This window comes from Asterias amurensis, chromosome 5, assembly GCF_032118995.1.
Source record: "Asterias amurensis chromosome 5, ASM3211899v1".
Lineage (NCBI taxonomy): Eukaryota > Metazoa > Echinodermata > Asteroidea > Forcipulatida > Asteriidae > Asterias > Asterias amurensis.
In genome coordinates, this window is record NC_092652.1 from 7022680 (window position 1) to 7166858 (window position 144179).

Genomic DNA, 144179 nt, shown 5'->3' on the forward strand with positions numbered 1-144179 from the left:
ATCCGGGAAGCCAACACACTGGAACGATTTAAAAATATGCTCAAAACCCATTTATTTGTTTAATCCGCCCATTTTTTGGTTTTGCTTATAGTATTTTTGTTTGTATCTTTGTCTTTGCATTGTTTGTAACAGTAAAATAAAATATAGACAAACATGCCTCAAAATGCGTGGTACACCGTCCGCCGTTTGTACATCTGAATGTTTCAAAAAAAAAAAAAGAAAAAAAAAAAAAAAATGACGGACCAGGGTAGTTCATTATACTAAGTAAAAGAAAAAATCAGACAACTCTACCTTTAAAACATCTTTCCAAATGTATTCTTTTCAATTAATTGAACAACAAACGTTTTTAGTAACAACCGAATCCAAGACAATGTGTCCTGTTCAAGGGTCCAAATTCAGTTAACATTTTATTTTCACTAAGTTACAATGTACCGTATAAATTCTGGAATCAGCTAATTCTACAAAGTATGTACATGTAGTCTTTAATTTAATACCTACTTTGGAACATTTTAATTGGAATGTTTAGTCTTTCCTTATTTTGTTTGTTACAAATTGTTCTGTTTGTATAAAACAAAGCATCGGGCAACATAACTTGAAAAACAAACACTTGTTATAAAAATATAACATCTTTTAAATTAGATTATATGTATACAAAATGTAAAAAATATATGTATATAAACGTTATCATCATTTCACACATGAAATATTAAAGTCACTGCAAGTTTTAAACCGTCAAAATGCAGTAGTGATTGTCGATAGGAAATACTGTTTGACAATAAACAAACCCGATCTCAACATTTGTTTAAAAAACAGCATGGACATGATGGATACAATTTAAAAATTTCAAAATATATGGTGTAAAAATACCTTTGCAAAAATAACAAATACTATATTTTCCCTCTTAAGTTGACTTGTTATCATTCTAACATAACATTTCGAACAGGGATCCTTAAAACAGGATACCTTTGAGTGCAGCAGTGTATAAAATTCCTCAGTTTAAACATAAAAACAAAACTATTATCAAACATTGCATAGTTCATTCAATATATGTATCTGCACGTTTTCCAACTTCCTATCTGTGGTTACAAATCCACCATTTTATAGTACCTGTGTTGATTTCTGTGAAATCACCGGCACATTTTGGGTTAGAAATAAAGAGCAACAAAGCAGTCGCCAATGACGTTTTTATTTTTGGAAAGACTTTTTCAAAATATAATTTTCAAATTTTAAAATATAAATGGTCTTTAACAGAATCTCAGCCCGTCCACACTGGCAAAATGAAAAAGATCCAAAAATACAATGTGCGCTATTTGCAATGATGGTTTGAGGCCATAAAGTCACCGAATTTAAGTTTCATTTCCAGTTGGGAAAAACAAATTTTTGTAGATCTTGTTGGGGGACCACCAGCTCCGAATAACTTGATGCAATAATTGCGCAGCTACTTTTAAAGACACTGTGCACACCTTTGGTAATTGTCAAAGACCGGTCTTCTCACTTGGTGTATCTCAACATATGCACAAAATAACCCTGTGGAAATTTGAACTCAATTGGTGGTTGAAGTTGCGAGATAATACTGAAAGAAAAAACACCCTTGTCACACGAAGTTGTGTGCTTTCAGATGCTTGATTTCGAGACCTCAAGTTCTAAATCTGAGGTCTCGAAATAAAATTCAAATAATATTTTAGTGGGAAATTACTTCTTTGCTCGAAAACTACGTTACTTCAGAGGGAGCTGTTTCACACAATGTATTATACTATCAACATCTCTCCATTGCTTGTTACCAAGTAACTTTTTATGCTAATAATTATTTTGACTAATTACCAATAGTGTCCAGTGCCTTACATTGATGCCCACATGATATGAGTGTACGCATGGTATGGATCTGAGAAATTGACATTGACGCAGGATGAGAAAACAAGGGTAACAAGTTTCGAGCTTTGATGTTGGGAGGTGAATGCTAACCATCAAATGGCAAGACCATACAACTACGTAACATCCGTGTGATGGAGAAAGTTCACAACCTAAAAAGCTTAGTTAACATCACACTTAAGAAGAAGCTGGAGTTTTTAGGGCATATTGCAATGAGGGACAGGGGAAATCTTGAGAAGTTGAGCAGCAGTGCATGGAGTTCAGGACGTTTTGTTGCTGGTTGCGCTGGAAGAGGAAGACGAAAGCCAGATGGACTGACAACATGTGTGGACAGAGAGGCTTGGAGAGAGTTCTTTACTCGGACCACCACGGGAGGGCGGATGCACTAATGGACTTAAGATATATATATATATATAGAGAGAGAGAGACAGCTGTGGGATCTCTGTAGTTGAAGTGCAGTTGTCCAACTCATTAAGATGGTGATTTTCAGCCCTGTCATAGTCCATTAATAATTATTACTAGCTTTTTTGGACTTTCTCCCTGATAATTTACGCACCAGAGGTGATGAATTGACCTGCAAACATGAACTGCCTCCTCCTCCATCCACAGTAGTGTCTCCCCCCTGATTCTTGTTCCTTCTCTCCATTGAATCGTAAATCTAAGACAATGACAATTATAAACAATCCATCAGGACTTGCGCTTAACGACACTGGACACTGGTAATCTCCAAAGACCAGTAGTCTCATTGGTGTATTCCAACATATGCATAACATAACGAATCTGGGAAAATGTAGACTCAATATAATTGGTCATCGAAATTGCGAGAGAATAATAAATGAAAAAACACCCTTGTTGCTTTCGTCTCAGCCTAATATAGCTTCAGTCCTGAAGTCTTTTATTAAAGTGAAAAAAGTCTCTTCCTCAAAAACTATGTTACATACATCAGAGGGAGTTTTTTCTCACACTGTTTTATACTATCAACAGCTCTCCATTGCTCGTTGCCAAGTAAGTTTTAATGCTTATTTTGAGTAATTACCAATAGTGTCCAGTGCCTTTATAGGGATTGTATAATATTTGGAAATTGAACCCGTCTTTTGACGATCCTTTTCAGGGGGGGGGGGGCATGCCAGTCAGAAGTCAGAAGCCATTCAATGCAACTATAAAGTTGATTCCCCTTAAGGCCATCCCTCTGCTGCTGCTTTCCAGGTTGTATCTTAAACTTGTGTGCCATCCCCGGCGTTATGTGCCAGCTACAGGCCACTAACAAAAGGGCTAGGAAGCTTGGCATGTTATTCCAGGGGTTACAAGTTAACATCATGCTCCAAGCAATTGTACTTTGTTCAACCCCAAAGTTTCAAATGGAAACAATAACATACCTGTTCTTCTAGGGAACTGAATCGTGCCTCGAGTGCTTTGCCTAATCTCTTCCCTTCAAAATAGTTCTTCATGCTGTATGACAAACTCCCCAGTCTGTATCAAGAGATAAGAAAACAATTTAGTTCACGGAGAAAATGTTAAGCTTGAGCTGAAACGTTCACAGGTTCGTATATCTCATGTCTATACAAGGCCAACAACAGTGCAGTACCAATGTTATACATGTGCTTGAAAGACACTGGACACTATTGGTAATTGTCAAAGACCAGACTTCTCACTTGGTGTATCTCATGCATAAAATAACAAACCTGTGAAAAATCAAATCAAAATCAAATCAAATCAAATCAAATCAAATCAAATCAAATCAAATCAAATCAAATCAAATCAACATCAAATGAATCAAATCTGAGCTCAATCGGTTGTAGAAGTTGCTAAATAATAATGAAGGAAAAACACCCTTGTCACACGAAGTTGTGTGCTTCAAGATCAGATGCTTGATTTCGAGACCTCAAAAATTCTAAATCTGAGGTCTAGAAATCAAATTCGTGGAAATTTACTTCTTTCTCGAAAACCACGTTACTTAAGGGAGGGAGCCGTTTCTCACAATGTTTTATCCTATCAACAGCTCTCCACTACTCGTACCAAGTAAGATTTTATGCTAATAATTTTTTGAGTAATTACCAATAGTGTCCACTGCCTTTAAGTGTCTTGCTCATGGGCTTAAGTTTCATTACTGGGATTCAAACCCACACTCTGTTGCTGATGACAGCACCAGAGCTTGGGTCCTGTGAACCACTCGGCCACGATCGACTGGCTTCTAGATCCATGATGACTTACTTTTCCTCGGTCATCTTTAACCGCTTCACCAGGTCCTCGTTGGTCTTTTCCTTCTTCTGGGCGAGGTAGTCCTCCCCTTTAATCACTTCCCAAGTTGAGATCTCAATCTCTTCCTCAAGTCGAAGGTCTTTCTCTACAAAGAGAGTAAAAAGGCAATGAATGGTGAGGTATCAATGTACATGTACTTGCCAGGTAAATTATGTTCTTTTGAGAACTTGTCTTGCTTATAGTCTACCACCGCAGGGTAGATTTTTCAAGATTCAGGAGAATTCTCAGTTCTGAGAAGAACTGTCCTGCTTTTTAACTACTACCTGGTTGGCGGCAGGCAGAAAATCGACCGGGACTACTACATGTACATTAGTTTCAGTGGATCACAGTGAGCTCTTTATAATTTGGTTTATCTTTTTGACTAGCTTGCTCTAGTCATACATGTAGTCACCAGGAGCTATGTTACTTTGTCTTATGAACCGAGGCAAGCTGTTGTAAAGCAACGTACAGAGAGCCTGGTATCCTTCACTAACCCCAACAGGCTAAAATATTTTTAGCATGTGGCCTCCATCCTTACATGTCCTCTCCTCCTAGGTCACTCCAAATTACTTTGTTTGAAATTACAATCATAACAGTGTATCCAGCACTTTAAAGGCACTGGACACTATGGTAATTGTAACTACTCAAAATAAATGTTATCAATGGTAAGGAGCACAAAGAGCTGTTGATAGTAAAACAAATTATTGTGAGAAACAGCTCCCTCTGAAGTACATATTTGGCAGGTAATTTCTCACTCGAATACTAAAATACTTCAGGCCTGAAGCATTATTTTAGGAATCCGAAAGCACAAAAATACACTTTCATATTTCTCTAGCAACTTCGATGACTAATAAAAAGTCAAAATTTTCACAGATTTTTAATTGTATGCATATGTTGGGATACACCTTTTAAGGGGATGAGACTAGAGCAAGCTAGTCGAAACATTGAGCGGTAGTGAACATCAACAAAGTTCCACAAGCTAAAGAAGTAGTCCCAGCCAATTTTCTACCTTCCGCCTGGGTGGTAGTTTAAAAGCAGGACAGTTCCTTTAAGAATACTCCCGAAATCCGAAAATGTACTCAGCAGTAGTAGAATAAATAGAAATACAGTTCTCTAAAGAACAAACTCTACCTGGCAAGTAGACACAAAAATGGTGTTACGGCATACCAAATATTTCATTAATATTTATCATTATAGGGAAAATCGTCAACTTACTCATCAAATTGTCTGACCGATACAACTCTTTCCTACATGGACAGCATTTACTCCATGCCCAGCGGATCACTTGGTAGACATGAACCACGATGATAAACGGCGGGATGACGAAAGGCTGTCGATAGTATTCCTCGACGAGTTGATAACGTTGGAACCTCCAGAAAATATCCGTTTTCTCATGGACACGTGTAAATGTGTTACTTTGGGTAAGAAGAAAAAAAATTACAAACCCCCTAATAATGTTTAAAATAAAAATAAAAATAAAAAATTTATGCAAGTTCGCCCAAAACAAAGCTTAAAGCCATTCTAGATATAGGGCTACAAGAAAGAAAACATATAGAAGCAGAAAGTCAGTGGAGCTGAAGGTAGGAATTGATATTCCTCTTAAAAGATGGAAGATCATAGGATGAAGGGAAACATGCACCAGGCAAGGAGTTCCAAAGAGTTGCAGCACGAGGGAAAAAGCTACTGGAGTACATGTTGCTCCTTGATCTACATCTTGACACAGCCACAGTAAGGATGAGAGCAAGCAGAAAGCCTGGTTCGCGCTCAAACACCCTGACATGAGGAACAAGATTGGATAGACTGGTGGAACAATTACCATGGAAATATCTGTAAAACAGGCAGAGGCTGGCTACAGACCTTCGGTGAGAAAAACAAAAAGTGCTTACTTTAACATCGCAATGAGGAGATTCAAGAGGAGTATGTTGCTTATGAAGAGATACATTGCCAGGACGATGGTACCAAACCAAGAATGGCGCGGACACAATTCCATGCCATCAACTATCTCTTCCTTATTGTCGACACAATTCATTTCTGCCCCTTGTTATTTTAAAGAAAAGAAAACATGGTTGTTATATATAATTTTACAATTTTTTACACAGCGCTTTACACACATGAGGGCCGCTCAAAGCACTTCCAACATTATTACCCATAATTTTTCGCTGGGTCATTTAATTAATTCCTTAAAGACACTGGACACTCTTGGTTATTACTCAAAATAAATATTAGCATAAAATCTTTCTTGGTAACGAGTTATAGGGAGCTGTTGATAGTATAAAACATTGTGAGAAACGGCCCCTTTTTGTCGTGAAGTAGTTTTTCGAGAAAGACATTATTTTCCAACAACTTGATTTCGAGACCTCAGATTTAGAATTTGAGGTTGTAAAAACAAGCATATGAAAGCACACAATTTCGAGTGGCAAGGGTTTACTTTCACTATTATCTCGCAACTTCGACGACCGATTGAACTCAAATTTCACAGAGAAAACAGCAAGTCATAAGACTGGTCCAGTGTCTTTAAACAATTTCAGCTCCCTATAGGGAGTATACAGTGCGTGCAACAATATAAGCTACTAGGCAACTTACTGTCCATTTCGTCTAAGAACAACTCTCCATACAGCTGGAAGTAGGTCCTAAAGAAAACACCTTTCGCAATCGTCAGAGGGTCCTCAGTGTTGGGAAAGAGGATGGACTGGCAGGCTACTCCATAGGACACCATGAACACGAGCAGGATACAGATGAATATGGACAAATCCACCATCTATTGCAAGATAATAACGGAACATCTTGGGAGGCTAACTCATCTGAAGGCACCCCGACATTAACCAGAATTCACAAATATTAAAGACAGTTTATCTATTCTGATTGGTTGAGAGTTTGTCACTCGGGTGTGTTTAAACCGCTGATAAAGACACGGCCAAAAGTGTTTCAACATTTTGTAGGCGCGACTCGCAAGCTTGCACCTGTGCTTATAAGACAGTTTAGTCATTCCTATTGGTCCAGTGAAACGGCTGGAACACCTCTGCCACATCACACGCGATCTCCTTATAAGGAGTTTTTACCAGAGGGCCTTACCATTTCATAGCTGGAGGGGTGTTTTGTTGAAAGAAATCATTGAACAATTATAGTTTCTTTTTATACTTCTGGACCAAAAAGTTTTGATGTTCTTTGACCGAAAAGGTATTTATGGGCATAAAAATGTGCTTGGCTGGTATTAAACACTCTGTTTAAAACTGGCTGCAGTCTGGATGCTGATAATTACCCTCGCATCCAGCTCAGGTAACTATTGCATCCTGACTTCAACCGGTATTAAACCGGTTTAAATTATTTGTTCCCTTATTATTGAGCAGCAAAGGGAGAAACAACAGTAGCTAACATGGTATTTGAGGCATTGATTTGGTTTTCGATTACACCACGTGTGTGTTTAGCTGCCAGGTAAGTTTTGTTCTTTAGGGAACGGTCTTGCTATTCTATCACCTAGAGTATATTTTCACATTTCGGGAGACTTCTATGTTCTGTCCTGTTTTTATCTACTCCCTTTGGCGGAAGGCAGCATGGGTCCACAACTTTCCTAGCTCTATCGGAAAATACGCATCTGCTTTCTCTGCTGCGATACTGCTATCTGATCGCATGTTCTAAAACTGCAGCCTATGGTTTAAAACTGTGGCCAATCAAACCATTGATCAAGGAGAGCCAGGGACTCCCAACAGAATAACTGGGTCTAAAGTTTACTTGGCAGCCAACTCAAGTATATTGAAAGCTTATGGGAAACAAACTCTTACAAAAAATTCTTCCAGGGGAGTTTGCCCTGAAACATATAATAATAATATAACTAAACAAAATTACAAGTCAAAGACATACATTTCTCCACATGTCCAAACTACGTGAAACACCCATTATTGAAAGCAGAACCGAGTTTGTGACAAGCCATCAGGTTCATAATTACACTCACCAGTTTTGACAAGAGCAACCTTAAACATTATCTTTACTTATCACTAGTGCAAATTTAATATCTTTGAAATCGTTGCAGTACCCGCTGCCTAAACATAAATTGTAGGAATCGAACTGCCTCTAGCTACCGGGCAATCTCGCTGATCCAGTTGGTATTATACTGCAAAGTTCATGGGTTTGAAACCCACCCGAGTAATATGCCTGTATTTTTTTTTTCTCTCTCAGAACTCATGAAAGTATACTTGTTACTGAGTTTGTGCTACACACACCAGTGTATGTGAAAAAACCCAAAATGAATATTTTTTATCCCCGACCCAAATTTAACATCTTTCTTATCATTAACGACTGTGATAGACCAAACTGTGAGGAAAAATAAAAAACAATCGAATCAGCTTTTTAAAAATGTACGAAAGAGTTTATTACCATTCTTATGATCATGATGAGCTTGGGCCCGAGTAGCTTGCTAGCTGAGCAGATGTGAAGGATCCTCAAGTAGAACACGATAAGATCGAGCGCTAACACGATGCGCGCTGCGTCCATGGTGACGGGATGGAATCGCAGACCGATGCCGATGGCGAACATTAGAAGTGAGACAAGATCCACAGAGTTCCAGTATCCAAACAGCCAGGATTTGAAGCAGTTGTACAGTGTACAGTACTCCTGATTAAGTAGCTGAGACATAGATAGTAATAACTAATAAGGGAATGAAAGGGTAGCGACGAGTTCTTACACGGCCGTTTAAAGCCGGCAGGGTCGAATTGTGAAGGCGAGGGCCTTTAACGCGCGACAACGACCCTGCAAGGTTTTAAACGGACGTTAAAGAACAAGCACTACTCTTTTATTCCCGTTCATAAATGCCCTTTTGTTAAAAAACATTAAAAAAAAATACAATTACAGACACTTTGACAGTTGAAAATTTGAGGTTTGAAATTTTTTTTTCAAAAACTTTGTGAAAAGTCTGTTGCGCGTGGGTTGTGTGTACGCGCGCGCGCTTAGAAAAAGATTACGTGTGCGCTTAGAAGTAGATTATGCGCTGTAACTAATAACTATGATTTGCGTTCCGCGTGATAATCTTGTGCGCCTGACACGCGGAAGCCAGCTGGTTATAAACACTGGTCATTATCAACCGTTTAAACACCCCCACGTGATGCGCTCTCCACCAATAGGAGTAGAGAAACTGTCTGGGGTGTTTATGAAAGTGTAATATTAATAATATCAATAATAATAATAATAATAACAGTTCTTATTAAGCACATAATACAAAAGAAGTCTCTAAGCGCTTGGGTGGGTGAACAGGTGTGTTTTTAGTTGCGATTTAAATTGTTCTAGGGTGGGGCAGTTTTGGATTTGGTGTGGTATATTGTTCCATGTTTCAGGAGCAGTAAATTGGAAGGCACTTTGACCGTATGATTTTGTGAGACTGGATGCGGAGTGAGAAGATCTTCGCGGCTGGAGCGAAGAGTCCATGATGGATGATATTTGCTGATTAATTTGCTTAATTTTGACAGCGCGAGGGCGCTATAAATAGTATTTTTATCACTTCCTGGGGTATACACAACTCGCACTGCACAGATTAATAGGCGTTCTGTCACTTTTGTTACGCCGTAGTTTCAATTTGCTTTAGAGGTGGATTATGACGGCTCCTTTAAAAGTCTTATTGTCCGTGATGCATGGATTAGATGTCTGTGGTGGTAGGCCGTAATGTGTTCCAATCTTTAATAACTGTTTTGGGTATGAATGAATATACCCTCAGAAGTGATTGAGAACGCCCTCACGCGGTCAAAAAGGCCCAGTCTTGGAGGTAAACCGGGGCCATTTCATGTGTGCATTTGTAGATCAAAAACTGTAAACCATCATCATAATCATCATCTTCCTACACTATGTAAAAACCTCATCTGGAGAATATTCACAAACTGGTTGAAGTACAAACTAGCAGATGCGGACAAAACTCTTGGCATACAAAAAGATCAGTACATATGTGCAAGCATAGAGTATGGTGCAAGTTGTACCTCATTTTGCAGTACAATGGCCACGGAAAGTATAAATCACAGTGAGTGAATGTATTAAAAGGTAAAGGCAGTAGACACTAATGGTAATCCGTTAAAATAATTAGTAGCATATAAACTTACTTGGTAACGATCAATGGAGAGCTGTTGATAGTAAAAAACATTGTGAGAAACGGCTCCCTCTGAAGTAACGTAGTTTTTCAGAAAGAAGTAATTTTCCACAAAAATATTTGAATTTGATTCCGAGACCTCAGAATTTGATGTCTCGAAATCAAGCATCTAAACGCACAGAACTTGTGCGACAATGATGTTTTTTCGTTCATTATTCTCTCGCAACTTGATCACCAATTGAATTAAAATTTTAATAAGTTTGTAATTTATGCCGCATATATGAGTTACACCAAGTGACACGAGTGAGAAGAATGTCTTTGACAACTACCAAAGGTGTCAAGTGCCTTTTAACTTTAGTGGTGGTTGGTTCAGGGGTATTTACCAATATGACCCCTTTTGACTTTGGCTCTTACATGTCTTACAACAAAAATGGATCCTGTTGTTCAAATAAAACACTGCAAATTTGTTGTGTTCACATCATCAGGGGAATCCTCCAAAAGTGTAAAAAACACATCCTTTCTTGTCTGGCAACTTACACCTGCTATCTCCATGTAATTGCTTTTCCAAACCACGGAATTTAAATGGATCAGGCGATAACAGTGTTTCTGCTGAATGCCCAAGCAGATTTTTCACAGGGTTATTTTTATGCATATATTTTGGGACACATCAAGAGAGAAAACTGTTGGACAGTTACAAAAGGTGCCCATGCCTTTGAGCTTCACAAAATGATTCAACTCAATTCAATTCAACTCAATTCAACTCAATTCAATTCAATTCAATTCAATTCAATTCAATTCAACTCAATTCAACTCAACTCAATTCAATTCAATTCAACTCAATTCAATTCAATTCAATTCAATTCAATTCAATTCAATTCAATTCAATTCAACTCAATTCAACTCAACTCAATTCAATTCAATTCAATTCAATTCAATTCAATTCAATTCAACTCAATTCAACTCAATTCAATTTATTTATTTCATCACAGATTACAAGTAAAAAGTGAAAATTGCTTTCCCTGTGTGCACTAAAAAGATTCAAATTAGATACTTATAGAAAAACAAACAAACAAACATTACATTTTAAAAACACAGAATTAATTAAATTTTGTTAGTACATGTGTAAGCAATAAATAGCATCTTTACCTCACTGAGTTCCTCGGTGAAGAGAGTGAAAGCCCAGAAGATCAGCACCATCTCAGGAATGGAGATCTTCTCATGGAAATTAGCCAGTAAAATGTAGCTGAACAGACCAAGGAACAAAAAGTGTGCAACCTATGTGTACCAAGAAAACAGAATGGACTGTTAAAGGAACACGCGGGTTGCCTTGGATCGGACGAGTTGGTCTTTGAAAAGCGTTTGAAACCATTTGTTATGAAATGTATATGGTTAGAAAGATATTTTAAAAAGTAGAACATAATGATCCATCACTCAAAATTGCACGGTTTTCCTTATACGTCACAATCTAACACTGTCGGCCATTTTATGGAGTCAAAATTTTGACTCCACAAAATGGCCGACCGTGTTTCTTCGCAACGTAAAAGGAAAACCGTGCAATTTTGAGACATGTTTGTGTGAATCATTATGTTCTAGTTTAAAATTATCTATCTAACCATTTGCATTTCATAACAAATGGTTTTCGAAGACCAACTCGTCCGATCCAAGGCAAAGTGTTCCTTTAAAGTTCATGGAAAGTGATCAAATCTACAAAAAAGACAAAGAGTTAGTACACATACATGTACTGTACAGACTTGGGAAAGTTGAAGTTAGCGTTGGTTTTCCATGCAAATTTAAAGAAAAAATCAACTTATTTTAAAACCTTAACATAACGTGATATGGAGAAGGCTTTAGACAGATGAGGAGAAATTTTTTAAACTTGTAAGGTTCAGTGGATAACAATCACCCAACATACAAAGGGAAGAAAAAAAGGATAAATCACAGAAATCATTTAAACAGCTGATTTCTGATAAACAAAAACAATCATCTCTTCAGTGTGTGAACTGATCAACTAAACAGACATTCAACTTTCTAATTGCAAAAAGAAAAAGAGGAAATGGCCAATCACACTCGACTTTTGTACAGTGTTTTTCAGTTTTCTATGGCATTTTAAAAAAAAGAAAACAAGGAAATCGGCTGAAAAGTTGCATGCCTGACATAAATAGTGATGATGATGTTGTGGAAGAACTACTTGAACTTTGAACTTTTTGTTGCTTACCAAGCTAAAACGAAAGCTTATCACTGGCGCTTCGTAGAACAATTTCATATTGTAGAGGCAGTTATAAATGTAAGGGAGACAGCCACCTTGATGATTAGTGTGTCGATTTCTTTCCTTGCCATCAGTTTCATCACAAGCACCAACTCTAAAATATTCAATCATAAAGATCTCATTATGGGATGCTCCTTAGAAGAAAAAAACACATCCTTTTTGTCTGGCGACTTAAGCCCAGTTCATACCTCATGCGAATGTGAATGCAAATGCGAAGCGAATTTGACGTCACAACTACCCTTTCGCAGCGATATTCGCAAGTGAGTTGCCCAGAGCTGAAACTGCTGCGAATATATGTTGCGAATTGTGTGACGTCAACATTCGCTTCGCATTCTCATTCGCAGGAAGTATGAACCGGGCTTTACACCTGTTATCTTCATTAGTTGCTTTTCCAAAGGCCAGTATTCTCACTTGGTGTGTCCCAAAAAAACATTCATGTATGCATAAAGTAACAAATCTGTGAAAATTTTGTCTGTGATGAGAATAATGAAAGAAAAAACACCATTGTTGCACAAATTTGTGTGCTTTATCATCAGCTGCCTAAAAAGGCTTCAGGTCTGAAGTCTTTTACTATTTGAGTGGTGAGAAATTCCCTCTTTCTCAAAAACACCATGTAGGTTACTTCAGAGGGAGTCGTTTCTCACAATGTTTTATACTATCAACAGCTCTTCATTGCTCATCACTATTTTGAGAAATTACCAATAGTGTCCAGTGCCTTTAAGTTCGCTCACTGAAAAGCCAAAAATCGTTTGACTTTTTGTGGCCAAACTAGGACATTCTTTAACAGAACTTTCCCCTAATGTCTTAACAGGGTAAATCTGAATGACAAGGCAACCACACAGATTAGGTCCTTTTCCACATCATGGTTTGGCCGTTCATGTGAATTGGGTTTTCAGTCCCTACATGTACTTGACTGCGTGTGTTTTCCCTGGAATATTTCCCTATAGTTTTCTCCCACATCTTAAATTTGAAACTTCCTATTTTATCTTCTCTTCGCGGGGTTCTTCGTTCGTATAATGATTATACGTTATTCTCTGAGAATCTTTGGCTTTACAACCAGAATTAATAAATGAAAGATACACATTATCTGTGGGGTGTCTTGACCACATGGATAAGAGCACCGAATTCAAGCTGTTCGAGCAAAAACACTTAACTATAATTGCTTCCTCTCCACCCAGGGGTAAATGGGTATCAGTGAGGTCAGAGATCATTCTTGTGATTGATTCAGCTTATTTAGTAGCACATATTTGTTGCCTAGGCTGTTCTCAAGGAGCTGAGATGGTTTAAGGAATAACTTAAACAGCCCATACAGGGGTAACAATGTTGGAAGCGCTTTGAGATGCCCTTCGGGTGTGTAAAGTGCTATATAAAAATAAGGGAAAAAAAGGGTAGCGACGAGTTCTTACACAGCCGTTTAAAGCCAGCAGGGTCGAATTTAGCACAAAGCAATCACCCTGCAAGGTTTAAAACGGACGTTTAAGAATGAGTCACTACTCTTTTATTCCCATTTATAAATGCCCTATTGTTAATAAAACATTAAAAAAATACAATTACAGACACTTGACAGTTGAAAATTTGAGGTTTGAAATATTTTTTTTCAAAAACTTTGTGAAGAGACTATTGTGCGCGCGCTTAGAAATAGATTACGCACTGTTACTAATAGCTATGAATCGCGTTCCGCATGATAATCTTGCGCGCCTGACACGCGGAAGCCAGCCGGTTATAAACACTGGTCATTATCAACCGTTTAAACACCCCCACGTGACGCGCTCTCTACCAATAGGAGTAGAGAAACTGTTTCGGGTATTAATGAATCAAATATTACTGTTATTCTGAAAAGCTCTCAAACTCACGACATGTAACCGTCGACAGAACCCTGCTTGACTTTCATCTTTGGGAGGTCCTCATAGTCATCGTTTTGTTGAGCCTTACGTTTCATCATCTGCAATGCAGTCAGCAATCAATTTGCAAGTTAAATTCAAATTCCACATCAATCATGGTAATAATAATAATAATAGGCGATTATAATGCACCTGTATTAATCTTAAAGGCACTCAACACCTTTGGTAATTGTCATAGACTAGTATTCTCATTTGGGTGTTTTTCTTTAATTATTCTCTTTCAACTTTGATGACAATTGTGTCAGAATTTTCACAGATTTGTTAATTTTAACATTATGTAGGGATACACCAAGTGAGAAGAACAAAGGTGTCCAGTGCCTTTAAAATCATGTTAATGCACACATATACAAGTGTACAGCATATGAAAATTGAAACTTGGATGTCAAAAACATGACAAAGCAAAAAAGGCATGACTCACTGTTTTGACCGGTACACTGGGGTCATCTTTGGACATGAAGGTAACCAAACAGAGGCAAGAAAACGGTACACACATGCAGAACCAAATCTGACAAATAAAACAAGTTTGTGGAATGAGAAAAAATTAAGTTTATAAACCACAAGGGAAAACGACTAGGTGAATTTTAAAGAATTTGGAGTTGAACAAAAATTAATTAGTAGTGTTGGACTGGATTATCGTGCCAGCACTCTACAAACTGAGCTATCCAGCCCTATGTTGGTGGTCTCGCTATTTTGTCAAAATCGTTGTTCGGGGGTGCCAGTCCAAAGCCATGCAACCAAATTTTAGGTAGTAGTGCACAAGGGAAAGTTGGCGGTCTTCCTTCTGTCAATATCTGGGGGTTGCTAGCCAAACTTGGTAAATCCTTATTAGGCCTTCATTATTCATTTAAGAGGCAAGACAATTTTTCCCAAGAGGAAGGTCCATGACAAAATGAACTGATGGACCTTAAAAGAGATATTCACATAGTGTTACCCAAAACCTCTCTATATAAGCTATCTTTCCACCATGCAAAGTTTCCAAATCCTACATACATGTACTAACCTTAAACAGCCCAGTGCTACGTGATAGTCTACCCATCCAGATTTCACTCAGTAGATTTTGCACACCGTCCTGGGCAATGAATTCTTTATTCCTGCCCGCGCCAGCCAGGTTCAAACACGTCACATGACCCCAATCAGGCATCTTGCGTACGAGGAGTGTGGATGTCCGGCGCCTGTCCTCAGCAAAGCATAAGCTTAGAATGTCTATGGCCATTATCTGAAATTCCCTGTGAAACAAAAATATAATAATAGTGGATTCTTCTGTAGCGTGCTTTAAATCCCTTATTCAGTGACACTCAAGGTGAACCCCTTCCTTTTTTTTTTTTTTTTTTTGGTGCACATGCTGGGTTCTTTTACATACATTGTACATGTACATGCATTACACAACACACGGGACCAGCAGCTTTAAATCCCATCCGAAGGATGAAAAGCAATGGTTATTAGTACAGTATAGAGCTATCAGAGCTGACTGCAATCATACTCGAACAGTTGTTATACCATTGCAATGAGGCTGTTGAATAATAAAAGTTCTTTTAAATATGTTTTCTGGGGGTCTGCAACTTTTCACTGTTGTTATCTTTGCAGAATGTGCGCATAGTGTTCATTTGTTATAGGGCATAGCCTATCATCAGACTCCCAGAAAACTTATTTATATACACATGTAGCGTATAGACTGGCCAACCAAAGTGAATTTCACTGTATAGAAAATGTGTGACAATAAAACAGGTTATAACACCCCTTGCAAGTATTGTGCCTGCTCATTGGTTTAGAGCGCGTCACATGACATGTCTTAGTTTTGCTAGACGACGGCCGTGTGATAGAGCGTCGGTTTGCCATGTGCTATTCCGAAGACTAGCACATGGCGCCGTGTGCTAGTCCGACAGACTAGCACACGGCGTGCAGTACCCAGACGTCCGTTGCGTGTACGAGGATGATAAATTAATAGTCTGTAACCATTTCGGATTGTCCGACACTACATGCAACACAGTAGGTAAAAGTGTTTGCAATCTGTGTTCGCGTCGTCCGTGGATTGTAGCATTCAGGTCTGTAACTTAATAATAATAATACAGGTTTTAGAAATGTTTGGGGTGTTATAAAACAAATATTGACTGCTTTTACTCGTGCAATGGTTAAAAACTATGACTCCCTCGGTGATCCCCGGAGCGTTCTATTTTCCCTCGGCTTCGCCTCGGGAAAATAGAACGCTCCGTGGATCACCTCGGGAGTCATAGTTTTAACCATAGCACTCGAAGCAGTCAATATTTGTATACTATTGACTATTGGCATGGAGGGCTAGTAAACTGGCAAAGCTACAATTTATGCTCATTTATCTGAACTTGTTTACCATACTTCCCCAACATGTATTATACTCAGACTTCAAGATCATCTCAACAGTAATTGCTCACAACAACTACAAGAGCTTCTTCCAATTTGTGTATGGTCAAAGATTCTTTCTCTTTTTAAATCTAGCCTCCTTGGCCACTACTCACCAGCCAGTGATGATTAATTTGGATAGAACGGTTCTCCTGTATATTTTTATCATACTTGTGCAATAATTTTTTGCCATTTTTAAATTGTAGTTTTTCCTTCTTCTTTGTGATTTTATATTATTTTTATAGTATTTCTTTGTTTTCTTCGGTTGTTTGCCTGTAGTTGTGCATGTCCTTTGGTTTTTGATGTATGAACAAGGGTCTCCATTTAGTTGGCCTGTGTGCCTGTTCGGGGTTTCCCTTTTGCACCAATGTAATTTTTTTATGTGTTTGTGCAATGAAGGTAATAAAATAGTAAAATAAAAAATAAAGATCATTCTCATATCGCTGCTCCATTTCTTTGGAATAGTCTTCCTGTGAATAATCAAACACATTTGTTTGAAGCTGCTTATTTGTAACCTGCTTCATTGTAATCTATCCTTCACTCATTAAATATTTCATTGTTCTCTTTAAAGGCAGTGGACACTATTGGTATATATTACTCAAAATAATTATTATCAACAAACTTTTCTTGATTACGAGTAATGGGGAGAGGTTGATGGTATAAAACATTGTGAGAAACAGCTCCCTCTGAAGTAACGTAGTTTTTCGAGAAAGAAGTAATTTTCCACGAATTTGATTTCGAGACCTCAGATTTAGAATTTGAGGTCTCAAAATCAAGCATCTGAAAGCACACAAGTTCGTGTGACAAGGGTGTTTTTTCTTACATAGTTATCTCACAACTTCATAGACCAATTGAGCTCAAATTTTCACAGGTTTGTTATTTTATGCATATGTTGCGATTCACCAAATGAGAAGACTGGTCTTTGACAATTACCAATAGTGTCTTTAATGCGCTAAAAGCCTATTTGCATTAGGCATTTTATAAATGTCTTTATTATTGTTGTTATTAGTTATTATGACGAGGCATGTCGTCGCCAAGCAATGAAGAGTACGACTCAAGCTCTGGTGTTTTTGATCAACAGAGTTTGGGTTTGAGTCCCTGTCTCAACACCAAACTCCTTAAGGAAGCCACTTAACCTTTATTGCTTTGTCCTTTGGATGGGACGTAAAAGTCTCCATGCAGTTACACTCATCACTAAGAGAAGTTTGGGCCCCCTTGTTTTTGGCAGTGGTTGCTGAAGAGTTACTGCTGTAATGTTCCTAAGTTTATGTATTTATACTGCACATTACTTTCCCCTCGTTGACACAAACGCTCCAGATCTGTCAGCAATATCTCTAAAAGCACTCATCTTTTCGATAAAATCTTCACAGTTTAAGTTTATGGTCTACAACCTTTTAGGATTGAAACAACACAGTGGGTTACATTTACCAAAGGTTAACAATGCCTTTGAAAAAAGTATCAATGTAGAAAATAATCATGTGTAGAAAAAAATCCTTACTTGGCATTCTTGTGCATCTCGGAAGACGCTTGAGGGTTTAACGTGACCATACTTGACATTTCCTTCAGCACTTTACTGGCAAACAAAGCACCCCCGATCGAAGGTTTTCCTCTCTTCCAGAAGAGCTTGGCCATCGAGCAGCGCTGCTGGAGAACGGCCCACACAAACAATTCTTTCATGGGGTCTTTGAAGGTGCTTCCATCTAGAGAGAGGGAAAAAGGGAAAACTCTCAGGGAAAAAAAGGAACAAGACATACATGTATTACGGTAAAGCTCCAATAAACATTTTCTGCATTTTGCCCGAAAACCAAAACATCCTATTCAACAGTGGGTGTGTTTACATTGAATTAATTGGGTTATTTAACTTAATGGATGAGAATCTGCCCGGGCCAGTAAGCACCCCAACTGGTTTGTGCATGATCCAAAGTCCTGTTCGGAAAAGGAATTACATGGAGATAACAGGTGTTAGTTGTCAGATGAAAAGGATGTTGTATTCTAAGCCTCTTGCATTAATGGAGCTTGCAGGTAATGCAAAAAGACACATGGGCAAAGTCTCTTCTTAGGATATCTGTTATCAAACATGACAGGCCTTTAAACTTGTAAACAGGTAAGATATTTGAGATGTTAAAATTAACTTTTCTGGTCAGTTTCCAAAGTACGAGATGCTTTGAAAATTCTATTTGTCATGTTTGTGACCCTGCGAAACAGTCAGCTGTAAAAAGTAAGTGTTTTTCAATTCTCTCTCGATTCTGTGGCTGTGGCAACCATCGATCAAGTTGATCTACTCACCGTCATCAATGCCACTGGAATTCATCTTCACCTCGTCTTCTTTATCAGCTGGGTACGACGATTCGTAGGTGTCGAAGATGAGACGCTTCAAGACATTAGCAACATCACCAAGTGTGAAACGACAACCCTTCTGCATAAGATTGAAAGATCGCAACACAGAAATGTTTCAATCCTGTTCTGTGACTTTCAACATCAGGGCACAGACGTATCACTTATAATTGTTGGTTGCCAGGTTACATATGTTCTGCTAAAAATGGTTCAAGAAAGGTCAACACATGCCAATCGGCAGCTAGTTTCACTTGGGAATGAGCTTTATGGGATTCAGCATATGTTTACCTGAAATGTGTTAAAAAGTCTGCTTCCCCACTTTTCCCCAAAAATATTCCCTAATAAAAAAAAACATTCACCTTTTTTCAGAAATCCCACTAGCCTATGTATGTGTAAAACCATGTGTTAAATGTCTTTTGGAGGAAGGTTGGCTCTGAAAAGAACCGGTATGGTTTTGACGTTTCAATCAGAATACTCTGTTTGACTTCTAGGGAAGACGTCTCAAACAGTGTACTCTGCTCATCTTCAAGAGAAAGCTTTCTCCTGAAGACGAGCAGAGTATACTGTTTGAAATGTGGAATCCATACTGGCTGTTTCAAGAACAAACCCCTTCTCCCAAATAATGATTTGTACACATGGTTGGCACCTGTAAGTTTACTATCTAAAGTTATTATCAATTTTCTATTTGGAGTTCCAGAAAAACGCTCGCGTTGCTACAACATTGGTTCTGAAAATTTGTAGTGCATATTAATCCTGTTCTCTGGTTTTCAACAGGAACATCACATATGTCAATCAAACTGTGAAAATAACCGCGAAGTAACTATAAAATAACTGTAAAAATAATTGAAGATGTCATTAAGTCAGATGGTTACATTCCATTTTATGTAATTTTTTGTATGCTATGGATTTGTGCCTTTCTGTAAGTGCTTCGTTCTGAGAAAATAGAATTGTAGCTGTTGCAAACAAACTACCAACCAAACGGACCGATTGTATAAATGCAACAAACAGTAAATGACCTGAGGTTTCGACCCTAGCAAAGTCTTTCTCTTTAGCCTTTGAGAAAGACTCCGCTAAGGTTAAAACGTCAGGCCAGTTACTATTTTTTGCTTATTTTTTGACTGATAAATAAAAATATTTACCAGGCAATCAAACAGAAACCGAGTGTTAAGACTTACCCTTTTGGCTCTCTCTTTTGACAAAAGTTTATGCAAAACCGATGACGTACTGACCTACATGTAGAAAGATGACCAAAGAGACAAAATAAAACTTCTACTGTCAAAACAACCACGCTATGTAAAACTTTTAACTTTTAAAGGGTCACCTATTCACTTCCTAAATCAGAAATCAGAGAAGAACCTTCTGTGGATATAATGTATTTGCTCCTCCTTCAAGTATTTGTTCTTAAAGGCAGTGAAAACTATTAGTAATTATTCAAAATAATTATTAGCATAAAACCTTTATTGGTAACAAGTAATGGGGAGCTGTTGATGGTATAAAACTATGTGAGAAATGGCTCCCTGTGAAGTAACGTAGTTTTCGAGAAAGAAGTTATTTTCCACGAATTTGATTTCGAGACCTCAAATTTTGAATTTGAGGTCTCATAAATTTTGAAGTTTTTTTGTGTCGACTCCCCCCCCCCCCCAGATTTTTTCAAATCTACCCATCCAGTCAGTTTTCCCCTGGAGTGTATGAGTTGAAATTTCTCACCTCGTTGTAGAGCTTGACCAACCTACTCTGCGACAAAAACTCCTTCAGGTCAAACTGCGTCTCATCAATGCAAAGTTTGACGAACTTTGACTGGTTGTTGACTAGAGAATAGTAGACAACACTGAAGAGATCATGGTTCTGTTGGGTAACAAAATACCAGAGGCGTCAACAGAATTCTACAATTTTCATTAAAACCCTGCAATATGAGGGGCATCAAACAATTGCATGCTAGCTTATTACCACCTACAAACTAGTATCAATAGAGGGTAATCTTAAAGGCGCTGTACACGTTTGGTAATTGTCAAAGATCAGTGTTCTCACTTGGTGTATCCCATAATAAGCATAATATAACAAGCCTGTGAAAATTTGGGCTCAATTGGTCATCGAAGTTGCGAGAAAATTATGAAAGAAAAAACACCCTTTTTGGACGAACTTGTGTGCTTTCAGATAGGAGTAAAATACTTCTAGCTAGAAGTCTTTTAATTCTTTAGTGAGAAATAACCCCTTTCTCACAAGCTACACTACTTCAGAGGGAGTTGTTTCCCACAATGTTTTATATTATCAACAGCTCTCCAATGCTCGATTCCAAGTCAGTTTTTAAGTTAACATATGTTTTGAGTAATTACCAAACATGTACCTTCCCTTTAAAGACACTGGACACTACTGTAATTGTTAAAGACAGTCTTCTTACTTGGTGTATCTCTACATATGCATAACATAACAAACCTGTGAAAACTTGAGCTCAACTGGTCGTCGACGTTGCAGGATAATAATGTGAGAAAAAAACGCCATTGTCACACAAACTTGTGTGCTTTTAGATGGTTGATTTCAAGACCTCAAATTTTAAATCTGAGGTCTCGAAATCAAACTCGTGGAAAATTACTTCTTTCACGAAAACTATGTTACTTCAGAGGGAGCTGATTCTCACAATGTTTTATACTATCAACCTCTCCCCATTAATTGTAATCAAGAAAGGTTTTATGATGATAATTATTTTGAGTCATTACCAATAGTGTCCATCGCCTTTAAGCGAACTGTCATCACTCTTCACCCTCAATATTCCTTATGTTGTTACAATTGAGCAGCTAGATCTGAGAGCCTTTTGGGCATTTCAGTTAGTAGCAGAATGATGGTTGAGTAACATACATTACACTAGGCTTTTGAGATTTCATCAACAGTGTTGTTAACAAGTAGGCCTAAGTGTTTCTCAAGTCAAGTTGAGTCACAAGTCAGTTTTGCTCAAGTTAAAGCCATTGGACACTTTCGGTAAACAGTATTGTTCAGACGCCCACACTTCGTGTATCACAACTTATACATGTATATAAAATAACAAACTTGTGAAAATTTAGGCTCAATCAGTCATCGGAGTCTGGAGAAAATAACGGGAAAACCCACCCTTGTTTCCGCACGTTTCGCAGTGTCATGACATGTGTTTACAATAAATCTGTAATTCTCACTATCGAGAATTGATAATTGTTTAATGTTTTCTCAAAAAGTAAAGCATTTCATGGAATAATATTTCAAGAGAAGTCTTTCACCATTACCTTCTGTAAACCCTGTAAGTTATTTGTAAATCTGTGTATCTTTTATTTATTTTTCTGTTCTAAGAGTGTATAATGGCTTTAAGTAAGGTTACAAATCATTTAATATTATTATTATTATTATTATTATTATTTTTATGAAGTATTATTTATACAGGGTATAGCCCCCATCAGTGTAAAAACACTGTTCTCTCTGGGGGCCCTGTAGAAACAGCAAAACAAAGAACAAGAGATAAACAAATATACACATGTATATAGAACAAAACCCACAAGGGGTTATGACAAGTCAAGTCAAGCGTTGTAACCAAGTCAGTTTTTCTAGACAAGTCAAGTCACAAGTCATATTTTATGAAACATAGTGATCGTGACCAGCGGCATAGTCACCAAAAACTAGCTTAATTTTGCCAAGTTACATGTACTCTTATTGCGCTGTCGTAAAATAAACATTTATTTTGGTAAATTCTTTTAAAATCACAAGTAAATTTTGAACAAGTGAAGTTGGGCCGTGTAATTTTTCAACAAGTCAAGTCAAAAACAAATTTAAATGGCAACTTAAGTGTAAGTCACCGACTAAAATCAACATCACTGCTTGTCAAAAACACTCCAGGAATAAGTTTTTAGGACCCTTCCTCGAATAAACCACTGAAAAATTCTGCAAATAAAACAAAGGAAAAAATGTCTTGGGACAACCATTACCTTCCATGGTGCTTGTAACACAAGCTCTTTGGCTCTTTCCATTCTGTTCCAGATGGCGGCGAGCAGGAGTTCATCTTCGACTTTGCTCCCTCGGCTGGCTGCAACAGTCAAGACCAAAAGTGATACTTGTCAAACAACACCGAGTTGCATTTGGGGTGGATTTCACAAAGAGTCAGAACTAGTCTCAGGACGAGCTCGTCATAACTTAGGACTAATCTTAAAGGCAGTGGACACTATTGGTAATTACTAAAAATAATTATCAGCATAAAACCTTACTTGGTAACGAGTATTGTGGAGAGACTGATTGTATAAAACATTTTGAAAAAACGGCTACCTACCTCTGACGTAATGTAGTTTTTAAGAAAGAAGTAATTTTCCACGCATTTGATTTTGAGACCTCATATTTAGAATTTGAGGTCTCGAAATCAAGCATCTGAAAGCACACAACTTTGTGTGACTAGGACATTTTTCTTTCATTGTTATCTCGCAACTTTGACGACCGATTGAGTTCAAATTTTCACAGGTTTGTTATTGAATGCGTACTATGAATGTTGAGATACACCAACTGTTACCAATACATGCGAGACTTGCACAGCAGTCTACTGCATCCCACTTAACTATAATTGCTTCTCTCCACCCAGGGGTAAATGGGTACCTGTGAGGGCAGAGATGGTTCTTGTGATTGGTTTAGCCATGTAGCGCATATAATTGTCGCACAGGCTGTATACTCCCCAGGGAGCTGAGATGGTTTAAGGAATGATTTAAGGCCAGTGACCAGGGGTAATAATGTCGGAAGCGCTTTGAGACACCCGAAGAAAAAGCGCTATATAAAAACCGTGTATTATTATTTATTATTATTGAGATTAATCTTTTCTGTCTCATCCTCACCTTTCATGAGTGCTTTCAACATCTCCTCTTCGATTCTGTCTTTATCGTAAATACTGATGAGATGTTTCCTCTTGATGATCTTATTGATCTGATCTTTGGTGCGGATGTGATTATTTTCCTCCATATTCATCTTGCTTCTCATTATTGCGTTCAGTCTGAGGTTGTAGGTTATCCTAAAGAAGAGATTTAAAAAGCAGAACAGGGTACCTGAATTTCATAGAGCTTATATCTATAGACAATGTGACCTGTGACATAATAATAATAACAATAAAGGAAACTTGTAGTCACATTATTATTTACAAAAGAGCCACAGAGAGCCATGACTTCCTGCGGGCAGGATTTGTACACAACCAAATTGAATAAAACATAAAATCGTTGCACTGCTAATTCCCATCAACTTTTGATATACTGAAAGGGGCAACATCTCAAAACAGCTTTTACTTTCAAATTCTTGGATTTATGTGGAAATTATGACACAAATTAATGCCAACTTTTCCATCAGACCTGCGTAGTATCTTGCCTGCCAGAATACACAAAGAATGCACAAAGTTCACATGGTCTATAAGTACAACAAGTACAAGCAAAACAAAACAATGATACACCAAAAGTGCACCAATAGGAGGGCTCTGGTGTAGTTTTAGTGTACACCAATCTTTTTCAAATGACACTAATAAACTACACCAACTTGACACCAAATTGGCCTTAGAGTTGGCCAAGGTTTATAACCCCGGAATAAAGTTACTGGCCGAAATACCTTTCCAAACGTATTATCTGTGACTATAGTATCCTTCTAATTTTTTGCTTAGCAGAAAATTATTGAGCCATAATAACTGCTTAACCAGCTCATCAGTGGATTTGGTCAAGATTTCATCCTTTGCCAGTCAAGGTTCAAGGCCACTGGTTTTAGCGTCTGGCCAGTAAACTGATTGTCAGCGGGTAGGCAGAACAGGGGACCTGAATTTCATAGAGCTTCTAAGAAGCACAAAAAGTAAGCTAAGCAAAACAAAACCATGCTTACAACAAAAGTGCACCAGTAAGAGGACTCTTGCGTAGTTTTAGTGTACACCAATTTTTTTTTCAGATGACACCAATAAACTACACCAACCTGACACCAAATTGCCTTAGATTTGCCAAGGGTAGTTACCCGGAATAAAGTTACAGGCTGAAATATCTTTCTGAACCTATCATCTGCTGACTATCGTGCTCATTTTTGCATTCAGTTTGAGGTTGTAAGGCATCCTAACAAGGCGCATGAAGTTCGTACAGCGTTTGACCTTAACGCTGCTCCGCTGGCCAAATGCCAGTGGACACCGCGGCAGAGTGAAGTTACTGGCCAAACTTGCTCAACTTTGGTTAGCAGAAAATTATTAAGCCCTTTATACTGCTTAAAACCACCTCTTTGGAGTTGGTGCGTCCAGGTTTCACCCTCTGCCAGTCAGTGTTGGGGCCAGTGGTTTTAGTGTCGGGCCAGTTAACTAATATCCAAATAGAGGAAAGATGAACACATACCCATTCTCAAACTCAGTATCGTCACTTAGTCGTGATGCCTCAATGGCCTCAGTCAGCACATCCGCTGCCCCTCCAGAAGACGGCACAATGAGAACTGGTAACTTGCTTTTGATGACCACATCGTGCACAGTCTCAATAGCTGCAACGCCACCTCCAAACACCAGATACAGAGCAGGTACAGTTGCTAGAAAAATAATAATAATAATATTTGAGGGATTTCGTTTTCGATGACAGGATAGTTCTGCGTTGGTTATGATGACATATGGCGTCATCTGCTTATTGGCATCAGCTTTGAGGACATTTGTCCTTCAGTTCTCTACAACAGTACTTTGGATGAATAGGCGTTGAAAAGATTATAGGCACATGTTTTCTTCACAACTCAAAGAGATGACATGAACGCAATTCTCAAATCAAGACAGCAAGTAGCTTTTTTTTAGTAATTCAAGAAAAGATCCACGTGTACCTTTGCTTCCTTTGATTTTACGTGATGCAATCATACTGACTAGTTTATCTCTAATCTTAGCTTCATCCACACTCTCCTTGTCTTTGTCTTTAACCAGGATAAAGTGGGTGTGGTTCGGTTCAAGGCATTTCCTCCCACTGTCCTCCTCGTAACTCATCATGTTGTACTCGACTGGGTCCCTCTAATAAGTAAATAAAAGAAAAGAAATACAAATTTGTTCTTGATATACAGTGTAGCATTTACAAAAAATCGCTTTACATTCAGGAAATCACTTGAAAATATACATTAAACCCAAAAATCAGTAAGCAAATAAGTATTTAGTTGTGTAATAATAAGCAAAAGTAATAACACGCACCTAGCATCGACAGAGTGCCTAGGGTTCCCACAACAATCATGACAATACAACACAACAATTTACAAAACAAACAAATTTAGACACGGGAAATGAAAACATATATCCAATTATAATGAGTACAAAACCGACATTATACAGAGGTCAAAATAGTCTTGGTTCCAAGACCATTGGTGTTGCGCGGTCACACACAACCAACGTTCCGATTATGCTCGGCAAAAACTGTACACGCATGTAATAAACGAACGCTAGAGGGCGCTCTGTTTCTCTGATTTAGATCTCACCATGAGCACAAACTCTAGACATGGTGAGATCTAAACCAGAGAAACAGAGCGCCCGCTATAGCGTTCGTTCATTACAAGCCTGTACAGTTTTTGCCGTGCATAATCGGAACGTTGGTTGTGTGTGACCGCGCAACACCAATGGTCTTGGAACCAAGACTAAGGTCAAGACCCACAAAGCTTCACAGTTTAAAGGCAGTGGACACTATTGGTAACTACTCAAAATAGTTATTAGCATAAAACCTTTCTTGGTGACAAGTAACAGGAGAGGTTGATGGTATAAAACGTTGCGAGAAACGACTCCCTCTGAAGTGCCATAGTTTTCGAGAAAGAAGTAATTTTCCACGAATTTGATTTCGAGACCTCAGATTTAGAACTTGAGGTCTCGAAATCAACCATCTAAACGCACACAATTTCATGTGACAAGGGTGTTTTCTTCTTTCATTATTATCTTGCAACTTTGATGACCGATTGAGTTCAAATTTTCACGGGGTTGTTATTTTATGCATACATGTTGAGATACACCAAATGTGAAGGCTAGTCTTTGACAATTACCAATAGTGTCAACTGCCTTTAAAATGGTGATAATTAAATGGTGCATCATGACTCTTAGCTTAATATCCCATTCATTCCTAATACCGTCCCCATAGAAAATTTAATCAGGATGTGACGTCAAGGATCAGACTTTTTTGCACACGAAAGAGCTTATGGCCTGCATCCAACACGTCACCTGACTGAACCAATTAAGTTGAATACGTATCATGACATCTAATAGATGTTGAATTTGCATCGGAGATAAAGAATTTTAATTTTGGTTTTAACCCATACACCGATGTATGCAAGCACTGTATACTCAGTACTTTCACCGAGTCCAGTGACAAAAATTCAAAGGCATGCTACTTGGGTGGGATTCGAACCCACGACCACTGCCAAAACATAGATTTTAACTGCCTCTATAGCTACCGGGCAATCTCGGTAGTCTAGTTGGTAAGACACTGCTCTAGAATTGCAAGGGTCGTGGGTTCGAATCCCACCCTAGTAATATGCCTGTGATATTTTTTTCACAGCACTCGGGAAAGTAATGAGTATACAGTGCTTACACACATCGGTGTATGAGTAAAAACCAAAAATGAATACTATCTTGACATCAGTCGCGTTAGCGAGCTGATCGACAGCCTATAAATCCAGGTTCTTACTTGCTGCAGCTGCGAATGCGATACAAATTTTAAAGATACATGTTCATCACAACGAATAGTTTGCATCTACTCCTGTGAAAACAACCCCATAACATTAAAATCTGCTTCGCATTTGCAAGTACATGTATGAGCCAGGCTTCAGGAAGGTCTAAATATATACAGTCAAGACATAGATTGGTTTTCCCCCAAATCAACAGGACCCATTCTTTACCTCGGATCCAAGCAGCTTTTTATCCTGGCTCAGCACATCGAGAGGAGCCACACCAACTGCGACAACATCCTGGTGACTGAGCATGGCACGACCGATAACGTACTTAGTCAACGCCTGGCCGACACACTGAATCATCCCACAGTTAAGCCCACCAGTGAATAACCACCCATCTGGAATGAAACAGTCAGTACAAATTTTTGTTTAACTTTGGGTTGACTAAAGTAAGCCTGATGGGTACACAGTTACATAACATCCTGTTGACTAACCATCGCACAGCCGATAACTTGTAGTCAACGCCTGGCCGACAAATCGAATCATACCACAAGCCAACCAGTGAACAACCACCCATCTGGGCCCACTAGCGCTGCTAAGCACACAAATTTGCTTAGCATGAAATTTCTTCCTTGATAAAAACAGGATTACCAACCATATTTCCATTTTTTGCATATTGCTTGTTACTTGTATTCCACTGTTGTTTGTTTATCCTCAAAACCACGTGAAATATTGGTTGGCATTTCTGTTTTTATCGAGGCCAAAATTTCATGCTAAGCAAATTTTTGTGCTTATCAGTGCTATGAAATTGGCCCCTGGTATGAAACAGACAGTACAATAAATGCTCATAACTAAAGAATTATTTACTAGAGTTGGACTTGAGACCTCCGTATTACTGGGCTGGCGCTCTACCAACTGAGCTCTCTAGCTCTAATGTTGGTGGTATCTTTATGCTGTCAGTATTTTTGTTTGGGTGTTCCAGTCAGAAACAACCTGTTAACAACCAAAAAACAAACAAAAATCGACCTCCTTTGTTCTTTGTAACACTTGGTCTTGTATGTTACAAGTTGCTTATGGGCAATTCCCAGCAAACAGGGACATAGACCCAAAGAATCAAATTCACCCCTGAACTTCCTTTTTATTTTTAAGTTATTGCTATCGAATGTAAGGACCAGGAAAATACTTTTTTTAGTCAAATAGTTATTGTTTTCTATGAAATATGTCACGTTTCTTCCTTGTTATGTTCAGCTTACATGTAAAAAATAAAATATTTATGTGCATTTTTTTATATTTTTTTTTCATTTTTCCCATAAAAAGCAGTTTTACAAAATGTTCATGAAATTTACTAGTATGACCTTATACCTTTAAACAAATAAAACAAAAACTTGCCCATGACTTGTCTTTAAGATTTGTAGGTGCACAGTTGTTGGGTGCAGAGAGGTATGAAATGCGAGTGACGAAAAGCTCCCCTTTTAATTGTGTTTTACAACTAGTTGTGACTGTATTGTTGGCAATTGAAAATTTGCTTCTCCCACCAATACCAAGTATAAAAGCACCAAGTAGGCCTATTAAAACAAAATACCAACCACATTATAATTATAATAGGAGGCCCTTGAAATTTGAAATGTGAGTGGCGTGAAATGTGAGTGGCGTGAAATGTGAGTGGCGAAATGTTATGTGATTGACGGTACCATTTTCCATTATAAGAATGTGTTCAAAGATAGATTTGAGGGAAGTAATGTGTAAGAAAGTGTACTACATTTACTAGCATTACTTAAGCCTATTGTTTTAGGCCTAAACAGGGCAGGCATAATTTGTGGTACCCAGGATGCATTGCATCTCCATAGGAACGTCATCGCAAAGCCGCATGTAGCACTAACTAGGACATGCGCTTCTGCAGTTTACTGATCCTTACGCTTTCTACAATTCTCTGCTATCCAGTCTGGTTGTATTGAAACAAAAGGTAATTTATTATGATCATTATTATGTGTAGTATGTAGTAGCTTACTACCAAAGTAAATAAAAATAAATTATTTGTTGTAATTAAAAGATAATATTTGTGGTATTGAGGGTTGTAAAAATATAAAACGGTAGGCCTTAGAAAATGGATACATGCAAATATTCTCGCTGTTCAGATCGCCCTCGCATATTATTTTAGGTGTAAAAAAACTATAGAAAGTAAAACTGTTTCTCTGATTTATTACAACTATAATTTGATAATTTGGTATATTATGAGATGATTTACACAATTTAACTTTTTTCTGAATTTATTGTATTAGGCCTATATAAACTCTTGTATTTAATATAATCTTATTACGTTTATCCCATGTATTTCAGAAATGGTGTTGACTGGCAAAATGAGGCAGAAGCGTTACATTGAAAAAAAGAAAGCAGGAGGAAAGTATGATGATCACAAGAACACAGGGAAACTTCCAGTAAAAGCAAACAAAAAAGAAAAGGTTCCTTTCGATGCATGGGCAGATACACTAGAGGGATTTGCAAGATTCTGGGAGAATCTTTGGTCGTCCTCCTAGGCGGGAAGCACCATTTTTCCAAAGTCATCCTGGTTAGATTTTCCTTGGTCGATTGTGAACAAAAATGTGAATGTGTGACCTATGTCATGCTCATGAATATTAAGTGTTGTTTAATTTTCCTAATACCATTGTGTTAAAGGAACACGTTGCCTTGGATCGGTCGAGTTGGTCTTTGAAAAGCGTTTGAAACCGTTTTTTATAAATACATATGGTTAAAAAGATATGGTTAAAAAGTAGAATACAATGATCTACACAAATTTGTTTCGAAATTGCGTGGGTTTCATTTTACTTTGCAAACTAACACGGTCGGCCAATTATGGGAGTCAAAAATTTGACTCCCATAAATGGCCGACCGTGTTTGTCAACGAGGTAAAATGAAAACCACGCAATTTCGAGCCATATTTGTGTGGATCACTGTATTCTACTTTTAAAACCCCTTTCTAACCATTATGCATTTCATAACAAACGGTTTCAAACGCTTTTTATAGACCAACTCGTCCGATCAAAGGCAACATGTTCCTTTAATGCCTTATATTGAGTAATGCCAAACCAATTGCTCGGATAATTTAATTACAGTTCATTGTTTTGTAAATATTTCAGTAAATACATTTTGTTTATGTAATTAGTATTTTGATTTTGAGTATTTTTGGTTGTTTTAAAAAGACTTGGCCAAGACTTGATCAGGATTGTGGAGGAAAAGCTTCATTTTGTGCACAACACAATGAGCGGACAAAGTGAAATGCGAGTGACGAAAATGTTTATTGTTTTAGATTCTTGTTTATACCCTCATTTATACCTCAGTAGGGTAGGTGTTTAGTTCATATAACAATTTGGTTGTAGTACATCTGGTTTGAGGAAACTTTTCAAATAAAACAGAGACATTTTTTGGCATGTCCTTTTCATGAAATGCGAGTGACGATTTTGTCCAACAGTGTCATGCTCAAATTTAGTATCGTGTTATTTTTTTGATACCATTAGGGTAATGCCTTAGATACCGAGTATATAACCATACCAAAAATGAAAGAGTAATTCCCTGTATTTAAAAAAATACATCACTAAGCTTGTAAAACATGTAAAAGGATGCAAAAAAGTGAAATTGCGAGTGACGCTGGAATAGCCCTTATACCGGTTAATGTTTGTTGTGTTGTCATTACGCCTTTGAGAAAGACTGTCGGGTCGAAACGTCAGGTCATAAACTAATTTTCGCATTTATACATACCCAGTAGGCCCTTTGAGTTGGTATAGAGCATGCAGTTTCCAACCTACTCAAACATGTAGCAGTAATAATAGTGGCTTCTTACATAGCAATCATATCCATCACTCAGTGACACTACTCCTTTTACGTAGCACCATGTAAAGGTTTACAACATGCTGTGGCACAATATGCAGCCAATCAAACCAGGCACACCAGGGAGAACCCCTTCTCTTTTCGACAAGTGCACTTGGTTCTTTTATGTGCATTACACAACACACAGAACCAACGGCATAATGTCCCATCCGAAGGACACATTAATAATAGTTGTAGTGTCTTAATTGTCACGACCGTAGCCTTGACTCAAGGCTGTTGGCGTAGTGTGCCCCGGCCCGGCGCGATTCGGCAGTCTGCACGCTGTGCATACACGAACAATGTACATGTATACAGTACATTGTACAGTGAGAACAGTATAGCGAAGTCGTGAGTACGGTCGTGTCTTTCTACTTTCAACCTCGCACACGTGGCTCAAACAACAGCCTTGATGGGTCTGTAACAGCTTTATCGGAATTCCGATAAAAGGGCGTGCATGATCTGGGCATGTCATTCTAAACATTGGCCAATCACAAGCGCGATTGAGAATGACGTACTACTGCTAGCAATCATGCCACGTCCATGTGTGTATGTTTGTGTGTGTAACGCTGTACGCTAGCTGTATGGACATGAGCGTGGTGTCACTATGATGTATAATGGGTCTGAATGCGCTGCCGGACGGTACACGGGCTACCGATGTGAGCCGGACAAGCCTCGCTCGGTCGGTACGGTGTCAAAAAACTTCAAAGTGAGGAGGGGTTCCTTGGCCCCGTTGTCTTGCGTTTCATTATAACACGAGGACTAGCATCAGTACAATGTAGCTGGTAGATTTGTCCCTGAATGGGAAGCTGCTTTACTATAAGTGTAACGTTGTAGTGTAGTAGTATGGCAAGAGTTAGTTTATGAAATTGATCTTTACTTGTAGTTGTTGTTCAGCCACACGCCATCTTCTACCGTCTGGTATGTTTTTGACCAACACATAATTTATTTTCGATCCCCAACTTTGATTTACTGCGAGAAACGTAACACATTCATTTCATTCATTCAAACTGATATTTATTTCCATACTTCATGAAAACAGAGTACAAACAATGTTTTTAAGGAATAACCAATAAACAAAGCTATTTAATGAGGGTGAGAAAAAATAAATACATAGAGTATGGGGGCATCATCTGGAAGCCGAGGCGTATGTAGGGATGCCTGGGGACAGACAATAAACGGGGACAAGAACGAACGGACTGACAAAACGAACAAAGACAGACATGACGAAGACAACAATGATGAGAACACTAATTGCACAATAATAATAACAATGATAATAATAATAATAATAATACTACCAATAAGAATAAGAAATCGAGAAATAATAAAAAAGCGTTTGCTGACGACTTAGGCAAAAGTAAAATGAGAGCGAGAAGGCAAACTATGTCAAATACTGGGAGAGGAGAGCTCTTTTATAGGCGCGTTTAAATCGACCCACAGATGATTGTGATCTAATCGACTGGCTTAAACCATTCCAAAGACGCGGCCCAAAGAAACGAAGTGTTTTTAAGTGGAATGATGAGCGGGTGAATGGCACATAAAGGTGTGATTTGTTATGTGTTCTGGTAGAGTACCCATGAGTGTCACGGACAAAGGTAAAGAATGAACGAAAGGAGGTGGGTAAAAGGTTGTGGGTGAATTTGTACATGAAGATACCCGTATGAAGTTTATTAATGTCTGCAAGTGCTAGTGAGTGTAACTGTGCGAAAAGAGGTGCGGTGTGCTCTCGGGGATGCGATAAGGTGCATATCCTGATGGCCCTTTTTTGAGTGGTTAATAATGAATGGAGTTTGTTTTTAGAAACTTGTGCCCAGATGATATTACAATAGTTAAGATATGGAAGAATGCGGGTATTATAAAGTAATACCAAAGATTTGGGAGGAAGAAAAGCACGAAGTCTAGACATAACACCAGTGTTGCGGGAAATGGTTTTAGTAATGGAAGAGATGTGTTCAGACCAGGAGAGTTGATCATCAATAATGACACCTAGAAAATTAGTGGAGTGAACTTGAAGGATAGGATTATTGTCGATACGAAGAATAGGAATATCTTCTGAGAGATGAGAGGATTTACTGAAGAGCATGAACTTAGTTTTGTGTTCATTGAGGGAAAGTTTGTTGGCTTTAAACCAGGAAGAGACTTTAAGAAGTTCGGCATTCATAATATTTAAGGATTTAGCCGGATTGGAGTCAGAGAAAGCAATAGTTGTGTCATCTGCAAAGAGCGTAAAAGACAGAAGGGAAGAAGAAGAATGCAGATCATTAATATAGAGCAGAAAGAGGAGTGGGCCAAGAATAGAACCCTGTGGAACGCCATGATGAATTTCTTGCAAAGGAGAGTTGTGATTTTTAAAAGAAGTGAACTGCTGTCTATTGTCAAGATACGAAGAAAGCCATTTGAGAGCAACACCTCTTATGCCGTAGAAATTAAGTTTGTCAAGGAGAATGGAGTGATCAATGGTGTCAAATGCTTTCGAAAGATCAACAAAGACACCGACAGTGCTCAATTTATTATTTAGAGCAGTGGACACTTTATCAACAAATTGAATAAGCGCCATGTCTGTAGAGTGTTTAGCTCGAAACCCGTACTGAGAGTCAGAAAGAAGATGGAAGCGAGAAAAAAAAGTATTGAGTCTGTTGTAAATCAATGGTGTATAATTTGCAACAGTAACCTACATCGTGGCACAACCATTTTCTTCCTTCTTATTTCTAAATCCATAATATGTGTAGACAAAATAAACAGCTGGGTTTCTTATCTCATCTGGTCTGAAATGGGGAAAACAGAATCTTATTAAATGTTAGTGCTTCAAGGGGATGGGGTATGCCCAACATAATTCTAACCAAGTAGCCATTGCCGGAAACCCATGACACCTTGATACTTTTTGAACTTTTCTCAAACACACTTCACACACTGTATGGTCCCATTTTCTTCCTTCTTATTTCTAAATCCATGATTGGTGCATTAAACTTGGTTGTTTTATCTTGTTGAAAGCTTCTGCAGTTGTGCCACGATGTAGGTTACTGTTGCAAATTATACACCATTGATTTACACAACTTTGTTTTAGGGTAGGGATTTCTTCCTCTCGCCCGCCGCTATTGCATTTTTTCGCACAGCAGCCACGGCTTGTTGTTTACGTCGGAGCACGTGCGTGTGCTTGCAGAACGTTGTGATTGACATCGCAGCAAGAGTTTATAGGTCAACCAACAACCAATGAGAACGGGTTGTTAGTAAACATTACCATAATGAGCTCCACCCTAAATTTTGGCTGTTACAAAACCATCAAGGCGCTACTTAGAAAGTACTCATGATGTACCGTGCGTGTACCATACAGATGGTACATGTAATGTACATACATACAGTAGGTATGTGTGTGTACATACGCTGTACACGTATACGCTGTACACGTATTATATGCACTGTGTTATGTATGGGGTGCGCTGGCGGAACTCAGTGACGGGGACTGGGATTTTGCAGGTCGCGGCTGGCTGTAGCGCCTTGATCAAGGCTATCACGACCGGGACTCGAACCCACACCCTAGTGAACAGAAACACCAGGGTCCAATTTCATAAAACCTGTAAGCACAAAAACGTGTATTTTTAAAAGTTTACATTGTTATGACTGTACCCCACTAAATTGTTCAAGCAAAAATTTCTGATTACTAACAGCTTTATAAAATAGGACCCAGCAGAGCTTTAGTCCCGGGCTCTTATCCGCTCTGCCACAACTTGCCATATGTAATGTTTGTTAAGAACAACACTTGAAAAGACTGACCAGTGCGCAGCAGGGCTTCTACCAACACTTTGCTGAAGGCTCTCTGCATAGGCAAACTGGCTGTCGTCGTATCACCACCAACAAGGCACAGCAGCAGCTTTGGGAGAAGTACATTCCATTTCTTGGCCATGGCATGTACAATCGTGTCGGGATTTTCATCGGGATGTACAACCATATACTGAAAAAAAGGCAAGCAATAGTTTGAAAGATTCAAGCGAAACACATATGGCAATATATGGGCGGGAGAATAAGGAGAGTACCAGTTCATGGACGAACTTAGTCTTGAAATCAAGTTGGTAATTGTTAAGCGCGGTGTAGCTCTGGGGACGGTACACCCATCCTCGGTCCCAGTATGTGTGTGAGTCAGTGGTAACTACATGTTGCATGAATGTATAATCGCACTGTGACTGTTGCATGAACGGTGGAATGTGTGTTTGTGACAAATAGGCAGCGCCTAACGACTTGTCATAAAGTCTAAGACGAACTACGTATGATTAAAAAATACATTTCACAATCTAATGGCCATTGTCATACTGTCATACAAGGCAAAAACAGACAACCAGCTTTAATTTTTAGTCCCCATTTAATTTTTCTCATTTTTTTCTTTGGGACAGTGAGTTACAGATAGTAGAAGACTGCAGTACTCTTTTGCTGCCTGAAAACAAAAATGCCAACGTGACAGAAGAACGAGAGTATATAGATGAGGAATATTTTGAAGGGGGGGGGGGGGGGAGAGTAGAGAGGTTTTGGCCAAAATTTTAAGTATGAAAGAAAAATTACCAATTTCGTTTAGAAGGTGTTGTTTTCCCACTGTTTTGGCGTACTTTGTGAAATCCGTTTTTTTCTTTACTTATTATAGTAAGGACTAGTTAGTGCATTCTTTCCTACCAGCCTGGCTTCTGATGAATGATACCAATTAAATGCCTTCATCCATAAAGCCCTGTTTCAGCCCCAGGAGTAGGTGGCAATGTGTCCATGGGTGAAGGTTAATCTGGGTTGAAGGCTAAATAATCAGTTGAAGGGTCCATGGACTTTTTGTAGGACAAAAAACACAATGTCTACAGATTTACACTCAAACTTACACTGTTTGAAGATAATGATAGTAGAAAGCTTCCCTGAAAATATTACTTGCTGAGGTGCTGTAGTTTTTGAGAAATGAGTAAAACAATGTCATGAAAAAAAAAATTGTCTCAGTGATCATGAGACGAAAAATTATTTAAGCACGTAAAAACGTATTTTCATGACACTGTTTTACTCAATTCTCAAAAAGTACAGCACCACAGCAACTAATATTGTAAGGTCCACTTTTTACTATCATTATCTTCAAACGGTATAAGATAAAGGCACACGTTGCCTTGGACCGGTTGAGTTGGTCTTTGAAAAGCGTTTGTAATTGTTTGTTATAAAATGAATATGGTTGGAAAGGTGTTTAAAAAGTAGAAGACAATGATCCACCCAATCCCTTTTAAAATGTGTGATTTTCCTTTTACTTTGTCGACTAACACGGTCGGCCATTTATGGAGTCAAATTTTTGACTCCCATAAATGGCCGACCATGTTAGTTCGCAAAGCAAAAGGACAACCATGCAATTTCGAGGCAATTTTGTGTGGATTGTATTCTACTTTTAAAACATCTTTCCAATCATCTGATCATGTGCATTTTATAACAAACGCTTTTTTTTAGACCAACCGGTCCGATCCAAGGCAATGTGTTCATTTAAATGCAAGTCTGTGGACATCGTGTTTTGTGTTACAAAAAGTACCCAAATCCTTTAAGAGCTTATCTCTCACCTTGAATAGGCCATCTAGCCTTGTGATGTTAGGCAATATCGCATAGAAAACAAACACAAACAAAAATAAAAAATGTGCTGCTAGTGACATTCCAATACTGAGGGGAACATGCCCCATCCGCAAAACATGTTCAACAGTTTTATTAAAGGGTGTAGTTGATACCTTGCGTCTCTTGTAGCGAAGATCAGCACCATCTGACATGAACTGGATACTGCCGCTCATATAGTTCTTGCTGAAGCCCAAATCATAGCCAGAGGTTTGGCGACTGAAGCCCATATCCTGCAGCTCAACACTGTTAAATACCAACAGAAAAAATAGCATAACTTACTGGGAACAAGATTTCAATGAACTAACAAAAAGAGAACATTGAATACAAGTATTACTAGAAAGAGGTTTGATACATGTAACTAAGTGAAATAAAACAGTTCTAGACATTTTTTATTTGTTGGGGAAAATCCACAAGACAACAGGCTTGTCTCTTAAAGGGACTCGATGCATTGATTAGTCGAGTTGGTCAATGAAAAGCGTTTGAAACCAGTATACTTCGATACTCAAAATGACTTTGATACTTAACAGAGTACATACATACATACTTCGATACTCAACAGAGTAAACTCTTACACTCTACAGAATAAACTTTTATACTCAACAGAGTAAACTTTTATACTCAACAGAGTAAACTTTTATACTCAACGGAGTAAACTTTTATACTCAACAGAGTAAACTTTTACACTCAACAGAGTAAACTTTTGTACTCAACAGAGTAAACTTTTATACGCAACAGAGTAAACTTTTATACTCAACAGAGTAAACTTTTATACTCAGCAGAGTAAACTTTTACACTCAGCAGAGTAAACTTTTATACTCAACAGAGTTAACTTTTATACTCGACAGAGTAAACTGTTATATTCAACAGAGTAAACTTTTATACTCAACAGAGTAAACTTTTATACTCAACAGAGTAAACTTTTATACTCGACAGAGTAAACTGTTATACTCAACAGAGTAAACTTTTATACTCAACAGAGTAAACTTTTATACTTAACAGAGTAAACTGTTATACTCAACAGAGTAAACTTTTATACTCAACAGAGTAAACTTTAAAATAATAATAATAATATAATAACTTTATTTTGATATAGCGTCTTACAAAAAAATCTCAAAACGCTTCACAGTATTTTTTACCTATATAAAAAACATTAAGCTCTCAAAAGAGATACAGGCAAAATACAGCAAAATTACATTGTACAATAAGTACGACAAAAACAAACAATGAGATACACCAATACGAGACAATCAACAATATATCACACCACAGAAAAGGTAATAAAAAGTATGCAAAATAACAAAGATAATGTCTTTTAAAAAGAATTGTTTTGAGATGAGTTTTACAAAATATCAAAGTTGGTGATAGTCCTCAAATGAGTGGGTAATTGATTCCAAAGAGTTGGAGCATAAATAGAAAAAGCTTGATCCCCATAAGATTTGCTAGGCTTTGGGCCAACTATGTATAATCATGGAGGAAGGAATAGAAGGAGCTCGAACGACCCGCAAAACCGCAGAGTAACAAAAGAATACCCTGACAATGCCCCTTTCTATAACCAGTGGAAAAAGATAGGAGACCTCCAGCTGGACGGCCGATTAAAGAGCAGGATTAGATTTCTTTGTACAGAACGTGCGGTACCGCCGCTCTGCACCGTTGCCTTCGTGTAAAGTTGAATCATTGGAAACAAGAATTGTGAATATACACGTTTTCATTTACCGTTTGTGGTGTTTCACTGAAACATCATGGCATATTTTATCATTTTTTTTTACTTTTCGGTCACTAGCGGTGGTTCAAAATTTGGGTAATTAGCACACGAGGGTGGTTGGTATTCAATTGTGTTTTTCGATTTGGTGAGCACAAGTGTACACAATTTTTATCAGGTCTCTAAAAAGTTGTTTTTCTGTATTATATCCATACGACATACGACACCATGGTTGAGTGAAGAACCAAGTGCGCACGCCCAAACTCACATACGCCAGGTCGCCCATTGTCTGTAGGTATGTCGGTGATTACGAGGTGTTGTTAAACGACCGCGGTACCGCAGGTTTGACTTTTGAAGTCCCTTCGTTCGAGCTCCTTCTATTCCTTCCTCCATGGTATAATTAAGTTTGACACCTACACAACTTTAGTACGGATATAATAAACCTAAATTGAAATTAATTCTGAAAGATGGCGAGGGGCCGATTTGTGACCTTGATGAATAAGAAACTCGACAGAGTTTTCTTGATGAAACTCAACAGAGCATACTTGAAAACTAAACAGAGTATGTACTTTAACAGAGTAAACTTGTATACTCAGCTGAGTATACTTCGATACTCAATAAAGTATACTTTGATACTCAACAGAGTAGGCCTATACTTTGATACTCAACAGAGTATACTTCGATACTCATACTTCGATACTCAATAATAAAGTAAACTTTGATACTCAACAGAGTATACTTCGATACTCAATAATAAAGTATACTTTGATACTCAACAGAGTATACTTCGATACTCAACAGAGTATGCTTTAATACTCAACAGAGTATACTTCGATATTCAACAGAGTATACTTTGATACTCAACAGAGTATACTTTAATACTCAGCAGACAACAGAGTATACTTTAATACTCAGGAGAGTAAACTTTGAAACTCAACAGAGTATACTTTAAAACTCAACAGAGGAAACTTAATAGAGAATACTTTTTTACTCAACAGATTATACTTTGATACTCAACAGAGTGTAATTTTTATACTTAGCAAGTTAAACTTTGAAGCTCACCAGAGTGTACCTCGATACACTTTGATACTCAACAAAGTATTCTTCGATACTCAATTTCTTTGATATACTTCGAAACTCAACAAAGTATACTTTGATACTCAATAGAGTATTCTTCGATACACTTTGAAACTCAAAAAAGTATACTTTGATATTCATCAGAGTGAACTTTGATAATAACACAAATCTTTGATACTCGACAGAGTATACTTCCATACTCAATGTGGTTCCACATTCAACACAGAATAGGCCCACTTCAGTGTGAAATGTGCTAAAAGAACTAAGGTAGCTGTTACTATTATTTGATACTCAACAGAGTAATACTACCCTGAACAAAGTACACTCCGATACTCAACAGAGTAAACTTCAATACTCAAAAGAGTATACTTTAAAGACCTGCTTGAACGAAAATGTCAAGTCGTAAACTTTGCTGAAATTCACTAAAAATGTTTTCAAAGAATAGGGAAATCAAGTCATATGACTATAAAAAGACTTCAATTGTGTAAAAAAACAATCATTTTGAATGCCCTTATCCAGCGCTTTTCTGAGAGATTTGCGAAAAGCCCTGTTACGTAATCACTCTCATAACGTCATTTCTGGGAGCTCCAATTTGTAAAGCCGCTTTGTTGCAGCGTGGAGGCATAACAAAGCAAGCTCCCAGAGACGACGTCAGCGGCATTGTCCTTTGATGCGCGCTCTCAACGGCCAAAGTGTTTTTAGTTTTTCAAAACCTTTAGGTTGGGGCCTGATTTTTTAATCGATAATTACGAAAAATTCAGAAGTTTACATATATCAAAAGTACATTAAAATTGTGAACAAGTGCATTATAAACACGTTAAAATACCATTTCCGTTGAAAACAATCCGCTCAGGTAGCTGTTTAATATTAAACAGAATTGAAAGATAATTGTCAGACTCAAAGTCAATATTTTAACCTCTCTACATGGCGCATATACGCACAAGCCAATCATGCCACCCTAATAGAGGTGGAAGGCGAGAAAAGTACTAGATGCGCCAACCCGACAGCCCACCAGGGGAACTGACTATAAAATAGGTAAACTTTTACCCAGCAGTTTCCACAAAGTTTGCTATGCAAAACAGCCTCACAAAACTCGTTTCTTGGATCAGAACAAAAATCTGGATCACACCATGCCCAAGTGCGTACTGATGGAAAAATATAATTGTCCATATTATTATTATTTTTTTCCTATGGCTTTTCAAGCCAGTGGATAGTAAGATACGCAACAGTTCAGGGTATTTTATAGGAAACACTTGTAGGTAGAATTCTGAGAAATATTGCTGACAATATGAAAGTAAAAGCAATGACGTCTGATCAGGATTTCAGTTCATTCCTCAGGTCTTATCCCAAACGGAACAAACACTTCCAATATAGACAAACAGGAAGAGGAAATGATCAAGGATAGTACATTCTATGAATTCAAGAAAACAAGCAAATTTGGAAAAACCATTCGGGTGCAACCCATGTACCTCTAGGATGGAAGGTCACTAGAAATGCAACCATCGGAATTCAACTGTGCACGCTAGTTACAGGAGGTGCTTCCTGTATTGACACTTTCCTTTTGTAGCGTGTCCTGGCTGAGTGGATAAGAGCACCCGAGACTCAAACTCTGGTGTTTTTGTTACTGCAGTGTGGGTTCTGGAGTTGTAACACTCGTTCGTGTTCCTGAGCAAGACACTTCAAAAATATTCTCTTCACCCAGGGGAAATTGGGTACCTGTGAGAGCAGAGTGGTTCTTGTGATTGATTTAGCCAAGTAGCATATACTTGTAGCACAGGCTGATGAGCTGGTTTACAGTAAATGGCCCAGTGAACTGGGGTAGGCCTAATGACGTTTGAGCGGTTTGAGAAGCCCTTCGATTATTATTTTCAAAATGGCTTAAGCGGCTTTGAGGATCTTGAAAATGTATCCCTAAACACAGTTTATTAAGGGGGTCCCAAGGTCAAACTCATAATTCTGAAAATGGCACTATGTTTCATACCCTTCATGTGCAATTTTCTATGTCACTTCAGAGGGAGCGTTTCTCACAATGTTTTATACCATCAACCTCTCCCCATTACTCATCACCAAGAAAGGTTTTATGCTAATAGTTATTTTGAGTAATTAATTCATGGAAAATTACTTCTTTCTCGAAAACTATGTCACTTCAGAGGGAGCTTTTCGCACAATGTTTTAGTATACCATCAACTTCTCCCCATTGCTCGTCACCATTTTGAGTAATTACCAATAGTGTCCATTGCCTTTAAAAATCCCTTCCCATTCCTATGTGTGACAGTGCTTTGGTATTGGCTGTTAGTAAAAAGTGAACTGGCAGGAAGCGCTTCCTCTCTTCCTCCTAGTCCTATAGCCTTGACCGATGACCATTGAGATGTAGGTCTCAAATTAACCCACGCCACGCACAGAAATTGCCATGGTGCCTTGTCTTTTTGCTGTGGCATGTGTGGTGCCCTTTGCAAGGTTTTTATACAAATTTTCCCCATTTTATATAATTCTGTATTTATTTTCCTTATTTCTTGCAGTTTTTATAATTGTTTTTCCGTTAATGTTCTGTCTTGTGCTATTGTAACTTTGGTTTATTTTGTTTGTATTGGTTGAATAAATAATAGTAATAATAATAATAATAATAACTAGAAATGTCACTTACCAGAGGAAAATTGGTTGACAAATGTAATGTTCTCTTACCTTTCTGTTGTTGTCTTGGAGCCTCGTGGGATCTTACTACGAATTCGGTTCTTGATTTTCTTGGAAAGGTTAGGGCTGGTCGAAACCATCTCATAACTGCTGGAGTCAATGTTCACTTTTACCTGGCTAGAAAATTGAATAGAAACAAGATTTCAGTCAACATGTTTAGTTTTGTTCCTTTACACAATGTTTCCTTACTTTGTTAGGCCTACATGTTAAACTTGTTCCATGCTCATTTCTGATTTCTGCAAAATGCCAGTCCAGTGGCTTAGTGATGCCATGCGGCTGCACCTCCGATATCACTCCTGTTTTAACTGTTTATTTCACCTTCTTTAATTTATTGTTTAAAGTTGTTGCGATGTATTTTGTAACTTTTAATGTACTTTTTTATAACGAAGCCAACCGTATGTGGTTGCAAATAAAAATAATTTTAAAAATGAAAAATAAAATGTGAATCATTTTACTAGTCAGAACTGCACGCCGGATTGAGGCCATTGATTTTTATTGCTTTTTCTAGGCTTTTGCCTACATCTTTATACAAACTTGCTTTTTCTAGGCTTTTGCCTACATCTTTATACAAACATCTGTATAAGGGTGTAAGCAAAAGCCTAGAAAAAGCAATTGCTATGTTTTATGAATACGGCCCATTGAGCCAGTAAACTCAGGACAGGGCAAGTCCAGTGTGATGCCAACTGCATAGTACTGTGTAATTGTAATGTTCAAATGTTGCCTTTGAGTCCGATAAATGTCTAGTTGAACAAGAAATATGAGATTAAACAAAGTCTTCCCTCTAGTGCTTGCTCAAAGCGAATGCTGGTCAGCTCGTACACACGAAAACTCAGACACGCACCAATTCGTGCACACACCAACTTGTACGCGCGTACAATCATAGAGCAAATTGCGCTATGATAATAATTTATTAACTTTGAGATTTTGTCGTTTTTATGGAAAGTTTAGAAATAAGAAGTTGTATCCTAGTTGTTACTTTTTATAAAATGTTATACAACTATTAAACTTTCCGTCTGTGTGTTTTAATTTCCAAACTAAACTAGTTTTTTTTTCTGCTGAAATCCAAAAAGATAATTTGTAAAGAATGTTTTGAACAAAATTAACATCTTATATATAAATCTGAAAGATCTTCAGGAAGTCATTCCATGGATGTTATAAATTAATTTCAAATTTATAACTCTCACTGTCATTCACATTAGACAGTTCATTTCCAAACACGTACAGACGTAGAAATACACCTGCGTACACTTCGTATCTGACTTGGCGTGTGCGTACGAGTTTAGTTGTTGACGAGTTGGTTGGCACACAAGTTGACCAATTGGTGTGCGAGTTGGCAGGCGTACGAGTTGGCGTGCGTACAAGTTGACCTGTTTTCTTCAAAACTGTGTGAAAAGGCTTTTTTCCCCTCTTATTTTGATTCTGGTCTTGTAAAACAGAGGTCTACTAAAAATGTTCAGCTACAAACCATGTGATCTTGTGTATTTTTATTTATTTATTATTTTTTGGTTTTAATGGGAGATTGCCTAACATCACAACGCCAAATGACCACTTCAAGGTGAGGGATACAATTAAATGTCACATACTCTATGGGCTGAAACGGGGTTATACCCCCTTCACAGTCCTTAAGGATGTAGGCATGGGCATCATCCACTAAGAGCCTGGCTGGTATGGCAGAATGCAGTACCTTCCCAACTCGTTATGAAGCAATTATGGATTTTGCCTTGCTCAAGGGCAAAAGGGTCATGACCTGAGAATTCGAACCCACACTCATGCTGCCAAGAACACCAGAGCTTAGGTCAAGTGAACAAGACCGCTCGGCCACGACACGCAAACAAATCTATGATGAAAATATTGTTCTTGAACCATTGTTTTGATTTTTAGGTTTTTGTTTTTTTTGCAAATAGGTTCCATTGGTTTTGTATGAGAAAGTGGGGAATCTGCACTCTTGCTCTGTCACTTTTCATCAGGCCCTCTTTTGAGGGGATTATCTCACTGCTGAAAGATGATATCTGAGCAACCTGATCTTGTTTAAAAAAAAAAAACTGGTTTTTCTCTGAACGGTTCAGAGAAAAACCAGTTTTTTTTATTGAACCACGTGCCCAATTTCATGGCTCTGCTTATACCGCCAGCAAAACATTGACTTACAGTAGCAGGAAACTACGTCAAGCGCATTTCACAGGTTAGCAGGAGGGTACATGTTTGTGCGTACTCCATATCACAAGGCATTCTTCGCCATTGTAAAAACAGGTAGCACGAATACATTTGGTGACTCTGGTAATCGAAAGAGGAGTTCGGTGGTAAGCATTGGGAACAGGGCCTTGGCCGATCTCACAAAGCAATAAAATTCATCACAAGACAATTACCATTGATTTGTATTGTGCCACCACACTTTACTTAGCAGCTATGCCTGATTTGCAGTTAAAGACACTGGACACTATTGGTAATTGTCAAAGACAAGTCTTCTCACTTTGTGTATCTCTATGCACAAAATATCAAACCTGTTAAAATTTGAGCTCAAATGGTGGTCGAAGTTGCGAGAATTACAGAAAAAACACCCTTGTCACATGAAGTTTTGTGCTCATTTAGATGCTTGTTTTTGAGACCTCAAAATCTATGTACATCTGAGCCGAGGTCTCAAAATCAAAGTCGTGGAAAATTACTTCTTTCTTAAAACTACATAACTTCAGAGGGAACTGTTTCTCACAATGTTTTATACTGTCAACATCTCTCCATTACTAGTTACCAAGTAAGGTTTTTTGCTAATAATTATTTTGGGTAATTACCAATAGTCTCCAGTGCATTTAAGATCAATCTTTTTAGCTCTTTTTAAAATCAGCCCCAGATCATGAACAGGGAATGTATTTACCAGTGTCTCCGCAAACCTCACTTGATTGTATTGTCACAATTTGTTTTTATGCAAACTTTCAAATCCTTAGTTCTTACCTTGATTGCACAGGATCACTGCACTTTTCCATCCTGGTTAGAGCTGACAAGTGAACTCAGTAAATCAAAATGCCATCATTGATCCTAAAACAAAACCAAAAGCATGACAGGAAGCATGAAAGGGTATTGGCATTAGATACTATGTAAATTTAATAATTAGTACACTAAACTGTACGTACCTAGTGTACCTCCATCCTTTATCCTTCACCTTTTGTATGGTATAGCTATGGCCAGGAACTGCATTCTATTGGTAATTACTCGAAATATCTATTAGCATAAAACCTTACTTGGTAACGAGTAATGGGGAGAGGTTGATGGTATAAAACATTGTGAGAAACGGCTCCCTCTGAAGTGACGTAGTTTTCGAGAAAGAAGTAATTTTCCACGAATTTGATTTCAAGACCTCAAGTTTAGAATTTGAGGTCTCGAAATCAAGCATCTGAAAGCACACAACTATGTGTGACAAGGGTGTTTTTTCTTTCATAGTTATCTCGCAACTCCGATGACCAATCGAGCTCAATTTTTCACAGGTTTGCTATTTAATGCATATGATGAAATACACCAAGTGAGAAGACTGGATTTTGACAATTACCAATAGTGTCTGTCCACTGTCTTTAAAAGGAAAATGGCACCTTGAAAGGCCTTTTCTCTTTGTAAAGGGCAAGGAAATTGTCAATTTCAAATTGGAAAGTTTCAATTAGGCGATGAGGCGGCTGACTGGTGCCTGGAGATCACTATACAAATCTTTCAATGATGCATCCCGGATTTTTCTTTCCCATCATTTTACTTTGAGAAATTCTTCATGTGAGTACATTCTGCATCTTGGCTGTAATTTTTAAATCTGGCAAAAAAATAGAATGCGAGGGTGACTTCCATTCAAAAGATCATTACATTTCCTGCTTTGACTTAAGAGAGAAGCTGTGGGTGGGGTCAACCAAGAACTCATCAAGAAGCAGGGGGAGACCTACTCCTAGAACTATGAGGTTTGTTCCGCCATGGAGGAAGAAATCCGCTTAGCAGAACGAATCTCATAGTTCCAGGAGTAGGGGAGACCAGTACACAATACAAGTTAGTTTTACTACTCTTCCCTATGTAGTTGGCACTATATTATATGTCATGGGGTAGACCCAGTAATTTGGATGCTGTACTCCTTCCTAGAGAAATTTGTCATTATCGGTCGTTCGATTTGTCATTATCGGTAGTACCACCGATAGTTACAAATTTTGAAAGAAGGAGTACAGTGCCCAAGTAGTTTGATGGGGGAAAGTTTCTTTATGGCGCCACCACTTATTCATTCGATATGAAATAATATAGTATCTAATTTACCTCAATGAGATATCCCTTTTTGTAAAACTGAGTGAAAAAGTGGTGGCGCCATACGGAAAGTTATCCATTTGTTTGTTTGTTTGTTTGAATGATCTTCCCATCAAGGGAACTCGGCAAACTCCAACAAAAGGATACATGTGTATATAAACACCATTCCAAGCTGGCAACAGCCAATCTCTCTCATACAAACATGGTTTAACGTCTATGATTATGAATTAAACAAATCAAGAAACTGTGATTCAGTAACTAGCTAGATGACAATAGTGAAATCAGCGGTTAGCTGGGGGATTTCGAAACTTTCACTCCGTCTTCGCAGGGAAAAAAATGTATTTATGGGCTGCGGGATATTCTGCAATTGTACCCCAGTCTCTCCTCAAGAAGACCCCAGTTACTTTAACTATCTTGGGGCTCATGTCATGGGGCTGTACTCTTTTTTTTCTTTTCGAAATTTTTGACATTTGTCTTTAACATCGGTCGTACTTAATTGACATAAAATTATTTCGAGAGAAAAAGGAGAACAGGCTAGTAATAGTATAATAACTAAGTAAGCTACTCGTCTGTTCAGAACCCATGTCATGCTTAAAACCATGCCATAAAATTGTTTTGATTTTAGTTTTATGGAGTGTTATTTTTTACAAAAATAAATTTCAGACGCCCGGTTTGATCAAATTTGATTGAATTTGTTGAAAGACTTTGAAATACATTTAAAAAAACATTTAATCATGCATATGGGAGATCATGCTGTTCAATTTAAATCAAAATAGTAACTCATTATAATTTGTTCTTTTATTAAAGTTGTGCAATGCATTTTATTTAGGAAACAATGTCAACAATTAAAAAGTTTTGGATGATAATTTCAAAGCTTTGAAATTCTTCAAAATATTACTTTATGAAAGCAGCTTCAAGTTCGAACAGATGAATTTTTTTTTTTATTAACTTACCATTCAGATTCATTGTGTAAACTTTACTTACAAGTCTTTAACAAAAATTCTGAACTTTTGTGAAGGTGTTTGAAAAAATTGTCACGTAAACATGCACTATATTATGTGTTGGAATTAATCTTTTTGTTTTTCTTAATAAAACAGGTGGGTTGTCTAGCCGTTGGTTGGGTTGGCCAATCAAATCTCCTCTCTCATCATATCACCTCGCCCTCTCTTCACTTTCTCCATTTTTATTTTTGTGAATTTCTACCATTTGAAAATAATTTTTAAAAGGAGCAAATTGAAAAAATATAAGAGTTAGACATAAAGACATAAAATTGTATATTAAATATATTTATTGAATAATAGTTATTAGGTCTGACCACACAGTGTTTACTGTTAACACAAAATGTAGTATTTTCCACTGACAGAGGGCATGTTTGCCCGAGCAGACACCTTATACCGGCTTTCTCAAAGAGCGAGTTCTTAGTGTATTTGGCGCATAATTAGGACAGGCTAATACAAGTTGTGCCCCCCTTATTGGTAATTGTACATCTCAATCAGATTTATTTTATTCCTGTTTGAATTTTTGACTCTTTGAAAATGCAATGGCTGACGATGGTCAGAAAAGGAGACAAATTCTCATTCCCGAAAGGGAGTGTCTGGTGAATGTAAAAGATATTATAGGGGAACTAGACCAAAACCAAGTTGGAAGAGGCAAAAGAAGGCAATTGTGGTGGATTTTTCTGATAGCATAGGGGAAGCAGTACTGTTTCGCCGGGAATGTGTATTTTCCTTGGGATGGCTAGAACACAAAATTTGTGATGGGGAATATTTAGTGAATTCAATTGCCCCAGGAGGGGGTGATGGCTGTAAGTTCACAATTATTGCTGATCACCGTCCCATGTTACTCAGTGATCTTGTAGTAGGAGACTTAGTAAGGGGGGCACAAGTCATGTTTACCTGGTCCAGTGTCCGAGGCGAGTTCCTTGAGTTGAGACCAGCTGTGTTTCTTTGCAAAGAACAAGACCATGTATGGGTAAAACCACATGGTGTCCATGCATTAAGTACTGAACTTGATGAAATTTGCATCTGCCCATATGATGACATTGTTTTCGAAGAATCGGGAGAGGATATTGCACAGGGTGATATCAATGTCGTCAGCATGATTGTGAGGAAGTACGAGGAAGCAATCAAAAAAAAAAGCTGGTCTTTGAAAAAACGAAAAAGCAGTTATTGCAAACCCATCTGCAAAAACGTGCAATGGATGTAATTGGTTGCTTAACTTGGACTCACAATTTGAGGAAGCCCTTGGATCAATATCTTAACTTAAAACTGCTCTGTTCCAAAGTAACCAAAATAAAGATCAACATTCAGCCCGCATAAGAACCCTCTTGGAATTAATAGCAGCACAAAAGACATGCTTAATCAAAACCAACACAAAATAATGTCCCATAACCTAGATATTGCAGCATTTCGCCATGCTGTGCAATCTGCTGATAACGAAAAAGAAGGATTACTGAAATCCATCCAAATGAATAGGGAGAAGTGGGAGAAGGCCGAGAAGGAGAGGGATGAGCTCGCCCAACAGGTGGAACAGCTTAAACAACAAAACAGCCAGCTGGAAGCTCAGAACCTCACGCTCCAAAATAAGCAACGGATACAGCTGGAGCAGAGGCCAAGCACATCTGCTGGCCACCCTATCCTTGTAGCTAGAGCAGCTGGAGCCAAAACAAAACCAACCACCTTTGTCCCGCTGAAACTCCCCCAGACCCCTAGTTCATCAGCAACGCCAAAGACCCTAGCTGCACGGGCTAAAGAACTCATGAAGGTAAACATTTGCCATAGGATTTAATTAATGTTTCTTTGATGTTCAAGTATCTTGTACAGTTAAACACTTGTACCAAAAAAGATCGTAAAAACTGTCAACATAGTTAAATATAATGTGTCAAGGCAGTGGGATGAGACACAATCACCAAACTGACAACAAGATGAGGAAAGGAAGATGTCATTGATGAATGCATCTACATTAACAAAATGAACACCAATCGCTTATTGTATTTTATTTTATTTCAATGGATGTGGCAGATGACAGAGAAGATATCCTCGAAGGAAGATCCGAAACAAGAAGATCTAGTTGCTACTCTTGCTTCCTTCTTCAGGAAATACCCGTCACTGGCAACTGAGGCGTGTCAGACGACTGATATTTCCCAGCACAAAGGTACATTATAGTTGAGTGATATGATTTATTGTTAAAGCCAATTAAGTATTATTGTAACATTTAAACCTAAATGAAGAACCTTGTAAATACAAGAAAAAAAGCTATCCACTGTTAGATTTGAACCTAGAAGGTTCTTGCTTTCTTTGAGAAGGATTCTGCCAGGTTGGAAGTGGAGGGTCATGAACATTTGTAGAAATTAGTTGTTTCACTTCCAAGAAGACCAACAAAAGTTGGACATTAAAACAACATTTTATGGTTGTATTGTCATCTAGTTTATGAATTGAAACATGCTTAACCCTTTCATTAACCTGAGAGTATAAGTTTATATGGCTGTTCTAAAAAGTAAAAACAAATCATTTTATTACAGAACTGACACCAGGAGAGACTCTGGACTTGAAACTGCTCCTTCGGTTGACGATGCGGAAGTTTCAGCAACTTCGGACATTCTTCAGCAACCATGGACTCAAGATTTTTTCCAGTGACCGTGGCATGTACAGGGAACTCAAAGGTCAGTTTATACTCATCAATGCAGAGAAGACTTTGGGATGGCAAAAAAGGGAGGTCAATTGTCAATATTGAAATGAATGTACCAGCAGGGAGGCAACGCACCTCCTAGCTAAAGTATGTGTAGTCCATCATTGGAACAAGCCCAACAGGCACATGCATGGCGAAGACTGCTAGTCGACTGCTCCACAGTCCACCAATGATGAATATGATTATGATGAATAAATGGTTACTTCTTTAATAAAACTTTTCTTAGGACGCCGTGACACTTCCGAGCAGGTCATCGAGTATGGTGCAACTACACAAGACAGTGAGCGCCACAACACCATCCACAACCATGACAACTCCATTCGTGCGTGTCAGGGATCTCTCTTCTCACATAGAAGCACTCATCAATGGACAAACTGAAAGAGGGGCCATCTGGGAAAACGACAAATTTATCGGGGAAATTTGGCTAAATACTGGTAAGTTTGGCATTGAATACAACCGAATCATTGTTAATTCCAAAGGTAAAAAGGTTCAAAGCATACTATAAATCAATATTTATGGTCCAGCTGAGTTAACTGAAATAAAATATTTCAACCATCAAACTTTAAAATTGAACGGGCATATTCCTTGAACTACCCATTTCACATTTAAATCACAATTTTTTTGATCAAATAAGCATAGAATTAGGCAACTTGGACTCGGCCTTGTTTTGGGTGACTTTCACACACAAAATTTAATAAAACTAAAGAATTACATCTTATTCTTATGATGTGTATGTGCAACTGTCAAACTTTTGAGATTTTAATGCCAGCTCTTTAAACCAAATACATGTACAGTATATTAAATTCACTGATGACTTGCTATTTAGTTGTTCTTTGCTTTGTTTTCCTCTAGGGGGATAAAGGAGGTCCGAGCACTAAGTTGGCAGTCCAGGTCTGCAACTTCACTGACTCCAACTCAGCCGACAAGACAGACCTAATCGCTATGTACCAGGCCACAGACACCTATACCAAACCATGGAGGTGACCAAGACTTCAACAAAATTCGCAAGTAAGAGTAGGGGAGGGAAATCAAATTTGTCGTGTTTTTCTAGTCGGAGACTACGAATTTTTAACTAAGGTAACAGGCCATATGGGGCCAAATTCGATGTACCCTTGCCTTTGGTGTTACCTACCCCTCAAAGCCCTCTCACCATCTGGAAAAGTCCACTCTCCAAAAGTAAGGGACGGCAGTGGTGATGGCTTTGTGGACAACCCGGACTGGTACGAGAATCATAAACCAGAGGATCTTGTCCAGGATCTGTCAGATAACCAGGCAGATCCAAGGAACGGGGGTAACACCAAGGCAAATGGCCAATTTCACCATTCCATTGCCCAGCAACCATTACTGCCAATAATCCATGACCTTCTTCACATAGCTCCACCCGTACTCCATATAATGTTAGGCCTAGTAGTAAGATTCTATCGCAACATTGAGAATATATGTAAAAAACTTGATCAGGGAAACCTCGGGGAAACAAATAATGACTTGAATGATAGATGGCAGCATGTCTCCATCGAGGCGGAGGAGAGCGAGAGAGAGTATACGGAAGCGTTGGCAGGTTTGAAGTACGAGGAGAGGCTTTTGCTAGGATTCAAGAGGGTAAGAACGGGAAGAAGAGCAAGAGGTGAAAGTGACCCGTGTGCCTTCCCTGCATGTGCTGTAGCAGTAATGGAAGGGTTTATTGAAGGAGATGTTGAATGGGTTCAGTGTGATGTGTGTGGTGGTGTGGATGATGACAGTGGATGGTTTCATAAAGATTGTGTGGGAATGAAGGGTGTAGATTTCACAAATGAGAGATATGAATGTCCGGTATGTAAAGGTGAAGTTCAGAATGCTGCAGATGCTGTGCAGCAACAGGAACTAATTGTAACGAGACACAAAGAAATGGTAAAAGACTTGAAGAAAGATAAAGAAAGTACAAAAGCCAAGCTAGACAAGGTGTTCAAGGAAGTCAGTGCACAAATGGGTCCACGGGAGAGGAGACTTGGCGACATTCTAGAAAATAAGTTGAAAGTTAAGAAACAGGCCTATCACTCCCAGTGCTTCGTAGAAAATCATTGTAAGACTATCCTGGATCAGTCTGACAAGCTGATTGAAGCACTGGGAGGGTGTGAAGAGCAGGAAAGTTACAGAGAACTGTTTGCTAAATTAAGGGCCATATTTAATTTGACAGGGAAGGGCGTTTTTTTGTCTTTCACAGAGGTCGAAGACTTATGCGTGAAGTGCTGGGAGTTGGGCTCATGGTTTCCGCAGACTTTTCCAAATGAGCGGATTCCACCCAAATTGCACTTCCTCCTATGCCATGTTCCTGAGTGTGCCCTGTTGTGGAACACTGTGGGTCTACTCAGTGAACATGGCATAGAGAGTCTGCATGCCCAACTCAATGCAGATGAAGTGATGAACGCATCTTTGCCTCTGTGAGAGATGAAACAACAAGGTCTACACTACACCACGGTCAAGGAATGTTGGCAGATAACAAACAGCAAAGACCGTCAGACGCAGTTGAAGACAAGAAGGTTGCAAGGGGAGATATAAGGTGGTAGAGGGTATCAGAAAATGCCAAAAGTGCCAAAAAGAAGATAAATAAGCTTTTATATTTATTTTTTATATCATATTTATAAGCATTTCATCTCATAGGAGTTTATTCCCGCTTTCATAACAAACAGATTTAAGTGGACAAATTGCCAGTTTGTTTTCCACATATTGTATTTGATTGCTTAAATGCCATTGCTTTCAAATCAAAGATGCGATTAACGTACTTAACAGTTAAGAGCATTTACTTTTGCCAGATAATTTTCTAAGGTGGCACTATTTGTGCATTTTGTAAACAATGAGTAGTTATTCCATTGCCATATAACTACTATTTTATGGGTGGCACTATTTGTGCATTTTGTAAACAATAAGTAGTTATTCCATTGCCATATAACTACTATTTTACGGGTGGCACTATGTGTGCAGTTTTGTCAACAAGGAGTAGCTACTCCATTGCCAAAGGATTTTTTAAGGTGCAATGTTTGTGTATTTTTGTAAACAAGGAGTCCATTGCCATAATTATTATTGTACGGGTGGCACTATTTGTGCATTTTTGTAAACAAGGAGTACATGTTCTATTGCCATATAATTTCAATTTTATGGGTGGCACTATTTGTGCAGTTTTATAAACAAGTAGTTATTCCATTGCCATATAACTACTATTTTACGGGTGGCACTATGTGTGCAGTTTTGTCAACAAGGAGTAGTTACTCCATTGCCAAAGGATTTTTTAAGGTGACTGTTTTTGTGTATTTTTTTAAACAAGGAGTCTATTGCCATAATTATTATTGTACGGGTGGCACTATTCGTGCATTTTTTTTTTAAACAAGGAGTAGTTATTTTATTGCCATAACTCCTATTTTACGGGTGGCACTATTTGTGCAGTTTAGTTTGTGAACAAGTATTAACTCCATTGCCATAGGATTTTTTATAAAGTAGCATTATGTGTGAATTTCTGTATAACTCAGGGAGTGTTCACTCCAACATTGCCAAATAATGTTAAAGTTGCATGTGATTTTTACATGTATTTTTAAACTCGGAGGTTTGAAGGTTGAGATTGCCAGTATTTTACTTTAACATCGATAACTTTGTGGAGTGTGAAACTCTGAAAATGCCAAAGATCAGTTTTACATAATTTCAGTTTGCATGTGATTATTACATGTACTTTTAAACATCAGTGTTTGCATTCAGAGATTGCCAGTATTTAACTTTAATATCAATAACTTTGGAGAGTGAAACTCTGAAAATGCCAAAGATCAGTTGTACATATCTTCAGTTTGCATGTGATATTTACATGTACTTTTAAACTCGGTGTTTGAGGTTCTGAGATTGCCAGTATTCTACTTTTATATTGATAACTTTGGAGTGAAACTTTGAAACTGCCAAAGATCTGTTTAACATAAATTTTGATGCCATTTTTTTTCACATTTAGTTAAACTCAAGTGCAGTATTTAAATGTTCCAGAAAAAAAACATGATTCGTAGTCTACTACTATATTTGTAACACAGTGTTAAGTGCTTTATAAATGTTATTTATTTGTCAAGACCTTTGAAAATTTTCTTGTAAACTGATAAATGTCAGTTAATGGAAACAGCTTCATGTATTCATGTTATTTATTTGTTAAAACCTTTGAAACCTTTCTTGAAACTGATAAATGTCAGTTAATGAAACCAGCTTTGTGTATTCATGTTATTTATTTGTTAAGACCTTTAAAACCTTTCTTGTAAACTGATGAATGTCAGTTAATGGAACCAGCTTTTTGTATTCAGCTTAACTGTATTTTGATGTGTAAATGTGTTTTCAAATTTGTTCATCTCAACAAATAAAATCGTGAAGAAGTAACATAAAACAATCCTGAATGTTTTGCTTTTTATTGCATTGTTAAATTATCGACTATCTTTTAACTTTAAATATTTACATTGAAATACAATTACAAGTTTGTCTCAAAGTACAAAATATATAATCAATAGTACCGAGACACAAATATTACTGATCTTGGTTGGAACTGAAACCATCTGAAACTATATATGTATAGATGTTTAATGGGTAATGTCACAATTATTCCAATAGATGACTTTTCAGATTCTGAACAGTTTACTGATTAAATAACACTCACATTCTAGACCTATAACACACTGGGAAGTTGAACTATTAGTTTTTTTAAATAAACTAAGATGCAGTCTTTTTTTGGAAAACTGTGGGAAAACTTACTGAGAAAATAGAATTAGCTGTTGCAAACAACTTACCAACCAAATGGACCGAGAGTAAAAATGCAAAAAATAGTTAATAGCCTGACGTTTCGGGGAGGTGGGGTAAACAGTAATTTATTAGTGAATGAGGCTCAGGCTAAAAGGCTATGGGGAAAAAGGAGAAGGCAAAACAAAAGGTTTATTAATAATAACAAGTTCTTATATAGCGCATTTCACAATAAACTGTATCAATGCGCTTTTTTTACATTAGTCCCCTGGTCATTGGGCCAATAAACATCCCTTTAATCTTTCTCAGCACTGGGTAAACATTCTCTTTGTAAAACCTGTGTAAAATAGCACCCGGGTCTCTCCAAGTCCAAGCATCAACAGAGTCAGAAATCTAACTCGATAGGTTGTTGTAGTATTGTCAATTGGGATAACTTTCCGTATGGCGCCACCACTTTTTCACTCATTTTTACAAAAAGGGATATATCAATCAGGTAAATTAGATACTATATTATTTTATTTCGAATGAAAAAGTGGTGGCGCCATACGGAAACTTTTCCGTAAATTGAGATGAATTAATAAGAAAACTTATCCCTGGCTGGTACTTTGGCCATGGTGATGAACGTCGTGTTGTGCAACTGAGGAGAGTCATAAGTCACTTACCGTCTGACCGTGTCGCTCTGCTATGATGCCCTCCACAATCCAAGGTTTCGGTTAGGGTGTTGGGTGCTCTCTGCTGGTGGCTGAAGCGACAAACCGCAAGCAAACACTCAACAGCAAAAACAACACACACAAAGGAGCAAGTACCACTCACACTACACGCATGCACACGAAGTTGTAATCAGTTTTTGGAGAATCGAGATTATACGACCAATTCCATGGATCAGTTTAGGAGCAGGCTGAGTTCCACTGACTGCTGATCCTACGTAGGACATGACATATGGTTGACGTTTTTTACTTAAAACAAAACTATCCAAATCATTCACGCAACCAACGGGTCGAAAAGTTTCAGGTTCAACCAGGACGAGCGAGCCAGCTAGCGCCAAACTTAATATAACCATAAAAACTTCCTCGATGCTCAAAATAATACAATGTATAACAACAAACTTTCCCGGATATCCGGCCAATCATCCACGAGCTAGCAGCAGCCGGCCGGATGTGTGTATACAAATTATAGAGGGCGCACTTTGTTGTCATTCTCTTCTCACGTGTATGTGTGTGATGGGTTGAATGGTTCGATTGCTCCACCATCACACCATAGAGCTTTAAAAAAGAAATATGTGCTGTGTTCGTGTGTGTTGATCCGGTAGTGGCCTCGCCGATAACCTCCATGATTCAGCTCATCAGCTAGCTACACGTGATCATATCACTTTTACTAGTGACAAATGTTGTTGTCCTGGATGTGTATACCGAGTACATTGTGTTTAAAGGTCAGTAAACAAATTATAATATTGGAACCATTCCATTATGTTTCAATTACTACTTGTACTATATATATAACGTACACGTACGTAAACATTTTAAAGTAAAACTAAACCATGATGTACCCATGATTTTAATTTGTATTGAGTACTAAATCAATCTAGGGAAAAGTTTCCGTATGGCACCACCACTTTTTCATTCGATATGAAATAAAATAGTATCTAATTTACCTTAAAGAGATATCCCTTTTTGTAAAAATGAGGGGAAAAGTGGTGGCGCCATACAGCAAGTTATCCCAATCTAGACCCAGTGACTGGGGCGCTAGATTCCTTTTTTCGAAATGTTGACATTATCGGTCATCTAGATAACCGATATTATGTCAAAATTTTGATCGGTCATGATCGGTCATCTAGAATCTAGATGACCGATGTCAAAATTTCGAAAAAAGGAATCTAGCGCCCCAGTCACTAGGTCTAAAATCAATTTGTTCTTGAAAAAATTGAAGGCCTGGATCATGGAGGATGCTAGCCCACCTTGTTGAGCTGTCACAGTCGCAATGTAAATGGATGCCTGATGTATGCCTAGTATTCGGGCCTATGTTGACTATTTCTTGAAGATGTTTAATTTTTAAGAAAGTTTACCACACCTGTCAGCAGCATGCATGGGAAAACTTATTGTGGCTCCCAAGAATTTAGTCTGAATTTGCAGTTAGGCTTCTGCCAAAGATGTCATTTTCCTGTACTGTGTTGGTTTAGTTTTTATTTTGAAGTGCTGTTGCTTTTAAAGGGACACACCGGCTCACCGTTTGCGCAATTTAGGGGTGTAGAACCATAAATAATGTTTTTATAGATGGTTGCTGTAAAAAAAAATCATCAAAATGTCACGTATTTAGCGAAAATGATTTTAAAAAACCAAAGCGGTAAAAGGCCAGCGTATACGTGTTTCCAGCCGTTGAAACTGTCAAAAGCGTCCTTGTGAGAATGTATTTTAAATGTAAGCGTACCTGCAAATCTTGAAACGTAAGCCTAGCTTGACTCTGGATTGAAAGCGTACCTTTTGATTATATCGTAACTGGAACCTAAACATATCTTGGATTGTATCAGCGTAGCTGAGTAGCTACGTAGCTTGAAACGTAACAATTTCTTTTGGAACGTAACCATACTTTTTGGAACGTAAGCGTAGCTGCGTATGAAACATAAGCCTAGCTCGGGATTGAAAGCGTACCTTTTGATTATTCTGGAACCTATTTGTTTCTTGGATTAAGCGTAGCTGAGAAGCTGTGTAGCTTGGAACGTAACCATATTTTTTTGAACGTAACTATATTTTTTTGAACGTAACCATATCTTGGAACGTAAGCGTAGCTGGGTATTTTGGAACGTAAACGTAGCTGCGTATGGAACGTAAGCGTAACTTGACTTAGGATTGAAAGCGTACCTTTTGTTATTATAGCGTAACTTTAAGGAAAGTAAGCAAAACTTGGAATGTAAGCGTAGCTGAGTAGCTGTGTAGCTTAGAACGTAACCTTATCTTTTGGAACAGGAACATAAGCGTAGCTTGACTCTGGCTTGAAAACGTACCTGTTGATATTATAGCACAACTTGAAGGAACGTAAGCGTAGCTAAGTATCTGCGTGTAACATATAAGCTTGGAACAGAACCAAATAATACCTCAACAATCTCAAAAATAACACTTCATTCACAGAATTAAAAAATTAAATTTTTTTGACAAAATATTGCTTTGATGAAATTTTGTTTTATCATTATTTTTGTTTCAACCTTTTACAAAATTCTTATTCACCTGTCCTTTTTTACGATCGGGGCTCCGTTTTTTGTTATCCTTTTTTCTTCTTTGTAAAACATTTTTAAGCTACTCACACAATAACACTGTCAATATAACAAAATGTGGTATTCCTACGTTTTGACATAATCAATCTTTTTTAATTACCTGAAAACTCCTAACAAAAAGAAACTAGGAGCCTTGAAACAAAACAGAGCATTATACATGTGATCATAAGAAGTAACAAAGGTGTACCGACTGACAAACCCACGATGACAAACATGTACTTTGATGTCTGGCTCCCAACCCCTCTTAAGCTAACGGCGAGACCCGCACGCTTGGAGTTCATAGCGCCTGGGATTACACCTCCAGCCCCCCACAAGACACGGCATGTGCGGTACGGTATAAGCCCCGAGGCTTGCGTTCTGATTGCTCCACGCCGTGGGGTCATAATAACAAGCTTCCGTAACACAGACTCTTTGAATGCGAATCTTACGTTGGATTTTTCACCATTATTTACATTTTGTAGCAATAATTTGAATACATGATCTTTTTTGTCAATTATTCGTTAATAATTTTGTAAAAAAAAAGTTTTAAATTTGGTTTGGTAAGTTACTTTTAGACGGCTGGAAGTAAAACTAGCTCGGAAGGTCACGTGATTGTACCACTTTTTGGTTAGAACAATCACGCGACCTGCGTTTTTGTCTTAAAATGCTCAAAAACGGCTAAATTTTATGATTTTTTTTAAGGACTGTTCTTTTCCATTCCTGGAAGACCGTTGAAGTCATATCTTAGTCTTTTTTATAGCTCAAATAGCCCAATTCGGCCGGTGTGTCCCTTTAATAAACACAAAAATGATAGTATAGATAGTGTGTTTCTAATTGTACATACATTCCTTTACAAGGATCATTATAGCCCTGGTTGAGTTTTGTTTCATATCCAAACTATTGTGTCTGTGGTCGAACATAGCACCTTTCCTCAACCCCCCCCCCCCCCTGCCCCCTTCACTGTTCACCCCAGGTTGCGTTTTGCTGTGTGCTCTCTGACTCTCTCTCTCTCTCTCTCTCTCTCTCTATTCATGTATTTACACTTGACTGAGTTATGAATGTTACACCTAGTTTACAAAATACAAGTATGTGTTCATGTGAGTTGTCTGGTTGTGTTGTCATTTAGCCTTCCAGAGAGACCCTGCTACATGTAGGGTCAAAATGTCAGGTCATTAACTATATGGTTTTGTGTATTTATACTGCAGGTCCTTTCTTGAACCATTCTTGTTTAATGCATCACAGTCACAGGGTCTCCATGCGCTTTGAGATGGAAAAAAAAAAAAAAAGTAAAAATTAATAGAGGTGTGAAGTAAAGGGCCAAACTCAAGTGTGTGACAAAGAATGATTTGGGTTTATAGTGATCTGCAGCACAGGAGGATTTAGAAGGCTTTAGGACACTATGAGTTGTTATTAGCAAAATTTAGTTGATACTGAAGGCTATAGCAAAAATATAGTGTGTTTTTAACTTTGTCTTAAACAAATTCACTGTTTGAGCTTGTTTTATGGTGTCTAGAAAGCTATTCTATTCTGCTACTGCTGCAGCAAAGCCTTTGGGCCCATAAACTTTAGTGAAAGTCGAGGGACAAACCATGGGGCTATAGCTCCATGGACAAACTAAGAGAGACTCGGATTTAGAGCGGATGATATTTTTGGATGAGCTTTTCGAGATAAGTTGGGCCCAAAACCTTGCAACATTGATAAGAATAGTGGTTGATCATGTTGATAGGCTGTTTGCAACAGCTAAAGTTTTATTTTTACATTCCAGATTCATCAAACCCTTAGTTTCTGCTAAAGTGAATGACAGACAAAGTGTTGGTATGGCCTCGGTCGATGGAAACGGAACAGTCATGGATGGACAAGCATTGTCACGTAATCGACCTGTTGTCGTGATATATACCGCATACAATGATACTGTAATACAGCAATTGAAGGAACGACACTCGGACATCCCTTATGTGTTGGTGGACGTCCAGCCACCAGGTAGGTAAAAGACAAAGTTTTACCAATGTTACTGTATAAATATTCAGGGCTCAATCTTACACTGGACTACTGGGGCCAATTTCATAGAGCTGCTTAAAGGCACCTGGAAATAGGATTTTCTTTCTTTTAAACATAAGAGTATATGTTTATTAACAATAAAACAATTTTTTGAGTAAATGTTTGTCACTATTTATATGTTAAAAAAATTAATTAAGTGACTAGGGGGGTTGACTCCGCCTACCCCTTTTGTGACGTAGGAAAAGGAAGACTTTGCCTTGATCAAACATAGACCCCCCTCGATGCATAGATAAACACACGTGCAAAAGTGTAATTCTAAGACGTGACTGAGTTTGTACGCTGCGAAAAAGTTTTCTTTTCTGGCATTTTTCCGGCAATGCTGACCAGGTGTATTGCTGCTGGATGCAGCAAAACAACTAAAGATGGGGTCAGTCTTCATCTGTTTCCTGCAGATCCCAAGTATAGGCGGTTTGTGGGCTGCGAAAGTCAGATTAACTAGAGCAAAGTGGTCCGGTCCGACGTCTTTTTCAGCGCTGCAGCGAACACTTAGAGCCGTCGTGCTTCGAATCCTTGATACACAACTCATTTGACATGACGAGAAGAGCCATTCTTAAACACGACGCCGTCCCAACAATTTTTCTAGCTTGTGGGAAGTCGAAGAAGGTATCTGAAAGATGTGACGAACTCAGAGGAGCATTTGCTAAACGCGAAAACATTCGGGTAAGTTTGAACTTTGAGGGTATGTTTTTAGCTTTTGCCAAGTGACACGATTTTTTGTTGGTACCGCATGCAATTCACCGTGCGTGCAAGTTCCTATGTGACCGTCCGCCCATTATACAGCAGCCATAGTGCATGCGTGCAGTCTGCTCCGTGGCCGTATTTCTATAATAATACGCAGGCAGACCCACATCTTACAACCCGTTTGGTCACTAAAAAGTCGCATAGTTAAATAAAAATAGCAGCAATAGCTTTTGTAAAAACCACTAGGCGTTCAACATGTTCAAGTTTCAATGTTTGATGTGTGTAAAATCGTGTCTAAATTTGTTTTGATGTGCCAGGTTCCCAGACGTAATGTACGGGGGCCCGACTACAAATTTTCTCTCCAAATATCGCGCCTTGAAATACGTCACGAACAGCGCCCTCTCGGGTCGGAGCCTACTCGTAAATTTGTAAATACAATCAAAACTAAGATTTTTAAACCTTAAGTAATTTTTTATTCACATTCCTCTCATAAAAACACATATTTTAGTGACAAAAGCTTTATTTAAAAAAAATACCACTTCCAGGTGACTTTAAGCAAAAAATGTGCTTAAAGTCACCTGGAAATAGAATTTGTTTTGCTTTCAAACATAAGAGTATATGCTTACGAACAATAAAACAATTTTTTTAGTAATTGTTTGTCACGATTTATATGTTTAAAAAAGAAAAAGTTGTTTGGGGCGCTGACTCCGCCTACCCCTTTTGTGACGTCAATCGAGGCAGACTTTGCCTGCAATGCGTATAGTAAACACACGTGCAAAGTACATGTACGTCCAAGCTGTGAGTTGGTACATTTCAAAAAGTGTTTTTCTGCATTCAGCAGCAATACACCTGGTCGGCATTGCCGGAAAAGTTTTGAAACGTACAATCTCACGACTTGGTCCATACATGTACTTTGCAATTGTGTTTACTCTACGCATTACAGGCAAAGTCTGCCTTGATTGACGTCACGAACAGCGCCCTCTTGGGTTGGGGTCTACTCTTAAATTTGTAAATAACATAACAACTGATTTTTTAAAACCTGAGTTAACTGTTTATTCACATTCCACTCATCAAAACACATATATTAGTGACAAAAGCTTTATTTTGAAAAAATACCACTTCCAGGTGACTTTAAGCACGAAAATAACTGGCCGAAATTTCATGCCATGTACATGTATACATTGCTTGTGACTGGTATTTAGCTGTTGTTTACTTAGCATAACAATTGAGTGGAGTCTTGGCCGGTAATCTGATTTTACTAAGCAAGGATTTTTTGCTTTTAAAAGCACATTTATTTGCTTAAGCAGCTCTATAAAATTGGGCCCAGGTGCTTACGGTCACTATTCTCTGCTTAGGCCTACTGTGCATATGTGCCAAATTTCTGCCCTAGTTGTGTAAGCGAAGAAAGCCTAGTAAGCTGGAGTAAGCATGAGCGCAAGAAAAAATTGCTGCTTACCTGTGAAATACACTTGACATGAGCAGGGAATTCCCTCTTCTGTAAGCGCAGATTCTTTGCTTGCGGTACCATAAAACTGGGCCCATGGTGTGTGTCTGGAGTATTTATTGCAACTTTAATAAGAGTCTTCCAAAAAACAATTCTCACTGACTGTGTTTCAGGATGGACAAATGTTTTAATACATCAAATTGTTTTTAATTTGTGCTCGTGTTAAATCCCCCCTTTTTTATTCGTAGGAGAGATAATTAAAGCAGAGGTGCTTGCGATTCTTCAAGAAGCAGAGATAATATTGAGTGATACGAACCTTATCCCACCAATTTATACCAAATTGAAAAAGACAAAGTGGATTCAGTCCACATGGGCAGGTATGTTGTGCCAACTTCCAGACAATTAAGGACCCAATTTCAATGACACTGAACACCTTTGATAATTGTCAAAGACCAGTCTTCTCTCTTGGTGTATCTCAACATATAAATGCAAAAAATAACAAACTTGTGAAAATTTGAACTCAATTGCTTGGCGAAGTTGCTAGATAATAATGGAAGAAAAAATACCCTTGAGCTGTGTGTGCTTTCAGATACTCGATTTTGAGACCTCAAAATCTATCTCAAAATCAAACTCAAAGATTTTAGTGGAAAATTACTTTATTATCTATAACTTCATCAATACTTCAGAGGGAGCCGTTTCTCACAATGGTTTACTATCAACAGCTCTCCATTCAACAAGTATGTTTTTATGCTAACAGTTATTTTGAATAATTACCAATAGTGTCCAGTGCCTTTAAACAAAAATTACTGCTTAAAGAAACCTTGCTGAGCAATTTTTAGCAGGATACTAATACAAAACTAGTACAAATTGTACACGTGACATGCCATTTAGCTAGTAAACTTATTCTGGTTCGCATATTTTTGTCTTGCTTAGCTTGTTTCTGTGCTTAAAGGAACACGTTGCCTTGGATCTGCGAGTTAGTCTATAAAAAGCGTCCGTAACCATGGTAACCGTTTTTTTTATAAAATGCATATGGTTGGAAAGATATTGTAAAAGTAGAATACAATGATCTACACAAATATGCCTCGAAATTGCGTGGATTTCTTTAAACCTCGTCGACTAACACGGTCGGCCATTTATGGGAGTCAAAAATTTTACTCCCATAAATGGCCGACCGTGTTAGTCGATGAGGTAAAAGGAAAACCGTGCAATTTCAAGGCATGTTTGTGTGGATCATTGTATTCTACTTTTACAACATCTTTCTACCCACATGCACTTTATAATAAACGGTTACAAACGCTTTTTAAAGACCAACTGGACCGATCCAAGGCAACGTGTTCCTTTGAGCAGCTCTTTGAAATTGTACTGTAATGCGCACGTATCCACCCTGCTTGGTGTTCAAGGCGCAGTAAACCAAAACAAACAAACAAACAAAAACAGAGACACCTAAATTAGTTCTTGAAAACTTGAACCTGTTATATTAAAGAAGAAAATGTTAATTCTGTGGTACAAAGAAAGCATATCTACAATTAAGTGTTTTAAAAGAGTTCCTGATGCATGGCGAAGCTGAAGAAAAAGACTTGTTACCCCAGGAATGTCAAGTCTTGAGTTTGTAAATAGCCCAAGCTTTTTTAAAATGGCTCGTTTTTAATCATTTTGTTCTCTTACTGTACAGGTATTGATGGGTTCTACAAGCACCTTGATTTCAATGAACTGCCAACCTTCACATTTACACGTTTTGGTCAAGGGATAAGGGCGTCCATGGCAGAGTACACCATAGGCCACATAATCGCTCATGAGAGATCTTTCTTTGACTTGAAAAGCAATCAAGAACAGAAAATATGGTAAGATGTATTAATGGAAATCCATTCTTGCTTTTAAGCACAAAAAGAAGCTATTGCCGAACATGCAATAAAGTAAAATTGGCGCTGAAAGGATTGAAGGTTTGTGCAGCTGACTGACATATTTGGTTTACTAAGCAGGAAGTCGCCACTAATTTTGAATAATTAACTGAGAAGTTGATCACTGATAGTTTTGTCGTTGTCCATGTTTCTGCTCCATAAGTTATTGTTGGTAGCTGGTAGCACACACTGATACATGTAGATATGTTCCATAGGTATGTTCTTATCACCAAGTATTCCTCTCTATCGTCCGAAGGAGCTCCATCCTGCTTTAATCCTAGTTGAAGAGCCTATTAGGTGCTCATAAGTTTTGCACTTGTTTTGTTTTAGGAAGCAAATCAAGTACCGCAGTTTAGACCAGATCACAATTGGTATACTAGGCGCTGGAGACATAGGAGAGGAAAGTAAGTTATTGATATTGGCCCAAGGAAAAACTATGGTTTGTTCCAATAAAAACAATAATAATAATAATACAAATCATTTAGAAGGCGCTTTACAAAGAACAGAGCGCCTAACATTAACAAAGGGAGGGCAGCACAAGAACGAAAAAAAAAAAAGACCAACGACAGGCAAATAGAGAAAGAACAAAAGAGGAGCAAATTAGGATGGTTCTGGAAATAAAAATGTCTTGAGGAGGTGTTTAAACACAGCCAACAACGCAGCCCCTTTCAGACTCGCTGGCAGCGCATTCCACAAGCGCGGTGCAGCAACCGCGAAGGCTGTGTCCCCGGCTTTCCTTTTGGATCTAGGAATGGAGAGCCAGGCCAAGTCTGATGAGGAGCGGAGTCGATGGCTGTGTGCATTAGAAATACCATATTGTAAGTGAATCAAATTAACAAGATACGAGGGGGCCTGAGCATGAAGAATTATGTAAATCAGAGTGAACATTTTGAAACAGATTCTTTCCTTAACAGGTAGCCAATGTAGATCTGTCAGCAGGTTATTAGAAGGCTGCAATACTTTCACGACAATTACCACTTGCCAATGCTGTATATTTGTCATTCTATTTGATACTCTTCCAGTGGAAAATTTGTCACAATCAAAATTTGTGACGCCAAAATTCGCTTCGCATCTGCAGATGAGCCAGGCTTTAGTCAATACAGCCATAAATTATTGAAATTTTGTAATGCCATCGAACATGTTGAAAGCAATTGTGATGTTTGTCTGTTTTTAGTTGCAAGAGTATGTAAAGCTTTCAACATGACGACGTGGGGATTAGTCAGGCGCGACCTGCCCAAGGAAGAACGAAGTGAGCATGTGGATGTGTATAAGTAAGTACACCAAGTCTTTTGCACATGCAATTGAGGGGACTTGCTGCTGTTGTTCTATTCCTTTTTCTAAAGAATTATTTTCAGGGGACTCTGTTTATCACAGAAAAATGCTGTGGGGACCTTTGTTCCAATGTGTTAAAGTCCATACTACTCTGTGTATGCTAAACCCCCTACACTGATTGGCACAAGTCAAAGTATTGAATAATGTAAGGGATTTGTAGCAGCAGTGCCGATTGCCGGTAGGGGGCACCAGTAGGACTCCCCGTCGGTAATTTCATGACTTGTGGAGTATAAATAAGCTACATGTGCAGTCAACACATGGTCAAAGGGACAGAGAAGCCAGTTATTTGCATTCTTGTGTCATTTAAAGCTGTGTACATCGCATCCCCTGGTCAACGCTACAGAATAAAAGAGTGGCGACAAAGTCTCAAAATTGCAATTGAAACGGGCAGGGTGGTGGCCTTTAATGTACAGCCACGACCCTGCAAGCTCTTTAACTGGGTCCTCACTGACCAAGTTACTATTTTTTATTCCAATTCATCAATACCATTTTTTGTCGAAAGGAGTCGTGTTCTCAAGAATGAACAAATCTACAATGTAAAGTAGACACTTTAATCTCAAATGGGTGACCGCGAACTGAATTACTTTTATACTTGGCTCCTGGTGTTTTGTTATCTGCAGAGTGTTGGTTCAAGTCCCTGTTGGGACAATGGCATTCTGAAACAAGACACTTTACCATTTTTGCGGCATCCTTTTAATAGGACATAAAGCCATAAAGGTCCTGTGTGTTGTGGACTGCTTGTTAAATAACAAGTGCAAAGCACCTTGTAAAATACATTATATGGTGCTTCAAAGGAATATGTCTCATACTTTCAACCATAGCTCCACATACATTGAAGGAGTCAAAGGCACTGGGCACTATTGGTAATTACTCAAAATAATTTTTAACATAAAAACCTACTTGTTAACAAGCAATGGGGAGTTGTTGTTAACTAGTATAAAACATTGTGAAAAACGGCTCCCTCTGAAGTAGCATAGTATTAGAGAAAGAAGTTATTTTCCACTAAAACATTTTAATTTGATTTCAAGACCTCCGAATTAGATTTCGAGGTCCCCAAATCAAGCATCTGAAAGCTCTCAACTTTGTGTGACAATTATTATTATCTCACAACTTCGACGACCAATTGAGTTCAAATTTTCACAGGTTTGTTATTTTGTGCACTAAATGTGGAGATATAATGTACACCAAGTGAGAAGACTGGTCTTTTACAATTACCAAAGGTGTCCAAAGGTGTCATTAAGTAATGAGCGCTTTGATATGCCCCTAGGGATGTGATATTGCACTGTGTATATAGGCATGATAATCTCTATATTTAAATCTGATTTCCATTTTAGCCCTCGGAAAAATAAGGAAAATTGTGATTTAAAAGTGTATTCACACCTCTACCATGTGTACAGGTACATGTAGGTCACTCCATGTACTCAATTAAATGTGTTTACTTGTTTTCCAAGGGCCAAATGTCATGCATGAACAATGTATAAGAACCTGAAGTAACGTACATGTAGTGTTCGAGAAAGAAGTCATTTTCCACTAAAATATTTGAATTTTTCAAGACCTCAGAATTACATGTATATCTGAGGTCCTGAAATCAAGCATCTGAATGAAAGCACACAACTTTGTGTGACAAGGGTGTTTTTCTTCCATAATTGTTTTGCAACTTCAACGACCAAATTTGTACCGGTTTGTTATTGTGTGCATATGTTGAGATACACCAAGTGAGAAGACTGGTCTTTGACAATATTACCAAAGGTTTCCAGTGTCTTACACCAAGTGAGAAGACTGGTCTTTGACAATATTACCATAGGTTTCCAGCGTCTTTTATAATGCCTCAAAACCCATGTTATGATGTGCCTCATCCATGAGTATTTATACTTATATATTTGGTACTCACAGAAAGATGGATGGATTATGTGATCTACTGGCTGAGTGCGACTACATATGCAGCGTGTTACCCCAAACGCCACAAACTGATGACATTCTCTCCAACGACGTCTTGTCCAACTGCACCAAGAAACCAATGATCATTAACATCGGAAGGGGCAATATCATCAGTGAAGACGCCATACTGAAAGCCCTAGAGAAAGGCTGGATCTCACATGCAGTCCTGGATGTGTTCAGAGAGGAGCCACTCCCCAAGGATAGTCCCCTGTGGTCATCTTCCAAGGTATCTATCACCATCATCATATTAGTCGCTTGTCACACAACCCAATCTGGGCCTAATTTCATAAAGCCTGTAATCAAAAAAACTTGCTAAGCATAGATTAGGTTTGCTTAGCGGAAAGAGGTTACTAGCCAAAATTACATTAAGTTTACAATGTTGTGACTGGTGCCCAACTAAATGTTTTGCTTAGCAATCACATTTGTCGAGCAGAATTTTCTGCTAAATGGCATTTATGAAATTGGGCACTGAGCTTGTGATGTTAAGAAAATACAATCAAATTGGCTTTTTATTAATTAAAGCCATTGGACTCTTTCGGTAAACAGTATTGTCCAAATAGCCACACTTTGTGTATCACAACTTATCTATAAAATAACAAACCTGTGAAAATTCAGGCTCAATCGGTCATTGGAGTCAAGAGAAAATAACGGGAAAACCCACCCTTGTTTCGCACGTTTTGCCATGTCATGACGTGTGTTTATAATAAATCCGTAATTCTCGTTAGCGAGAATTGATATTTGTATTAATGTTTTCTCAAAAAGTAAAGCATTTCATGGAATATTATTCCAAGAGAAGTCTTTCACCATCACCTTCTGTAAACCCTGTAAGTTATTTGTAAATCTGTGAACTTTAATTTTTTTTTTCTGTCCCGAAAGTGTATAATGGCTTTATTTTAATCAAATAAATAAATGATTGTATATGTTTAAATTTTTTATCAGGTGACCATTTCACCACATTCAGCCGGCCACACCTTCTCCAGTAAGGCAAGTAAAAACAAAAGGGATTATTGGGAAGTAGATTCCAGTCGCATTTCATCCATATGGGTATTTTCAGACATGGTACTAAGTCATTAGACCCAAACCGGTTTAAGTTTGCAAGGTGGTGTTATAAATCTCTTCCCCGTGTGTTCAGACAGCACTGTGTTAAACCCAATACCGATTATCGTCGGTTTTAAGAGGTCAAAGTAGACGCAACCCCATTACTCAATCATCCGGTTTATTCACAGATGCTTGTCGTGTCCATTGGTCACTATGTGTTTACTGTAACGATCAGGGAGGTCAATGGGTCATCTTTTGTGGAAATAAACCCGGATGTGGTCTTCTTTTGTAATTCTGTACACACACATTGTTTCAAAATAAAAGATAGAAGTGGTCTAAAGATACCCCCCCCCCCCGCAGTGTTTACTGCAACGTTTTAAAGTTTGATAATATTGTCACTTGGTGTATCTCATAATAAGCATAAAATAACAAGCCTGTGAAAGTTTGGGCTCAGTTGGTTATTGAAGTTGCGAGAAAATGCTGAAAGAAAAACACCCTTGTTGGTAGAATTTGCGCGCTCTCAGAAATGAATTAAAGACATCTAGCTTGAAGTCTTTTAATATTTTAGTGAGAAATTACCTCTGTCTCAAAAACTACGTTACTTCAGAGGGAGTCGTTTCCCACCGTGTTTTATATTATCAACAGCTCTCCAATGCCAGTTACCAAGTCAGTTTTTAAGGTGATATTTGTTTTGAGTAATTACTAAACGTGTACTTTCCCTTTAGTTGATGTTATTATTTTAACAGTGAGTTGCTTCATGATCGTTCTAATTCTTGTACTCGCATCCTGTTTCTTTCGTTTAGCTCATTACTTTACTTGAAGAGAACTATGACCGTTACATCAATGGGAAACCTCTTAAGTTCATCGTAGACTGGAAGCAAGGTTATTGACAGAGGAAAGGTCTGGAGAATTTCTTGTTTATTTTGATCCCCTTTTCAGGGTTCAAGGCCAAGTCACACTGCAGTGATAATGAAAGCGATAACGATAACGACACAAAGAGAACGCATTTCTATTGGTTGAATCGCTCTAGGCAGAAGTCGCCCATGCTCATTCAACCAATCGAGGGCAGGCATTTTTTTCGTTCTCGTTTACGTTCTTGTTATTGGGCCTGTGTGACTGGGCCTTAAAGGGCCCTCTTTTTATCGGCCCTGAAGGATGAAGGATATTTTGAGGAAAACAAAGAAATCAGAAAAAAAGGCCAGAGATATTACATGCCTGATACCAAATTGTTTGGGGCTAAAAGAATTCAAATTTGTTTACCCAGTACTAGTTAATTTACTTCCATTTGTATTCCAACAAACTATTCAAAGATTATTGAAGAGTGTAAGACTAAATATATTAATGTATATTAGGTTTGCGGTAACACCATGTGTGTATCTACTTGCCAGGTAGAGTTGTTCTTAGGGAACTGTCTTGCTTATTCTACTGCCGAGGAGTAGATAATCGGAGGTTCAGGAGACCTCTCAGTTCTGAAAAGATCTGTCCTGCTTTTATAACTATTACATTATTATTTTTAAAACGGATTAAAAACAAATTAATACATGGGCTTACATGTACGACTATAGAAGGTAAATATAAGATATTATACATCTTACTATAGAAATCTTACTTTTATTCCCATTCATAAAAAAAATGGCCTTTTGTTATACAATTACAGACACTTTGACAGTTGAAAACTGTTTGACAGTTGAGGTTTGAACTATTTGTATCAAACACTTTGTGAAGAGTCTGTTGTGCATGGGTGTGTGTATGCGCGCGCGCTTTAAAATAGAATTAGAAGCTGAGTAGTAGATTAGGCGCTGTTACTCATAGCTATGAATTGCATTCCGCGTGATAATCTCGCGTGCCTGACATGCTGAAGTCAGACGGTTATAAACACTGGTCATTATCAACTGCTTAAACACCCCCTGTGGTGCGATCTCCAACAATAGGAGTTTTTATTTGTGTCATATTTTTAATTTTTAATTTGTGTAAAACGACTTATTAAAAGACCCTTTGTTTTCATAAATGTTTGTGCGATATAATCATAGTATAATTATTTTTGTAATGAATAAAATATGATATTTGGACGCCAATTTTGTTTTGTGTTTGAAAGAGTTCTTTCATAAAGCATATAGCAGAACCAATCAGTCTTCAACTAAATTGTCCCCTAAATATTCAAAGACACTGGACAGGTTTGGGATATTGTCAAATACCAGCATTCTCACTTGGTGTTTCCCAACATGTGTATACGATAAAACAAAACTGGAACTTTGGACTCAATTGTTCATCAAAGTTGTAAGAGAAAAATGACAGAAAATGATGAAAGAAAACACCCCATTGTTGCACATGTACATGTACGCTTCCAGAGGCTTAATGAAAGGTTTACCTGGATGTTCGAGTGATAAATTACCTCTTTCTCAAAAACTATGTTACTTCAGAGGGAGCCGAATATTTGTCCAGTCGCTCCTCACGAATTCAGAAGCCAAATTTGTATGTACTTAATTCAAACTTTGATTCGGCGCGACTCTGGAGCGCCTGTCTGAAACGTTTGCAAATTTTCTTAAATTAATGCCCCATTCCACGAGACATCATAATGGATTTTTACCAATGATTTACCCTGATTCATTAAACAATTAAATAAATGAAATAAGAAACATAAGGAAGAACAATTGAGCTGCGTGACCCTGGTGTACGGCAGCGTCGGCGGTTGTTAGTGGGGACTTCTTGGTAGTCGACTCTGTAAAGGAGAAAAAAAGGGCAAGCCAATAAATAGACACAAGAATCTTTGGACATTTTTAGCAATCGTTCTGCGTGATATTTGGCCCGTGAGAAAAAAGTGGGAGTAAGTAAAAGGGCTGGGATAATTACACATGGAAAAGACTTACTCAATTGAAAGAATTCAGGCCTGAAACTTTTTTTTATGTATCTAGAAGCACACATTTGTGCAACGGGTTTCCTTTCTTTATTCTCTTCTCCTTCATTATTCTCTTGCAAACTTGAATGAGTTTAAGCACAACTCCACTCGTCCGAAAAATTTATTGCGAATTAATTGTGTTACGTCTAAATCATTCGCTTTGCGTTCGCAGGAAGTATTTTATTGTTATTAATGTTATTATTAATTTTATTATTGTCCATTGCCACAACAAAATGTTCAGTGAAATGCATTTCGGTTTTGACCGGGCAATTCAAACTCTAACCCTATGTGTGTAAATCATAGTTTTTTTTCCAGAACATAGGGGTGTTGGATTATAGAGCAGGTCGCCCAAAGAAAAACTACCAGACAACTTGGAGATGGTGTTATAACTTTTGGAAAAATTTGAAAATGTAAAGAAAAAAAGGTACCTATAGATTTAGAGCAGCCCAAAGAGACATCTTGCTTATGACTGCATTGGTGTTGGGACCATGTCCCAAGTTCACATTGGTCCAATCTCTCTTCGTCACCTTTACAAGTTATGCCCTCTTGTAATATTGGTCCTTTGTAGCCAGACCCTCCACTTCCCTATCAACCGAAGCAAAGAAAGAGTATTTTAAAGAAGACGTGCACTCCTATATATTGTCCGCCATACCTTAAAAAAAGGCTAATTTTTACTCTCTTCTTCAAAGATGGCGCGCATGGTCATGCCAGAGCTCGAGTTTAGGGGGGGGGGATCCTTGAGACTGCAGGGCATAGTTCACAGTTTTTACTGATGGACTAGAATTTATTTTAACTGATTTGGGCAATATCGACCCAAATCAACTGCCACCAGGGGCCAGTTGTCACCTACTCCTGGGTCTGAAACAGGGTTACCCCCCCCCCCCCCCTTCACATTATGTAAGGATGTAGGTATGTATCATACATAGGAGCCTGGCTGGTAGAACAGACTGCAAAACCGTCCAAAGTATTTATGGAGCAATTATGGTCAAGTGTCAAAAGAGATTTATACAAAGTTATACTCGGAAGCCTCTTGCTAAAGTCCTTGTTTCCACAACAACATGCAAAGCTTCAAGCACCACTTCTCAAATTAGTATTGTTTTATTACCCCCAAGAAAGTTCTAGTGTTGTGAGCAAATGTTGTTTCTCATTAGTGATGACTAGAGTAAGTTCAAAACTTATTTTTCTTATTCTGAACTTACCAATCCATTCCCATCGTACCAGAGATGACTGTAGCCGAGCTCGCGACAAGCGACAATGGAGTTTTCTCGGGTCCAATCGGTGTTACAAATTGTGCCCCATTTGCCATCATAGAATATCTCCAGATATGTTGATCTCCCCGACTGACTGCCACGGTTGACTCCAGGATATGCAAATCGGATCGGGTGTTTCCCTTCTGAAAATGTGCATTAAAATATTCGGCGATCAGTTTTTGAATGCTCGATAAAGCATAGGAACAACCCACACTCAACAATGATTATAGGTAATGCCACACATGGCAACAAAACAGGTAACCAGGTCCAAGCAATCTTCAAGAAAGAAGGGTGTTCACATTTCATTTTTCGCCTATGCTGAAGAGGTAGAAGCTCATAGCTCTTATTTCAAGTATGACATTTTAAAAGATTCTTATATACCTGGAAGTGCTCCACTGCATATGAACCCAACGGCAGCACCGTTCGCTGGTGAGCCATCATCAGCATCCATCTCGTCAAACTCGCATTGCGCCAACGACTCCTCATCTCTAGAACATCTCATATTCTCAATAGCAATCGGCACTGCAATCTCACCGAACCGATCATCAGTTGTCACGTCCATTAGGTATCCGTACCCGAGCTGGCGACAGACTACTGTACCGACACTGAATAGAACCGTTCTGGAGAAATAATCATCTCCCGATGCGATGTAGATTGTGACCCAGCGATCCTTGTAGAAAATCTCCAGGAGTCCTTCGTGCTGATTCTTGCCACTAACGAGTCTAACTTGAAAGCCTGCTAGCTCTGAAAGGAAATGCAAACAAGAAAAGCAGTATAATGTTATCAATAATTATGTTCTTCCAAAAAAAGACTTCACTACAACCATGGAGGAATAATTCCTCCATGCTACAACAAGATGCAGAGATCTGCATGGGACGGCCAGTAGTTTTGGGTGTATCGGGTCAGTAAGCTTTTGATAGGTCATAGTCCGGCAGTCTTGTGTCTGAAGAATTACTTAAAAGGGTTGAACAGTGACGAATTTCGAGGAGCGGGGTTTGAACCTGCAACCAGCGGATTAAGGTGCATGACGAACTGGGCTATCTAGCCCTTATGTTGTTGGTCTCCCTATTTTGTAAGGATCTTTGTTAGGGGTGCCATTCAGAAGCCTGTGACAAGACATTTTATTTGAGGCTTCAACTAATACCAAAAAAACATCACTTGAAAGCAAATCACTAGAAAGAAAACCATGGGTTTCTCTTCTGGTTTATTTGAACAATTTGCATCACACCACTTCTAAAAGCACTGAACAATAGGAGTTGCTCAATGTTAAGACTTTAAAAAGTATTTAAATATAATTATGCGCACCTTCTCTTCTATTGCAAACCACACCAGCTTCGTGGCTAGGAGGACACTGCTCAGTAAACCACATCTCGGCACGACACTCTCCAATAGAACTCTCGTTCCCCTGGCACTTCAGCCCAGTGGCTATGTACTTCAATTGGTGTCCCAGCCGTGATGGATGTTCCCCAAAGTATGAACCAGTGGTCGCCCTGGCGGCCGATGGGAAGCCCATCTGCCGACAGATGACGTCTGCTTCTGCTTTGTCCCAGCCTTTATCGCAGACCAAGTAGGGTTCTGAATCTGGGTACGGCCGGATGAGAAGACCTCCCTCCGTGGCAAAGTGGATGTAGGAGAAGAATTCCACCTCTAGGTTGGATGCTGATGTTTCAAACAGAAAAGCAAAGATAAGTTATCCCTGTTATTTTAGTTTAAAAATTCCATAAACAACACCAGTAGACCTGTATTTAAACTGCATAGTTGTCTCATTATATTCTACTTGTAAAACATCTTTCTTATTATATGCATTTTATTTAATCTTTCAAACGATGTTCATAAGTCAACTCGCCCGATCCAAGGCAACGTGTACATGTACATTTAAAGATCAAACCCTGCTCTCGTAACATTCACCTTCATTTGTGCACCAGACCGTGGCAAAGGACCCGCTACATTCATGGCGCATCCATCCATCATTTGGACACCTCTCTAAGGACCTCTCAGATCCAACACACCCAACATTACTCAGCCATGTTGGTTCTTCACCCCTTCCCTCCTTGTCACCGTCTAAGCCGAGGTAGTTTACCCAATGGTATCCAAGTTGACGGCATGAGACGAGAGCATCATAGAAGTCCCATCCTTCCGCGCAGATCCTACCCCATTGATCCTTGTAGAACACTTCAAGCCGACCGTGTGGGGTTGTGATAGAGGTTGAATTCACAACACGCAGGGAAAATATATCTGTACAAAATAAAAAGTTAGACCCAATAATCAATTGTTGTTTCATGAAAATCAAACCAACTCAACTTATTCGAGTTGTTTTTATTTCACTTCAAGAAAGTAATGAACTAAAAAAATTCAAAATAAAATGTAAGGCCCTAATAAATTGTTGTTCCAGGAAAATCAAACTACTCAACTTATTCGAGTTGTTTAAAAAAAAAAATCGACAACCGCACTCTCAAAATTAATTGTGATTGCGATGACCGAAAAATACCCTTTAACCTTGACTGAACTTCAAAGGAGAAAATCCACTGATGTGGACCTAACACTAATAATACCATCCGGCAATAATACACCAACCGTCCTTGGCCGACTCCTTCGTAAAGAAAAGGCTTATAATGGATTACAGTTTGCTTTTAACGCAACAAATCACGTATAAATAAACGGAGCTTAGAAATCATCCGAACTTTTTTTTTCGTTTTGAAATTTCTTGCAAAAGGTTGTTGTTGTGAAATCAGCTGATTTCCAGGTTCAAGTTGATCCTGCAATAGCATTTACTCTAAACTGAAGTCGGTTAGCGCTACAGATTCAGTCTCTTTTTCCTTCAAAGGTGTGGCAGAGGACGTTGTTCGTCCGTGCCTCCATGCCTATTGCCATAGACACTATTGGTAATTGTGAAAGACCATTCTTCTTTCTTGGTGTATCTCAACATGTATGTACAAAATAACAAACCTGTGAAAACTTGAGCTCAATTGGTCGTCAAAGTTGCGAGATAAAGATGGAAATAAAAACCTCACACAAAGTTGTGTGCGTTTAGATGGATGATTTCGAGACCTTAAATTTTAAAATCTGAGGTCTCGAAATCAAATACGTGGAAATTGCTTTTTTCTCGAAAACTATGTCACTTCAGAGGGAGCCGTTTCTCACAATGTTTTATACTATCAAACTCCCCCACCTCGTCACCAAAGTAAGGTACTATGCCGATAATTATTGTGAGAAACCAATAGTGTCCACTGCTTTCAGTGTCCACTGCGTTCTAAAAGTCATTACCAAACGTATACAGCCCCTTTATTGAACAGAACAAAAATTGTTGTCCTTTCATACCAGGTATATTTTTGAACAAAATAACAAAGACGTAGTTAAAAAAAAAATCAAGGAACCCTTGCTGCTCTACTAATACTATCCTGTCGCCGGGATGTGTTCAATTTTATTTTACTGTTGGTAGATACGTGCGCTATATAAGACTTCGATATTATTTTTTATTAAACAAAATAGTATAGGCATACCTTGTGCCTTGCATCTTGCAAGAATTACCAATAAGCTCGATATGAAGACCGCTATCTTGACTGAGGCTTCCATAGTCATCTTGCCATCTGCTGTAAAGTGTACAGCAAAAGTCCGTCACAGTGTTCGATCACCTGTATTGATAAAAAATTGTCTTTATCAATCATGAATATATGACGCAACTTGGATTTTTAGCATGTTTGTAAAAACGAGGAGTTGTCTTAAAATTAAGCATGAATAAATAGTTTCCTCTGTGGGGGAAAAAAATTATAAACAAAATTACGAAAACATGTTTTCTTTTCTTTTCGAAACAACAATTTTATAATGCAAACTTATATGGTTTTGACACTTTGTGTAAGTTTTTGGCCATGACATGAATCACTACTCACTGTGGATAAAATCGTTTGTACATTGACCTATAGAAGTTTCAGCTTCGTTAGTCGTCCAAACTATTTTCGTGAAATTGTTTAACTAAATTTTCTCAAAAACTACCGAACCTCAGTAAAGTATAATTTTAAGGGGTGCCTTCCAGCATTATTATCTTAAAACTAAGTAATCTTAAAACTGTTTAAAGTTAATTAATCTGTTGACATTAGTGTTTTTGTCGTGCATTGTACCAAACCCTACAAGCGCAAACAAATATACACGTATCGTTAAAAAATGTCAACTCAACTTATGCTGGTTTACAAGGTTAAATGCTTTAAACACCGCCACAGAGCAAAAACACGCTGAACACATTAAAAGTTGTGACAAAGATAATGTAGTTTTAAAAGTGTGGCATGGATTTATTGACATGCAAAATACAGATAAAAGGATACAAAGACATCAAATTGATAGAGCAAAAAAAAAAAAGGAAACCAAATCAATAAACACAGATTGATCAGTCGTTATGTGTGAATCGATATTGTTTGTTGTTGTTATTTAGATTGTGACAAACGAATGTTCTTGCTGAAAATAAGGCATCTATCGATACTAAAAATTAATTTCACTCTGAATAATTGTGGTTAATATGGAAAAAGACATCAGTTTTTATACCTTAAAATTTGAATCTGAAGAACGTTATTGTCAGATTGTGTAGTCCAGTTAAAAGGGAGTAAACTCCATTGGCAATAGTTATTTTGTTAAACCTTTATGCTCTCATGAGCATCCCACTGTTGTTTTATTCGGTTGCCTTAAATATTGTTATTGTGTATGTGCTTGTAAATGTGTTTGCCCGAATAAGTAGTATGCACAGGATGTTCTGCGATATCTCAAAAACTAAAACAACCTTCTTAAGGAACACGTTGCCTTGGATCGGGTCGAGTTGGTCTTTGAAAATCGTTCTGTAACCGTATGATGTAAAATGTGGTTAGAAAGATATTGTAAAAGTAGAATACAATGATCTACACAAATATGCCTTGAAATTGCGTGGTTTTCTTTTTACCCTGTCGACTAACACGGTCGGCCATTTATGGGAGTCAAAATGTTGACTCCCATAATGGCCGACCGTGATAGTTCGCGACGTAAAAGGAAAACCGTGCAGTTTCGAGTGATACTTGTGTGGATCATTATAATTATTCTACTTTTAAAACATCTTTCTAACCATATGCATTTCATAACAAACGGTTTCAAACGCTTTTAATAGACCAACTCGTCCGATCCAAGGCAACGTAATCCTTTAAACGAAACATTCAAAGTCAAAACATGTTGCGCTTTTGTGTTGACGTTGACCAGTAAACTTTATAATAGTTTCAACAATTTACTCAGAACATTTTCTTTTAACCCTTCCTGTGCTAACAAATATTATACGCTGCTAAAGTGCGTCCAGAACGACCATCAAATCGTTTTTCGTGCCACTCTTTGGTCTCGTCCCATGACTTGCTTGCACACAGCTCATGTCTAATTTCAAAATTTCCTCATAAACATTAATGTACTTACACTGCTAAAATCCGGTGTTTTCGTCTGCTCTACTGACAGATGTTAAACGCTCTCTAAAACTTTTTACCAGAAAATTGTGTTGTTGGACTACACCAGCCAATTCCTTACTTGTATGTAGGTCCGTGTTCGACCTTGCTCGCTATCACTGATTGAGCGCGCAACAATGGTGCCCGGCAAAAAGGTGCACTCTCACCCACTAAATGGATAATTTTTAAAGCTGTCAAACCCTTTTTTATATTATTGTATTCAATAGTATTATCTCGATGGTTATGCATTCTAGGCTTTGATTATAGAGCCGTCGATGCGTGCATAATGAGTGGGAAAAGGTGCGCAGCTTAAACCGGTAAAAACGTGAAAAAGTTCTCATAATCTTATTTGATCTCTCTAAACATATCTAGGCCATACACAGATCTCAGCCATATGGGCGATTGGCCCATTATATGGGTCAGTATGACCCCGAAATATGTCAACATGACCACGAAATGGTTCCAGCTGACGCATTATCTGAGTTAAAGTCTGGTTTTTAACCTCAGTCTATAATGGGTCATCAGCCTGACCTAGAAATGGCTCAGACCCCAATAGGACCCGGGATCCGCGTAAAAAAAGACCCAGTATTATGTTTAGTGTGTATGTAGGGCCTACTCTGTTGTATATTGCACCATGTAGCATCGAGACTGGACATCTTTGGTAATTGTCAAAGACCAGTCTTCTCACTTGGTGTGTATATCAACATTACGCACAAAATAACAAACCTGTGAAAGTTTGGACTCATTGTTCGTCGAAGTTGCGAGATAATAATAATAAGAAGAAAAAAAAAAAACAAGTCACACGAACTGGTGTGCTTTCAGATGGTCGATTTCGAGACCTCAGAATCTTATTCCGAAGTCTCTAAATCAAATTCAATTAGTGGAAAATAACTTCTTTCTCGAAAACTACGTGTACTTCAGATGGAGCCATTGTTTTATAGTATCAGATTTGTTTTGTCATTCATTTGTTGGGATAGGGATAGCAAGTGAGGATACTGGGGTCGATTTCACAAAGAGTTAGGACTGGTCCTAACTTAGGACCAGTCCTAAGAGATATCAAAAACGTACAGCTAGTCCTAAGTTAGGACTAGTAACTCGTCCTAACTCGAGATAAGACTAGTCCTAACTCTTTGTGAAATCCACCCCAGGTCTCTAACAATTACCAGAGGTGCCAAGTGCATTAACTTTGATATCAGCTTATTTTGAAGTTAAATATTACATAATGGTACCAATAAAGCGACAAGTCTACCAGAGGTGTTCGGCGGAAGTTCTATTACCTTAAACAAATAAAGCATAATTAACATTAAAATACCGGTTAACATTACTTTAATTAATAAAATACAAAGTTGCATGTCACTGTACCATTGAACTGATGTGAGTTTTTTCCAATGTTTATTTTAAGACTATTTTTTAATAGTCTCACGTTGTACAAATACATTTTCTGCGTGTATGAGGAAAAAAGATTGACATACATTTAATTGATCAAATAAAAAGCAAAAACACATAATCTGGAAACATTTATTTTTTAAAACTTAGGTAATGAAAATTGATTGGGAACGGAATCTTATCAGAGGGATTTTTTCATGGTTTTTTTAATGGAAGGCACACGTTTGGTAATTACTCAAAACAAATACAAATTAACTTAAAAAACTGACTTTGGTAACGATCAATTGAGAGATGTTGATAGTCTTGTGAGAAACGGCTCCCTCCGAAGTAGCATAGATTTTGAGAAGAGGGGTAATTTCCCACTAAAATAATAAAAGACTTATAGCTAGAAGTCTTTTATTCCTATCTGAATGCACACAAATTCGTCCATCATGGGGTGTTTCTTCTTTCATAATTTTCTCGCAACTTCGATGACCAATTGAGCTGTCCAAAATTGAAAAGAAAAAATTGTCCGAAAATATGATTGATTGATTTTCAAGAGGCTGAGCGATTTTAATATGTTATGTTGCCATGAGTATTGCTGAATATTTAGCATTTAGTATTGATTTCTATGGGAGTTTAGTAGAGTGTGGTGCACCAAAATACAGTAATCTATGGGTGCATTCGTTTAGCTTCCCTGGGTCGACCCCGGTTTATCCTTGTACGTTCTAATAGTTTGACGTGGCTCACCCGGGTCAGCCCCATTGCCCTGCTTGTGGAGTGGGTCACTTGGGGTGACCTGAGGTGCATGCCGTCACCACGAGAGGGTGAGTGTGATCGGTTGACTAGTACTTGTCTGGGGTTCACCCGAGTGAGCACTGCAGGGTCGACCCAGGGAAGCTTATCGAACGCACCCAACGATACGCTGTCAACTTCAATTGCGGATTTGACAGCAGTGACTATTTGGGCATCTATAGGTGCGTTCACTGGGTTTACCCCGCGGTGCTCACTCGGGTGAGCCCCTGACAAGAGCTAATCGAACGATCATACTCGCCCTCTCGTGGTGACGGCATGCACCTCAGGTCACCCTAAGTGACCCACTCCACAAGCAGGGCACTGGGGGCTGACCCAGGTGAGCCCGTCAAAGCTATTCGAACGTACCGGGGCAGACCGGGGTCGACCTAGGGAAGCTAAATGAACGCACCCATTGTGTGCGTTCGATAAGCTTCCCTGAGTCGATCCCGCGGTGCTCACTCGGGTGAGCCCATGTCAAGAGCTAATCGAACGATCACACTCGCCCTCTCGTGGTGACGGCATGCACCTCAGGTCACCCCAAGTAACCCACTCCACAAGCAGGGCACTTGTATGGGGCGCCGTTTGTCCATTAATTGTTTGACACTTTTAAGGCATGTTTTTACCATGGTTTACAGCAATTAGATGTAAACCATAGAAACTGTTGCCAAATCCTGTTATGGTTTACATACCAGTAAAGTATTTGTTGTGTATAAGTTTATGGTTTACAAACTATGAACATACAAAAAACATTTACAAATCATGGTTCATAAACCAAGAAAATTTACGCATCTTAAAAACATGGTTTATAAACCATAAAAAATGAAGCATCAAATTCATGGTTTACAAATCATGGTTTACAAACCATGAAAATTGAGACATCTAAAAAACATGGTTTATAAACCATGAAAATTGAAGAATAAAAATCGTGGTTTACAAATCATGGTTTATAAACCATAACAAATGAACCATAAAATCATGGTTTGTGACAATGGTTTATAAACCATGAAAATCGAGACTTCTTAAAAAACATGGTTTATAAACCATGAAAATCGAGACTTCTTAATAAACATGGTTTATAAACCATGAAAATTTACACATCTCAAAAACGTTGTTTGTAAACCATAAAAAAAGTGCACTTACAAATCATGGTTTTCAAACCATAAAAATGTGCAGTCAGAAATCATGGTTTACAAACCATAAAAAAGTGCAGTCAGAAATCATGGTTTATAAACCATAAAAACGTGCACTCACAAATCATGGTTTACAAACCATAAAAAATGTGCACTCACAAATCATGGTTTATAAACCATGAAAACGTGCACTCAGAAATCATGGTTTACAAACCATAAAAAATGTGCACTCAGAAATCATGGTTTACAAACCATAAAAAATGTGCACTCAGAAATCATGGTTTATAAACCATAAAAACCTATATGATCGTCACAATTAAACCTCCTTCCCAATTCTGATCGGTTCCCATTTCCCCCATGCCACGTGCGAGCCAGCAATGATGCAATGCACCATCACGCTGTGATCAATGCACCTCGTGTGTTATGCTGCCAGCCATAGCAAGCATTCATAGAGCTATTATTGCAACAGCATTACACAACATGTGCATTGATCACAGCGTGATGGTGCATTGCATCATTGCTGGCTCGCACGTGGCATGGGGGAAATGGGAACCGATCACAATTGGGAAGGAGGTTTAATTGAGACGATCATATAGGTTTTTATGGTTTGTAAACCATGATTTCTGAATGCACATTTTTTATGGTTTGTAAACCATGATTTCTGAGTGCACAATTTTTATGGTTTGTAAACCATGATTTGTGAGTGCACGTTTTTATGGTTTATAAACCATGACTTCGGAGTGCACATTTTTATGGTTTGTAAACCATGATTTCTGAGTGCACATTTTTTATGGTTTGTAAACCATGATTTGTGAGTGCACGTTTTTATGGTTTATAAACCATGATTTCGGAGTGCACACTTTTATGGTTTGTAAAGCATGATTTGTAAGTGCACTTTTTTTTATGGTTTACAAACAACGTTTTTGAGATGTGTAAATTTTCATGGTTTATAAACCATGTTTATTAAGAAGTCTCGATTTTCATGGTTTGTAAACCATGTTTTTTAAGAAGTCTCAATTTTCATGGTTTATAAACCATTGTCACAAACCATGATTTTATGGTTCATTTGTTATGGTTTATAAACCATGATTTGTAAACCACGATTTTTATTCTTCAATTTTCATGGTTTATAAACCATATTTTTTAGATGTCTCAATTTTCATGGTTTGTAAACCATGATTTGTAAACCATGAATTTGATGCTTCATTTTTTATGGTTTATAAACCATGTTTTTAAGATGCGTAAATTTTCTTGGTTTATGAACCATGATTTGTAAATGTTTTTTGTATGTTCATGGTTTGTAAACCATAAACTTATACACAACAAATACTTTACTGGTATGTAAACCATAACAGGATTTGACAACAGTTTCTATGGTTTACATCTAATTGCTGTAAACCATGGTAAAAACATGCCTTAAAAGTGTCAAACAATTAATGGACAAACGGCGCCCCATACACTTGGGGCTGACCCGGGTGAGCCCCATCAAAGCTATTGATGTACCGGGGCAGACCGGGGTCGACCCAGGGAAGCTAAACGAACGCACCCTTTATATTTGCGGATAAAGACATAGGCCCAGTCTAAACTAGACTGAGCCCCTGTATTTTATCCGCAATGATAAAGACAGGTACCTGCTATTCAGATCCAGTGGTTCCATTTGGATACAAAGATTGATATCATGGATAAATGCAGTGAATAAAAGCTACCGTAGCTTGGTTTGTTTTGATTGGTCTGAGGTCACCTCGGACGACCAATCAAAAGACAGAATTTTATGGAAAGCTGGCATGCTGTGTCCACACACGTACACGGCCGGATGAATGTATTGCTTGCACCTTGCATGTAATGTCGGTGTATAATTAATTTTGTGCGTACCCCTATGGGTGCGTTCGATAAAAGCTTCACTTGGTCGACCCCGCAGTGCTCACTCGGGTGAGCCCCTGGCTGACAAGAGCTAGTCGAACGAGTCACACTCGCCCTCTCGTGGTGACGGCATTCACCTCAGGTCACCCCACGTGACCCACTCCACAAGCAGGGCACGTAGGGCTGACCCGGGTGAACCCCGTCAAAGCTATTCGAACGTACCGGGGCAGACCGGGGTCGACCCGGGGAAGCTAAACGAACGCACACTATATGTGAAATGAATGGGGTCAAAGGTGAAGATACGCGCCAGCTGGAAGGCCGGTCTGTGGCGTTGTTCACGGGCCTCGAAGTGTGACGTCAGATGTTCAGGCTAATGTTAAACGTGGTTTGGACCCTGTTTCCCCCTGCGAGGACCTCACAAACCTCACACATGTTTATCTTAATTGATGGTATACAATCTTACATGTGCTAGTGTAGGCATTGTTTGGGTATTGTATGGTATCCATGTACCCGCCCGCTGTGTAAGCTCAGTTTTTATAATAATATTAATGGTGCAATAACTACATTACGTATTTACTAAGAGGTTTGCGGTATGCGGTAATACCATGTACAAATCTCTTTAAGTCGTGTTTGTTCATGTTCACATTTATGTTTACGTACTATTGTAAGGACGCTGGAGGATCAGCTTTACAAATAAAATAAATCGTTAGGAAGTTAAGCCAAAGTGACACCACTGTAAAAACAAGTGTTAAAGGAACACGTTGCCTTGGATCGGACGAGTTGGTCTATAAAAAGCGTTTGAAACCGTTTGTTAAGAAATGCATATGGTTAGAAAGATGTTTTAAAAATATAATATAATGATCCACACAAGTATCACTCAAAATTGCACGGTTTTTATTTTACGTCGCGAACTAACACGGTCGGCCATTTATGGGAGTTAACAATTTGACTCCCATAAATGGCCGACCGTGTTAGTCGACGAGGTAAAAAGAAAACCACGCAATTTCAAGGCATATTTGTGTAGATCATTGTATACTACTTTTACAACATCTTTCTAACCATATAGATTTTATAACAAACGGTTACAGAACGCTTTTCAAAGACCAACTCGACCGATCCAAGGCAACGTGTTTCTTTAATGTTTTAACACATTTTACACGCATTTCGGGTAACACTTTATGAACACGTTTTGGCGTTAGACCTTACAAAACAAAACGCGTTGCGGTGTTTATTATTTTATACAAAGACACGTTTATGCGTTTATAAATGTGGACCAAAGACACGTTGTTGTGTTAATAACAAGACACAAAAACACCTTTTTGTTTTGCTGTTACACACTTTATGAACACCAAAAAAACACAATTAAACACCAACACTTAACACTTAAAGACAAGGGGGCGTTTAAAATTAACGCAGAGACGCGTTCGCAATGGACGTTTTTTTACAGTGTTGCTCCTTTTCTTTCGGTTATATTATGGCTGGGCACCAGTGGACAACAGCAACTCTTTCGTAAATTTGCATTCCCGTGTAAGAACTGTTGGTGCATATTTCCTCTAAAATGAATGCCAACAACTCTTGAGAGTGATTGTCCACAACCTGCATGTTTTTACAGGGTGCAGCCAGTACGAGATTTTCCTGTAGGCCTAAGCACATGCCTGCAGCTCTCCTGCCTTTATTGAAAAACATGAATATGTATAGCGTGTAGGGTGGAGTCTTTAGTATCGTGACTCGAACTTGTGACTGGGCATTTGGCAAGATCTGACCGTGCAAGTACGGTGCTCTTCGAACGTGCAAAACCAATGATTACTACTTACTCTCTAATCCACGTATTAAACGAATCAAATGGCAGGATTTTAAAAGACCATTGTAATGACACCTCTGGAAGCCTGGGAGCTCCCGGCTCTTAAGTCTTTTTGAAATTATTGTTATGCAAAAAACTCAATGTCCCGATTTGGACCAACGCAGAATAAATATCTCAAAGGCTGAAGGACAACATGATGGTAATAATTGTGTTACAGAAGCAGCCAAGAGGAAAGAGGTTAAAGCACACAGAATAAAGTAGATGAGTAATGAAGAGTATTGTTTTCTAACCTTGCAACGATGTGTAACCACGTGTTTACTCAGTAGTTTCCAAATTTATGAAGTGAAAACAAATCCACATAGGATTTTATCATCAGCTGGGCAGAAACCTTTACATACAACGAGTTGTGAAAATGAAGACCAAATTCACTTGGTCCATTTTCGCGGTTATGTTTTTTTTGTGAGCACAATTTCTTAAGCTTGTGCGGGACTTTTTATCTTTTTAATTGTTACTTTAAATTAGGGAACCTAGCCTGTTTGGGGTGGGTATGGGCTTTTTGTTTTCATTATTTTCTTGCAACTTCCATGATCATCAGTTTAGACCAAGTATTCGCAGGTTTTATACTGTATACACTGCCTTTAAAAATAGGGCTCTAAACGCCGACTAGTGTTTTGATATTGTGTTCCTACCATAGTATGGTCTCACAGACATAATTATACAGATGGCCTTAAGGTAACCCTGACGAGGGCTACAAAATAATGTTAGTCGTTTGTGCAAGGTTGGTAGTCTTTTCAAACGATAAATGCCGTCTGTACAAATGTAAAGCCATACCTTACATCTGCATTGTCATTTTACACTCCAGCATGGGCTGGGCCAAATTCAGAGAGGATGTCACTATACGTAGGTACCACAATATAACGTGGCTTACCAAAAACAGAGTTCCCAGCCAAACTGCCTCCGTACTTGACACTTGTGTCCTTAAGCAAGACACTTTACCATTGCTTCGTCCTTCTGATGGGACATAAAGCCGTTGTGTTGTGTAACGCATGTAAAAGAACCCAGTTTTTTCGAAAAAAGGGGGTTCGCCCGGTGTACCTGACTGTGGCTGCTGTATGCGCCGTAGCACCTTGTAAAAACCCTTATGGGGTGCTTAATATTGGGTCTCAAAATTCATCACTGCAATTACCTATCTTTCTGAAAGTTTGTATATACTCAGCGCCTTGAGTACCTTGTTTGGTAGATACGTGCGCTGTAAGACTTCGATATTATTATCTATTATTATTGTGTACCACGTGTGTTATATGAAACATTTATATTTGTAGAGTAGAGGTGTATTTTCAGAAGATACCATCCCAACGTCAGCAACGATTCGAAGTTTCTTTTCAACTCATTTAAAACGACCCCGATCCTTTAGGTGCGTATTTTACTCTACATTATAATATAGACGAATGTTGGCTAGAAAAGAGTCGCAATCCTTCAATCTTTTACTCTTTTGTAAACAATTTAGCCTGATCATCCGACGTCAAGCTTCCAGACACGTGAATTGCCCCACATTGTATTTATTTCACATGGAGATTCGTTGTCGAACCCGATGTATATTATGCCACGTATACCAGTATACATTCGAACATTATGCACGCTGCATGCAGACGACAGAAAATGCAAGCAAACCGCATTACCTCAAACCATGGAGGTCATCAAACCAATCAAAACGCTTGTATGTAAAGCTTTTCGTCACTTTTCAAGTTTATGAAAATAAGTCATTGTGTCCAATGAATGCACTGGGCCGCTAAAACCAGTGCTTTGGGACCAGTTTCTGGTGAGGGCAACACATGTCATTGGCCAGCTTATAAGTTTGATGACCTGTGAATAATGAAGGCCGACGTCCCAGGGTATACATGAAAATCCTCGGGGCCTGGTTGTGGGATTTACGTGACTTAAAACTCAAACCCAGAAGATTATGGATGCGTTCGATTAGCTTCCCTGTGTCGACCCCGCGGTGCTCATTCAGGTGAACCTCTGACGAGAGCTAATCGAACGATCACTCACCCTCTCGTGGTGACGTCATGCACCTCGGACCAGCCCCAAGTGACCCGTTCCACAAGCAGGGCACTTGATGAGGCTGACCCGGGGGAGCCCCTGGAATGACGTCGAAGCTCTATTCGAACGTTCCGGGAGCAGACCGGGTCGACCCAGGGAAGCTAATCGAACGCACCCAATATCGTTCAGCTTTATCACAAAAAACGTTGCCAAGCACTATAGGTAAACCCCTCCCTCTGAATTCACATAGCGTTCGAGAAAGAAGTATTTTCCCACAAAACTGTTTGAATTTGATTTCGAGACATCAGAATTATATTTTGAGACCCCGAAATCCAGCATCTTCCATCCCGCAACTTCGACAACCAATTGAGTTCAAATTTTCGCAGGTTTGTTATTTGTGCATATGTTGAGGTACACCAAGTGAGAAGACTGGTCTTTGACAATTACCTAATTAAGGTGTCCAGTGTCTTTAAGGTGTACTATGACTATTCATTGTTAATTGCTGAATTCTGAGCTAACTATCATAGCTGTCTGTCAAAGGAGGAAATTTAAGTACACAGTTCATCGGCTTTACAAAAAGAGCCCTCCTTTTAAAGACATGCAAACAACAAGAACGCCCTTTCGAAAATGGCAGACTATAATATTGCTTTGTTTTAACTGTTGGACTTGGCAAACATATACACATGGAATGATGGTTATAATATGCCTATTTACCTATCGAGTTATTAAGAACTGGCAGGTCATTTTAAAAAAATGGCCGCCAATGCCACCACAGGCCAATTCTGAGATGGCTCTTGATATAAAGTACACGTGTGCCTATAGTTTCAACAGCCAATAAAGGATGATTTCAAATATATAGATATTACAGTTTTCTAATAGCTGGAGTCCATATGAAACATAAACAAAATATAACGAGTCTAGTTTACCTCACGTTAAAACATGGTAAAAAGGTGTATTTCTGCATTCAGCAGCAATACACCTGGTCGGCATTTCCGGAAAAACAAAAACAATCGTTTTTGAAACATACAAACTCACGACTTGGTCCGTATATGTACTTTGCAATTGTGTATACTATACACATTACAGGCAAAGTCTGCCTCAATTGACGTCACAAACAGCGCCCTCTCGGGTCGGGGTCTACTCTTAAATTTGTAAATAACATACATGTAAGATCTGATTTTTTAAAACCTTAGTTAACTGTTCACATTCCACCCATCAAAACACACACATATTAGTGAAAAAGCTTTATTTTGAAAAATACCACTTCCAGGTGACTTTAAGTTGTTTGCATAAAAATAACATTTCAAATCACCGAAGGCCAGAAGCCGAGAGCTCCAAGGCTTCCAGTTGGCATTACAACGGACTTATTGTGTGCGTTCGTTTAGCTTCCCTGGGTCGACCGCGGTGTGTTGCGGGTTATTTTTCCAGGACGATTGTGGGTAATTAACTGCACACGTTCGTCCTGGAAAACCCGACACACACCGGGGTCGACCCAGGGAAGCTAAACGAACGCACCCTTAAAGTCACCTGGAAGTGGTATTTTTTCAAAATAAAGCTTTTGTCACTAATATAGTGTTTTGATAGATGGAATGTGAATAAACAGTTAACTATTAAGGTTTAAAAAAAATCAGTTCTTATGTTATTTACAAATTTAAGAGTAGACCCCGACCCGAGTGGGCGCTGTTCGTGACGTCAATTGAGGCAGACTTTGCCTGTAATGCGTAAACACAATTGCAAAGTACATGTACGGACCAAGTCGTGAGTTTGTACGTATTTTTTTTCCGGCAATGCCAACTCACCAACTCACATACAACAATGGTCTGTTTTCCACGCATAGCGTGTCTTGACAAACATTAAACCAAAATTATCCTAATTATAATAATTTTCACAATTTTACACCAAAATTGAGTTGAGCCTGCCGAACTTGCTGTAGAGAGTTGAGCCTGCCGAACTTGCTGCTGGGCTAGTTTAATCAACTGATTTTTACATTTTCAGTACTTTTACTCATTACATTGTATTACATCCTTTTTGTCATTCTCTGATATTTAGTATACCACACGTACATTTACAATGCAAATGACATTCTTATTGTCTGCGTGCCATTGCACACATGGCCCTTCAGGCTGCTCCATGTGGAACTTTTCCCACTTACTGTGCCCAGGGTTAAAAACCAGAGATAAAACTCATTGAGCTAAAAGACTCTGGAAAACCTTGTGGCCTACCATCTGTCACAAATTTAGCAAAATAAATAAATCTACACTTCACGTTATTTTGCAATAGCTTAAAACTTACGCTTAATTTTGTTACAAATTTAGCAAAATGGAAACTTAATACACTTCTCAAATTATTTTAATGCAAATAATTCTAGAAGTAATTAAATATACCCCTGTTAAAGTAATTTTAATTGCATTATGGTAATTACATTCAGATCCTTTGTCTTTTTTCTCTTGCCACCGAATATAAACGTTTACGTCTTTCGACTTTAAGGGCCATGAATAATTTTGTCCCCTAAAATTAAGCTATAAAATAACTTAGATTTACGCTTTGTAATAGCTTATGAAACCGTTCCAATCTTTGTCTGGATTGTATCCCATTATTAAATTCCTTATAATACAAACATGTATTCCCTCAATTTTAAAATTAACCCGTCCCAGCAGAACGCTGTTCGCGGGCTAGAATGATCCCAAACCCATTCTCTTTGTTGTGGCGCCTTTAGGAATGCGCCACACCTTGGGCTACTTTCTTAGCCCAACTTGGGCTTTGCATACCAAATTCTTTGCAAGCGTACGCGCTTGCTAGTGACCAACAGACAATATTTTCCTGCTATACGCTGTAACGCAGGAAAATACATTACCTTTGGTATAAGTAGTGCTCATTGGTTTTGCATGTTCGAAGAGCACCGTTGCATCATCAGATCTTGCCATTGCCCAATCACAAGCTCGATACTGAAGACTCCGCCCTCATCGGACCTTTGTCGTTGGTAAACGGTACGCATCATTCATGTTATCCAATAAGGCAGTAGAGCTAAACAATACTGCCAGTGCATTTAATCATGCCTTCGAGATATTTATCTGCTATGGTCCAACTCGGGACAATAGCACCCAGGCTTCCGGGGGTACTTGCCATCACAATGGACTTTTATAATCATACCATTTAATTTGTTTGTTATTGAGTAGAGTCCCTATATAACAATTTAAAAAACGTATCAAGCACAGAACTACAGTTTGTAACTTTGCTTGGACGAAACAGACGGAGCTTTTAACTTCATCATGCTGCGTGTTTTTCTGCTCTCTTTGGCCATCAGCCAGGTAGTCTTGGCTTTCCCAGATAACCTCATGTACAAGGTAAGAGTCAAACAACAGTTTGAGAGCAAGGCAGTGGACACTATAGGTAATTACTCAAAATAATTATTAGCATAAAACCTTTCTTGGTGACGAGTAATGGGGAGAGGTTGGTAAGATAAAACGTTGTGAGAAACGGCTCCCTCTGAAGTGCCATAGTTTTCGAGAAAGAAGTAGTTTTCAACGAATTTGATTTCGAGACCTTAGATTTAGAACTTGAGGTCTCGAAATCAACCATCTAAACGCACACAACTTCGTTTGACAAGGGTGTTTTTTCTTTTATTATCTCGCAACTTCGATGAGCTCAACTTTTCACAGAAATGCTATTTTATGCATACGTTGAGATACACCAACTGTGAAGGCTAGTCGTTGACTATTACCAATAGGTTCCACTGCCCTTAAAGAGCAAGGTACATGTCTGGTAATCACTTTAAAATTTAATGGCGAAAACACTGTTAGAAGCCTATTACAGCAGCTTCGATATTGTAGGCGTGTTGAGAAACACTTCACTATTGTAATAAACGTGGTTAGGTTAAAATATAAGTTTCTAATGCCCCAATTTGAATTTGAGAAGTGTGTTACCACGTAACGTTTCTCAGATTGTGTTTAACACTTCACTATTATAGTAAACGTGGTTAGGTTAAAATATAAGTTTCTAAAGCCCAAAAATATTTGAATTTTAGAAGTGTGTTACCACGTAACGTTTCTCAGATAACTCAAAAGGAAAAAGGATCTTTCACATGTTATTTTTGTTGTACATCTGGGTAATTCCACGGTAACTCGTGGTACACTTCATGGTGTCATTTTAAATACTTCAGGCTCCAGTTATCAATCAACATAAATCTCAGTATCAATGTCTTTAGAAGTCTCAGAACTTCCTGTACTGGTAGAATCTTCGGGAAGAACAGTGCCTAGTCTTTCAGTCTTCTTCCTTCTCGCACCCTCCCTCCAATCTGCCCTGCCCCACCACAACACGCCCCCACCACACACACACAGGTCTAGCTGCTCTCCTTGTAGTTTTGCCCTTTCGTTTGACCGTCCACCCCCTTCTGTCAAGAACTGCTTTCAGCAGACATAATTGACGTGCCCTTTGTCAAAATGTTGACTTGTCCGATTTTTGAAGGGAAAAAACTTTCATGATTAACTTGCAGCAAAACTCGACCCGTTCCCGTGGGCATGTTATTCAATTATTTTTGGATAACTTTCCGTATGGCACCACCACTTTTTCACTCATTTTTACAAAAAGGGATATATCAATCAGGTAAATTAGATACTATATTATTTTATTTCGAATGAAAAAGTGGTGGCGCCATAAAGAAACTTTCCCCCATCAAACTACTTTGTACTCCTTCTTTCAAAATTTGTAATTATCGGTGGTACTACCGATAATGACAAATCGAACGACCGATAATGACAAATTTCTCTAACAGGAGCTCAGCATCCAAATTACTGGGTCTACCCCATGACATAAATAGTGCCAACTACATACGTGTAGGGAAGGGTAGTAAAACTAACTTGTCCTTATTTTTATCCTTGTCGACTGAGAGCAAAACAGAATGACCGAATGCATTTTTTTGTCCCGTGTAAACCACAGACAGCCAGTTTAGTAAAAAAAAAAACAAAAAAAAAATTAGACCCTAGGCCCCACTCCCTCACTATCCCAGAATGTGCTTGTTCATACTGACACAGTTCAGTAAGCACATATCCATACACACTAGCCCAAGGATCCTGAGCAGGATCCAGTTTTACTATGCATCACCGAAAGTTCACCCAACCTTTTGGGTGAAATTGGTCTCCATTTCAAAAAAGTTTCCTAAAACGCATTCACTTTTGGAAAGGATTTCTGCCCAGACGATGAAATTCCTGAGCTTCATCGAATATTTGCATGTGGATTTGTTTTCGCATCACAACTCTGGAAACTACTGAGTACACAGTGCTTACACCTCGGTGCAAGGTTAAACAACAATACTCGGTCTCCTGACGATGGCTAGAGCAAGCTAGTCGAAACGTTGAGACCAATTCCGAACTGACTCCGCGGCAGTACAGTTATTACGATCCTATAAGCTAAAGTAGTAGTCCAGTCAAATTTCTATACCATCCGCCCTGGTAATAGTTATAAAGCAGGACAGTTCTTTTCAGAAATGAGATTTTCTACTCCACGGCAGTAGAATAAAGCAAGACAGTTCCCTGGCAAGACTCTACCTGGCAAGTAGATATACACACATGGTGTTACCGCAAACCAATATATATTGATACCCCACCATGCAATGCCTCAAATCCTATAAACAATACTCTTTATTACTCGTCTTGACTTTTCTGCGCGATTTAATCCATTTCCCCTCGGTTGCTTCTTTAACACAATGTCAACAGCTTAACTATCCTTTCAGCCTTCGATAGTATTATTGTTACTCTGCTTTGGTGCAAATCGGGACAATAGCTCCCATTTCAAAAAAGACCGAAGGCCAGAAACCGAGGGCCCCTCCCCAGGCTTCCAGGGATGCCATTACAATGGTCTTTAAAAATCCTGTGCTTTGTTTTGTTAGAGTTGAGTCCCTTTATAAGAACCAAACTTATCAAAAGCAGAACCACAGCTTGTAACTTTGCTTGTCGAAACAGACGGCTTTTATACTTCATCATGTTGCGTGTTTTTCTGTGGCCCTCAGCCAGGTAGTCTTGGCTTTCCCAGAAAACCTCCTGAAAAAGGTAAGAGTCAAACAATAGCTGAGTAAAAAAGCAATGTATTTATGTTTGATACTCACTCCACAGTTAACAGTTAGAAGCTTAAAGAAGCTTTCGATATCGTAAAGCATGTTGACACTTCACTTTATAGTTAACGTTGTTGGGTTAAAGAATAACTTTTTATGCCTCAAAATATTTGAATTTTAGAAGTGTGTTACCGCGTATAACGTTTCTCAGATTGTGTTTTTCTACTTGGGGTTATTTTTCCTGCGTGTAAATAACTGCTCCGACTTTACGGCGATATCTCAAAAGCGGGAACACCTTTTAAAAAGGGATTCCACAATTTTGTTTGTTTATTTTTTTTTAAACATCCACACTTATAAAACAACCGAATCTTTCTAAAAACCAAGGCTGTTCGGATGCCTGAAAAAGGGGTTCAAGCCTTTAAGGCAATGGACACTATTGGCAAATACTCAAACTAATTATTAGCATAAAAACCTTACTTGGTAACGAGTTATGGAGAGCTGATGGTAGTGTAATATATTGTGAGAAACGGCTCCCTCTGAAGTAACGTAGGTTTCGAGAAAGAAGTAATTTTCCACGAGTTTGATTTTGAGACCTCAGAATTAGATTTTGAGGTCTCGAAATCAAGCATCTGACAGCACACAACTTCGTGCGACGGGGGTGGTTTTTCTTTATTTTTTATCTCGCAACTTTGACGACCAATTGAGGTCAAATTTACAATAAATATTACCAAGTGTCCAGTGTCTCAGATTCAAATATTTAAGCATGAGTTTACTTTTTTTTTTTTTAATTACAAAACATCAAAGAGAGTTGTTTCTCACAATGTTGTATAATTATTACAACGCACCTGGTAGTGCAGCTGGCAAACATCACCTCGGACCAATCAAAACACATATGGAAAGCTTACTTTCCATATGAGAATTATAAAATGAAAGAAAGAAAAAACTTGTAGCATAAGGGTTTCGTATCGGAAACCTTCAGTCTTTCACATATTTGAGTGAGAAATCACTTGTTTCTCAAAAGCTTCAATATTTTAGAAGGCTCGTTTTTTTTTTTTTTTTTTTTTTGCAATGATTTATCCCAAACAGCTCTCCGATGCCCGTTATCAAGTAAGTTACGACAGTACAGTTATTTACGATCCTAAAGCTAAAGTAGTATAGTCTAGTCTATTTTCTATACCATCCGCCCTGGTAATAATAATTAAAAAACAGGACAGTTCTTTTCAGAACTGAGAAGTCTCCCGAACCTCCGATTATCTACTCCGCGGCAGTAGAATAAAGCAAAACAGTTCTCTAAGAACAAACTCTACCTGGCAAGTAGAGACACACATGGTGTTACCGCAAAAAAATATGCATTGATACCTCACCATGCAATGCCTCAAATCCTATATAAGTTTGTATGCTTATGTATTATTATATTAGTAATAACCAAACGTGTCCGTCGTTTTGTTGGACAATTTTGGCTCATATCGCTTTAATTTATTCACCACTTTACCGAGAATGCTAATTTTTCTTTAGGATGAATTGGAGCGAGATATTGAAAGTCTTGAACAACTTCTAGAAGAGAAGGAGGAACGGAACAGGGAAGCAGAATACCTCAATGGTGACAAGAGGGAGGTCAAGATGGAGGAGGGTGAAGTGATGAAACGTGCTTCAAGTGAGTTCTCATTTTAATTCAATTCAGTTCAATTCAATTCAGTTGTTTTATTGTCACACATAATATATAATACATATACATAGGACAGAGAAATTCACTTCGGCTTGCAAGTCTAGAAATGTTAAAATAAAATAAAAAATACAGAAAACCTTTAAACCACAAAGGCATACAATTACATGGTTTACTACCCTAATTGGTTTGACTTCCCAACTGGTAGGTTTTTGGAGTTGAGGCGAGGCGGAGGAGGTTGAGGGGTAAATAATAATTTGACGTCAGTATTCATCAAAATGTTGTTACTACTCATGCATATTAATTGGCAAATAGACTTGTGCTCCTACTATTGAATATTGGGCAAAACGTTGTGACATTCAATAGAAAGTCCCAACCAAAATATTGTGTGTGTGGGTGTGTGTACATTACATAGAAAAAAAGCCAAGTTATATAGGTGCCAGTAGCATTTTAAATTGTTGGTGCGTTCGGTTAGCTTCCCTGTGTCCACCCCGATCTGCCCCGGTACGTTCGAATAGCTTCGACGTCATTCCAGGGGCTCCCCCGGGTGAGCCCCAAGTGCCATGCTTTTAGAGTGGGTCACTTGGGGGTGACCTAATGTGTATGCCGTCACCACGAGAAGTGAGTGATCGTTCGATTAGCTCTTGTCGGGGGCTCATCCACGTGGTCGTCACAGGGAAGCTATAATCGAACACACCCATTGCATGAAGAGAAGTTTCTCCAGAAGACGATTAGAGCTTTCTGATCGAATTATTGAGGCGTTAACCACGGGTTCCTTTCAAAACCAACACGACTCAAAGACATTTTTACATGGTGTTGAAACCTCTTTATTATAGTATTCTATGCATTGCACACACACACAAAATTATAACATAGCGATATAATAGTATTTAATTCATCAACTCTTTTGCATGAAACTTCCATCTAAGAATCCACTTCGTTATCTTAAAATGCATTTTTCTTCTTCTGGTACACAGCAATTTCCATCATTGGCCGGCCTACCTCTCAGAGTTCCGACTATTCAGCACGCTTGTACAAGTCTGAACTCGCAGCGGACGGGAACAGGAACACGATACAATACCCGTACAATGCCTGCACCAGCACACGTAAGATTGTAAAAAATACATTTAAAAGCAACCAAAAGATATAGAAGGCAAACCTGTTTTGCTTTGGTGAACCCTATTAGTCCTCTCACTTGGTGTATCTCAACATTATGCCCAAAATAACAAACCTGTGAAAATTTGACTCGTCGAAGACTAATAATGAAAGAAAAACAACCTTGTCACATGAAGGTGTGTGCTTTAAGATGCTTGATTCTTGATTTCGAGACCTGACGCGTGAGGTCTCGAAATCAATTCCAGATATTTTACTGAGAATTTACTTCGTTCGCAAAAACTATACGTGACTTCAAAGGGAGCTGTTTCTCACAATGTTTTATACCATCAACAGCCCTCAATTGCTCGTTACTAACTAAGTGTTTATGCTTACAACTATTTTAAGTATTTACAAATTTGTGTGTCCATTGCCTTTAAGTCCAAACTTAGTGTGTAACTTCAGAAGTTTAAACATTTAAGAAACATCAATAACTTTCTTCTCAAAGGTATATAACTTCAAGATATGTTGTGAATAAACAGAAAGCGATTGTTAGTAAATTTTCTGATACAAATAATGGGCTAGTGTTGGGTCCGATAGGAGCCGTTGTGACCGCTACATTTCGAATACATGTAGTATCATCTTCTCTTGTGGACGAGCACAGTTTGCCAAGACCACACAACGTCTAATTACAAAGCCAATGCTCCTCCCATTTTAGTCCTATTCTAACTTTGACTACCCTCTGTTTTGTGAATCTAGAGAAGAAACTTAACCCATGGTGGCAGGTTGCCCTTGATGGTGAATATTGCATCACCAAAGTTACTCTTCTGAACCGAGGGGACTGCTGCAGTAAGTGCATTCATTACTTCGTTTTAAGGATAATAGTGTGTTGAAGTGTCTTCTCATTAAAGGAACACGTTGCCTTGCATCGGAAGAGTTGGTCTATAAAAATCGGTTGTAACCATTTTTTATAAATTGCATATGGTTGGAAAGATGTTTTAAAAGTAGAATACAATGATCCACACAAGTTTGCCTCGAAATCATTGTGTGGTTTTCCTTTTACTGTGCGAATTAACACGGTCGGCCATTTATGGGAGTCAAAATTTTGACTCCCATAAATGGCCGACCGCATTCTGTAGTGGCCTTTCCAGCTGACGTCTTGGGCCAAGACCAACTGTGTGCTGGCTGACACAACTACAAAACAATACCTGGTTTGTCTGAAGCATAAACAAGTTATCGTTTAGGGTTTTGTGTTGTTTGTTGCTTGCCTAACTACTTGCTTGCTTGCTCTTTGCTTATTGTGTGCTTGGTTGCATGGTTGCTCGCTCCCCCTCCGAGCTACCCCACTTGCTTGCGTGCTTGCTTGCTCTTGTGTACTTGGTTCCATGATCGCTCTCTCCCCCTCCTAGCTCCCTTGCTTGCTTACTATCTGGCACGCTCGTTTGCTTGTGTGTTTCTTGTTTTGTTTTATTATTTATTTTTATGTTTTAATTGTCTTATCCTAATAATGTCCACAGGTGAACGTTTGGAGGGTGCTGTTGTCCGTGCAGGCTGCAATAAGCATGTAATGGACAACCCAGTTTGCGGTTTGCCAGTTACCTCCGACCAAGCAAAGCCTCGTGGCGGCCTCATCGATAAAACGTGCGACCGCCCGTTGACGGCGAGATACATCAGCGTCGACATTCCCGCTGTACGGATTCTGCAACTTTGTGAAGTCCTGGTGGAGGGAACCGTTGGCCCTTGCTAGAAATTATAATCCTAGACTTACTGACTACGACTTTGATTTTGACTTTTAAAAGCAACTTTTAGCTAAATTTGTAAACAATAACATGGACAATGTGTTTGTTTTGACCTAACTCCGACTTGTCGAACTTTTTCTCGTTTAAAGGCTTAGCATTATTTTTCTTAATGCAATTTTATTCATAACCGGAATTGAGCAAAAAAAAACAAAAAAAAAACTATTGAAACTTGACGTTTATAACATTAAGAGTGTCTTCATGATTGAGTCTTTTTTCAATTTCATTTGTTATTGCTGTTGGTTATGGGGGTTGAGGTGCTTTTGTCTAACCTATGTCGCTGATGTCTTTTAAATACAATATTTCTTGTTTAAAGCTACTACCACACACAATAAGATCAATCAGTTATTGCTAATTACTTACAACTTTTTTTTTCAAATGAACCCTTCTGTCGCTGATAGGGCCTATACACGTTATAACTATGTACATGTATGTGTATTATTGTAATGTGTTCAGGGAAAGCGTACATGATGGTGGTCCGTAATAGCCATAATTCTCTCTCTGAAAAAATGTGGGGAAAAATGCAAAGTATAAGAAATGGTTTTGTTATTTCGAATGTTGTTTACGTCCTCATAAAAACAGCAACAAACGAACAGCCAGTTGTTTGTCACGGTTTTTCTTGTTTTGTGTGTGTAAAAGAGCGTAAAGCAACGATTTGTGAAGCCATTTTCATGTAGATAACTAGTTGTCTAAACCCATCAGAGATGTAGAGTACTGAAGCAACATGAATGGGTATCATGGTATAACATAGTTTTGATAATAAAAACATAATCTTAAAGCAAGGTTGGTTCTGTGACTTCACTCTATTGATGAAAGTGTTGATTATTATTTACGAATCTTTACTTAACCGTAGACCCGTAACGAATCTGCACTCAACTGTCAATACAACTCGTTAAAGAATCATACACTCAACTGTTACAGTTGAGTGTACAAACTAAAGTGATAGTTCAAAATAGAAAATTAGTGTGTCCCCCCCCCCCCCAAAAAAAAAAAAAAAAAAATAGGGTCTACAAAACCTCAACTGAAACCATGTAATAATTATTTTCTCGCGTACGCGCGTACATGTCATCATGTACATGTCCACTGGACGGTTTTTGCATAGCCCGGGACACGATTGCATATGCAAAAGTGTCCGGAGCGGACAGTATTGCATGGCGGACACAATTGCATCTGACACCGGCTCTTCATGAGCTGAAGCATAGAATCCCAACATTATCTTATGGATAATCAAGTTGTCCTTTTCCCCAATGAGGAATGGCATGGCTCAACCCGTTGTGCTGTGACCCACTCTGTGCAAATGAGGAATGTGCTTTTTCCTTCATAGTGTGCAATTGCCAAAGTTCATTGTTCACTATTCTGAGAACTAGGCCTGCACAAAATGGAATAATTAGATAACCACATGTGACATGTACTAGACTATCAGATTCGGCCTACTGCACACTTGAAACGGGCGTTTCTCGTGAGTGTATTTGTTCTTGTTTCGTAAAGGCACTCTTTTCCCTTACCCAAAGTTGGACTCGCCTCCGTTGCATAATATACAATGCAAACTGATTTGTTTTAAGCAGAGCTTATTTGTAGAAAGGATTATTTACAGTGAGAGATTTTAAGCACCAAAAAAGCACCGACCGAAAACAACGCCTCTCTCTCGAAAAGGGGAGATTACATCCCTCATCAAGAAAAGGGCGGTTCATATTCTTCCATCGAGCGAAATGGGATCGGGGTTTATGTCGACCTTCTTCTTGGTCCCCAAGAAGGAGGCCGGTGTGGCGGCCTCAGCGCTCCGGCGGTCTCAGAGCTCCGGGTGACGTCACCGGAGATTTCGGCGCGCAGTAATCACGGTCTCAGATCTCTGGCGTGCCAAGCTCTCCGGGATGACGTAGCATGCTGTCGTTGCGGGCGTGAGTCCCCGCCCCCCTACCGCCACGAATGAATCTTCGAGACTGTTTTGTTTTCGTACGAGTGCTTTTACGAGGGGCAACCCAAAACCCTTTTCTGGCTTTCAGAAGAACCTTCTTTGTATTTCCCACTCCTCAAATACTTATTATAAACGTGATTACTTTTTTCACAATACTGTCGCATACGCTCCACTCGTTCACCACACGATATGGGCGCCGCCCATGCTGGTTGCGCGAATACTACGAGCTGTCTGGAGTCGGGCAGCGCAGTAGTTGCGCAACGGGGAGCCCCTGACAAGAGCTAATCGAACGATCACACTCGCCCCCTCTTGCTTGGTAACAACATGCACCTCAGGTCACCCCAAAGTGGCCCACTTCAGAAGCAGGGCACCGGTGTGCTGACCCGGGTGAGACCCTGTAATGACGTCAAAAGCTAATCGAACGCATTGGGGCAGACCGGGGATGACCCAGCAGGGAAGCTAAACGAACGCACCCACAGATCCAGTTTATAAACTGGTATCCTGCAATCACCCGCAGGATAAAGGCAGGCAGGTGGTGCAGTGACAAAATCTTTACTGTGGGTGCATTCGATTAGCTTCCCTGGGTCGACCCCGATGTGGCGTATTTTATTTTTTTCCAGGACGAACGTGGGCACACAATTACCCCAAGTTCGTCCTCGAACCAGGAAAAAACCCCAGACACGCCACCACGTGAGCTTTCCCGAGGTGACGTCAGTACACCTCGGGTCAGCCCCAAGTGACCCTATCCACAAGTGGGGCTCTTGGGGCTGGCCCAAGGTGCACTGACGTCACCTCGGGAAAGGCTCACGTGGTGATGTCGTGTCTGGGGGTTTTCCTGGGTCAAGGACGAACGTGGGGTAAATGTGTGTCCACGTTCGTCCTGGGAAAAAAAATAAAATACGCAACATAGTGGGTGCGTTCGTTTAGCTTCCCTGGGTCTACTCCGGGGTGTGGCGGGTTTTTTTTCCCAGGACGCACGTGTGCAGATAATTACCCACGGTTTTCCTGGGAAAAAAACCCGCCACACAACGGGGTCTAACCAGGGAAGCTAAACGAACGCACCCATGGCTTTGTTTTGAATGCTCGGAGGTGATGTTGGGTGCAGCTGACATTCATCTTGCCACCTTGCAAGCTCGCCACCAACAAAGTCGCCCCCTGCAAAGTCGCCCTCTAACCGATCCGCCCCGAGTTGTTACAAAGTCGGCCCCTGACAATGTCGCCCCCAAACAATGTCGCCCCTAGCAAAGTCGCCCCCTGACAATGTCGCCCCCACAATTTGTTGCATGTACGTTATGCCTACTTGCATGCAAGTTAATTGGTTTAAAATTGAACTGCGTATCTCTATGTGACATGTGGTGCATAATAGACGGGGATTGACCCATGCTAGTAGGCCACTCTCTGGCGTTATTCACGGGCCTAGAAGTGTGACGTCAGATGTTCAGGCTAAGACTCAGTTAATAGCCTGATGAACACCTGACGCCACACTTCGCATGTATCTTCTCCTTTCACCTACATTAATTTCACATAGGGTGCGTTCGGTTATCTTCGCCGGGTCGGTGTGCTCATCCCCCCCCCCATACATTTGAGCCCCTACCATAGACACATTTCCAAATACCATTGCGCAAGCGCAGACTGTCGTCCTAAAAAAAAAACACGCCACACACCGGGGTCGATAGGTATGGATCAAATTAAAATCACAGCTAGACCACACTGCACCTAATTCAGAGCTTTACGTGCGCGCCCCGTTGCGAAAAGCATGACGAAAAAATCTACGACGAAAAGGTCTATGAGCTATAGCTCTTACACCTTTTCGTCATGCTTTTCGCAACGGGGCGCGCATAGCTCATAAACCTTTTTCGTCATGCTTTTCGCAACGGGGCGCGCACGTAAAGCTCGGAATTGGGTGCAGTGTGGTCTATAGCTGTGATTAATATTGAACGATCACTGGCCCTCTCGTGGTGATGTGATGCACCTTCTCGGGCCAGCCCCAAGTGACGCGTTCCACAAGGCACTTGGGGATGACCCGTGAGCCCCTGAATGACGTCAAAGCTATACATTGGGAACGTTCGTTTAGGTTTCCTGGGTCGACCCCGGTGTGTGGCGTTTTTTTGTTAGGACGACCGTGGTTAATTATCTGCACACGTTCGTCCTGGGGTAAAAAACGCCACACACCGGGTCCGACCCAGGGAGGCTAAACGAACGCACCCTATATCCGAACGACTACTGGGGCAAATCTGGGTAAACCCGGGAAGAACGCACCCATAGAGAAAACCAGTCAAATTCTCTACCATCATAATACAGGCAGGTACGCGTGCATCCGATACATAATCAGCATACGACCGACGAAAGCATTAGCTTTACATTAGTTAATAAGGGGGGGGGGCAAGTCCCGGCTGCGAATGTAAAATATTAAGAACATTCAGAAATAATATAAGATTATAAAATGGAATGCATGCTATTATGTACTGTCTCAAGCTATGAACTTAGCATTGTAACTAGTGATGAACATTAAAAGTAAAAAAAAAAAATAATAATAATAATAATATTGGTGTATTCAGAGTATTTCACAATGCAATACAACAATACATTACAACTTTATTGTCCTTTCATGGGAAATTCCTTATTGGCCTTATTGCTCACATAAAAATACAGTCACCAGTAAAAAGTTGGGATAACGTTCCGTACGGCGCCACCACTTTTTCACTATTAATTACAAAAAGGGATATCTCATTGAGGTAAATTAGATATTAAATCAAATCAAATGAAAACAGTGGTGCTGTCATACGGAAACTTTTCCTCACGATGATGTCAGTTAAAACTTAGTATTTTCATGATGATGCTTATTTTTTTGTCACCATGAAAGATGTGAGTAATATCTGAATATTGTGCCAACACGTGGTTCAAAAGTAGCCGGTGAATTTCACCCCCCCCCCTTCCGTAACCTGCGTGTGAATCTGCCCCTGCTGATGACCGTACGCGTTGAGAAAACCTCATAAAAAAATTGATCAAAGTTGCGAAGATGACGCATGCCGCCGATGAGCATGCATGCAGGCTATCCGCTACTTCATGATCATCATCAAAGCGCACAATGAGACTCAATCTTTTGTTCTTCACCTATAGTAACTTTATAATTTATTATGTTACTTTCAAATTTCAGTCTTTGTCTGCCTTCATCAAGCCGGCCTTCTGCAAACAAAGACTGTTACAAATTCTCCTTCCTCCCACGATCCTTTGCAGAATGGAACAAACTACCACAGGATATTCGCGACGCACCAACTATTAGTATTTTAAGAGTAAACTTCAAGCTATGGATATGGGTAACATCATCAGGGGGGCTCACTTCATGTAAATCATTGCTGCTCAGTAACCTGCACGTGTATATCCCGATAATAGTGGAGACTGTGCAGTTAACCACCAGAACCAGTACCAGAATTTTATTTTGTAAATCCTCTTACAGCAAAATAATTGACCGTGTAGTAGACCAGTCTCATAAACCGCGATCACACTACAAAAAAAGGCCTTTTATTCACTGAGGCTTTCGGTCCAAACGTATGATGATCGATCTGTTTTCACTTCATTTTGTTCGTTTAAATTTCCCTGCTTAGTTAGTTTTGTTGGTGTTTAGTTAGTGTTGCTGCATTTTAGACAACCTTCTGGATGCTTATTGGAAACGGCATACGACTCGATTAGCCGCTGCCGTAATGGTTGTACAAAGAGCCCTCTATTGTCAGAAAATCACAAAATAGAGAAAAGTGCCTGGTACCCATCACTTCCGACATCATAATATTATTACCAAACGATTTTCATTACCATTCCAGAACTTTCCGCATGGGACCAATGAATGAGTTTCACTATTTTAACCGCACGCGCATTATAGAAACCACACAGCACACCGCACCACATGCGCGAATTACATTATTGGTAATAGTGACTACTTACTAGCACAGGACGTATTCACTCAATTATTGTTTTTAGATAAATTGATGTATAATAATTATAATTATTTACTTGAAGTGTACCTTGACTGCTGTGTAACTGGCATTACTGTATAGGAGAGGATTTTAAGGGAGTGCTTTTCATTTTACGGTTTTCTGTGTGGAGATATTGTAAGTGCTGGGTAAGTTTCGTATCGTAGCGTCATACGTTTTATCGACCCTCACATGTTTTCGGTCCCCAACTTTGATTCCCGTTTACCACGAAATTGTGCAAGCTGCACTGGTGACAGAAGCTATGCAGTTTACTCACGGTCTTTATTTTCATCAGGCTTAATCATGCTGAGAATAAAGTTTCCTGTCGTTGGTTATGCTCAAACATTTATAAAATGATTGATTTTTGGTAATAATCATCACTAGTGCACTATTATGCCAACATCCCTGACATTCAAATGAGTCAAAGAAACATCATCCAACCTCGAAACTTCAAAACAAAATTACTATCTGCTAGATTGAGTTTCATTCTGCTCTAGTTACTAGATGGATCACGTGAGGTGGTTACTATTTGGGATTCTATGGTGTGCAAATGTGGGGAAAATATTAAAATATTTGAAGTGAAAATGAATTTTTTTATTTTTTTTTATTTACTACTGCTTAGGCCTACTGTAAGTGTAATAAGTTCTGATAAGCGTAATAAATATTATTAGGTCTACATAAAAGAGAAAATGGAATATCATAGATTGGTTTCTTATCTCCTGAAACCAAACATCTGGTCTGAAATGGGGGGAAAACGGATTGTTAGTGTGTGTGCTTCAGGGGGGGGGGGGGGTGTTTTACTTTCATGCCTTATATCTCTGGATTTTAATATAGTAGCCATAATGCCTTGGGACAAAAATGTAATAAGTTTGTTAAGTAGTAATTGAATAATATTTTTGATTTATTTTGCACGCCATTCTAGCTTTTGAATATTCAATAAAATACCAACCAATGAAAGGTGTGAAAACATATGACGTTGCTCCAAATGTCGTGCATGCATTTTTATAAGCACTGTTAATGGCGGACTGTCTCTCGCAATGTAAAACCCAAACTTTAAAAATTTCAACACACCATGAAGTGTAAGTGTTATATTGTTAAAAAATTGGATAGATGATTTGAAAAAAAAAATATTCAGTTTTCCTGTTATCCTACTGAAAACACATGACACCAGGAATTATATGCCATTAACCATGTGTATACGGCGTACATGAACCCGGCTTTTATAATAATTAACGCTGTAGGTACGAAGTAAACGGCTTCCTTCGCGTTCTCCGGTCTCATTACATTTACAGTTAGTGATCTTGTACTTCTGTAAACTATAAGGCCCCCCTTATAAATGCCGGACGAAACCGAAATAGTTCTAGGAGTAGTGCACGACGTGGGATCGGAAAACGTCAATTTCAATTTTCTTTTCACAAAATATTAACACGAAAGGAGCAAATTCAACAGTTTTAAAATAATGAGGGCTTGGAGTTCCAACTACAAACAAGGAATAATATGTGAGTAAAAGTTCAGACTCCCGACTGCTCCTGAGTTAGGTAGAAATATTTTTAATAGATTTTTGAATTTTTTTCGCAATGGTACGGGACATTTATAGTTATACCCTGGACTCTGCCGTGTTGCCTGCAACGGAGGAATCCAACCTGGGCTAGCTATACTCCTAGAACTATTTCGGTTTCTTCTGCTATCGTCTCCCGTAACCTCACAGGTTTATATCCCTCAGGATACGACATTACGATGATGGTACTAGTCTGGATCAATGAAATTTGTAATCGCCCAAATTAGGCTCTATCTTTTGATATCTCATTGTCTGGGGCCATCAACAGAAAATCCACTCCGCAATCTCAAAAAATACTGTATTTTTAATTAAAAATACCGTTGGTTGGTAGTACAGCCAGCTTTTAAAACCGCTTTTTCTAATTTCTTCATCCCAATTTATTTTGATGTCCCAGCTCTAGATTAGATATTTATTGCGCCGTAACTGTCTCACCATGGTGAAAGAGACCAAATTTTATGACCTGCTCGGTGTCAAACCCAACGCCACGGAGACGGAACTCAAGAAAGCTTACCGCAAGCTGGCGTTGAAGTACCATCCAGACAAGAACCCAGAAGACCCAGAGAAGGTAACAATAATTATTATTTCACACTTCTGATGCGCTCAAAGCAAAATCTGTTGTTTGTCGACCCAGGTCATTTCTGATTTGTTTAAACATTTGAAAAGAGCATTAAAAAGGCAGTGGAATTGACAGTTGGTGTATCTCAACATATATATGCATAAAATAACAAACCTGTGAAAATTTGAGCTCAATCGGTTATCGAACTTGCGAGATAATAATGAAAGGAAAAAACATCCTTGTCACATGAAATTTTGTTTGTTAGATGGTTGGTTTCGAGACCTCTAGTTCTAAATCTGAGGTTTTTAAATCAAATTTGTGGAAAATAACTTCTTTCTCGAAAACTCTGTTACTTCAGATGGAGCCGTTTCTCACAAGGTTTTATACCATCAACCTCTCCCCATCACTGTTACCAAGAAAGGTTTTACTGTACGTATGCTACATAATAAGTATTTTGAGTAGCAATAGTGTCCACTGCCTTTATTTAAATCTATCTTTTCAAAACCCCATGTTGATACCACCCTTGGTAGTACCATAAGACTAAAGAGATGGGGGGGGGGATAAACCTGAGAAAAAAAAGGGGTTTTGACAATTTCACCCCTGTTGACCTGTTTTGGCTTGTTTCTCCATACTGATATTGTTGATAGATGACTCATTTACTATCAGCTTGATCATGTTCAAGTAGTAATCAAGTAGTACAGTATGAAACATCATTGGGGGGGGGGGTAAGTATTCAGTTGTAGCTCTTTGGCAATTAGGTCTTTGTGAAAATCGGCCCCTGTACTCTGCGATGTCATTTCATCCTTTATGTTATGTTTGAACAGTTCAAGCTTATGTCTCAAGCCTACGAGAGTCTTAGTGACCCGAAGAAAAGGAAAATCTACGATGAGGGCGGAGAGCAGGCATTGAAGGAGGGCGGTGCTGGGGGCGGCAGCCACAACCCCATGGATATATTCGACATGTTCTTTGGCACCCACTCGAGAACGCACGAGCGACGCTGCAAAGATGTCATTCACCAGCTGGGGGTGTCACTGGAAGAGATGTACAACGGCTCAGTGCGTAAGCTGGCACTCAAGAAGAATGTAGTGTGCGATAAATGCGAAGGTATGAACACAAGTTTGTATAATAATACTAGGTTCTGTACATAAAGTCATAAGAACTAGAGGGCACACTTGTGATGCTACCTGCACAAACGCGACAGGACGACAATTAGACATGCGGGCCATTCTGTCTGCCCGTTGAATGAAGAACACGTTGGAGTTTGTGTTTATTGAACGCTGACGTGATGCTGTTTTGTCAACTTACATAGGCCGAACAAACACACGCTAAGCAATGCCTGTTTGTTCAACTTAGAAAATGGCCGCCTGCGTGCATGCCAGGCGCAAATATAGGCCAGTGCGCCCTCTAGTTCTTATATATAACTCTATGGTTCATATAGTGCTTTATCACACCCCTAAGGTTGCATTTAACAAAGTGCTCAGTATTTTTTCTGCATGGTATTATGGGCTACGTTTTTGAAGCATGAAATCGCTTCTTTTAAAGCACCACGGTTCACAAGATGATGTGGCGCAAAATATGTAAAAATAATAATAATAATATCAAAGTCTGATATAGCGCATGTATTTTATACTACCAAACAAGGTACTAAAGGCGCTGAGCATACACACTTTCAGCAAGAGGGGTTTAGATGTTGAAGTGATGAATTCTGAGACCAATTATGTAATACCTTATAAGGGTTTACAAGGTACTACGGCGCATTTAGCAGCCACAGCTAGGAACACCGGGGCAAACCCCTTCTCTTTTCGATAAGCGCACTGTTTTTTTTATTATGCATTACACAACACATGGGACCAACGGCTTTACGTCCCATCCAAAGGACGAAGCAATGGTTAAGTGTCACGGCTACCGATCAAACCGGGAACAGTGGTGGTTTTCAATTCTGGATCCTTTGGGGTAATTCAAAGAGAGTACTGATGATTTTCAGTATAAAAAAATCAAAAATCAAAAGTGGAAATTCAATTGTCTTCAGTTGATTATAAAGTTAGACACAAATCTTTGATTTCTTGAACTTGTATCTGATGTATCCTTGAAGGCAGTGGACACTATTGGTAATTCCTCAAAATAATTATCAGCATAAAACCTTACTCGGTAATGAGCAATGGGGAGATGTTAATAGTATAAAACATTGTGAGAATTGGCTCCCTCTGATGTAACGTAGTTTTTGAGAAAGAAGTAATTTTCCACAAATTTGATTTTGAGACCTCAGATTTAGAATTTGAAAGCACACAACTTCGACGACCGATTGAGCTCAAGTTTTCACAGTTTTTTTTATGCATACATGTACATGTGGAGATACACCACGTGAGAAGACTGGTCTTTGACAGTTACCAATAGTGTCAATTGCTTTAAAGAAAAGTGCGAGGTGAGATACATGCGCACTTTTAACATTTTATACCATGTGAACAAAAATGGCTGACATTTTTCTATATTGAATTTAACTTTGAATCATGTGTGCAGGACGCGGAGGCAAGAAGGGTGCAGTCGAGACTTGCGGTACATGTAAGGGGTCCCGTATACAGGTACATCTCAGCCCCATCGGTCCGGGAATGGTGCAACAGATCCGAACAGCTTGTGGAGATTGCCAGGGACAAGGAGAGAAGATCAGCGCGAAGGATCGCTGTAAGCAGTGCCAAGGAAAGAAAATCATCAAAAATAGCAAGATTCTGGAGGTGCATATAGACAAAGGTAAACCATATGCGCTGGGATTGGGTGTCTCTGTTTTTAATCGGAAATGTTTTTTTTTTTTTTTAACTCCCAACCCCAGAAAGAAATCAAAATTATTATTATAATTCTGTTTTTTATATACATGTAATTAAGATATGTAAGATTCATAAAGAAAATAACCATATGGAACACTCCAGACTGCAGAGAAGGCCCTACAAAACCAAAGATACATGGTGTACATGTTCTTGTACCGTAGTAGGCCTGCATTGCACTTGAAAGCTTTTGCACTCAAAATATTTCATGCTTTGCAGTCAAAAGCTTTCGTGCTTTCTGGTCATTTAGTTCAGTTAGTTTTTGTCAACAGCCTATCATATCCTTGAATGTACTACATTAGAAACGGTTAAAGCCTGGTTCATACTTCCTGCCAATGTAAATGCGATAGGAATGTTGACGTCACAAATTCGCATCGAATTATTCACAGCAGTTGAGTTGTGCTCGACTCTCCTGCGAATATCGCAGTGAAAACAGAGTTGTGACGTCAGTATAACCAGGCTTAATATTTTATTAATTATTTTTCTTTATTTTGAAGGGAAAGTATCCAGTTAATTTTTGGAACTGTTTGGTTGTTTTAATCCATTTCAATGTACATTGAAAAATAAAACTAACCTGTGAACATTTTATTTCAAAAGGTGGTCCATTCTGTTAAGAATCAGGAGCGGTTACATAGCCTACATGTATACATGTAGGAAGATTAATCCGTAATTTGGAATACACAATCTGACAAACTTATTTGACAGTAACTCTTCTGGGATAAAAACCAGAACTTGAATTTAATGCTGTATACCGCTCAGCCATGACACCCAAAAAAGTCTAAATATACATTGTACTAGATTTGAAGTTTAATCTATGAAAATGTAGGAAGAATAATCCATCATTTGGAATACACAATCTGACAAACTTATTTGACAGTAACATTGAAATCTCGGATAAAAACCAGAACTTCAATTTGATGCTGTAGACCGCTCGGCCATGACACCCTGCAAGGTCTTAATACATATACTACATGTACGTGTAGATCCTAAGTTTAATCTGAAAATGTTTCCCCTTACTCCACTAGGGATGAAAGATGGGCAGAAAATCACATTCAGCGGTGAAGGAGATCAAGAACCAGGGCTGGAACCAGGTGACATGATCATAGTTCTTGAAGAGAAACCACACAAGGTAAAACTACATGTAACTATTGTCCACGTTATAATATAAATAAAACTGCTTTCATCAGTGTAGCGCCCTTAACCAAAAACGAGTCCCGAGGCACTTTATATCTAGCTTAAAAATGTGAACAAATTAAGAAATGCTGAACAATTTAACAAAAACAGATTAAAAATGCATTACAGAAAAATACAAACGTTCAAATTGCAATGAAACAAAGTGTTAGTCTGAAACGACATGACACATGCAGATGATAATAAATACTGTCTAGCCTAGATATTGTAAACATTGATTTTGTATAGGAAGAAACTATGAATAAGAAGTAAACATTTGTGTCAACCATGTGTTAATCTCTTTAGTGGGAGCGTTGACTGTGAAAAAAGCTGGTATGATCTCGACGTTCCGAACAGTATTCTCTGCACTTCTTCAGGAGTTTACTGTTTATTTATAGTTTCTTCCTATAGACCTTTATCCTGCTGTCACCATCTTGATCATGTTCCCTATTTCCAATAATAGTAATGATTGCTATCATTCAATTGCGCCTGACACCAGACTATTATTTCATCCAGCCTCAGTTTGGTTACAATGAGTTGGGATGGAGTAACCACACCGTGATGAAAGTCTATTGATATTTTTTATTTGTTTTCAATCCAGTTGTTCAAGAGGAAAGGAACAGACTTGATTATCAACAAGAAGATAGATCTGGTTGAAGCACTCTGTGGCTTCAAGCATATCATCAAGACGTTAGATGATAGAGAGTTAGTCATTACCTCACATGCAGGTGAGTTTCAAACAGTCAATGGAATTAAATCAAACATCAAAGTGTTATGTATGTAGCACACGTATCTACCAAACAAGGTACTCAAGGCGCTGAGCATTATACAAACCTTCAGAAAGATAGGTTATTGCAGTGATTAATTCTGAGACCCAATTGTGTAGCTCACCTTACAAGGGTTTACCAGGTGCTACGGTGCATTCAGCAGCCACAGCCAGGAACACCGGGGCGAACCCCTTCTCTTTTCGATAAGTGCACTGGGTTCTTTTACATGCAACCAACGGCTTTATGTCCCATCCGAAGGACTAAGCAATGGTTAAGTGTCTTGCTTAAGGACACAAGTGTCACAGCTTGGGATTCAAGCCCACACTCTGCTGATCAGAAACACCAGAGTTTGAATTTGTTGCTCTTAACCGCTCGGCCGGACTATTACAAACACAAGTCCTGTGCCAAGTTTCATAAAGCCTCTAAGCTTGCTAGGCACACAAAAACTTTGCTTTATAGCAAAAAATACAGTTACTATGGATGTGACTGGTACACCAGGCATTTCTTGCTTAGCCAAGAAATTTTCTAAGTAGTATTTTCGGCTTAGCAGCTTTATGAAATTGAGCCCTGACTCTAGGGGCAGGCCTCTAAATAGCGGCACCCACAGCAATTGTAATAACCAGATCCTTTCAGGAAGTATGAGTCATGTCGTGATGAATCACAGTTCAAGATGTTTTTATTTTAGTGTTGGGTCTGTTTTCAAACTTAAAGACAGTGGACACTATTGGTAATTGTCAAAGACCAGTCTTCTCACTTGGTGTATCTCAACATACAATAATAAACCTGTGAAAATTTGAGCTCAATTGGTCATCAAAGTTGCGAGATAACTATGATAAAACAAAAACCCTTGTCAGACGATGTTGTGTGCTTTCAGATGCTTGATTTCAAGATCTCAAATTCTAATATGAGGTCTCGAAATCAAATTTGTGGAAAATTACTTCTTTTCTCAAAAATGACGTCACTTCAGAGGGAGCTGTTTCTCACAATGTTTTATACTATCAACTTCTCCCCATCAATAGTTACCTAGTGAGGTTTTATGATAATAATTATTTTGAGTAATTACCAATAGTGTCCACTGCCTTTACAACAAAAAAGAAAACTTGGGTTTTTGTCTATGAAAGAAACTGCCTTTAAAGGCTGATTATACAGTGTCTGTGAATTCTGCACAATTTTCTTCAAGACCCACACATGTGATATGTATGTGAGTCATTTGTAAACCCAAATGCTATGTGTATAGCATGTTTTATTTTATATTGGGAACTTCCTTTCTGATAAATAACATCAACAAGTGGTTTAGCATTGAAACAAATTGTGCCGATGCATTTTCAACAAACAACTTGACATTAAACCCCTTTTTCTCGGTTTTATTCTATCACATTTCTTTGTATTTCTAAACTCTACTACCACAACTTTTGAACCAAAGGTGGTATAAACATGAGGTTTTGACAGTATTAAAGCATATATTATGCTCTTTCCAAAAATAAATAAAAAATTACCTGGGTTGACAAACAACTCATTTTGCTTGATCGCAATGTTTAAATGACACATTATTGATTAGTACAGGAACGGGTGTACAATGTACTTTAACGGCACTGGACACTATTGGTAATTTATCAAAATAACTGTACGCATGAAAGCTTACAATGTACTTGGTAACAAGCAATGGAGAGCTGTTGATAGTATAAAACATTTTGAGAAACAGCTCTCTCTGAAGTAATGTTGTTTTTAAAAAAGAGGCAACTTCTCACTGTTTAGGATTGTGCCATTAATGTCTGATTGTGTTTGGTAGGTAAATTATGTTGTCGTGAATAGTCGTGAGCGACACAAATGGTTCACCAATGACCAAGCAGGAAGGCACGACTATTTTTGTAGTAGTCATGGCAGCACCATTAACCCAGTAATTGAAAAATGATAGTATCGTCTCGACTATTAAGCTATCAATAGTTGTGACTTTGACACTAGTCGCACGAGTTGCCCGACACCCAAGCTTAGCACGCAGTTCATACGGGTTGGCACGCAGTTCACACACTTTTTTGGCACGCAGTGAGTTCACGCGTTTCAGCCCGATGCGTGTATTGGCTCCATACTCCAATAGCTTGTACATGGGGAGAACCCTGCTTATGTATGAATGCTTAGCTATCCCGTGTCCTCCATCAAGTTCGAAGACATTCCGTTTGACCTCAATACTGTTTTCCTTTACTTTTTGCGCAGGTGATGTAATTAAACACGACGATGTGAAAGTTGTGCGGAACGAAGGGATGCCCATCTACAGGTCACCCTTCGAGAAGGGTCGTCTCATCATCCACTTTGAGGTTGACTTCCCAGAGTCGGGTCAGATCCCTCTGGATGCTCTACCCAAGCTGGAAGCAGTCCTCCCAGAACGTCCCGAATGCATCGTCAGTGACGACATGGAAGAGGTGAATCTAATCAATTACGAACCAAAGCAGCGAGGGCGCTATGAGAACGCGTACGAAGAAGACGGAGATGAGTTTCATGGAAGAGGTGGAGGGGGAGTTCAATGTCAAACCCAGTGATGGGAAAAAAATAAAAACGGACTTCTTGACAATTCCACAGAATTATTACTATTATTTGAAAACAATAGGAATGCTACTTTTTATGAGCCATGAATACTCAAATAAAAATACCAAAAGTAAATGCGTCACAAGTGACACCCTTGTCTTCAGGTTTTTTAATATATTGAGAGAGGTATTACATGAAACTATCCACCTTTATGAAGGTATTTAAAGCAGTACCAGCGAGGAAAACTCACTTGGCTGTAATTCACTCCACTCTGTGCTGGACCCCGTTGGTAATTGTCAAAAACCAGTATTCTCACTTGGTGTAGCCCAATTATACGCATAACAAATCTGTGAATATTTGTTCTCAATTGGTCATCGAAAATGCAAGAGAATGATGAAAATGAAAACACCCTTTGTACACAAATTTGTGTGATTTCAGATGCATAATAAAAGGGTTCAGGCGGCCTGAAGTCTTTTAATATTTGAGTGAGGAATTACCCCTTTTCAGAGGGAGCCGTTTCTTACAATGTTCTTTGCTATCAACAGCTATACATTGCTTGTTACTAAGTAAGTTTTTATGCTAACTATTGTTTTGAGTAATTACCAATAGTGTCCATGCCTTTTAAAATTTTTTTAAAACTTCACGATGCCACAAATCCTCATGTAGCGCCACAAGTGATATAAACCTTTGTATGTGCTTATCTATTTATGGGTGCTCATTTTAGACCTGTCCATTTGTAACCACTACTTCATGTAACGTATTTTGATGTTTGTTTCACCCAATGTAATGTAAAGTTTGGTTTAAATATTTTTTAAATATGATTTTTGAGCATTGTTATATTCAATTCAAATGTTTGTGCACTCCTTTAGTACAAGCTGAAGTATTATAAAAGATTTGTTCAGGGCCCAGTTTCATTGCTCTGCTTACCAGCAAATTCAACGCATACGATCACGATTCTCCGCTAAAGCGCAAGTGCCGAATTTCTGCGCTAGCTGTGTAAGTAATGAGTGCCTAGTATCGTGGACGTGGAGTAAACACACACACACACCAGTGAGTAAAAATTCCCTGCTAACCCGTGAAATATGCTTGATGTGAGAACATAATTCCCTGCTTTTGCAAGCGCCAAACGGTAAGCAGAGCCATGAAATTGGGCCCAGATTGCCTGTGCCAGTAGTTGTTTTGTTTACTGTATAAACAAAAATACGTGAATTAAGAAAACAAACATGGACTTTTTTAAAATATTTATATTTGACTGGTTTGGAGTATGAATGCACATTGATATTGATTACTTTGAACGTAATGTAGTGTGTGATATTTAAATTGTGTGTGGTCTTTAACCTCACCACGAAGACCTTAAAAGTGCTGTTTTGTCACACTTTCCCTGAGAAATTATTTCTTTCATCTTTTGATCCATTCTTGAACTGGGCCCAATTTTATAGAACAAAATTGCTCAGCACAACAAAATAATGCTTAGCATCAGGTCACCAGCCACTTAACCATTTCTCTAGTATAATCTATGACTGGCGTTTTACTCAATTTTGCTAAGCAGGAAAGTGTCACAAGGATGCCCTGTAAGTGAACTTCAATAACTTAAGCTTACAAGCCTGAGGAAAGCTGTAAACAATGGCGTAACTGCTTGCTACATGTACATGTACACCCTTGTGAACCAGAAACACCGGGTTAAACCCCTACTCTTCCACCATAAGTGTTCTGGATTGTTTGAAGTGCAATACCAATCATAGTACATGGGACCTACGGCTTAAGACGAAGCAACTACATGTATGTTGATCTGCTTGCCGAAGGACACAAGTGCCACGGCCGGGACTCAAACCCACTTTCTGTGGATTAGAAACCCCATAGCTTGAGTCCATTTACAAGGTTGCAATTTGAAAGCTAGGCCTGAATGGATTGGTCTGTTAGCCTTCTGAGGTAAAGTTGTTTTCTTAAAGACACTGGACACTATTGGTAATTGTCAAAGACCAGTCTTCTCACTTGGTGTATCTCAACATATGCATGAAATAACAAACCTGTGAAAATTTGAGCTCAATCGGTCGTTGAAGTTGCGAGATAACAATGAAAGAAAAAACAACCTTGTCAAACGAAGTTATGTGCTTTCAGATGCTTGATTTGGAGACCTCATATTCTAATCCTGAGGTCTCAAAATCAAAATCGTGGAAATTACTTCTTTCTCGAAAACTACTATACTTCAGAGGGAGCCGTTTTTCACAGTGTTATATACCATCAACAGCTCCCCATTACTTGTGACCAAATAAGGTTTTATGCTAATAATTATTTTGAGTTATTACCAATAGTGTCCACTGCCTTTAAAACAAAAAAGAAAACCTGATTTTTGTCAGTGAAAGAAATGTTCAGGGAAGTGTGTGACAATATAGCACCTATGAGAACCCAACAGGTTAACAAACAAAAAACTTCTGGAATTTTCAGCTTATTGTATTTTTTTTAACAAGGTAATAAACAATGTCTGTTTTAAAATGGTCTCCCTTATTAATTTTAATGTTTTAAGTAAATTATACAATGTTATATCCACAGATCTCAATATCTATGTTGTAGATAAGTCTCAGGGTCATGTCGCATGAGACAACCAGCTGATGATTTCACCAAATTCCTCCTAACCTAGGATTTATCTTAAGACTTGGGACGAGTTAAGTTCTGTTGTATAGACGTTAGGACGCATTAAACCCATCCTAAGTTAGGATAAGTTACTCGTTCTAACTTGAGACGGGATTAATCCTAGCGTTTCGAGAAATCGGCTGCTGTTCCAGGCAAAATTCCATTTGAATACACCTTGGGAATCATAGGAAATCGTTCACCAATTATTTTTGTGCTACCTAAGTGGTCTTGTAGCATGCACTGCAGTTGGTTGCCTCCAAGTTGCCTGCAAAACAATGTCTCATGTGACAATGCCCTTAGGGTCATGTCACACGAGACAATTTACAGGCAACCAGTTCCAGGCAATCTCCAAGAAGAGAATCCATTCGCATTTGAACTTCCACATGTGTTTCTTACGAACCATAAGATATTGTTTGAGAAATCACTTGAGTGCTACCAAAGTGGTCCTGTAGCATGCACTGCATTTGGTTGCCTCCATTTACCAGCAAAAATTGCCTCGTGTGACAAGGCCCTTTTACAGCCCTTGCTGTCGTGAAAATAAATATGAAGTTTGTAAACCTCTTGGAATGTTGTTTCAGGTATACCTCACAATCCAAAGTGGATCAAAATGTTTCTATACAGAAGCTTAGTCCTTGTAAACTAGATACTTTTATCTCTATATTCCATTCTGTCCAAAAAGCGTCTTAACGAAACAAATCAATTGTGTTTTTTTGTAATATAGTGCATACAAATCTCAGGAGTGTGATGTTTTTTTTCTTTTTTTTAGGTTTCAGGATTTTTCTCAAAGTCTTGTAAAGAAATAAAGCTTTTACTGGAGAAAAAAATAGTCCCCACTGTGTCCAGATCAAGAGTTTTTTTTATTTCTGTTGATGCACACAGTTTCAAACCTGCTGAATTTTAAGATCTTGGAGGTTCCAGGTCTTCAATAAGGGGGAAACCAAGGCCATTAAGCCATTTTTAGGAATTTCCATGTTTTGTATAAGTCAACCATGCATCTATTGGATTGTGCCAACTACTTATTTAGTTAATAACAATAATATTTTTGTTTTTATTTTCTTTCTTTGCTTTTGTTAAAACATTTTGTGCAATAATGTTGATGGTGACTTCTCCATATTTCGACATCCCTATGTTCCGAACCAACCCTTGTGATTTACATGCTTAGGGTTAGGGGGGGGGGGACATGCACAAGGGTTGTCGGAACATAAAGTCGGGTTGTTGACGAAATGGTATCTTTCCTCGCCTTTCATCTCTAGAACCCAAATTGGACTCCTGCTGGAGCTATGTGGATTGGGTTTTCAACTTTACAGTCCTTACATGACTGCATGGTTTTCCTGAAACAATTTTATAAAATTATGGGGATTTTAAAACTAAAACTTCCTTCCTTGCCTTCTTGTCTTCCTCTGACTCAGTTTGCACTTTCTGAGACTCCTTCAATGAAAAGATTCTATCAGGGTTAAATATTGTCCATTGAAGCACAATTAGGGTAGATGTTTATCTAAAACGGAGTAGTTTATGAAATAACCTGGTGAGCTACTGTACGCATCAAATAGCGGATCAACTTAACTTAGGGTATTTATTACAAATTATATCGAGGCTCTGCCTGAGGCTGGATGTGCATGTCCTGGGCCAATTTCATGGAGCTGCTAGCTAAGCAGGAAATTGTGCTTAAAACTTTCCTGCTTAGCAGAAATAAGCAGCATAGGTCTACTATAAGTTTTACGACATGGTATTTTGGCTGGTTTTTACTATGCACATATTTTTTTTTTTATATATTAATTTTGATTAAAATTGCGCATGTTTTATTAACTATTTTCATGAAATATTGTAGCATTCCATTAATATTGTGACAGTATTATGTAGTTTGGGGAACCTTTCAATAAAAAGGGAAACTAATTTGACTGTTTATGTGTGTTTCTGTATTGATCTGTTTCAGTTTTAGATTATGAACTTTATTAGTTGGAGCTATGGTTTCAGCAATTTATTTCACTTTATTTGCTTAATTTGTTGTTAAAATTTGATTATCACTGAATGAAAAAATTACTATTTTTGGTTATTTGATTGGATGTTTTAAAGCTGAAAACCACCCTGAATAATAAAAAAAAAAAAACTAAATAATTACACAACTTAAAGAAAAGTCCCATTGAATCTTTTTTCGAAAAAGCACAGTGATAAAACATAGCAGACAAGTGTTTATGAAACTGGGGTATAAAAAAAAAAGATCAGGCAGGCCTGGGAGGGATTCGAACCCACGATCTTCTGTTTACGAGACAGACGCCTTACCACTTGGCCACCAAGCCATGCATCACCCACTGTGTGATTTAACGGTATATAAACACTGTATAGCTGCATCCTTGGTCGCTTAAATGATAAACAAAAACAACATTTAGTAAAATATTTAAAATAAATTATACTTCAATGCAACCGATAAATAAATGTATTTGAAGTGTACTTTATATAAAATGAATATAGTAAACAATTATCTATTAATTTATAAACAATGGCCATTATCGATACAAAGTATTTTTACGCCGAGTTTCCTTGTGAAGTCTCATGCCCTGTGTTCACCTGTTGTAGTTCACATGTAAAGTTTTCCAGGCGAACAGACTAATGTCATCGAACTCGCCTTTCGCGGGAAATTTATACACACAGGCGCGCCACTACAAAAAATAAAAACACCGGAATTTTACTGCGATTGAATTTTCGTGTAAAATGGAATAATATGATCAAACCAAAAACAGTAGCTCAACGGAATGTGATGTGAAACGGACACTGACGACAGTATACTTAATACTTCGTTCATCTTCTGTGAAAGAAGAGGAACTCCTTCTTGTTTTGTCGGGTGGGGGTTGTTGCTGTGGTGGTGAGCTGGAGTGGAGTGGAGTGAGTAGGCCTAAATAAAATACTGTGTACTGTCGCCCTGTACTGTTAGTCAGTGTGTATTTTTTTTTATATTATTATAAAAGAACAACTCCTGATGACTGTTGTGTTGTGTGTTGGTTTGACATGATTGACTTGGTTGGATTGTGTGTTAATAATGCATTGGGCTGGATCATACCATATTAAAAAAAATAGCTGATCTATTGTCTGTTTTTTCTGTCTTACTCTTACTTAGCTAAGTAAAGCTAACTATTATTTAATAATATAGGGATATGGTGGTTAAAATTAGTTAATTACTCAAAAGACTTGACTCCCCTTGACTTGAGTCAAGTTTCAAAAAATTGTTAATGTTACTAGTAAAAAGTAAAAGGGGAGCAATTTTAAGGGAGTCAATGAGTGGTGAAGCTTGAAGAGGTTTTCAACTAGTGGTTTAAACCCGCGCTGAGGCCTGGACTTAATAACTTTACTGCGCATGCTGAGACGAAGTTGAGGTAAATTATCAAGAACAAGGCCCTCGGCGGGTTTAAAGTGAAACCACTAGTTTTAAACCGATTCAACACACTTTGATTGTTATTCATAAATACCTTTTCGGTCAAAAAACATCAACACCACTTCTTGGTCAAAAGGTAAAATAAATGCAAAAAAAAAACTAATTCTTCAACGCCTTCTTTCAACACAACACCCCTCCAGAGTCCAGCTATGTTTCAGCCGTTGCTCTCGACCAATAAGAATGAAGAAACTATTTTATAAGCGCAAGTGCAAGCTCGCGTGTCACGCCCATGTTATTTTTTTTATGGATAACTTTCCGTATGGCGCCACCACCTTTTCACTCATTTTTACAAAAAGGGATATCTCATTGAGGTAAATTAGATACTATATTATTTCATATCGAATGAAAAAGTGGTGGCGCCATACGGAAACTTTTCCTTTTTTATATAACACTTTTTACTGATCATCCGCTCAAACAACCCCTCATGATGTCCTCTCGACCAATCAGAATGGATAAACTGTCTTAGGTATTTATGAATATTCAACTAAACATGTTAAATTAGACCATTATGGCAAATGATGGGCATAGAATTACATACCCTTACGTTTTTTGTACTCCTTGCGACCTTGGCTTGGGTAATATAGATTATAGTTAGGGGTCCAGAGTCGGAGGCTCCAGTCAGTACCTTACTTAGTTCATTCATAGTCGTACACATATATCACGTGATGCATATGTAAAGTTAGACCATGGAGCTATGAAAAGGAGCTCCATGGTTTGTATAGCTCCATGGTAAGACAAGCATTGTCTTCGAATCGATTGAAGCAATGCCTTTTGATTGAGGAGGGCTCTCCGTGACCCACTGTCCAGACTTCATCCACCATGTGATATGGTGGATGAAGTCATGTCCCCTTTGGCCTGGAAGTCATGTCCCCTGTAAGTCATGTCCCCTTGGCCGGATGGAGCAATAAAATAGTTTAGTGTTCCAGCCATGTGTGATCATGATGGAAGTAGAGTTTAGGATGCATGTTATCTATATCATGTATATTGTCATTGTTTGCCATAATTGCTAAAATGCTAAAATTAATTTTGCCTTTACTTTATTATATTTATAAATTATTTTTTTGACTGGTGTGGTATTCAATATTGCTATCCTGTGAAAAAATGTAACTGAATGTTTGCTTATATTTTTTTTATAATTTGCATAGATGATAGTAGTGTGTGTGGACAGAATATTGAAAAAAGAACTGAACTAAACTGAAAGAAGGACATTTTAGAACAATCTGAAGATGGAGTCGGTGTCTGCAATGATGAATGTGGAGCTGCTTTCGGCCTGCAGTGCTCTCGGCTGTTTGGAGGGGAATAAGTATCAAAAAGAACCAGACTGTCTTGGTAAGATCATTCATAAAGAAAGCACCCAAACGACCACAATATTCAACTTTTATATTAGGCCCCTATTTGAAGTTTGTATTTAATTATACCAAATCCTGACTGGCACGTTTTGTTTATGAACCAAACATTAGTCCATCAGTAAAGAAATTTTATGATTTTTCTAATCAAATATGTTGAAAAAACCTAGATATGTTTAAAACAACAATATGTAATGTTTGTATATTTACATACAGGTGTTCAGTGTAGACCAGCTGTCTGAGTAAGGATGTGTTTGTACGAAATTGAAATATGAGTTTATCTGTAGTGTAATACTGTTCCCTGTAAAGAGCCTTGAAGTCCATTCACATATTGGAACTCCTTTGGGTGGTCCAGGTACTTTTAAACATTACTATTGTCAACCGGTGTAAACAAAATTAGAGTATTGAAAAAAACTTCTAAACATGATGGATGCAAAAGTGTACATGTACTTTATTGTGTATCTTGTCATCTGCCTACAGACAGGGCCCAATTTCATAGAGCTGCTAAGAACAAAAATTTGCTTAAGCAAATTTTTGTGCTTAGCAGCTCTATGAAATTGGACCCTGATGACAAGATACATACACAATACATGTAAGTCCCTCATAGAAAAAGAACTTCAATTGTATATTTTCTTATGTCACAGGTTTCCAATGACTAATTTAGTTGTTTTTGGTTTCAGTGCTCCTTCAACACCCAGCAGAGGGTGGGTATGTGTGCATTACCAATCTTTAGATATTATTATTATTATTATTATTATTATTACTTCAATTCCTCACACCACAGAAACCTTAAAAGACCTGATTCGTTTCCTTCGACGGGAAGATGAAACGTGTGACATCCGTCGGCAGCTTGGAAACTCACAGATTCTTCAGAATGATCTGCTATACATCGCCAAGCAATACCACAAAGACACAGAGTTATTTGAGACATGCATAAGGTTTGTCAACAACAGAAAAACAATTTTTGGAATGCTTTTTGTAGTAAATCCTGCAGCCTCTACATGTACCATACGTAATAATAAAAATAATAATAATCCATTCTTGTGTTGCACATCAAGTTACAGAGAAGTCTATATTTTTGGCTTGACATGAAAGAAGGCAAACAAAATTATTAGAAAAAAGGTATACTCATACACGTAGGACTGCCCTTGTAGTCATTAACATTTCCCTACTTTTTATGTATCTTCTAAAAGTTACTAACATTGGCGTTAACTTCTTTTTATCCACTCCCTTTATTCTCTATGAATATAGGCTTCTGGTTAACTTGACTCAGTCGCCCGAGATATGCTTCCAAAAGGTCCCAGAGGACAAGATGTTTCGCAACTACTTCTTGGAGGTTTTGTCGCAGCTCCAGTCTTACAAGGAGGCATTCGCTGACGAGGAAGTTATGGGAATTCTGGCTCGCAAACTGAAGAAACTCTTAGATTTGGTACAGTGTAGTGATCCTCAGTGTTTGTAGATAGACCAATTTTAGTGGTCAGTGGTAGGCTTTAAGTCCAATTTAGTCCACCAAGGGCGAGCAGTTTAACAAATAGATGTTAAATAGGATTCGAACTGCCTCTAGCCACCGGGCAACCTCGGTAGTCTAGTTGGTAAGACACTGCTCTAGAATGAATTGCAAGGGTCGTGGGTTCGAATCCAATCCGAGTAACATGCCTGTGATATTTTTTTCACAGGACTCTGGAAAGTACTGAGTATACAGTGCTAACACACATCAGTGTATGGGTAAAAACCAAAATTAATGTTCAGTTTAACAAAGTTATTCTTTTTTGAACAATGACTGTACTGCGTTCTTTCACTTGCATACATAACAAGACCGTGACATTCCAGGCCTGGTTTACAAAGTACCAAGTATCAAAAGCACAAGTGTCATGACTTTCCATCAACCCCACACTCTATTGATCAGAGACATCAGCGCCAGTGCGTTTGACTACTCAGCATGACACACTTATCTTTGATTTTACAAAGTCTGACTGAAGCCCGGTTCATACTTGCCGTAAATGTGAATGCGATACAAATTTTGATGTTACAAATATCAATTGACTGTGCTGAACTCCTGCAAAACATTCGCTGTGAAAACAGCCCTGTGAGATCAAAATTTGTATCGAATTCGCAAGAAGTATGAGCCAGCCTTAAGTCCGGCCGATAAAATTATACTTAAGTTTATTTTGTGGTTGTAAAGCTCAAGTTTAAAAAACATCAACATTTGTTTCTCTTTTTCCATTTTCTGGTAGGAGTGGGAAAGTCGACGTGAGGATCACACTCTATTGATGGAGAGGATTCTTTTACTGGTTAGGAACATTCTGCACGTCCCAGCTGATCCCAATTATGAGAAGGTAGATTGTTTCAAGTTGTCGTCACAAAAAAACCCCCAGATAATCCAGCCACTACACTATAGACTATTATGGACTTTTGGCTTGTAAACATTTTTTGCCAAGCAATGTCTTTCTGTGCTTAGAAAGTTTTTGTGCTTACAGGCTTTATGAAACTGGGCCCCCATCTCACTGCACTGTTCCAGCAGTTTAAGGAACAAGTTCAGCCAAAACAGTATTCACAGTAAGCTTGGGCGGTTCCAGAAATTTGGGGCTCGGTTCCGGTTCCGAAAAAAAGCTCGGTTCTGAGACATACCCGGTTCCAATTCAATATAAAACATAAGCCGCCCGTCCCGAGCTCACACACACCCAATTGAGCCGATCTATTTTAACTGAAAATAACCAAGTTAATCAGACATCGGTTCCGAGCTCACACACACACAATTGGAGCCGATCTATTTTTAACGAAAATACCAGAATACCCACCCTAATGATCAGACATCGCGCCACCGAGCACCTATTTTCCCTGCATTTAAACAAGTCTTTGATTTAGCCGGCAGTACGATCGTTGTGTAGCAGTATGTCCGTTGTGTAGCAGTATGTCCGTAGTGTAGTACATCCGTAGTGCAGTACATCCGTAGTGCAGTACATCAGTAGTGCATGCAGTGTGTCGTCTCTGTACATACAAGTGTACTATGCCTGTACATGCCTGTACATGCCTGTACATACATACGTACAGCACTGTGTGTTTTGTGCATGGGCAAGCTTTTATGAATATGGATATATCGGCAGCCAATCACAACGTGCTGTCTATTTGGCAGCTATGAATACAGGTGCTAGTTGTACATGCCTAGATGCATTGGAGGGGGCTGTGCAGGGTGCACTGTGTATGCAGCCACACGTGATAGTTGATACTCATGTCGGCTTGAAGCCTTTGCACACTGTATCTGCGGTCACCGCTTTCAACATCAAGCCTCAATTTCTAGAGCCGGTTCGTCGCAGGATCGGCTCCACAGAGCCTTTTATTATTGGGACTCAGTCTTTTAAAATCGGAACCGACAAAAGCGGGTACCCGGTTCCACAGAAGAGTGGAACCGCAAGTCCGGTTTTCAATTTGGAACCGGGTAGAACCGGGTAACCGAAGGGACCGCCCAAGCTTAATTCACAGGTGCTCTTAGTAAGACAGGGAACTTGTCGACACCTACTTACAGACCAACCAAGCTCTGATTAGTAAAAGTACTCTGTACGTTAAGAGAAGGCGTTCGACAGAAGATGCTTGTGCATTCTGCCGGAAATTGTTGGAGGTTGTTCCCAGTTCTAATTTCCCTCTACAAGTAACTTTCATCGAGGTTGTGGGTCAAGGAATAAGGCAAGGAGAGGGCATGAGGCCCAACGGATGTGTTAGATCGTGTGGTGTGCGTCGCCTTAATGTAAATTCAAAAGTGGTGCATTAGGTCAAATGCTGATCGTCACATGCTTCGCTTGAAATTTGCTTGAAGATAAATTTTTTGTCACACACGCCTTCGGGCCTTGTTGGATACGGGACACAGAAGCGTTATGTTTTTCCATATTCCACTCGCTCTTGTATGCTAACTTACAATATCAATCCCTTACAGCGTACGGATGACGATGCCAGCGTCCATGATCAGGTTCTCTGGGCCCTCAATCTGAGCGGGATGGACAAATTAATCTTGTACATAGCGAGCTCGGAGGCTGAACAGCAGTGGTGCATGCATGCTGCTGAGATTATCACACTCATGTTTAGAGAACAGGTAGGAGTGTGTGCATTTGATTTCCTGGATGGAATTTTTTTTTTTAAGAAAGGAATGTTAGTTTAGTTTTTTTATCCAATACGTGTTTTAGCAATGTATACTCAGGACTTTGCCGAGGACTGTGAAAAAATATTACAGGCATATTACTTGGGCGAGATTCGAACCCATGACCCTTGCAATTCTAGAGGAATGTCTTACCAACAAGACTACAAGACTATCGAGATTGCCTGGTAGTTAGAGGCAGTTCGAATCCTATGTTTTGGCAGCGAGTAATGCTGAAAGAAGGGCGAAAGTTAGAGTCAAAACATTCTAGCCTTTAACTTTTTTTTGCAAATACTATAACCCAACACACTGTGTTGAAATGTCTTTAGTTGTTTTACTCTGTCAAACCTTGTTTGATTATGTGCAGACTCCAGAGCAAGTAGCTACTGCTGGGGAAGCCAGGCTTGCCAGTGAGAGACAGAAAGACGAACAAGAGCTTGAGATGATCAGACAACGAGAACTTGCTGAGAAGAGGGCAAAGGTCAAGGCAGGAAGTGCAAGGTCGGGGGTTAATTAATCAGCATATTCGAATGAGAAGATTCAGGTTTTGAAGTTCATCAACCCTGGGCCATTTTGATTTGCCTGTTTGGCTGAGCGGATAAGAACACCAAACTCTACTCTGGTATTTCTGATCAGCAGAGTGTGGGTTTAAGTCCCGGTAGTGACGCTAGTGTCCTTGAACATGGTCATTTAACCACTATTTCTTTTCCTTCGAATGCAACATAGAGCCGTAGATCCTGTGTGTTGTGTAAAATAACGCACGCAGCTAAATATTTACTTTTTAAATGTCCTACATGTAGGTGCAAAAGAATGAGAACTTTATCATTTGTTCTGCGTCACTCACTGATGTTATTGCTCTAATTTTTATTAACAATAATCTGTTAACTATGTTGACAGGCATTCACGCTTCGGTGGCACATTCTGCATCAAGAATCTGAAATCTATCAGTGACCGTGACATCATCTATCATTCAGCCGTCCAGAACAGCAACAACATCACCTTCGACAATAAGAAAGAACCCAAAAAGAAGCCCAAGAATCGAATGCCCATGAAGGATACATCAGTCACCCGCAGGTATGTGCCCACTTTGAATATCTACTTTGCATATTCACCTTGAATATATACTTTGTATATTAATCTTGAATTTCTACTTTGCATATTCACTTTGAATATCTACTTTGCATAATCACTTTGAATATCTACTTTGCATAATCACTTTGAATATCTACTTTGCATTATTCACTTTGAGTATCAACTTTGTAATGGCAACTGGAAGGTGTAGGGAGCTGGGGTTTAGATGGGTTACACCAGGGTTCTTATTTGTGGGTAAAGTCCACAAGACCGTAGGGCTGGAAGCTCAAATATTTTGACAGGATTGGAAAGTATTTTACAAGACCAGAGTAAAAATGTGTTGAAAAAGCACTAACAGAAGATCTATCTAATTTTTTCTTTTGGTAAGTATACTTCAATACTCAACAGAATTGAAATACATTTATCAGACTAATATATTTGTCACAAAGGTTTAATTACACAGTGAAGTATTATAATTCAACTGAGAAACACAAGACCATAGACTTGTCCGGTCATGTGTTTACTGGTGCGTGTTTTTGAAATCTTGTTATTTAAATGTGTCATTCTTTCTTTTTGTTACAGATCTACTCTTAGCATACGCCTGTTTCTGAAAGAATTTTGCATTTTGTTTGTGGAGAACTGTTACAATTCGCTGATGCACGCAGTTAAGGTTAGTATAGTGAGACTGCAAGGAAAAAAGTAAAACAATACCACGAAAATTGTTTTCATCCCAGGAGACAAGTGTTTTAGCGTGTACAATGTATTTACACAACTCTCCTGAAAACATTGCTCTGTAATGGCAAAAAAAATGATCAAAACTCTTAAAAATTCTTTTTTTTTTAAATCTTTGCCAGGATCACATAGTGCATCAACGAGCCCAAGAAAACGATGACTCGTTCTACCTGTGGACAATGAGGTTCTTCATGGCGTTTAATCGAGTTCATCAGTTCAGGGTAGACATCATAAGGTACAGTGGTCCAGTGGTTAGGCTGCAAGACTTGCAATCACAAGGTTGTGGGTTCGAAACCTACCAAACTAATTGCTGATTTGACAATGACTGCAGAACTTGCAACCGCAAGGTTGTTGGTTTGAGTCCTCCAAATTAACTGCTGAACTACCTGTTTGGTGAACCAATCGGTCACTCACGACTATTCACGACAACATAATTTACTTAAAAAAACACAATCAGAGATCTCTGACACAATCCATGAATTTTACTTTACTATGGTAATGCCTGTGGCTAACAATTTGAGGCGTGACTAGTTGAGTAGTAAATGTCACTAGTCGCCCAGGCCTAATTTGATTTTGTTTCCTCCACAGTGAGACTTTTTCCGTCCAGACTTTCTACTATGTTCAAACCCAAATTGTTAAGTACTTGGACATGATGACAACCGATAAAAAGGAAGCTCCAGCCTGGTCCAAAAGGTGAATATTTGCCCTCTTCTCTTAGATTTGTAGAGCATTATTGTTTGTTTTGAAAAGAGTTGAACCAGGGTGTCATGGCCGAGTGGTTTAGAGCATCCAATTTAAGTTCTGTTGGTTAAGTCATCAGAGTGTGGGTTCAAATCCCGGTCATACGCGCTTGTGTCCTTGAGCAAGATTCTTTACTAATTGCTTCCCTTCACCCAGGGGTGTAAATGGGTACCTGTTAGGGAAGAGTGTGATATTACTATATGAAAAAGCTACTGGAGTGCCACGGCAGCTCAGGGCTGTATACTCCCCAGGGGGCTGAGAAAGATGAGGAATGTTGTTGGCGAGGAGTGTATACTGTTCGAAACGTTCTAAACTGTTATGCGGTTGTACCCACGAGTTTATTGTTATTGATAGTTTATTCTTATGTATCTTCCCAGAATGCATCTGGCCATGAAGGCCTACGGGGAGTTGATGGCGACTCTGGACACGATGTCACGGTCGAGCGACCTCAAAATCAGAGACTCGGCTAAGGTCATTCAGGGTAACATTTTCTACGTCATCGAGTACCGGGAGGTTTTCTTGATGCTACTCAAAAAGTACGACGAGGTCAGATGTACAAGGTAATTAACTTATGAGAACAGATGAGGAGGAAGTAAATCATTCATTCATTCACTCAAACTGATATTTATTTCCATACTTCATGAAAACAGAATACAAACAATGTTTTAAAGGAATAACCAATAAACAAAGCTATTTAATGAGGGCATGATATTCTTCCTATACTTAAGTCTCTTTTCTGATTTGTTTGCCTTTGGAAAAATCATAAAAAAGTTGTACCTAATAAGGCCTGAAAAATCCATTACAGCCACCACCATGTGTATATCATTATGTATGTAGGTCAGGCCTTGTCCTGGGAAAATGTTCCTACTTTTTTCCTGGTCATTGTTGATTGGCCAGAGCACAGTTTCATAAAGCCTGTAAGCACAACAAACTGCTAAGCACAAGAAAATCTTGCTTAGAAAAAACAGGTAACCAGCCAACATTCCATAAAGTTCACATAGTTGCGACTGGTGCCCTACTACAATGTAATTTGTTTAGACAGGCCCAGACAGGTAAAAGTCTCATATCAACAAATTTCATATCAAGTCTCGCTAACAAATCAATGTTATTTTTATTATTTTTAAATATCTTTAAATGATGTGTTTAGATCGTACCTAAAGGACCTGATAGAGACAACGCACACCTTCATCAAGATGCTGGAGAGATATTGCAAAGGCAGGAAGACGGTCATGGTGCAGGTACGAACTCACAGTCCACGGAAACGAACAACATTTCTCTTTGAGTACATAAAATCAATCGAACAGTACGCTTGCCACTAAAAGAGTTAAAGCACTTGAAATCACATCAAACAAGATGTGAACAAATTTTTACAATTTAGTATGACAAACAAACATTGTAAACTGACAGAAAATTTACCCTGACAATTTGTGTGGATTTACGACAGCTTTAGACTTCTACAAATTTCCCTCTGTCACAAATTTCAAATGTTCCTAAAAGATTTGATCTACAACAATTTGTTTTATGCCGGCGCAAAATTAATGAAAGTTCATCAAGATAAAACTATATCATGAAAATGCTCCAGCTAGATTGCACTTCTGTGGGACTTTTAATATCATGTTTAACACCCATTGTATAAAACATGCTGTGGAACCCGTTTTAGAGAGAGTGCTTCAGCCAAACTTCATATTAAAATTAGGGTCCAGAGTGCCCGACAGTTGCAAAATTTGTGTGAATTTATGACAACTTTTGGCTTCTGCAAATTTCCTTCTGTCACAAGCTTCAAATGTTTGTTCATTTCTTCCTAAAAGATTTGATTTACGACCATTTGTTTTTTAGAAAAAGAAGAAGAAAAAGGCAAAGCGTCGCAGACGTCAACCAACCGCCCAGCAACAAAACGGAGACCAGCCTCAGGAAGTTGATGAGGAGCTCAATGCATTATGGGATAACATAACCTCTGACCTTTCAGCCATGTTGCAGGGAAGAGAAGACGTTCCTGAAGATGTGGTCCCATTTGACGCAGCCTCAGAGCTGCCAGTGGAGGAACAGAGGTAACAAAACGTTTTACTCATCAAGAGATCATTTAGCTTAAAGGGTCTGTATATGTTTGGTAATGACACTAACAATTAATGGCAACAAAAACTGACATTGTAAGAGGTACATTGTAGCAGCCTTGGGTAGTAAAGTGCATTCTAATATTTCACTTCGAAGTAGTGCTTTTTTATTCACAAAAAATTGAATTCAAATTCATATACATATTGAAAAACTAAAGCGACAAGCGATTTGACAGAAGTTATAAATCATAATCAAAAACAAGAAGCCAAAACATAAATAAAAAAACACAGGACCAGCCAGTGAAGACCTAAGCAAATGTATACCGTTAAGGCTATCAAACACAGCTTAAAAAAACAAACAAGCAAAGACCTATCACCTTCTGAACTAAGAATTAAAAAGATGACTGGCAGTAGGTTAAAAGGATTTGCGAAAACTAGTTGTACTGGTGCGTGAAGCACAAACTCTTCCCGATTCGTTTAGGATCACTGAGGCATAAAGTGTGTGACACCAGGGTTCAAATTTGGGAGAGAACCCCACAAGACCGCAGGACTTGTAGCTCAGAATCTTTACTGGACTGATATTTTTTTAACAAGACCAGAATCAAAATGAGAAGAGACTAGAGTCAAAACTAGAACACGGTTTTATCTTCTAAACTGTTTCATTTGAACAAAACACTAAGAGAAGATAGATCTCTTCTATTTAACGGAGGATACTCGGCAGAATTGAAAGATATTTGTGAGACTCAGACTCAACATTAAACATCATTTGTTTGAGACAAAGATGTTGAATTGAACAAAAACAAGATCACTTGACTTGTCCTGTCTTGAGCTTACTGGCCCGACATCGAAATCAGTGGCCTTGTTGGTCCAGTGTAAAATTTGAGCCCTGGGGTGGGTAGGGTCTTGTACAATGGAGTGGAATTTGACAAAAATTTTAATCTCTTGTGTTTCTCATTTCCCAAAAGAGCCGACGGGATGGTTAGAATCCAGCGAAGTCTTCGTTCGGGGGAGGCTGGGGAGTCTTTAGCTCTACTGAGAGCAGCCAGGGAGGTGTGGCCAGAGAATGATGTGTTTGGAACGGCAGACATCAGTCCAGAGGAAGAATTCATGGCACTCAGAGAAATCCATTTTACCAATCTCAATGGTACGTACATGTAGAAATCCACTCTACAAATCTCAGTGGTCCAAAGAAAAGCGCTGACTTTTTTACCAAAATCAAAGTGCATGGGGCCCTATTTAAATTTTAGCATAAATATCTAAGTGATAGAGAAATATCTTTGCTAAAGCAAAAATTGAGTGGGGCACCAGTCACAACAGTGTAAATTTGTAATTTTGGCTCGAAACCTGTTTCTGTTTAAGCAATACTTTTCTGTGCTTGGCAAGTTTTTGTGCTTATTAAATTTGTCCCTTATGTCTACCGAGGTGTGATTTTTCAGGATGTTTCCTGATTTCCAAATTTTCTCCAAATCTTCTTGTGCAAAAAGAAATTCTGCTGTCCAGACTAGTTGTATTATTGTTAAATACAAAGTGCACCAGGCCAATGGTTTGGGAAATTTATTTACTCTCTGAACCTGTCTACTCATGCAGGGTTAAGTTTAAAATTTGACACAATAAGCTGGTGTACAGGCTAACTAACAAGAAGTGTCAACAATTATTTATAGGTTTGTGTGTTTCTTTTTTATTATCTTACTGCAGTTGTTGCGCCCCCGCCTGTTGACGAGCAAGATGAAGGAAACGAAGAAGAAATGGAAGGTTCGATACGAATGTTTCTTCATTTCATGCACCGTTTATTTTAGTGATAGATTTATCATATGTAAACATAAGGTGTTTACTTGTTTCTTTTGTAAATGGTGACCAGACCCTCCCATAACAAGAGTCCTGTTTCCAATTCTGTAAGTTGTGTGGCTGTGGGGTGTTAATTTTTTATTAACAACTGTTTTATGAAGGGATTTAAACCGGCCACTAGCGGCCCGTGAATGAGTTAAAACAGACCTTTCATATGATTGTGTACCTTTACCTTCTAAATCAAATAACTAATTTTTAAACATTTATTGCCCAATTGCCATTAGTCAAACATACTTGTCTCTTCTAGAAGCCATAAATGTGAGATGTCCTTCTTAACCTCCATCAGGATAACGAATTTTCCACCTACATGTATGAAAGGGGCCTCTTTGTGAAAAATTAATTGACCTACATTTTACTCTCTTCTGTTGCAATCTATAACATTGTATTTATTATAATTATTATTATTATTATTTTTTTTTTTTTGTGGGGGGGGGGGGACTGTGGCTCTTGGTGAAAACACAAAATTAAATTGTTGGGATAATGGCCTCTTCCTGATGTAATCAATAGTTTGTCATTTTATGATGTGGCTCTTCGTGAAAAACAGTGACAATCATTATTATCTTTTTTAATTGCAACATCGACTGATTGTTTTATTTTCAAGATGAGGAGGATGAGTTGCTGGAGGAAGAACGGAGTCAGAGGACAGAAGAGGAGTTCAATTTCAATATTTTTGTCAACAAGTAAGTCTGCCTACAAGGTCAATAAACTGGACCCAAAACCAGAGTGATACAAGAAGGGGTTTTCCCTGTTTCAAGAATACAATGTTTAAAACAGTGCACAGGGATAATATAATTTTTCTGTTTGCCACCAAAATTGTTTTATATTTGTATATAGCAGGGCTTTCAAAACCAAAGATAATGTATGTACGTGTATGTAAGCAGGCTTACCTGCAAGCTTTCATGCTCTCAAGCTTTCACGCTTGTGACAGTCGTAGTTCAGGTGGTTTTTTGTCAACAGCCCATCACTTCCCTGAGTGTAAGACAATGAAAATTAATCTTCTCTTAATGCGTGTTAAAAAAAAAGATATGCTCCGGTTTAAATTTGGGACCCCTGTATTATCATTCAATTCTTCAATCTTGAAACCAGTGTTTGTTGTTAACTCCACACCCTTGAAAAAAAGAAAGAAAGCAAAAAAAAGTCTCACCCTTTAAACAAAAAAAATTCCTCACCAGATTTAGCCATCCCGACATCATCCGCTGCTACGTCAAACTCTTGAGCAACTATCGCAATCACTCCACTTTCACCTGTCACTGCATCGTCAAGATGCTTCACCGCATCGCCTGGGACTGTGAGAAGGTCCCTCTACTCTTCCAGATCTCTCTCTTCAGGGTCTTCCAGAAGATTCTGAACGACCCGATCGCAGCTACCGCAAGCATGAAGGTAGGGGGGTCTCAAACTCAGTGGGCTGAGATGCCTCATTTGAAGCAAATAGTTTTTAGGCACTGGACACTATTACTCAGATTAATTGTTAGCGTCAAAACTTACTCTAGTATAAAACATTGTGAGAAACGACTCCCTTTGAAGTACAAGTTTTTGAGAAAGAGGTAGTTTCTCACTATTAAAAATATTAAAGGACTTCAGGCCTGAAGCCTTTTTTAAGCATCTGAAACAATGGTGTTTTTCCTTTCATTATTCTCTTGCAACTTCAATTACCAATCGAGTAAAAGTTTTCACAGAAACGTTATTTTATGCATGTCGGGATACACCAAGTGAGAATACTGGTCTTTGACAATTACTAAAGGCCGCCAATAAAATTGCAATATTTTCATTTAGAAGTACATGTATACTGGAGCTTGCAGTAGTTTGAAGCGTTTTGATTGACATTTCTCTTCAAAGTTATGTGGTTACGTAAAATGTAATAGATTTTATGCCCCCAAGTTGGAATCTGAGAAAATCATACATGAAGTTCAAACCCAAATTGTGTTTGTTTATAGGAAACAGTGAAGTTTTCCAAGTTTGCGTTGGGGAAGTTTTTTGAGATGGCTGCCACTAACAAGAAGATGTTTATGGAGATGTTGTTCTGGAAAGACACTAGGGACATTTATGAGCTGACTGAAGGATATGGAGCCGTGATGGAAAAGAAGTAAGTGTTCAGGGATTGATTTTCTCAAGCAGTTTTGCATAGCAGGAAATTTAGACTGAGCTTATTTTTTGCAAACTTAACGCTATTGTCCATTAGCAAATTCTGATTTCTGATCAGCAACTGTTACATACTGTGCAGCATTTTGCTCTGCTTTGGAAATCGTTCACTGGGTTGACCATTTATCACCAGTGTTGTAGATAGACCAATTCTAGTGGTAGGCTCTAAATCCAATTTAGTCCCCCCCAAGGGGGAGCGGTTCAACAAAATCATTTTAGACATGGGGCCATCATTGCTGAAGTGCAATCTGGGGGAAATCTGTGCTGGGCAGCACAGTGTATTTTGCTCAGAGTGCAGGGCAACATTTGTTCTGGACAGGCCCGTCCAGCACCGCCCATCGTGGCTGCAACACTGCCCCTGTTTTTCACTGACAACAGTTTTTTTTCTGGTTCCTCATGAGAAATATCTACAATAAAATAGTAATATTGTGGCGTGTCAGGGCACAATCGCACCCTCAAGAGTCTTTCTGTCCTATTCTGAAAACTGTATGGCCTGCGATCTTTAGCTTTCATTTTAAAACTATTTTCTGAAGGGATTTGAACCAATCGCTAGCGACCGGTTAGTCCATGAAAGAGTTAAAATCAGAGAGAAATACTAACAGAAAATGAATGGCTCCCTCTTGCTCAAAGCTAAAAACAAATTGAAAAGTGGGTGAGCCCAAAGGTCACGACCCCAAACTTTACTTTTGATCGTGAACTGTGCTAATCACAAAGTTGGATCAGACACTTCAACACTAAGGGCGCAATTGGGTTACCTACATAAACCTTATCACAAATACTTGTTATGCGCGTGTAGGCGAGGAATGAGGTGCATGCTGGTCTAGCTAGCGCTCAAGATCAGCATAGCTAGCAAGACCAGCATGCACCTTATTGAACTGTTCCCACTACTTGCGTAAAGGGAATTTGCGAAAAGGTCTATTACTTTGCAAATTAAATCGGCTTAAAGTTGAAACACTTCTTCCTGCTCTGACATTTAGCTCTGATTGTCAATGGAGTCACTTAACTTTTACGGGTACTGTGTTCTGTTCACCTGCTCAATTATGCAATATGTCAAAAAACTATCTAGGTCATGCAGGTGTTCATCAAACTTCCATGAATTATTTAAAGGAAAATCACTCTATCTGGGAAAAAAAAATGAATAATTGACATGCATCAGAGTAAAAATCCTTATTGACCCTGAGAGCCTGGATCTTATTCTGATGCTGCAATAACAAGACTGAAGTGAAATCATCATAAAATTTGCCTTGATGGATTTGTCCCAGTTATTGCTACACTGGTTCAGTTTACGTCTCAAGACTGATATTCTTTCTACTTTAGTCTGTTCCCCCCCCCCCCGATTTTTTGAGCCCTTGCAAAAATCAGTAAAGTTTGGATTAACATAATCTTGAAGTCTATTAAAACCGACACCACGTGCACCAGAGCAGAACTGCCAACTCTCTCTGATTCTACTGAAAGTTCACTGAAAATGGACAATTATAGATGGACAAATTGTAGGTGTTACTTCTACTCTAGAATTGCAAAGGTCGTGGAATTGAATCCTACCTGAGTAATATGCCTGTGATTTTGTCGTAGAACTCAAGGAAGTCTGTGAGCATACATTGTCGAAATGGTAAAAAACTAATTTAATATTCTATAATCCCATTGCAAATTTAACTTCCATTAAACTTTTTGTATTATCAATTTGGAATTTTGTTTTTTGAAGGAATAAGAAGTCTGTTGAATGGAGGGAGGAGGAGCAGCATGAACTCGCTCAGCTCTATGAAGAATGCAAAGATGAGGAAGGAGGTAAGACTAAATCCCTCTCTTAACATTCTGGGAAATTTTTGTATGGCTCTGCTTACCGCAGAAATATGCGCTTATGACCAACATTCTCCAGTTACCGTGCAGGTGCCAAATTTCTGCGCTAGCTGTGTAAGAGAAGAATGCCTAGTTGTATGGTGTATGCAGGTGCACAAGCAAAAATTCCCTGTTAACCCGTGATTATGCTTGACGTAAGCGGGAAGTTCCCTGCTTTCGTAATGGTCGGTTCTTTGTTTATGGTAAGCAGAGCCATAAAATTAGGCCAAGGTTAGTAATCGCTAACTAAAGTTAATTGCAATAAAAACTTAATTAGTTTGAAGTACATGTACAGCAGCTCAGCTCTTCCATTGAAAATGTTGGTTTCTTTTATAAGATCACTTCTGGGTGAGTTGGAGGCATTTTTGTTTCCTTTTCAAAGTTCCAAAGGCAAACATGATGTGCTATTTATGGATGTGAATCAAACATGTCCCTTTCAGAAACAAAAACTCAATTAGTGTTTTTACTGGCTGCCTTCATCTTCCTTATTTTTAGACAAAGATGTGGTGGACCACATAATGGAGCATATCATTGATGACAGCAGGACGAGACGACAGATCATTACTCAGCTTCAGAGGCAAGGGGTCATTGACAGCGCTGCTGACCTCAAACGGAAAAAAGGGTAAAGGTCAACAATAACAAGAATGTCCAGTTCTTATAATAAAGAATAGCGCATTTTACAATAACGTATCAATGTGCTTTACATTAGTGCCCACGGGACGATTTCACAAAGAGCCAAGATTGATCTTAACTGCAAATCAATCGCAGTTGCTCAGTAATGTGTGATGTCACAATGCAAATCACTATGGTGATACTGATAATTTGTCTAACAATGGATTTCTTTTGCTTTGTGAAATCGACCCCTGGTCATTAGGCAAAAAAATTCCCTTAATCCTTCTCAGCTTTGAGTTACCGAGCTACTCTAGGGCTCCAAAGACTTTTTTCTAAACACAATATCTACCTCTACCTTCGCAGGTACCAATTTATACACCTGGGTGAAGAGAAGCAATTATAGTCAAGAGTCTTGCTCAAGGACACAAGTGTTATGACCGGGATTTGAACGCCAGTCCTACATGTATGACTTAACCACTAGAACTTGAATTTGATGCTTTAAACCACATGACACCCACTAAAGGGCCTAAAGAAATTCAATATAAGGCGGATGAAACAGATAAATTAGACTTGTCTCCATTTTCGGGACATGTTTGGAGTTTTAATTTAGTCCCCAAGTGACAGATAGCAACCAGTGTCATGGCCGAGCGGTTTAGAGCACCAGATTCAAGCACTGGTGTTTGATCAGCAGGGTGTGGGTTCGGATCCCGGTCGTGACGCTTGCTACATAAAATTGGGGAGGTAGTGCTTTCTGCTCTACCGGCCAGGCTTCGAATTGATGATACCCAAGCCTATATTCGTATGGACTGTGAAAGGGGTAACCCTGTTTCAGCCCTAGGAGTAGGTGGCAACAGCCTCTGGAAAAAATAATTGTAGCCCACACCTTGAAGTGGCCTTGAAGTCTGGCGACTTGCATAAATAAATACAAATAAAAAACATTAAAAAAAAACATAAGAGGGATTTTAATATATCTTCGGTACACAGATCCAAGCGACTGACAATCTGGCGGGAAGAACACGAGCTTGAACTTCGTAACCTCTACGAGCAGCACAGAGATTCAGATGGTAAGGACCAGGCATGTGATATAATCAAGATTTTTCAAGATTTCAGGAATTTTCTGGCAAGTAAATAATGAAAGGAAAGACAACCTTTTTGCAAAAAAATGTGAGCTTTCAAATGCTTGAAGAGGCTTTCTCAGATTCAAATATTTTAGTAAAAAGATTACCTCTTCCTCCGAAGCTCCGTTACTTCAGAGAAAGTCGATTCTCACAACATTTTAAAATATTATCAGCTCTCCGTTGCTCATAACCAAGTAAGTATTTTTGCTAATATATGTTTTTATTTATAGATAGCCAACAGTGTACAGTGCCTTTAATCTGAACTATCTTTCTCTCTGATATAGATGTCCTCGGCAATATCTTAAATGGGATGACGGAGAAACGGTCCAAAGCCAAAGTGATCGAGAAGCTCATGGGTCTTGGATTGGTGCAAGATCGCAAGGAGCTGTATAAGAAGAGAGGCAAGGGAGGAGCCAGGAGGAGGAGGGGGCGCCATGGCAACAGCGATGATGATAGTGATGATGAGGAAGATGGTCCTCAGGGCAACGGAGTACGTACAAATCAATAGGTTTTGTTCATAATAAACTTGGAGTAATGCTTAAAGGAAGTTTGGTAATCATTCCTAAAGCTCAATGGCAATAAAAACTTACATGGTTATAAAGGTACGACACTTGTGACAGAATGAAGCATTTGTTTAAGAATCATTTCAATTGGAAGTAATATGGCTATGGAAAAGATATTAGTTTTTATCCCCCAAAATAAGAATTGTAGAAATGTTAGTGTCAGTTTCCTGGTATTGTGTATTCCAATTGCGAATTATTGTTCCACCGTGGACTAAACCGCTCATAAATCTATTTCATAAAATGAACCTTCATAAGCAACACTTGGGATAATGTTTTTAATGTAAGGCAAAAGTACAACTAAAATCAGCAAAACGTTTTTTTTTCTTTCTTACTTTTGTGTATGAGCTCCCATATTCGTTCTCAAATATCAATGTGCAAAACACGGAAGCTGCGGTTACGCGTCATGTGAACACTTGAAGTGTTGACGGATCCATATATGGTGCCTTGCGAAACCTTTTTACTAGCTTAAGAGTTGGCTTAGCTGTAACCATGCTTTACTGAAGAAGAATGTTTTCATCATTGCAAGATGTTTACAAAACTTGTTTAATTACTTTAAGGTGACAGCATTTTATATATATATTTTTTTTCTTTGCAGAGGAACTTTATTGACGACATGGATGAAGAGGCAGATTTTGAAGGTAAATGACTCTCAAACGGAAAAAGAAACCCATTATGTACATTGATGGGAAACAGACAATTCAAATATACAACAGGGGCACTAAATAGGGCTTATTTAATTGGCCCTGCTAGTGCAAAAATATGGCATGGTGAACCTACATGTATAGACCTTTATCAAGCTGCGTCCATCTTGGTCATGTTCCTTGCATCGAATAACAATAACGCATGCTACTAATCATCTTCAATTACAAATGTAGGAACCAGCCTATTTTTTTCTTCCACCCTCGGTTTGGTAACATTGATATCCATAGGAGAAATTCAAGATGGCTGCACCGTGATAAAGGTCTATTAGGCCGTGTCCGAAACGGCGACTTCGGCTACAGCTACGGCTAGATCGTGCGCGTCTGCCTATTCTTCAACACTGGTAGACGCGCTGATCTAGACGTAGCTGTAGCCGAAGTCGTCGTTTCGGACACGGCCTTAGAGAACCTATTGGTGTCTTCATTGCGTTCTGGTAATCCAAGAGCACTTTGAGGGTTGGGGTACTTTTGCAAAGGAGGAAAGGAGTGTGTTCAAGTTTTGGAAAAACAAATATGGCGGAACACCCTCTGTCCCATATCGGGCATGGTTCAATTTTTAAAGTTAAAGTTTGAAAAATGGATATCACCCTTGTTTATTTTGTTACCTTTAGGATTCCTTGCTCAACACTCGAAGCCAGATGCTCCTGAAGCCTCAGTGTATAACAGTGAGACGGAGAGTGAGTCTGGCTCCTCAAGTGATGGGGAGAACAAGGATGAGGACGGAGACGGGGAACTACCACTAGGAGACGTCCTCAGAAAGGTCCAGGAAAAAGGCTTTACTGAACAGATTCGCTGGATACAGAACGGCCTGAGGAGCACAGCCGCGGACAGAGAAAAAGATGGTAAAAACTCTTCTTCATTTTTCCCAATTCCTCTTAAAGACAGTGGACATTATTGGTAATTGTCAAACACCAGTTTTCTCACTTGGTGTATCTCGACACACGCAAAAACAACAAACCTTTGAAACGTTGAGCTCAAGTTGCGAGATAACTTTGACAGAAAAAACACCCTTGTCACACAAAGTTGTGTGCTTTCAGATGCTTGATTTCGAGACCTCAAAATCTAATTCTGAGGTCTCGAAATCAAATTAGGGAAAATTACTTCTTTCTCAAAAACTACGTCACTTCAGAGGGAGCAACCTCTCCCCATTACTCGTTACCAAGTAAAGTTTTAAGCTAATAGTTATTTTGAGTAATTACCAATAGTGTCCACTGCCTTCAACTTTTTCCCTCAATTTAAAAATGAAAGCTCCTTCTTTGTCTTCTCTCCATAGGGTTCTTGGCTATGTATAGTGATTTGGTTGACCTTTCTGGGAGTCCTTGGCTTCCAACCAGAACTTATGGAAGAAATGAAATTGAGTAAAATGAAATGTTTCGCCTGACTTCTCTTTTAATGTAATTTTACTATTTTAGAGGGCTGCCCGAGTTTGGTATAGAACCTCACATTTAATGATGTCATCAAAACACGAAAGTAACAAAAATCTGTGTATTTTTATTTTTTTTTTCCTCAGGAGATGAGCAGGCCATTCCGATTGTTCCTTTGTCAGAAGAGAATGAAGACGCCATGGACAATAAAGCATTCCAGAATTTCCTCAAGACAGTTGGTATTTCTGCACCCAGCAGCCATGAGGTAAAGCTCCAGTAATGCCCCAGTTACATTCAAAGCGGGGGCCGAGCGACGCAAAGAGGTCTGGAAAGAAAGAGCAATAATGCGGTCACAGTCCAGATAAAAGTGTCCTGCACGCAGCTGCCCTGACTAAAATGTGGTTGAATTCTTGGCATCCCTTGTACTTGATCAAATTTACCTCTTTTTTTTCAAGTATCAAATCTCATGCTTGAGAGAATTTTGACTTGTGTTTGGTCAGTGGGCCAACTAAAGACTGTATCAAATAATGCCAATACTATTCAAATACCTGAGCCACAACTTGGTGTCGGTGTGCATAGGTGTACTGTGCCTGTGAATCAAACCAGGACTGCTACATGCTTTATTGAAGTGCATTTAGACGCCTACATGTATACTACAACCTGCCCTACGCTGTGGCCACTTTCATACAAAGGGGTTATTCAAGAATGCTGCTGTATGATAACCAAGTAGTTTGGTGCAGATCTTGTAGTCAGCATAATGAGATGATCTTATCAAGATGTTTTTTAAAAATCTTTCTGCAGGAAACTTTCTGGCGTATCCCAGGCAGTCTCAGCCATGACCAGCTCCGGCAGATGGCAGACTCCATCGAGCCCCAGGAGGGCGTAGCGCTGTCGGCAGCCGAGCGAAAAAAGAAATCCAACCCGAGGTATGACAGTCTGAAAGAGATGGCCAGGGTGAGGAGGCAAGAGAAGAAAGGAGGCAAGAAACGACGAGACCGTCGAGAGGAGGTTCCCGTCACGGAGGTGGTTTCCAGGGTGATGGATGATGAAGACAATGAGGAGGACAGTGAAGATGAGACAGGCACAGGCCTCCCCACCTTGCCTACGACGTCCTCAGCTCATAAGAGAGGTCGGGTCAAGCGAGCCTTGCAGAGCGACTCCTCAGATGATGACAGGTTGGTCAGTTTTTTAATCATTAAGGCACTAGACACCTTAGGTAATTGTCAAAGACCAGTATTTCCATATGCATACAAAACGAATCTGTGAAAATTTTGACTCAATTGGTCATCGAAATTGCAAGAGAATAATGAAAGAAAAATCACCCTTGTTGCACAAATGTGTGTGATACATGTATTAGATGCTTAATAAAAGGCTTCAGGCCCGAAGTCCTTTTATAATATTTGAGTGAGAATTTATTTTCCCCCAAAAAACTACTTCAGAGGAAGCAGTTTCTCACAATGTTTTATACTATCAACAGCTCTCCATTGATCATTACCAAGTAATTTTTATGCTAACAATTATTTTGAGTAATTACCAATAGTGTCCAGTGCCTTCAATACAAAAATAACATCCTTAAAGTAGGATCTGAAACTTTGCATGGTGGAAGTATAAACTAAAAGAGGTTTTCTGAAACCCCATGTGAATATCACTTTTGAGTAGTGCTGGTTCTGAACGAAACAAGTGGTTAAAGGCACTGGACACTATTGGTAATTACTCAAAATAATTATTAGCATAAAACCTTACTTGGTAACGAGTAATGGGGAGAATGTTGGTAAATCTTGGTAGTATAAAACATTGTGAGAAATGGCTCCCTCTGAAGTGACGTAGTTTCCGAGAAAGAGAAAAAAGTAATTTTCCACGAATTTGATTTCGAGACCTCTAAGGACTCAATAAACAATTTGTGCGGGTGATTTACCAGAACTTTCTATTTGAGAACCAACATTACTCAAAAGAGATGTTCACATGGTGTTAGCGCAAACCTCTCTCTAAGTGAATACATCCTGCTACTTTTCCTGCTGGGTGTCAAGTGTTTTCATATTTAATATCTTGACAACTTTTTTACACATGATTTTATTTAGGTAGACAGGTTGCCAAGTCTTATTAACTTTTCATGATTGCAGTCGTGTTTGAAAAATGTATGTTTGCATCAATAATTTGTAAAGTCACCTCGATCGATTAAAGCTATAGTAGTAGTCTCGGCCGATCATCTTCTTTCCCTGTAGATAGTAGTGCATAAGCAGGACAGTTCTTTTCAGAACTGAGAAGTCTAACATATTCTGAATATCTACATGTACTCCGTGGTAGTAGAATATAAAGCAAGACAAATTCTTAAAAGAACATAATCTACCTGTGCAAGTAGAGTATTTACACGTTGTTACCACAAACGAGATGTATATTGATACCACACAATGTAATGCCTCAAATTCAATTATAATAAGTTGTGTTTTTTATTTGATATCTTCAAAGCGATGCGGAACCAGGGCTTAGCATTGACCTGGGTACCAGTGATGCCCTACCCTCATCAACCAATAAGCCGTCTGCTAAGAGAAGCCGGTTAGTGCTGTCGAGTGACGATGACAGCGATAATGAGGGAGACACGCAGGGGTCAAGGGTTGGAGAGACTTTGGGCCAGTCACAAGGTAAGATTTACTTTATTTATTTATGAGGAAAAATTTGCCTGTTGCAAGTCCTTTGCACATGCTTGACCGTTCTTTTGGAATCAGTTACCCTCACACATTCGGGATAGTATAACCGTGGACACATTTAAAGACAGACTAAAAATTTCTTCTATTTAAAACAGCTTTTCAGTAGTATTTTCATTCTTCCCTTCATCTTACTGTTTCCTCTTGCCTCTTGTCTGTTTCTCCTTTCTATGTTTAAGCTTTCCTTCTTTTCATGCCCTCTGAACACCTTATTTGGCGGATATTGCGCAAAAAAATATATTTATTAACTACCCAAGGGAACTTATTGTATAAATGCAAAGAATAATGAATGGCCTGACGTTTCGACCCAAGCAGTCTTTCTTGAAGGCTATGTGACAGCACAACAAATATTGAACATGTTTTTTTTTTTATTCATTCTTTTTTTTTCGTTAAGAAAACCCAAAGATGGAACACCCCAGATTGCAGAGTAGGTTTTTTAAAACCAAAGATAATTGTATGTAAGCAGGCTTTGCGCTTACAAGCTTTCATGCTTTGAGCTCACAGTTTTTTTTTTTTTTTAAACAGCCTACATGTACATGTACTCCATCCCTGATTGTTGACAGCACATTTTCGGAAGTTTACAGTACTTTGTAATCAGAAGAGCAAATCCTCTGAAGAATGAACTGCGTTCAGTATATTGCATTACCTTCAACTTAACTGGTCATAGTGGACCGTGCCGTAGAAGTTACAAGAATTCATTCCAAACGAGATGAGATAATTGTATCAATGAAGGGCGCGCATTCTAAAACTAATGAACGATGCAAGAATCGTAGATTGTGTTACTCCCAGTAAATTGCAAGAATTCGTCTGGCCTCTGAACACAAGGGCAAGCTCAGCAGTGGAGTTCTTAAGACATCATCTTGAGGATGCAGAATCAGGGCTCTAATTCATAGAGAAAAAAATACAAGAACAGGCCTGGCATTAAAGACACTATTATAGATGATATTGGTATTGTCAAAGACTAACCTTCACAGTTGGTGTATCTCAGCAAATGCTTAAAATTACAAACCTGTGAAAGTTTGAGCTCAATTGGTCATCGAAGTTGTGAGATAATAACGAAAGAAAAAAACACCCTTGCCACATGAAGTTGTGTGCTATCAGATGCTTGATTTTGAGACCTCAAATTCTAAACCTGAGGTCTCAAAATTAAGTTTGTGGAAAATAACATCTTTCTCGAAAACGACATTAGTTCAGAGGGAGCCGTTTATCACAATGTTTTATACTATCAACCTTTGCCCATTACTCGTTACCAAGAAAGGTTTTATGCTAATAATTATTTTATGTAATTACCAATAGTGTCCACTGCCTTTAAAGGGTCTATGTACTTTTTGTACAGTGTTGTAGGACAAAAAACACAATGTCCAAAGATTAACATTAAACTTACACAGTTTGAAGATAATGATGGTAGACTGCTTCCCTCAAAATATTACTTGCTGAGGTGCTGTCGTTTTTGAAAAGGGAATAAAACAAGTGTAATGAAAATAATTTACGTCTCAGTGATCATGAGACGAAAATTATTTCAGCATTTACAAACGTATCTTTCATGACAATGGTTTATTCATTTCTCAAAAGCTAATATTTTAACATGTTTAAGATACGGTATACTTTCTTCTACCATTATCTTCAAACTGTGAAAGTTTAACGTAAATCTGTTGACATTGTGTTTTGTGTTACAAAAAGTACCCAAATCCTTTAAGCGCAGGCAATGGATGCCTTGTCAATTGAAATGCAGTTTGTAAAACAATTGTCATTTTAGATTCTTTAGTGGGTGCAGTTATCAATAATGGATGCTATAAGAGTGTCTATATTTATTCATAAACGCTCG

At 38.7% G+C, this 144179-nt stretch overlaps 6 protein-coding genes and 1 non-coding gene across 11 annotated transcripts in view; 4 read left to right on the plus strand and 3 right to left on the minus strand.

Annotated features, from left to right (window-relative positions):
• Positions 1-288: 288 nt before the first annotated feature.
• LOC139937187 (transient receptor potential cation channel subfamily M member 5-like) lies at positions 289-56402 on the minus strand. 3 transcript variants are annotated; one of them, XM_071932248.1, is made up of 26 exons: positions 55934-56402; positions 45543-45626; positions 42591-42716; positions 37246-37375; positions 35294-35471; positions 27890-28059; positions 25850-26030; positions 25387-25570; positions 23878-24050; positions 22990-23087; positions 20753-20890; positions 20221-20274; positions 18998-19127; positions 18210-18411; positions 15339-15564; positions 14757-14843; positions 14291-14379; positions 12387-12531; positions 11318-11446; positions 8479-8727; positions 6691-6865; positions 5994-6144; positions 5323-5522; positions 4081-4213; positions 3246-3339; positions 289-2527 (listed from the first exon to the last, which is right to left on the minus strand). In XM_071932248.1, the coding sequence occupies exons 2-26, from the start codon at positions 45572-45574 to the stop codon at positions 2375-2377; spliced, it is 3627 nt and encodes a 1208-aa protein (XP_071788349.1). In that variant the 5' UTR covers positions 45575-45626; positions 55934-56402; the 3' UTR covers positions 289-2374. The 3 variants fall into 3 exon arrangements, with proteins under 3 accessions (XP_071788349.1, XP_071788350.1, XP_071788351.1); XM_071932249.1 differs by lacking the exon at positions 55934-56402 and adding an exon at positions 45722-45841; XM_071932250.1 differs by lacking the exon at positions 55934-56402 and having other exon boundaries at positions 42591-42712; positions 45543-45600.
• A 71-nt stretch (positions 56403-56473) lies between these two features.
• On the plus strand, positions 56474-71139 carry LOC139937189 (glyoxylate/hydroxypyruvate reductase A-like). Its single transcript, XM_071932252.1, has 9 exons — positions 56474-56700; positions 60281-60495; positions 62947-63075; positions 64374-64542; positions 64930-65003; positions 65774-65870; positions 67825-68095; positions 68809-68853; positions 69711-71139. Exons 2-9 carry the CDS (start codon positions 60333-60335, stop codon positions 69795-69797), a joined length of 1035 nt encoding a protein of 344 aa, XP_071788353.1. The 5' UTR covers positions 56474-56700; positions 60281-60332; the 3' UTR covers positions 69798-71139.
• Positions 71140-71333: 194 nt separating this feature from the next.
• Positions 71334-78574, minus strand: LOC139937188 (neurotrypsin-like). The gene is made up of 8 exons (XM_071932251.1): positions 78469-78574; positions 76554-76685; positions 74962-75288; positions 74359-74712; positions 73435-73797; positions 73003-73196; positions 72232-72388; positions 71334-71626 (listed from the first exon to the last, which is right to left on the minus strand). Exons 2-8 carry the CDS (start codon positions 76630-76632, stop codon positions 71523-71525), a joined length of 1578 nt encoding a protein of 525 aa, XP_071788352.1. The 5' UTR covers positions 76633-76685; positions 78469-78574; the 3' UTR covers positions 71334-71522.
• Positions 78575-90581: 12007 nt separating this feature from the next.
• On the plus strand, positions 90582-98864 carry LOC139936974 (fucolectin-1-like). The gene is made up of 5 exons (XM_071931865.1): positions 90582-90829; positions 95047-95185; positions 96172-96300; positions 97046-97135; positions 97804-98864. Exons 1-5 carry the CDS (start codon positions 90755-90757, stop codon positions 98031-98033), a joined length of 663 nt encoding a protein of 220 aa, XP_071787966.1. The 5' UTR covers positions 90582-90754; the 3' UTR covers positions 98034-98864.
• A 4999-nt stretch (positions 98865-103863) lies between these two features.
• Positions 103864-115845, plus strand: LOC139936973 (dnaJ homolog subfamily A member 1-like). 2 transcript variants are annotated; one of them, XM_071931863.1, is made up of 7 exons: positions 103864-104114; positions 105918-106088; positions 106904-107183; positions 108597-108824; positions 109921-110024; positions 110667-110793; positions 113044-115845. In XM_071931863.1, exons 2-7 carry the CDS (start codon positions 105957-105959, stop codon positions 113364-113366), a joined length of 1194 nt encoding a protein of 397 aa, XP_071787964.1. In that variant the 5' UTR covers positions 103864-104114; positions 105918-105956; the 3' UTR covers positions 113367-115845. The 2 variants fall into 2 exon arrangements, with proteins under 2 accessions (XP_071787964.1, XP_071787965.1); XM_071931864.1 differs by having other exon boundaries at positions 103864-104103.
• Positions 115846-118208: 2363 nt separating this feature from the next.
• Trnat-cgu (transfer RNA threonine (anticodon CGU)) lies at positions 118209-118280 on the minus strand. Its single transcript has one exon. It is a non-coding gene; the product is annotated as a tRNA-Thr (tRNA).
• A 340-nt stretch (positions 118281-118620) lies between these two features.
• The window catches only part of LOC139937329 (protein timeless homolog), a 28277-nt gene continuing 2718 nt past the window's right edge, over positions 118621-144179 (plus strand). Inside the window, exons 1-28 of one of the 2 annotated variants that reach the window (XM_071932434.1) lie at positions 118621-118867; positions 120563-120739; positions 121541-121694; positions 122008-122185; positions 122991-123092; positions 124685-124840; positions 125250-125383; positions 125780-125956; positions 126536-126623; positions 126808-126920; positions 127274-127378; positions 127804-127986; positions 128574-128664; positions 129263-129474; positions 130443-130621; positions 131173-131229; positions 131924-132002; positions 132495-132702; positions 133257-133405; positions 135164-135246; positions 135793-135919; positions 136894-136973; positions 137312-137517; positions 138186-138228; positions 138900-139130; positions 139799-139917; positions 140454-140827; positions 142119-142291. In XM_071932434.1, the coding sequence (XP_071788535.1) occupies positions 120637-120739; positions 121541-121694; positions 122008-122185; positions 122991-123092; positions 124685-124840; positions 125250-125383; positions 125780-125956; positions 126536-126623; positions 126808-126920; positions 127274-127378; positions 127804-127986; positions 128574-128664; positions 129263-129474; positions 130443-130621; positions 131173-131229; positions 131924-132002; positions 132495-132702; positions 133257-133405; positions 135164-135246; positions 135793-135919; positions 136894-136973; positions 137312-137517; positions 138186-138228; positions 138900-139130; positions 139799-139917; positions 140454-140827; positions 142119-142291 (3904 nt within the window). In that variant the 5' untranslated portion in view covers positions 118621-118867; positions 120563-120636. Of the gene's footprint in view, positions 118868-120555; positions 120740-121540; positions 121695-122007; positions 122186-122990; positions 123093-124684; positions 124841-125249; positions 125384-125779; positions 125957-126535; positions 126624-126807; positions 126921-127273; positions 127379-127803; positions 127987-128573; positions 128665-129262; positions 129475-130442; positions 130622-131172; positions 131230-131923; positions 132003-132494; positions 132703-133256; positions 133406-135163; positions 135247-135792; positions 135920-136893; positions 136974-137311; positions 137518-138185; positions 138229-138899; positions 139131-139798; positions 139918-140453; positions 140828-142118; positions 142292-144179 lie in introns of both variants that reach the window. The other variant, XM_071932433.1, reaches the window with a different exon arrangement.

Coding starts and splice junctions, on each gene's coding strand:
- LOC139937187 (XM_071932248.1), bottom strand. CDS start 45,574: ATGGAAAAGTGCAGTGATCCTGTGCAATCAAG. Junction 18,412..18,997: donor TTCCAGTGGCATTGATGACG/GTGAGTAGATCA, acceptor CCCTCTCTCTAG/ATGGAAGCACCTTCAAAGAC. Junction 15,565..18,209: donor GAGATGCACAAGAATGCCAA/GTAAGGATTTTT, acceptor TTTGTTTCACAG/GGAATTTCAGATAATGGCCA.
- LOC139937189 (XM_071932252.1), top strand. CDS start 60,333: ATGGCCTCGGTCGATGGAAACGGAACAGTCATGGATGGACAAGCATTG. Junction 63,076..64,373: donor GATTCAGTCCACATGGGCAG/GTATGTTGTGCC, acceptor CTTACTGTACAG/GTATTGATGGGTTCTACAAG. Junction 64,543..64,929: donor AATCAAGAACAGAAAATATG/GTAAGATGTATT, acceptor GTTTTGTTTTAG/GAAGCAAATCAAGTACCGCA.
- LOC139937188 (XM_071932251.1), bottom strand. CDS start 76,632: ATGACTATGGAAGCCTCAGTCAAGATAGCGGTCTTCATATCGAGCTTA. Junction 75,289..76,553: donor TGCAAGATGCAAGGCACAAG/GTATGCCTATAC, acceptor TATTTTGTACAG/ATATATTTTCCCTGCGTGTT. Junction 73,798..74,358: donor GGTTTGCAATAGAAGAGAAG/GTGCGCATAATT, acceptor ATTTCCTTTCAG/AGCTAGCAGGCTTTCAAGTT.
- LOC139936974 (XM_071931865.1), top strand. CDS start 90,755: ATGCTGCGTGTTTTTCTGCTCTCTTTGGCCATCAGCCAGGTAGTCTTG. Junction 90,830..95,046: donor CAGATAACCTCATGTACAAG/GTAAGAGTCAAA, acceptor ATTTTTCTTTAG/GATGAATTGGAGCGAGATAT. Junction 97,136..97,803: donor GAACCGAGGGGACTGCTGCA/GTAAGTGCATTC, acceptor TAATGTCCACAG/GTGAACGTTTGGAGGGTGCT.
- LOC139936973 (XM_071931863.1), top strand. CDS start 105,957: ATGGTGAAAGAGACCAAATTTTATGACCTGCTCGGTGTCAAACCCAAC. Junction 106,089..106,903: donor ACCCAGAAGACCCAGAGAAG/GTAACAATAATT, acceptor ATGTTTGAACAG/TTCAAGCTTATGTCTCAAGC. Junction 110,794..113,043: donor AGTCATTACCTCACATGCAG/GTGAGTTTCAAA, acceptor CTTTTTGCGCAG/GTGATGTAATTAAACACGAC.